General features: G+C 38.8%; 2 long non-coding RNA genes across 2 annotated transcripts; one reads left to right on the top strand and one right to left on the bottom strand.

Moving 5' to 3' along the window:
- The first annotated feature begins 18416 nt into the window (after positions 1-18416).
- On the top strand, positions 18417-87251 carry LOC144255492 (uncharacterized). The gene is made up of 5 exons (XR_013343789.1): positions 18417-18501; positions 36169-36238; positions 65678-65825; positions 65942-66056; positions 87026-87251. It is a non-coding gene; the product is annotated as an uncharacterized LOC144255492 (long non-coding RNA).
- LOC144255259 (uncharacterized) lies at positions 71621-74319 on the bottom strand. Its single transcript, XR_013343691.1, has 3 exons — positions 74286-74319; positions 73839-73935; positions 71621-71841 (listed from the first exon to the last, which is right to left on the bottom strand). It is a non-coding gene; the product is annotated as an uncharacterized LOC144255259 (long non-coding RNA).
- Positions 87252-144179: the final 56928 nt, after the last annotated feature.

Here is a 144179-nt window from a genome sequence, read left to right on the forward strand (position 1 = left end):
GTTTCCAAATATAAGAGATTACTGGGTCAAAAGGAATAAAAGTTCTGAGTTCTCACTGTGTATTTGCATATTGCTTTTTAAAAAGAATTACATCCATTTATTTAAGCTTTAATTATTATTATTTCAAAATTTGCTCTGGCCATCAAAATGTTGTCCATGTGTTTTTTTAAAATTTTCATAGTGGAATATACATAGCATCACAGGGTTAGTGATAATTTTCTTGTCCTTTTCCCCAGCTGAGCATCTGGACAGTATCTTAATTCCTTCTGAGTCCCAGGCCCCCATATAGGACTTGGTATATTGTAGATGCTCAAAGAATTTTAAGTCAATGAACTGTAGGACATATTGACCATGCTGTTTCATGTGATATTTTAGAATATTTGAAAGACAAGACAAAAATAATGATTGAAGCATAAGTCCCAGAGGCAGGCTTCAGATTCTAACCCTGACTCTGCTTTCTATGTCTGTGGGAACAGGTGGGTTAATGACTGCAAAATGGAGATATTAATATCTCCTGTGTCATACAGTTGTGGTGAGGATCCATGAGCTGACATAAGTAAGTGCTTGGCTCAGTGGAAACACTCAACAAATAGCACCTATTTTTATCTGGCTCGTTTATCTGTACAGTCTTCCTGGTTCTTTATAAAATTGAATGGCCTCTTAATGTGCTGCAAAGATTAATTCCTTAATTGTTTTATCAAATTTAATGCAGCTGCTTTCATATCATGTACTTTTAAATTTAGAATTTCTTATTACCAGATGAATGAATTTTAAAGATATTATATATTTAAAATGATCAATCTTTCATCTCCTGAGTTTTTTTCAGACTCTTGCTGAAAAAGTCCTATAACCCCAGGTACCTAGTTATCATTTTAACTTACTTTGACTATGTTTTTAAAGATAAAATTTGAGAACTATTTAACTGTTAATGTAGCCAGAGTTTATTTTAGTGAATAGCAAAATGTACAAACCTAAATTCTCCCTTCCTGTCCTCAACCTGTTATCTCATCATTAGTAATTAATGTTTTTTTTACCTTTGTTTTTCCGTACTTTTATTGGTAAATTGTAATTTTTTTTTTCTTTTTTTTCTTTTTTTTTTAATTGTTGGTCGTTCAAAACATTACATAGTTCTTAATACATCATATTTCACAATTTGATTCAAGTGGGTTATGAACTCCCAATTATACCCCATATACAGATTGCTGAATCACATCAGTTACCCTTCCATTGATTGACAAATTGCCTTTCTAGTGTCTGATGTATTCTGCTGTCTGTCCTATTCTCTACTATCCCCCCTCCCCTCCCATCCCCTCCCCTCCCCTTTTCTCTCTCTACCCCTTCTACTGTAAATCATTTCTTCGATTTGTATTATCTTGTCTTACCTCTCCTTTCCTTTTATATGTCCTTATGTATAACCCTGAGGATTGCCTTCCATTTCCATGCGATTTCCCTTCTCACTCCCTTTCCCTCCCACCTCTCATCCCTGTTTAATGTACATCTTCTTCTCAAGCTCTTCGTCCCTACCCTGTCCTTGTTTACTCCCCTTATATCAAAGGGGTCATTTGGTATTTGTTTTTTAAAGATTGACTAGCTTCACTTAGCATAATCTGCTCTAATGCCATCCATTTCCCTCCAAATTCTATGATTTTGTCATTTTTTAATGCAGAGTAATACTCCATTGTGTATAAATGCCACATTTTTTTTTATCCATTCATCTATTGAAGGGCATCTAGGCTGATTCCACAATCTTGCTATGGTGAATTGTGCTGCTATGAACATCGATGTAGCAGTGTCCCTGTAGCATGCTCTTATTAGGTCTTTAGGGAATAGACCGAGAAGGGGAATAGCTGGGTCAAATGGTGGTTCCATTCCCAGCTTTCCAAGAAATCTCCATACTGCTTTCCAAATTGGCTGCACCAATTTGCAGTCCCACCAGCAATGAACAAGAGTGCCCTTTTCCCCGCATCCTCTCCAGCACTTATTGTTGTTTGACTTCCTAATGGCTGCCAATCTTACTGGAGTGAGATGGTATCTTAGGGTAGTTTTGATTTGTATTTCTCTGACTGCTAGAGATGGTGAGCATTTTTTCATGTACTTATTGATTGATTGCATGTCCTCCTCTGAGAAGTGTCTGTTCAGGTCCTTGGCCCATTTATTGATTGGGTTATTTGTAATCTTATTGTCTAATTTTTTGAGTTCTTTGTATATTCTGGTTATTAGGGCTCTATCTGAAGTGTGTGGAGTAAAGATTTGTTCCCAGGATGTAGGCTCCCTGTTTATCTCTCTTATTGTTTCTTTTGCTGAGAAAAAACTTTTTAGTTTGAGTAAGTCCCATTTGTTGATTCTAGTTGTTAACTCTTGTGCTATGGGTGTCCTATTGAGGAATTTGGGGTCCGATCCCACAGTATGTAGATCATAACCAACTTTTTTTTCTATCAGATGCCGTGTCTCTGATTTAATATCAAGCTCCTTGATCCATTTTGAGTTAACTTTTGTGCATGGCGAGAGATAGGGATTCAGCTTCTTTTTGATTCAAATGGATTTCCAGTTTTCCCAGCACCATTTGTTGAAGATGCTATCCTTCCTCCATTGCATGCTTTTAGCCCCTTTATCAAATATAAGATAGTTGTAGTTTTGTGGATTGGTTACTGTGTCCTCTATTCTGTACCATTGGTCCACCCGCCTGTTTTGGTACCAGTACCATGCTGTTTTTGTAACTATTGCTCTGTAGTATAGTTTGAAGTCTGGTATCGCTATACCGCCTGATTCACACTTCCTGCTTAGCATTGTTTTTGCTATTCTGGGTCTTTTATTATTCCATATGAATTTCATGATTCTTTTATCTATTTCTACAAGAAATGCTGTTGGGATTTTGATTGGCATTGCATTGAACTTATAGAGAACTTTTGGTAATATCGCCATTTTGATGATGTTGGTTCTGCCTATCCATGAGCAGGGTATATTTTTCCATCTTCTAAGGTCTTCTTCTATATCTTTCTTTAGTGTTCTGTAATTTTCATTGTATAAATCTTTCACCTCTTTTGTTAGGTTGATTCCCAAGTATTTTATTTTTTGGGGGGATATTGTGAATGGAGTAGTTTTCCTCATTTCCGTTTCAGAGGATTTGTCACTGATATACAGGAATGCCTTTGATTTATGCGTGTTGATCTTCTATCCTGCCACTTTGCTGAATTCATTTATTAGCTCTAATAGCTTCTTTGTAGACCCTTTTGGGTCTGCTAGGTATAGAATCATATCATCTGCAAATAGTGATAATTTAAGTTCTTCTTTTCCTATTTTTATGCCTTTAATTTCTTTCGTCTGTCTAATTGCTCTGGCCAGTGTTTCGAGGACTATGTTGAACAGAAGTGGTGAGAGAGGGCATCCCTGTCTTGTACCAGATCTTAGAGGGAATGCCTTCAATTTTTCTCCATTCAGAATGATGCTGGCCTGTGGCTTATCATAGATTGCTTTTACAATGTTGAGGTATGATCCTGTTATCCCTAATTTTTCTAGAGTTTTGAACATAAAGGGATGCTGTACTTTGTCGAATGCTTTTTCTGCATCTATCGAGATGATCATATGGTTTTTATTTTTAAGTCTATTGATGTGGTGAATAACATTTATTGATTTCCGTATATTGAACCAGCCTTGCATCCCAGGGATGAATCCTACTTGATCATGGTGTATAATTTTTTTGATATGTATTTGAATCTGATTCGCCAGAATTTTATTGAGGATTTTTGCGTCAAGGTTCATTAGAGATATTGGTCTGTAGTTTTCTTTCTTTGAAGTGTCTTTGTCTGGTTTCGGAATCAGGGTGATGTTGGCCTCGTAGAATGAATTTGGAAGTTCTCCCTCTTTTTCTATTTCCTGAAATAGCTTGAAAAGTATTGGTGTTAGTTCCTCTTTAAAGGTTTTGTAAAACTCTGCTGTATACCCATCCGGTCCTGGGCTTTTCTTAGTTGGTAGTCTTTTGATGGTTTCTTCTATTTCCTCTATTGTTATTGGTCTGTTTAGGTTGTCAATATCCTCCTGACTCAATCTGGGCAGATCATAAGACTTAAGGAATTTATCTATGCCTTCACTATCTTCTATTTTATTGGAGTATAAGGATTCAAAATAATTTCTGATTATCTTCTGTATTTCTGAAGTGTCTGTTGTGATATTGCCTTTTTCATCCCGTATGCTAGTAATTTGGGTTCTCTCTCTTCTTCTCTTCGTTAGCATGGCTAAGGGTCTGTCAATTTTATTTATTTTTTCAAAGAACCAGCTTTTAGTTTTGTCAATTTTTTCAATTGTTTCTTTTGTTTCAATTTCATTAATTTCAGCTCTGATTTTAATTATTTCTTGCCTTCTACTTCTTTTGCTGTTGTTTTGCTCTTCTTTTTCTAGGATTTTGAGATGAGGTATGAGATCATTTATTTGTTGGTTTTTTCTTTTTTTGAGGAATGAACTCCAAGCAATGAATTTTCCTCTTAGAACTGCTTTCAATGTGTCCCATAGATTCCGATATGTTGTGTCTGTGTTTTCATTTAACTCCAGGAAGTTTTTAATTTCCTCCTTAATGTCTTCTAAAACCCATTGATCACTCAGCAACCTATTGTTCATTCTCCAAGTGATGCTTGATTTTTCCTTCCTTCTTTTATCATTGATTTTCAGTTTCATTCCATTATGATCAGATAAGATGCATGGTATTATCTCTACCCCTTTATATTGTCTAAGAGTTGCCCTGTGATATAATATATGGTCTATTTTTGAGAAGGTTCCATGTGCTGCTGAGAAAAAAGTGTAACTACTTGATGTTGGGTGGTATAGTCTATATATGTCAATTAAGTCTAGGTTGTTAATTGTGTTATTGAGTTCTATAGTTTCCTTATTTAACTTTTGTTTGGAAGATCTGTCCAGTGGTGAGAGAGGTGTGTTGAAGTCTCCCATGATTATTGTATGGTGGTCTATTAGACTCTTGAACTTGAGAAGAGTTTGCTTGATGAACACAGCTGCACCATTATTTGGGGCATATATATTTATGATTGTTATGTCTTGTTGGTGTATGGTTCCCTTGAGCAGTATGAAGTGTCCTTCTTTGTCCCTTTTGATTAACTTTGGCTTGAAATCTATTTTATTAGATATGAGTATGGACACTCCTGCTTATTTCCGCAGTCCATATGAGTGGTATGATTTTTCCCAGCCTTTCACCTTCAGTCTATGAATATCTTTTCCTATCAGATGCGTCTCCTGTAGACAGCATATTGTTGGGTCTTGTTTTGTGATCCATTCTACTAGCCTGTGTCTCTTAATTGGTGAGTTTAAGCCATTAACATTTAGGGTTATTATTGAGATATGGTTTGTTCTTCTATCCATATTTGTTTATTGATGTTACTAACCCTGATTTGTTATCCTCTTTGACTACTTTCCCCCCTTTACTGTCCTACCTCCCATTGTTGGTTTTCAATGTTATTTTCCATTTCCTCTTCCTGTAATGTTTTGCCAAGGATTTTTTGAAGAGATGGTTTTCTAGCTAGGAATTCTTTTAACTTTTGTTTATCGTGGAAGGTTTTAATTTCATCTTCTAATCTGAAGCTTAATTTCGCCGGATACACGATTCTTGGTTGGAACCCATTTTCTTTCAGTGTTTGAAATATGTTATTCCAGGATCTTCTAGCTTTCAGAGTCTGTGTTGAGAGATCAGCTGTTATCCTGATTGGTTTACCCCTAAATGTAATCTGCTTTCTTTCTCTTGCAGCTTTTAAAATTCTCTCCTTATTCTGTATGTTGGACATTTTCATTATAATGTGTCTAGGTGTGGATCTCTTATGATTTTGCATATTCGGCGTCCTGTAGGCTTCTAGGATTTGGGAATCTATCTCATTCTTCAAGTCTGGGAAGTTTTCTCGTATTATTTCACTGAATAGACTTTTTATTCCTTTGGTTTGGAGCTCTGTGCCTTCCTGTATCCCAATGACTCTTAAATTTGGTCTTTTGATATTATCCCATAATTCTTGGATGTTCTGCTCATGGTTTCTTAGCAGACTTGCTGAGCTGTCTATGTTCTTTTCCAGTTGAAATACTTTGTCTTCATTGTCTGATGTTCTCTCTTCTAAGCGATCTACTCTGCTGGTAGTATTCTCAATTGAGTTTTTAAGTTGGTTTATTGTTTCCTGCATTTCTAGAATTTCTATTTGTTTGTTTTTTATTACCTCTATCTCCCTGTGAAATTGATCTTTTACTTCCTGGATTTGTTTGTCAATGTGATCTTTCATTGTCTGATTTTGCTGTCTCATGTTTTCCTTGAGACTCCAGATCATCTGAAGCATATAAATCCTGATCTCTTTATCTGACATTCCATCTGTTGCAGCTATTACCTCTTCTAAAGTTGAGTTGACCTGCATTGTTTGTGGTCCTTTCTTTCCTTGTCTTTTCATACTGCTCGAGTTTCTTTCTGCTTGGTGCAACTGTTGTATTTTTGAAATTTACCCCCTATTTCTTTATGTTGCTCTTGTATAGTTGGGAAGTCTCCCTTGCAGGGCGGGTAGTGGCTGTGCTCCTCCTCTAATTAGGGTGGTCTGTCTACCACGCTTATCGGTCGCAGGTCTGCCCCCGGTGCGGGCACGGGTGGTGGCTTTGCTCTGCCCCCACTCCAATTGTGGTAACGTAACTACCACGCCCTGGGGTCGTTGGTCCTGATCTGGATGTGGGTGGCGGCTCTGCTGGGCCCCCACTCCAATTGGTGTGACGAGTCTACCGCGCTGGCAGACCTCTAGGCCGGTGGGTCACAGTTCTGCACAGCCCCCACTCCCAATGGGGGTACCTGACTACCTCTCCAATTGGTCGCTGAGCCCCCTCCGGACCCGGGCGGCAACCCTGCTCCACCCCCACTCCAACCAGTGTGACGCGACTGCTTGGTGTTACGTGTCCACCACGCTGGCAAGCTACCTGGCCTGTCTTGCCAGTTGGCGGCAGGTCTGCCTGCCCTGCTTGCTCGGATGTCAGCTCTGCACAGCCTCTACTCCAAATGAGGTTACTTGGCTACCGCGCCGCGGAATCACTGGTCCTATTCTAGGCGTGGGTGGCTGCTCTCTTCAGCCCCAGCTGCGTTTGGGGTGTCATTGTACCATGCCGGCGGGTCACTTGGCCTGCTCTGGGCGCAGGTGAAAGCTCCACTCTGCCCCTCCAGCACCCCGCCGGACCCTGATTGAGAAGCAGTCACTGCTGGTTCCCTAGCCTTGGGCCAAAGCAGCTTAGGTAGCCGGAACCCCGCCTCTCCGATCCTGATACACTCTCCGCTGGGAGCTGGCTCCAGGGAGCGACCCCATGGGTTCCCCAGCCCCAGGCCAAAACTGTTCCGGGAGTCAGAACCCAGTCGCCCCAAGCTCAGTGCATGCTCCACTTGGAGCTGGCCTCCACCGGCAGTCTCCGCAGTTTCCTCAGACCTGGGCCAGGTTAGCCCCGGGAACCAGAAACCAGCTGCTCAGTGCCCGGCGCATGCCTTGCCCAGCACGCGCCTCTAGGAGTATTCTCCACAAGAACCCCCGCCCCGAGCCTGAGCAAGAAATCTGTCTGCTAGACGCAGGCAAATACCAGCCTGATATCACCTGTTCCGTAGTTGAATGGGCTGAGATCAGTAGAACACGGGGATGATTACATCATCTCTCTGAAATGGTGGCTGCTGTCCTCCACTGTGGTCCGACCGGTGTCTGGAACCAAACTGGGCCGCTTCTCTCCTCTGTTTCAAAGCCGGAACTCAGCACTAAGGGCTCCGATGTACCACTGGCGGGAGCCCCCCCCCCCCCCGGATCCGTATCGCTGTTCCCCCGCTCCGGCACCCTGCCGCTCCCTGGCACGCGCCACAGACTCCAGCCTCCGGGCGATCGCCTGTCAGGCTATGCGACCCTCCGTGCGGGGAAATGGAGCTCTCAGAGCCGAACTTCTCACGATGGAAATCTGTCCACTAGATTCTGGAGCACCTCAATTTCACTGGAACTTCCCAAAGATATCCTTCAGCTGTTTTGCATCGTCTTTCTCCCACTTAGTGACGCGGCGCCCTGGGGTGATGCACTCCCTTTGCCGCCATCTTCCTATTCTGGTAAATTGTAATTATACATGATGGTGGGATTCATTGGCTTTCTTACCTTCTGGATTTGAACATGTTAGTTAGGTACTTCTGCAATGTTCCATATATGGATCTATTTTAGTTTTTTTGTTGTTGTTGATTGTTTGTTTGTTTTTTAGTTTTTGGTGCCAGTAACTATGCTAAAACCTTCACTTTGGATTTCATAACACATTCTAATATTTAGTAGACTGCTTTCCACCATATTGACCTTACTTTGAATTATCTTTTTAATATTTTGCCCCATCACCTGAAGATTAGCTTGGCTGTTAGATTGGAATTGTTTTAAATGTATGAATTAATGTGGTTTGCCTCCTTAAAAAACATGACCCTTTGTTTGGCAAGGTGACCAGCCTTTGAAGAAGGTTTTGTCACTTTTAAACACATATCTAATCTATCAGCAAATTTCCTTCTAAGTATTTTGTGGTTTTTCATTTTGTGAATGGTAGTCCATTTTGTCACTATGCTATCCAGCTGATGTCATTCATGTGCCATGATTCTATTGATCTCCGAGCATTTCTTTTGTGCCTGGCCCTTTTAATAGGTGCTTATTTATAATTTCAGCATATTGTAGACTTTTCATGTATCGGGGGTGGCTGAAGCTGCAGAAGCCTAGCACCCTGTTCACCACATCAATCACTTCTATGATGTGCTGCTCGTAGAGAGCAAAATTCTTCTTACTCCACTGGCAATAGCTGCATCCCATTCTCAGAACTGATTGATTTACTTTGGTGACTTGGTGAACAGTTTGTTTTCAAAATTTTTGAGTCAACATTTAAAAATTTGGTGAATTTTAACATGGTCATCCAAAATGTGATCCCCTTTTTTAGCCATTGGTAGATATTCTATAGCCCAGCCAGCTCTTTCCAGTTAGCCATATCCCTCTGATAGAGCATCTACCTGCCATGCTTCTGTAGGCTTAGTCACCCCAGTACTCAAAGGTTAGGGTCAGTAGCCAGCAGTTCACACTGGCATTTTTCTTTAGAGTGGAGATGTATATCTTTGCAAATAAGTCCTCAGAAAGAATGGGAAAATAAAATGAGAGACTTGGAGAGAGGATGACAGCGTATTTTTGTTGAAACAAAGTCGACGAAATGCATCTAGTATAGCTGATCTTCTGATGGGTTTAGAAATGCTGCAACATTTGAACAACTTACTTGATTCTTGCAGAAGTCTGTTGCTATGCATAACCCAATTTTCTTTCTACTAGAGAATTTTATAAAACATTTGCATACCAAGACTTGTAAAGGTTATTAAGTGAGCATAAAAAATGCTTTGTGCTTTTGAGTTTCAGCTTGGCAATGCAACATTATTTTTTCTTCACAAATATTAAAAGCAAAGGTATTTTTATAGCTATCCAAGAACAACAGTAAAAAACTTGACATCCCTGAATAACATAGCTTTCATCAAATGGAGCTTTCATCAAATGTGGAGGTAATGACCTTTCCTTTTTTATTCTTATTGACACCATTATTGCCTCCGACACCCTCTCATTTTCCCATCTTTATTACCTGATGAACAAAGCTCAGAGCCACTCAAATAGTATTGTCTTATAGATTACCCAGTGGCTTTCCTAGCCTGAATTATTGGTTCCAGATGCTGCTTACAACCTTCCCAATACAGCTCCCAGGATTTCAAGTCATTCTCCTGAACCAATCAATTAAGTTATTGACAAGCAATATAGTGGAAACCCTCTGTATAAGTAGCACATGCTTTCTAAATGTTTCCAATGTCCTCCAGTGAGATTCAGAAGAAAAGCAAGGAAGGGAAATAGAGGTAAGAAGGATGGATGGAAAAAATGGAAGGAGGAAAGTCTACATGTCTCCCATTGGCTTGTAGATGACCAGCTTCTCCATGTTGTCTTCACATCTTCTTCCTTTTCTAAGTGTCTGTGTCAGGATTTCTTCTTCTTATAAGGACACCAAGTTATACTGGGTTGGGGCTAAGCCTCGTGACCTCATTTTACCCTAAGCTCCTCTTTGAAGGCGATGTCTGGAAATGCAGTCATATCCTGAGGTACTAGAGCTTGGGATTTCAACATGTGAACTTGAGGAGACACAATTCACCCTATAACTAACTTTTACTAATCTATGGAGGCACTTTGGATACCTTCCAAGAATAGAAGAAATAAAACTACTCCCTCAAATCCAGAGTGAACCACCCTCAATATTTTGACATTTTTCTTCTTTATTTCATTTCTTATAATGTGTAGTTTGGGTTTTTTTTTTAAATGTAACTAAAATTACTTTGTATATGTGATCTCGATTCCTGCTTCTTTCAATTAACATTATAAAGTGAGAAGTTTGTAAATATTGCGTGCTTAAAATTATGTTATTTCCTCCAAATTTAGAGATCTCAGGGGAATTTATTTTATAAGACAAATTGCATCGTGTAATTCTATGTTTGCCATAAATTCCATCAATTGGTTTATGTAATAAAAAGATTATTTATTGAATGTCTGAAATAATCTAAGGATGAGATTCCAATTCTCTCTAAAATAGGAAACTAACTCTAAATGCCTCATTTTCTTCAGTCATGTGTCTCCTTAGGCTTTTTATTTCCTTCATGAATGTTCACATTTAAGTGTTTTTAAATAGCAAGATTCATTGCTGTTTTCAGGTTTAATATCATGTATTAGCATGGTTTTCATCTTTTATATTTCTAAGCTTTAAATGTTTCATTTTTTAAATTTTCTCTACTTTTCCATTATTACATTGATCAAGAATCTTTTTTATTAGGATTTTCAAGGATGTAGTTGTAATATTGACTTGTCATATCCACCATGTTGAAATTTGTTTCTTCTTTCATCTTTATTTTTTTCATGAAATGTTTATCCTTTTATTCTTTTAATATTCTAACTGAATTCACAAATTGCTGATTTTTCTCTAAGAGATATATCTTAAGTACTACACTGTCAACCACCCATGAATTTTAGAGTGGTATGCAGGGTTTCTATTTATTTATTTATTTATTTATGACAGTGTCTTTCTGTGTTACACAACTCCTGGGTTTCTGCAGCCTCTCAAATAGCTGGCACTACAGGCACAAAACCACCAGGCCTGCCTTTGTAATGTGTTATTGTTATTAAAATTCTCTCCTAATATCCCTAATTAATTCCTTTTCATGAACTCAAACAAGAGAGTGGTGTTGTCCTTGGGATTTCCTGGGATAATCCAGGCGAAAGCAGTCTACCAGTAGGCTAACACATTAGAATGGATTACAGGGTGACCAGGGCAGGACAAGCTCTGCCCTTGTTCTCTCACAACAGAAACTGGGTGGGTGGGACATGATGAAGAGCACCTCTCAACTTGGCTGTGCACAAGCTGCAAGAAGCCATTGGGACACACAACAGATACGCTCATCCTTTTTTGCCTCAGGTATCTCAGACTCATAAATTTTTTTCCTGAAAAAAATAACTCCACAAAAGAGGAAAAGAAAGAAATAAAAGAAGAAGAAGAAGAAGAAGAAGAAGAAGAAGAAGAAGAAGAAGAAGAAGAAGAAAGCAAGCATTAATTCTTATGCATGGATGTATGGTAGTGAAAAAAAATAATCATGTTTTGGTTTTTAGCATTCACAATTAGGAATGATGTTAACTTTCACCAACCTAGATAATATGTATCTCAAATAGATGAGCTAGTCCACACTTATTAATAATGATGCTTATGTAAAAAGCAGAGCAAACATTTGGATGGAACAAAGAAAAACATTATTTTCATTCAGACTGTAATTTGTAATATCAATGTTTATGTATCCAGACAAAATTGAAACACAAAAATAACGATGAATTTTTTCTTTTGTAAAAACATTCTCGAATATTACAGCTACGTGCATTTTTTTCTAATGCAACCAAAAGAAAAAAGCCATAGCTCCTGAAAATTACCGACATTTGGTGCTTTTAAAAGTCAGGGCATTGTTCTTTTGACTGAAATGTGCTTTTTTAAAGGGGGCATTTCAAGCATAAGTGCTCCCCCCTGACTTGCCATGGAACACAGGCCTGTATTCTCCTTTGTTGCCAGTTTCCTGAGCTCCTTCCTGTCACTTTGCATCTTTTTACCCATATGAACTTTCCAAGATCCATTGTGTGAAGGCTGCCTGACCAGTTAACCATAATCAAGTGCAGTGGCAATTTTGTCTCTCTTACCAGCAGCGACAATCCATGAGAAGACTGGGTTTCATACAGTGAAGTAGGAATTGGCAGCGGGTGGTTTTCAGTCATTTCGACAGCACCTCATTGAGCTGGTGCTGCTTTCCAAAGCTCAGCAGGAAAACTGCTCAGTTGTCAATCCATACGTGAGGACGTGTAGTTTTGAAGAATTTCCCTCAAATCCTGCCTAATTTATGATAAAGCCATTGGCTGCCTTTGACCGCAGCTAAGGTATTAAATCAATGTAATCAGAGTATTTGGTTTCATATAGAAGTTGTTTGGGTTTGGTCATGTTTATTTAAAGAATCCAGGTTATATGTGTTGTATATATATATGCTATGTATGGATCTAGGAAATTATAAAGCAAATTTTCTAGATAGGATCTGAATAGATTCTTATTTCTGATCTCAAGATGAGTATCCTTGTAAATTTCAGGCCCTAAAAAGAAAGAAAATCCTAGGTTTTTAAAAAAATTTTTAATTCCATGCTGTCATATTGACATTGGTGATGGTAATAATGGAGAATGGATGTTCTTTAGACAGGACATACCTGAAGAGTAAATGTAAATATTTAATTCTAGGCTGATTTATGCCTCTGGAGATAGGGGAGACATGACAAATAAAAAATAATAGACATGATGTTTTGACTCCAGTAAAATCCCCAAACATGTCATTTAGAATGGATTGGGTGCTCTGTAAATGTTGGTTTCAAATGAGCTCAGAAAATAATCATTAGAAGAATAATTACTTTTTCAATCTATAAATTTGATGCAGTCAGTTGCCTCATGTAAACCTCTTCCATGGTTTTCATCAATTTCATACTCAATATCTGCTACCAAAATGGAAAAATTTGGCTAAATATAATCTAGAAACTTGACATTGCTTTCAATAATAAGAAGAATAACTCAAACCTGTGTAAATAATGCATTCAGAAGTTGCTTGAAGGTTTGAACTTTTCCTTTCATTTCCCTGGCTCTATATCCAGTCCTCATGTCCTTCCCACAGGGGCTAGAGACACCTGGAATTAGGAGGAACACCTGGGGGTAGACCTCTCACATGGCTCTAACACCTGAATCTTAGAGGATGTTTCCACGAGCAGAAGAAGTAGGTGGGAGCCAGAGAGGAAGCTTAGAGTTGGAGTTGGTAACCCAAAGATGTGAGTTAGCCATGGGAAATCCAAAGGCTGATACTGGGGAAGAGAGACTCAAGTATGCCATTATTAAGACAAGGGGAGAGGGGCTAGAGGGGCTGCTTTCTCTTCTGTGGCTTGTCTACACCAGGAGCTGTTTAAGGAGGAGCTATAGAAAGCACATTGAGAATTGTTGTGAAAATGCTAAGAATTCCTTGACACTTTTTCTCACAGTTTGTGTCACTTGTAACTAACAGAGATTATGGTTTCCTGGGCTTGGTCAGCATAGGGCAGGGGATTCAGCTTCTGCCTTGCTCACTGCATCCCTAGTGCTGGGACCCTGAGCTACCACATAGGCAGTTTTTCCTAGGAGCAGCCATGTTATGAGAGAGCCCAAGCCAATGGAGAAGACACATGGACATGCTCTGGCCAGCACTCCTGTTGGCATCAACCACCAGGTATGTGAGAGAATGTTCCTTAAAGTAACTCCTGTGTCTAGCATTCAAGTCACCAATTGCCTTTGAATCTTTCCAGCTAATCTTTCCAGAACATAGATAGGCCCTTCCCACTGGGGCCCTGATTATACTAAAATAGTCGTTTTGTGTTCGTAATTACTGGAGACCTATTGCAGTGTAAAAGTAGCTACTCAAAAATATAAAATGAAGATAGCAAATTTTTTTCCATAAAATGATCTAACAAGGATAAAAGCAAAAGTACATTCACTAGATGGATAATTGTATGCAAAGTATGGGAGATAACATAGTTATCTGGCTTGTATATTCACTTTAGGTTTTAAACCTGTATTCTGAAATTATCAAACATATCTCCCTCTTTAGAAGAGTGAGAGAGTTCCTCAGTTAAACTCCTTTTTTAAATGTCAGAGAATTAGATTAAACTCAAAATCATGGAGAAGGCAAAAAGGAGAGTCCAGTTATGTGATTGCTCACTGCATCACTTTATACCCCCTGCATGTATAAAATAGTTCACAATACATTTTTAAACTGAAGGACACTTTATAAAATGGGTGTGGATCATACACAACAAACTTCTGTGTGCATGTGTACGTATATGTATTGATGACTGGAAGCCCAACAACAAGGTGAGGCACAGGTAATCTGTAGGGACACTATAAGATTATAGGGTAGAAACTGTAATACCTCAGATCCACACTGCAAGAAAGAAAGACACATAGACAACATGAAAAGACAAGGGAACAAAGTGCCCCAAATAAACCAAGATACTACAATAACAGAATCCATTGACAGCGTAGTGGATGAAATGTCAAGAAGGAGTTCAGAATATATATAATTAAAATGATCTTGTGAATTAAAGAATAACATAGAGAGCAAATACAGGTGAAAATAGCTCACTCCAACAAAGAGATAAGAGAGCAAATACAGGCAACCATTGATCACACCAATGAAGAGATAAATGAACAGATATAGGTAGCAAAAGATTACTTCAAGAAAGAGATTCTGGAAAAAAAATCAGAAATCCTTTAAATGAAGGAAACAATAAACCAAATAAAAAAAACTCAATAGAAATCATCACCAACAGACTATATTACTTGGAAGACAGAACCTCAGATAATGAAGATAAAATATAACCTTAGAAATAAAGTTGACCACACTGTGAATAGGATAAGAAAGCATGAGCAGAACATCCAAGAATTATGGGATAGCATCAAAACACCAAATCTAAGATTTATCAGGATAGAGGAAGGCACAGAGATTCAAACCAAAGGAATGCACAATCTCGTCATGAAATAATAACAGAACATTTCCCAAACATGAAGAATGAATTGAAAAATCAAATACAAGAAGCTTACAGGACACCAAGTGTACGAAATTACAATGGATCTACATCAAGACATAATGAAAGTGCCTAGCATACAGAATAAGGATGGAATCAAAACCTCGCATGAAGGAATGCATCAGATCCCTCTATCACTTGAGCTTGGTAATCTGGAAGCTCTTCATTTTGTCCAAAGTGAGTTATGGTTAGTCATTTAATTAACAATTAAGCTAGATGACATACATGTAAAATATTACATATTTTAATTTACATGGTACAAATGTCAGGCTCCTTAAAAAAAAGCAGTTTCCTCCTTATCATAAAAGTTGCAGAAGAAGAAAAGGAAAAGAATGAACATTTATTTAGTACTTTACCGTAGTCATAACCCTTAATACTTTATGGCACTCACCAAATCCCAGATACATCCTAAGAGCTTTGCGTTTTTAAACCTCATGAAACCTTATGAAGACACAACAAATAATAAAATAGTAGTTTTATTATTTTTGAATATTACAAATTAAGAGACTGAAATGCAGCATTGTTAGGCAGCTTTCCCAGTGTCACAGAGCTATTCACAGGGAAGTAGAATGTAGCCCAAACAGGATGGCTTCCTGGGCAGTCCAACACCTAGGGTGCCTCCTCCCCATGTCTAGTTATTTTTCCTAAGAGTAGTCAGGAAACTTGTCAGAGACACACAGATAATAAATAGTGGGATTTGCTTCATTCCAAGATCTACTTGAGTCTAACTAAACCTTTGACACTATGCTGTCTAAAATCATAATCAGATGATCCTTTATGTGATAAACAAGCTTTCTTCTTCTATCATTTGGTCTGTATTTTTTTTCTGACAGATTTTCTTGAGAATCTTTTTGGTGGAAAAACTCCATATTCAATTTTATTGACTTCTATATTTATAACTGGGCTTACTTTACAGAGAGTATGGTGTGGCTAATTTTCAGTATCTTTTGTTTCTCAACCCAGATTTTTGGATTTGCTAACCCTAAAACACCCAGAGGAGCTGGTACATGACTAAAACTAATTTATAGGAGGTAAATTTGGGACAAATAAATATAAAAATGATATGGAGCTTGTTATCCCAAGATAGTAAAAATGTAAATAGGCTCAGAGATGGCTAGATGGCTAAGATAAATTTGTAAAGACAGCCCTTTAAAGATGCTATTAAGGAAAATTATGTATAGAAAAAATACATTCTTATTTATGGAATTTTGTCTAGATTGTACATTTTTTCATTTTATCATTTTTGTATCAAACTTTGGCTCTTCTTATTCTCATACCAGTTTCTTAATGAGAGAAAGAGACTCCTTTGGCCTTTTGGCTTTACTTATAGGATTCTGAATGAGAGAAGAACAACATAAGTGCTAATGCCCTGCGTGCTGGCACAGTGGCTAGATCCCACGGTCTTGGTGGGTTCTGAGGCTCCATCTAGCCAAACATTCAGTTGTACAGAGAGCCCTTGGGGCTAAGGTAGCAACTCAAAAGTGTGTTTCTTGCTGCAATTCGATGATGGAAAGACTAACATTAAACCACATTAGTACAAATTTACTCATCACTAAGATAAAACAGGCTCAAAGTACTTACGTGGGATTATTTGTTCAGGATTATAAGAACTCTTGGGGTACAAGAAATCTAATTCTTTTATAAGACAGAGAGGGATGCTGAGGCCCAGCATCCCAGTTGTCTATGGATGTGTAACAAGCTATCCTTCCACATTTAGATGTTCAAAACAATAATCATTTTATTGTAGCTCACTATTTGTGATGCATGAATTTGGACAGAACTCAGTTGGGTGATTTGTAGGTGGCTTGTTTGCTGCATGTGGTGATGACTCTGCTCACTGGTTGTTATTTGGCTAATAGGGGATCCTTCCAGCTCCCTGGATTTGAAGACAGGTCACCTCTGTTTAACCACAGAACAATTCCCCAAGGCAAATGGGTCAATCTGGAGAATTTCAAGTTGCTCTCCAAACATATTTACCAATGACAAAAATACTAAGGCTGTGTCACGGGGTAAGTGCTGACAGAGTGTTTAGGGCATTTTCTTGTCCTTAGGTCTGCATTCTCCTGGGTCTTGCATCAGGTTCATTTCTTTAAAGCAGGCCATCACCTGTTAGCTATTAGCTGTTTTATTATTATTATTATTTTGCTTCCTTCCTGATGGATGAGTGGCTTAACCTTTGCTGGGGACCCAGGAGCATTTACCTTTGTTGGTACATGCACCTGTCAGAAGAAAATAAGGGGCCTTGGGGCTTGGGTCCGAGTGAGTTGGAGCTATGCCACTCAAGCCAAAGGTTCTGGTGTGTTCCGTTCCCAACACCACTGCTTCTATTTCTGTTATGCAGGGAAAAGAGCTACCGGGTGTTGACAGATGGCAGCGATATGGATTATCATTATTTCCGGATAAACCAGCTGTTCTCAAGAATGATACCTAATATGAATCTGAGGTTGGGTGCCTCTTGGTCCTTCTTAGATTCTTTCTCTTGCTTCCTGTCAATGATCAAATGTGGAAACACACCAACTTAAGAATTAATTTCCAGCGCAAACACCATAGCAAGCATGTCAATAAGCACCTGCTGTATCCCTCAGTTCCAAGTGTGCATGAATTTCGTTTTCAATTTACTTTTCAATATCTACATTTTTATTTTCTATCCCCCTGGCACCCCTGAACCTACAGAGGATCAGAAAAAAGTATCTGTAAGGAGTACCTGTGTTAAGAATGTGTATTCAATAGGGTTATTTGCTTAAATTGTAAAGTAGATTAATTGAAATAGAGAATTACTGAATATAATAAAAGTGAAATATATATGCTCTGTTGTTAAATTGGTCTGAGTTCAAATTTTAGCTCTGCCATTTACTTATCATGGAAGTTTCAGGGACTTTAAAAACTTTGATCCCCAGTTTTCTCATCTGTGAAATGGGCAAACTCCCTATCTCATATGGTAATTTTAGGGCTGAAACAAGATGGTAGCTTTACTTGCTTGGCCTGGCAGGCCTTAAATTTATTGAAGTGCCCTTTGCTTAAGAAATAGGTCTCTGAGTAAACAAGACATGTGGACATTTAGGAGGACATACTTTTGTAAATAAAGGCCAAGAGCTGTGAGCTCAAAATAAATATTTTTTCAGCATTCTACACTGTTGCAGAGACAACAGAGAAACCCAAGCTCCTTATCCTGAAAAGGTGGGATGGGGTGGAAGTCTGCAAACAAACCTGACACAGGAAGAGTGACTTTAAGAGGGCTCCAGACATATTGAAGGAGACTAAAACCGCCCTGCTCATGTGCAAGAAAATCCTTCCCTGATAAGCACAGGTAAGCTGTGTAGAGTCAGGATGGGGCTCACCTTAAATTCTGTGAGGTTTTCATCTGACTTTCAACTTTGGTCACTAAGCAGAGAAAATCAATACTCTAGAAGAATTTTTTATGACAAGTAAAGTAAAATTCACAGAAATTAAGAAACCATGAGAAATGTGTATGTATATATATATATATATATTGCTAATTTTGTGGGGGAGCAAAAAATTAGAAATCTTGGGAAATTTAGACTATATATAATGTGCTTTTAAAGTAATCTTTAAAAATTGGCTAATTTAGTAATGTATAAATATATGCATTTTTTTGTCAACAGTTTTTCCCCATTTTTAAATTTTGACATAATTTCAGAGAAAAAGTGTGAAAATAAATAGTGCTTAGAATTCCTATACAAACTTCCTTAAGAGTTAATATCAAAGCAAATAACCTGTTTTACTCCCTTTCTCTCTGTCTCTTTGTGTGTTGTATCTATACCATCTATCTATTTTTTCTATACTATTTAAGTAGGTAAAATGATACTCTGGACCTCAGAGTTCAGAGTATGTTTCCTTAAAACAGGATGTTGTCTAATGTAACCACGGTACAATTATTACAATCAAAAACTCGACTTTGATACATTAAAACTTCATTAATTATTTCATGGATGTTTATTTAGCACAAGAAAAACAAAAACATTTCAAGCCCAGAATCCAATTCAGAATTACACACTCCATTTATGTATCATGTCTCTTTAGTCTTTTAAATTTTTTTATTTTGTATTTGTTTTAATTAGTTATACATGACAGTAGAATGCACTTATATACTTTGATATATCATACATAGATGAGATATAATTTCTCCTTTTTCTGAGTGTACATATTGTAGAATCACATTGGTCATACAGTCACATACATACATACAGTAATAATGTCTGTTTCATTCTACTATATTTCTTATCCCCACATCCCCTGCCTTCTCCGCCTTTCACTTCCCTCTGCCTAATCTAAGGTAACACTATTCTTCTTTTTTCTTTTTTCTTTTTGCATTGCAATTATTAATACACATATAAACCACAATTTTTGTATCTCTGCTTGTATATGAAGTATGTTGACAACTCAATTAAAGTCTTCATACATGTACTTTGTATAATAATGTCTATCACATTTCACCATCCTTGCTAATCCCTTGCCCCCTCCCTTACCCTCCCACCCCTCTTCCCTATCTAGAATTTATATATTCCTCCCATGCTCTCCCTCCCAAACCCAGTATGAGTCAACCTCCTTATATCAGAGAAAACATTTGACATTTGTTTTTTGGGGATTGGCTGATTTCACTTAGCATTATCTTCTCCAATGCCATCCATTTACTGGCAAATGCCATGGTTCTGTTCTTTTTTATTGCTGAGTAAAATTCCATTGTGTATATATGCCACATTTTTTTATCCATTCCTCCACTGAAGGGCATCTAGATTGGCTCCACTATTTAGCTATTGTGAATTGTGCTGCTATAAACATTGATGTGACTGTGTCCCTGTTGTATGTTGTTTTTAAGTCCTTTGGGTATAATTCGAGAAGAGGAATAGCTGGGTCAAATGGTGGTTCCATACCAAGTTTTCCAAGGAATCTTGGAAAATTGTTTTCCAAATTGGCTGCACCAATTTGCAGTCCCACCAGCAATGTATAAGTGTACCTTTTTCCCTATATCCTCACCAACACTTATTGTTGTTTGTCTTCATAATAGCTGCCATTCTGACTGGAGTGAAATGATATCTTAGAGTGGTTTGGATTTGCATTTCTCTGATTGCTAGAGCTGATGAGCATTTTTTCATAAATTTATTGATTGATTGTATATCCTCTTCTGAGAAGTGTCTGTTCAGGTCCTTAGTCCATTTGTTGATTGGGTTATTTATTTATTTTTTTTAGTGTTTAGCTTTTTGAGTTCTTTATATACCCTAAAGATTAGTGCTCTGTCTGATGTAGGAGGAGTAAAAGTTTGTTCCCAGGATGTAGGCTCTCTGTTCACCTCACAGATTGTTTCTTTTGCTGAAAAGAAACTTTTTAGTTTGAGTCCATCCCATTTATTGATTCTTGGTTTTAATTCTTGTGCTATAGGAGTCTTATTAAGGAAGTTGGGGCCTAATCCCACATGATGAAGATTAGGGCCTACTTTTTCTTATATTAGACACAGTGTCTCTGGTTTAATTCCTAGGTCTTTGATCCATTTTGAGTTAAGTTTCATGCATGGGAAGAAATAGGGGTTTAATTTCATTTGGTTGTGTGTGGATTTCCAGTTTTCCCAGCACAATTTGTTGAAGAGGCTATCTTTTCTATAATGCATGTTTTTGGCACTTTGTCTAATATAAGATAATTGTAATTTTATGTGTTAATCTCTGTGTCCCCTATTCTGTAACATTGGTCTACTGGCCTGTTTTGGTGCCAATACCATGCTGTTTTTGTTACTATTGCTCTATAGTATAGTTTAAGGTATGATATAGCAATACCACCTGCTTCACTCTTCCTGCTTAGGATAGCTTTACTATTCTGGGTCTCTGATTTTTCCAGATAAATTTCATGATTGCTTTTTCTATTTCTATGAGGAATGTGATTGGGATTTTGATTGGAATTTCATTAAATCTGTATAGTACTTTTGGTAGTATAGTCATTTTGATAATATTAATTCTGCCTATCCAAGAGCAAGGTAGATCCTTCCATCTTCTAAGGTCTTCTTTGATTTCTCTCTTTAGGATTCTGTAGTTTTTATTGTATAGATCTTTCACCTCTTTTGGTAATTCAGAAGTATCTTTTTTTTTTTTTGAGGATATTGTGAATGGGGTAGTTTTCCTCATTTCCTTATCAAAGGATTTGTCACTGATATACAGAAATGCCTTTGATTTATGGGTGTTGATTTTATATCCTCTACTTTTCGGAATCCATTAACTAGTTCTAGAAGTTTTCTGGTGGAGTTTTTTGCATCTTTTAGGTATGGAATCATATCATCAGCAAATAGTGCTAATTTAATTTCTTCTTTTCCTAAACATATCTCTTTATTTTCTATTGTCTGTCTAATTGCTCTGGCCAGTGTTTCAAGAACTATGTTGAATAGAAGTGGTGAAAGAGGGCATCCCTGCCTTGTTCCTAATTTTAGAGGGAATGCCTTCAATTTTTCACCGTTTAGAATGATGTTGGCCTGAGGCTTAGTGGAGATAGCCTTTATGATATTGAGATATGTTCCTGTTATCCCTAGGTTTTTACTGTGTTTTGAACATAAAGGATGCTGTATTTTGTCAACTGCTTTTTCTGTGTCTATGGAGATGATCATATGATTCTTATCTTTAACTCTATTGATAAGATGAATTACATTTGTTGATTTCCATATGTTGAACCAACCTTGCATCCCTGGTATGAATCCCACTTGATCATGGTATACAATATTTTTGATATGTTTTTGAATTTGATTTTTCCAGAATTTTATTGAGAATTTTTGCATCTATGTTCATTAGAGATATTGATCTGAAGTTTTCTTTCTTTAAAGTGTCTTTGTCTGGTTTAGGAATCAGGGTGATATTGGCCTCATAGAATGAGTTTTGAAGTGCTCCCTCTTTTTCTATTTCCTGAAATAAATTGAAGAGTATTGGTATTAGTTCTTCTTTAAAGGTCTTGTAGAACTCAGCTGTGTATCCATCTGGTCCTGGGCTTTTCTTCGTTGGTAATCTTTTTATGGTTTCTTCTATTTCCTAACTTGATATCGGTCTGATTAAGTTGTGTATATCTTTCTGACTCAATCTGGGAAGATCATATGACTTAAGAAATTTGTCAATGTCTTCAATGTCTTCTATTTTATTGGAGTATAAGGTTTCAAAATAATTTCTAATTATCTTCTGTATTTCTGTAGTGTCTGTTGTAATATTGCCTTTTTCATCACATATGCTGATAATTTGAGTTCTCTCTCTCCTTCTCTTCATTAGCGTAGCTAAGGGCCTGTCAATTTTATTTGTTTTTTCAAATAAATAAATAATTTGTTTCAATTTCATTGATTTTCAGCTGTGATTTTCATTATTTCTTGCATTCTACTGCTTTTGCTCCTGATTTGCTTTTCTTTTTCTAGGGCTTCAAGATGTTGTTTGAGGTCATTTATTTGTTGGCTTTTTCTTCTTTTAAGGAATGAACTCCATGCAATGAATTTTCCTCTTAGTACTCCTTGCATAATTTCCCAGAGATTTTGATATGTTGTGTCTGTGCTCTCATTTACCTCTAAGAATTTTTTAATCTCCTCCTTTTATGTCTTCTGTAACCCATTGTTCATTCAGTAGCATATTGTTCAATCTCCGTATGATGAATAAATTTTTATTTTTTATTTTGTTATTGATTTTCAATTTCATTCGATTATGATGTGATAAAATACATGATAGTGTCTGTACTTTTTTGTATTTGCTAAGAGTTGCTTTGTGGCATAGTATATGGTCTATTTCAGAGAAGGATTCATGTGCTGCTGAGAAGAAAGTGTATCCACTTGATGTCAGTTGAAATATTCTATATATGTCAGTTAAGTCTAAGTTATTAATTATGTTATTGATCTCTATAGTTTCTTTATTCAACTTTTGTTTGGATTATCTATCCAGGGGTGAGAGAGGTGTGTTAAAGTCACCCATAATCATTGTGTTGTGGTTGTGTTGACTATTGAACTTGAGAAGAGTTTGTTTGATGAACATGGCTGCAGCATTGTTTGGGGCATATATATTTATGATTGTTATGTTTTGTTGGTGTATGCATCCCTTGAGAAGTATGTAATGTCCATCTTTATCCCTTTTGATTAGCTTTGGCTTGAAGTCTACTTTATTTTATATGAGTATAGAAACCCCTGCTTGCTTCCGTAGTCCACGTGAGTAGTACGATTTTTCCCAACCTTTCACCTTCAGTCTGTGTATGTCTTTTCCTAACAGATGAGTCTCTTTTAGGCAGAATATTGTTGGATCTTTTTTTTAAAATCCAATCTGCTAATCTATGTCTTTTGATGGGTGAGTTTAAGCCATTAACATTTAGGGTCACTATTGAGACATGGTTTGTCCAGCCATATTTGTTTATTTTTGTTAACTTGACATGGTTTTCCTCTTTGATTAGTTTTTCCTTTAGTGTGCTACCTCCCTCTGCTGGTTTTCATTGTTGTTTTTCATTTCTTCTTCATGAAATGTTTTGCCAAGGATGTTTTGTAGTGCCAGTTTTCTAGCTATAAATTCTTTTAACTTTTGTTTATCGTGGAAGGTTTTTTATTTCATCTTCAAATTTTAAGCTTAAATTTTCTGGATACAAGATTCTTGGTTGGTACCCATTATCTTTCAGAGCTTGAAATATGTTGCTCCAGGATCTTCTAGCTTTTAGGATCTGTGTTGAAAAATCTGCCATTATCCTTATTGATTTATCCCTATGTGTAATCTGATTCCTTTCTCTTGTGGCTTTTAAAATTCCCTCCTTATTCTGTAGGTTGGAAATTTTCATTATAATGTGTGTTGGTGTGGATCTGTTGTGATTTTGCATATACGGCATCCTATAGGCTTCTTGGATATGGATTTCTGTTTCACTCCTCATGCCTGGAAAGTTTTTTAATATTATTTCATTGAACAGATTGTTCATTTCTTTGGTTTGGACCTCTATGCCTTCCTTTATCCCAATAATTCTTAAATTTGGTCTTTTTATGCTATCCCATAATTTTTGGATGTTCTGCTCGTGGTTTCTTATCATTTTCACTGTGCTATGTTCTTTTAAAGATGGTATACTTTATTCTATCTAGTAAGTGGTCTACTCTATTGGTGATGCTCTCATTTGAGTTTTTAATTTGGTTCATTGTTTCTGTCATTTCAAGGATTTCTTTTTGTTTGTTTTTGTATAACCTCTATCTCCCTGTTGAGTTTATCTTTTGCTTCTTAAATTTGTTTATGTAGTTTATTGTCAAAGTTATCTTTTCCTGCCTGTGTTTGTTGTCTAATGTCTTCTTTGAGATCCCTAAACATTTTATTCATGTATATCCTGAAATCTTTCTCCGTCATTCTTTCTGCTGTCGATTCTTCTAATGATGTGTTGCCTTGAATTGACTGTGGTACTTTCTTCCCTTGTCTTTTCATGTTGCTCACGCTTTGTTTGTTTTTTTTTTCCAGCTCTATGTGACTGGTGTGTTATTGTTTTTACCCTATAGATTTGTAGTGCTCTTGTATGATTCCAAGGTCCCTCCTTTGTGGGGAAGGACAATGTTAACAGATCCTAATATCAAGAGTACATCACCTAAGAACAAATTGTTGTTATTAAGACATTTATAGTTAGTCTCAATGTCCAGAAATGTTGGATTCAATTGTTTTTTAAAATATAATGAGTAGTTTCATAAAAGGTGTACGGTTTCTGGTTGTGGCCAGTGAATTGGGGGTTGGGCGTAGGATGATATGTTAAGGGGGAAAGATGTGAGGGTATGGGGTTAATATAACTTAGGAAATTTGAAGGAGAACTCTAATGAAGAGGGTTATAAGCAGGGGAATAGATAGGAGGTAATTTAGGGTAGACAAGTATGTGGAGGACAATAGAGTACATAAAAACAGATACATATGTATTTAGAAAATTACAGGATGTCAAAATAGTAAAATTTGGAGGGTGCAAGAAGAAGAAAGAAGGAAAAAAGGGAAAGAAAGAAAGAAAGAGAAAAAAGAAGAAAAAAGAAAGAAAAGAGAATAAAACAAACAAAAAAACCAACAAAAACAGGGGATTGGGCCTTATGCTATTCCTCTCTATTATTCATGTGACTCAGTTCTCATTGTTCTATTTCATGTAAAGCTCTTGGTTTCACATATGTTGGGGTTGTGAGAGCCAGAGGATAGAGGGTAGAGGAAGAAGAATAAGGATAAGAAGGCAATACCACCAACAAAAAAACCAACCAACCAAACAAAAATAACAACAACAACAATAACAACAAATTCTCTTAGAATTCTGTTTCCTTTCTGCTTCTCTTCTCTTCCAGTAGGTGAGAGGACTCGAGGCCCCTGGTATCGTCTCCCTCTCCTGCCTGGAGCTTCCCAATCCTATTCTCTCTGATTTGCTTCAGGTTTTTTGTTGTTTGTCACAAGACCCCTCTCCTCCTTTGCATATCAGGTCACAACTGCAGGATCTGTCACCCTCAGGCGCGCTCCAGGTGGGCAGTGCCCTGGTCCCACTGGGCTCCCACTCCCATTCAGCTGAGATCGGTTTTTGTGCTGGGAGTCACTGTGCCGAGTAATCTCAGCTGGGGAGGGGGCAGGGGAGGAAATTGGAAACCAGGTACCTGTTCAAACAGAGGTTCATGTTAATAGCCACGTCCACCAAAAAATGGTGAGAGAGATATTTCAAGATGGAGTTGGTCTGTTTCCAGCACTGGGGTGTCTGGTGAGGTGGGGGGAGCTGGGATGACCTTGTGCTGTGGTTAGATTGCTGCCCTGTGGCCTGCATGGGAGCAGGTGCAGCTGATTAGGTGATTCTGCTCCGCCGCTTGAGAGCTGTGTGCACTAGAATTGCGGGCTGTGGTCTGGAGTCCAGAGTCTTACTGGAACACAGAGCCTCTGATTTCTGCGCAGGTGGTCGCACCTCTGATGGTTTTTGCGAAAATCCTCTGTATAGGGGTCCTGTCATATGCTCTGAGATGTTGTATTCCGTCTAGGTGAGACCTTGAGGAGACTGTTTTCTTGGTTTAATTCCAAAGAGCAGCCAGAAACAGTACCTTCTCTATTCTGCCATCTTAGATCTGCCTTCTTTATTTTTTAAAATATATATTTCTTAGTTGTCAATGGATCTTTATTTTATTTATTTATTTATATGTGGTGCTGAGAATCAAACCTAGTGCCTCACACATGCCAGGCAAGCACACTACCACTGAGCCACAATACCAGCCTTCTTTAGGCCTCTTTAATCCAAAATGTTCCTGTTCTTTCTGTCTTTCATGATTTACTTTTTTTTATATACTGGGAATTTAACTCAGGGCCTCAGGCATAGTAGGCAAGCTCTCTACAACTGAGCCACATTCCCAGTCCATGACTGGCATTTTGAGCAATACATACAAATATTTTTGTGGAATGTCCCTCACTTTGGCTTTGTCTGTGTATCCTTGTGTTTAGAATCATGTTATACATTTCTGTCAAGAATACTAAAAATTGTTGTTGTGTTCTTAGTGCATCACATCAAGAGGCACGTAATTTCCCTCAGTATTGGTACTATGGACTAAATATTTGTGCTCCCTCAATTAATATATTAACCTAACCCTCAATATGATAATATGAAGAGTTAGGGCCTTTGGGAAGTGTTTAGATCATGAGGATGGAGCCCTCTTTAATGAGATCAGTGCCCTTATAAAAGAGACTCTTGAGAGTTCCCTTTCTCTTTCCACTAAGTGAGGAAACCATGGGTAGATGGCCACCGATGAAGCCCTAGCCGGACACATCTGACGTTGGACTTCCCAGCCTCCCTGAACTCTGAGATATATGTTTCCATTATTTATAAGCCACCAAAACTGTGGTTATTTTGTTATGGCAACTCAAATTAAGATGATCTGTGATATTATCTTAATATCAACTCAAGTCCTATACATCAAATCGCACAGTATTTGCATATTAACCAATAGTTCACGGTGATATCTGATAGGTTTCTCCACTGTAAATGTATTTTTTCCTTTGTAATTATTAGGCATCTTGTGAGGAGACATTTTGAGACTCTCTCTCTCTCTCTCTCTCTATATATATATATATATATATATATACTCTCTCTATATAGAGAGAGTATATATAAAGAGAGAATTATTGATACATATGTATATTGATATGTTTGTGTATATGTATATGTATATAAATACATATATATATATATATATATATATAGAGAGAGAGAGAGAGAGAGAGAGAATTATTGAAACAATTATTACTATTAGTGGTTGCCAAAATATAGTGTCAATATTTTAATTCCGTCTTTTTTACTACTTGTAGTTGGAATTCTATAAGGAAGTGTTTTCTGCAAAATTAATTTATTCATTACACATTTATCTCAGTGAAGACTCATAGTTTCTAATTTTATTCTATGGATCACTGTATTTATTTATTTTGTTGCTCAAATTTTTTCATATTTGATTCATAGTAGACCCTTCAATTTAGCTTCTTTGTTTTTTTAATAAGACCTCCATTTTGTATTATTTTTGGCCCAGTTCTGGAATCAGCCATTTCTCCAAAGATCCCTGGTTCTTTCATTTCAAATATTATTTTATTTAATATTAAAATGAAGTTATTTCCATATATATATATATATATATGTATTTTTTGCACAGCTGATCATCTGTTATATTTAAGGCACTGAGTATGGTACTCCTAGAGATATGATTATTTTCCCTAAGAGTAAAAGGATCAATAAAGTAAACATCCAAATAACTACCCAAGGTAAAAATGACATATTCCAAGAGGGTTAAACCTGAGATGCTGCAGGACACAGAAAAGGGAAAATCCATTCAGTCTGTGAGCATTCAAAAAGAGATTAACAGAGAAATGGCATGGGATCAGTAAAGGAGGATTTAAATAAAGATTAATATGGGAAGAAAAGGAAAAGGTGCCAAGTTAAAAAAAATAAGCTAGTCATTATCAAAACAACAGGTCCAAATTTCCTAAATTGACCAGCAATAAGTTTTCATTAAAAATGAGCTGTCAATTACTAAACATTAAGGAATTAAGTGTGTTGCAGATTTTATTATTTTTATGATGATCAGAGAAAACTTAGAGGCAAGGGAAAAACTGACAATTTAATCAAGTTCTCGTATTTTCATATTCATATTTCATTGTCTCTACAGTGTAAATCAGTTGCAGGAAACAGTTATTTGCAATAATTTCCTGGGTTGGGTAGAGTGAATGGTGGGCAGAGACCCCTGCTAGTTCAATACAATTTTCCTCAGTGGGATTTCCTCTAAATGACCTTGTTCCTGAAGTTATAACTGTCAGCAGTTTGTGCTTTTTCTTGTGCTACTTCTAAGACATGGTTTTTCCCCCAAGTTCGGTAACACCAACTGAAGATTTGCTCAGATTGATATAATCTTCTCTATTCTTAATTAGTAGTTTCTCTCTTGCCCTCTGGCAAGCATCCTCACACATGGACCACTTCTTCCCTGAGATGAAGAAAATGAGAAGTGCTGACATCAGGCAGGCAGCGGGGACCATGGACATCCTGGGTCCCATCACTATTGCAGAGGTTTCTGTGACTTCTGCCGTGAATGACATAGACACCTCTGAGTGCCGCTAAAGGAAATCGAGTTGGGATGCCTGATTTGGAGGACCTGTATACCATTATATAAAATTCTTACAACTCTGTTGTGGGTATTTTCCCACCAACATTTTATTATGATATTCCTTGATATTCTGGGAATATTTTTCCAGGACTCCCTCAGACAGCAAGATCCATGCATGCTCAAGTCCTGTACATCAAATGGCACAATATTTGCACATCACCTAGAATTATCCTCCTGTATACTTTAAATCATCTCTAGATGACCTTCAACACCTAATATAAGAAATATGTAAACAGTTATTATGTTATATTGTTTAAGGAATTATGACCAAAAAATGTCTGTACATATATGGTAGATGTAACTTTTTTCAAATGTTTTCAATCTTACAGATACAGAGGGCCAATTTTGTTTTTAAATATGCAGCACAGTTGAATAAATTTGACATCCAACCTAAATACCTACCACTTAAATTTTAACATTGCCATCTTAATATACTTGCTTTATCACATACTGATTCATTTATCTAACTCTCAGTCCATGCATCAGGTTGGGTTTTATAAGGTAATATCGCCAATATCCCTGTCTTTTGGTTCCATGCCCATTTACAGCTCTGAGTAGCTTCTTGCCCCATCTCAAATAAGCTTGTAACTTTGCTGTCTGATTCTTCACCATCATGGGCACCCACTACAACAGGAGGATAATCCAATGGAAGTCACTTACAGTCATACCAAATCTTGTCCTTTTAAATGATTTCCATTTGGATTTTAGTGCTATATATCCATTATGACTTTGAAATTCTTGTCACATACACACTCCCACTTCCTGTTTCAAAAAGTTTTTGACACCACAAAGCAGGTACAGAGATTTATTTTTTCATAGTGTCTTAGAGATGGTGGGATAGGATCTTCTCCATGTGTTGACTTGTCTCTAGACCCGGCCCAGAAGGAAAGCCTAGTCTGGTCAGTTTCCACTGTAAGGGCAGAGTCAAAGGGCCTGGCCTTCCTATTCCACCCCAACCTCTCTTGGCTCCTTTGGGATATCCTGGCTGCTGTGCTGAACAGAGACGTGAACTCAGATACTGCAGGGAGGTGGCAGAACTCTCCCTGGATGCATTGATGTCTAAGGGCTTCCACCTCTTTCCTGATGAATCCTACTGAATCCTGATTCATGGAACTGTTGCAGAGAGTAAAGGGATGCACAGGAAAGTACCTGGTAACTGTAAATACATTTTATTATGTGTCTCATGCAACATTTAGGACACATTCATACTACATTTCTTTATCTGAAATTCAAATTTAACTGGGAAGCCTGTATTTCATGTGACTACCACACTCATGGGAAACAGAAGTCAGTTCTGACTTCCAGTCCCATGACACCTCCCACATAGCACCTGGGGAGTGAGCATCCCCTCTAGAATGCCCTGAGGATCATGCCCTGCTTGCTGAAACTGTATTTCTGCAGTGTGAGATTGGCGGGTAAATGGGACATTGTGGGAATTTTTAATCAGATGTTGTATACAAACTCCATGAGATAAATTACCCATATTAGTTTTTATTTAAACTATAATTGAATATGTGAATAGAAAATTAGTGTAATGCATTGATACCATCTGGTGCTCCAATTTTATACCAGTTTTTTCATCTGTCTTAATTTCAACAAGATTGAATTTTCCTCCTACATGTGATTCTGTTTTATTAATTACTTTGTTTTTAGTTGGATACCATGATGTTGACCATGAGCTTAAGTGGATTTAGTAATTTGTAAATATAGAGCAGGTGTGATGTCCTCAATGAGGCAGTGTTCTAGTGACACAGATGCTTAGAACTCAATAGTTCACCTGCAAACCAAGACTGAGCAATTTCCCGTAGAACATCACACCCCTCAGGGGTGTATTTAGATAGATGCAAACCAGTTCACACATGCATTTCTTCCATATTCTGTGCACCAGGGATTTAGGGGGTACTAAGCAGATAAAAGGATATAAGACATAGTCTAACCTCTCAAGCTGGTGAGAGAGACAGACCTATAAACAGATAATAGCAATGTGATTCAGTAAGGCACAGTTACAGTGCTCTGAGAACATAGAGGAAGGAGTCGCTGATCTGATAGAAGTGAGCAAAGACAGGAGGCAGCCAGAGAAATGCACAGTGAGGCAGCAGGAAAAGGTGTTCAATAAAATCCCATTTTCAAACTTGGATGTTTAGCTGAACATACTTTAGACTTACATAGGACTATGTGGTTTATGAAGCACATTCACAGATTTTTGAGCAAACACATACATACATATTGTGGAGAGGAGCAATGTGAGGTTGCCCTCAAGGGCAAAAGAAGCACAGAGTGGAAGAGACAGAAAACAGATACAATTGACATTTAGTGGCTCATCAATGATATCAGGGAAGTGGAATGTGGTTAATTTAACTAACTGAGGTCTGGGCTTATGGGTGATTTTGTTATATATATATATATATATATATATATATATATAGTTATATATATATACATATATATATATATATATATATATATATATTCCTAATATTTTGGTCTTCAACTGGTGCTGCAGCGAAATTGTTAAAAAGGCATGCTTACAAGACAAAGAAAAGCTGTGAAAATGTTCCAGATTAAGGGATGCTGAGGACATGCAATTTAGTGCAAAGTTCAGCCATAAGCTGGATCCATAATGGAAGGAAAGACCATGAGATTCAGAACTGGGTCCACCGACAAAATTGGAATTTGGATAGTAAATTAGAGAAAACTCCCATATCCTGTTAAATTAATGAAGTTGGTGACTGCTGTAGTTGAGCAAAAGATATTCTTATCATAATGATAAACAGACTAAGGTGTTTAGGTATAAGGGACCCTGGTACATGATCTCTCTCTCTCTCTCTCTCTCTCTCTCTCTCTCTCTCTCTCTCCCATATAAATCATTATTGTATGCACAGCCTCCCAGCTGATTTGACATCCTGGGTCTCTCCTCTGAGAGGTACCCTCTCTCTCTGTTAAATTTCTGTTCCATGGTGGACAAACTGTTCTAGACCTTTCTTTTCTCTCTACACATTCTTTTGAGCTCTTAGCCTTAACTGAAACCTGTGATTGCCAGGAGAGCACTGCTTCTCAACATTTCTCCCACACATGACAAGGGTAAGGTTTTCTATCTGACTCTTCCTTGCTCTCTGGTACCTGATCCACATCCTCACTTTGTTACCTTGTATAAAATCACTGCTCCTCTGGGACTTTATGGATTTGGCTAAATTATTCTATGCTCCCTTCTCATTCTCTTCAATATGGCCAATTTATCCCTTCCCCTCATTTCTTGAAGAGTTGGGCATCTGTTTTACCACATTCTGCTTCTGCCAAATTTCCACCACCATCAGTTTTCCATGCATCTCATATCCAAAGCTTTGTACTCCTCTTTGACCACCTACCTTATCCCCAGTGATAAGCACCTTCACACATCCCCCACCCACTTCTAGGCTACACCGCAGACTTTCTCACTGTGTAAACACTTGTTCTATGCAATGATATTAGTGGTAAGCAACAAACATCAAACCTACTAAAGTTCATGGAAGGTCCACTGGAAGGAGCATTAATAATGTACAGAACAACAAGAGAACTGGAATGCTCAGTCAAAAAACAGCCAAGGGCCAACAGAGTCTGTTGCAGAAGAGAGAGAACATGGCCTGATCATTGGTACTGAAAGCCAAATCAAAGGCGCTGACACTGCAGCAGACACTGCTGGCCTTAAATGCCCACCCACTGTGCCTTAGCTCTACCATTGCATCTACTGCAGATAACCACTAGCTATTCCTTTTTGGTCATATTCCTTTAGGATTAGGGGCTTGAGGTGACAGATGACGACTGCCCCAGCACAGTTTGTGAGTGGGCTCCTTCCTGTCCCTAGAGATCTGAGGAAAGGAATGTGTCTCTTATTTCAGTTTCCCTAATGAAGGCCGGCAAGGACTCTCCCTTGTGGGATTAGCCTAAGGGGGAAGGGTATTGGATGCTGGGAAGCCTAAATTGGTCAAGTCTCACAGGGTACACATAAGGCTTGGAAACCCCTCATCCTTATCCACTTTTCTTTACATAATCACCTTTCAAAATAAAGTTCCCACCTAGCCACTGCAATTCACACTTTTCTGCTGAAACCTCATTCACACCCCACCCACCTGTACCCCAATCAAAGATATATCACAAATCTTTCAGCTAACGCATCTAGCTCTGGATGATATCTATTTCTCCCCTGGTTCTCTCTTGGTTCTGCCTCAATATTTTGAAACTTTTGAATTAATATAACCTACATAAAAATAAATATCAGGGAGGCATGTACTGTGACAGGTACTCTGTATTTTTCTTTTTTCTTAGGCCTTTGGCCAGTTTCCAAAGTGATCAGGGATGTTGGCCTAATAAAGTGACTCAAACTATTGTTCCTTAAGAATGTGATCCCCAGGTGTCCCTGCCCCTTAGCATCTCATGTTCAGCATGGCTGAAATAAGAGGTGCCCAGGGCACACCTGTGTTCCATTTAAAGTTCTTCTCACCTACTGCTTAGTTCAACACTATTTTCCCTAGGTAGGATTCAATGCCCCAGCCAAAAACCTAGCACCTTTTTTTCACTGGTTGGTTGAATAGCATGAGGAGCTCAAAGTGACCAGATGGCATCCTTAGCTTCTAATTCCATGGATTCATTGTTGAATTCTGGGTGGGAGCAATTCTCTAATGATGCTCCAAAACTTCTAAATTAACAGTCTGTAATTGCAGGAAGAAAAGCAAAACTTTTACTAGCAGGTCATAGATTTAGTTATGTGAGATGCATCCCAACTTTACCCCTTGTGAGATGACCATAAGAGTCACTAAATGATATAGTAGAAAATAATTCTGAGCATCTTCTCTCTTTGGCAAGACTGAATTCCTTCAAAGGAAGGTATTGTTTGTCAGTTGGGCTAGAGGTCTGGTGTTTCAACACATATACACACAATATGCAATATACACATAGACTATGACATGTGCAGGTAAATAGCAGAAGTGTGACTAGGAAAACAAATTCTAAATTTAGATACTTCTGAAAAGTAATTGATAGTTGTCCATAATGGAAGAGAGCTATGAAATCAAACCTGCCACATACAGAGATGGTCCTCCAAGATACTATGCAAAAGACTTGAGATTAGTCACCATTAGAAAGCTGCTCACTTGGAAATGGGTAGCCAGATAAATGTTGGCCAAGAGAAATGAATTTTGCTGGATCGTTGTATGGTCTTCATTTCTACCACCTTGCACTTGCACATTGAGTGGACAGTGGGAGGGTCAGGGAGGAGAAGTGAATTATATTCCCAGACTGGGCAGGCTTTCCCTCCTGATTAGTAGGAATTACTTTGGTGGAATTGCTTTTTGGGGGGATCTCATGCAAAACACAGGAATCCTTACATTCTGAGACTGTTCCAGAAGTTCCACATACATCTCCAAGTCTTTGTCACTAGTACTTTGTACTGCTTCTTCCAAGTCCCTGACCATCTGACCACACTATTAACCACTGCCCAGGAATAAAGGCAAATTCTCAAGTCAAATTCCTTCTAAATAAAATGGCTGAGGGCATTGGCTGCTGTATCTTATTCACTTAGCCAATTTGCCTTCTCTGTTTTCTTCCAAGGCCATCCATGAATAATCTCTAACATTGCATCAGTCTATTTGGCAAGGGACAGAATATCATGCAGAGGGATTTTAAAAACAGGCCTATTTTTTTCTCCATTGTCAACTGGCATGGAGAGAAATCTATAGGTGTGGCCTGAGAGAGGGGCAACCCATATGCTAATATCTTTTTCTTCCTGTGCGGCTCAGGGCACTTGGACTTCCTGCATTGTAGGATTTGATAGGAGATGTGATATATATGTATATGTATCTATGTTCCTGTTTTGTACAAATGTATGTATATAAATATTGAACACATGCACGTGTTATCCAAAATATACAAGGGTCAAGACTTTTCCTGTGGTATGTAACCACTCTATTCTCAACACACAACAAATGCCAAGATTACAGTAGTAGGCTTGTTAGACTTAACCAGTAAAAATATAGTCCTGCCAATTAAATTCTAATTTCAGACAAACAATAAATAATTTTAGTATAAATATATTCTGTGCAATATTTGGGGCATATTTATTCTAAAAAAATGCTGCTCACCCACATTTCAAATTTAACTAGGCATCCTGTGTTTTTATATCGGACAATACTTATTCTCAATAAGTTTCATTCATAAAGGAAGTTTTCTTAAATCAAGAGATTTATTTAGTGCTCACTCTATCCTTCTCAGTTCATTGAAATTTTCAACAACTATATAATATTTTGAAGTACTAAGCCCTTCTCCCTGTGGCTGCTAGAGATGGGGAGAGTCAGAGAACATAAAATGTAAAGGTTCAGGTATAAAATGGAAAAATTGGAAAAAAAATAGCTGCTAATCAACACTTTCTCTTTTTTCTAGCTAGACATGGACAAAAGGAATGAGGGGGTAGTCAGAGTTATTTCTGAAAAGATAGAAGTTATTTTTCCCATTGAATGAATATTATATATGGAATACAAGAATTTTCAGATAGACAAGTAGATCCAAGAACAGAGGGAACCTCTGACCTGTTTTCTGACTTATTCCTAGAAAGCTGGATAAGTTAGCTATTGCTGCGCAACAAATAGCTACAGAATCTGGGGACATGTAGCGCTGGGCATGTAATTTTGCTCATAGGTGTGCAGGTTGTTTATGGAAACTCTGTTTCACACTATTGATCTCCTCCACTCATCCCATCTAGGGACCCAGGCTGGAGGGGCTGTGACTCCTGATACAGGAAGGAAACTCCCAGGGTGTTGATTGGAAATATGCAGGGTCCTTTCAGGCCTAGATTCTGGCCAATCACACTGTCACTCTGCTCACATGCTATTGGCAAATTGAGTTCAGGACCAAGTTCAATATCAATGAGGTGAAGCATCACTTCCTGGTAAAGAGGTGAGAGGAGAAAGGGTGAAAATGAGTTGAATAAGAATTGCATCTACCACCAGACAGGAAACAGTCACAAAAGGTGTTGAAGCAGAAGGGCTTGAGGCAGCCTCACTAAGACCTCAAATCCTCTCCTTGAAGAAGGGGAACAGAACAATACTTTTTTTCTAATCAAAGGTTTAGAATGTGCCATTTTTTTGGTCTCTATTAGTTCTCCTATTCATTCTATAAAATAGATACTAAAATTCCTGTTTTGTACATAAGACCAAGGCTGACAAAGTTGGGTGATTAGCCCAGGAACCCTGGTAAGAGTTGAAGAGCTGGAATCAGAAACCCACATCGCGGGGGGGGGGGTGGTGTCTGTAGCCTGTGCCTTTGCACTGCTCTGCACTGTGGGTGGGAATCCTGGTCTCTTCCCTTTGATGGTTGTTGTCTTCTGTCTTCCTCCAGGGACCTTGGAGAGCTCTCAAAGATAGTGGCCACTCACAGCTATGCAAAACCAGGAGGAAAACTTTACTGGGTGAGTTAAGCCACTTTGCAAAATAGAAGTTTGGTAAATGTCTTACCCCCAAGACCAGCAGAGTCTAGAAAAGCACCTCTTCCATAAGGCTTTAAGAAAGCACAGGTTGGCTGCCTCCAGTCAGTCCCCTGGGGAGTCCTCCTGCAGGGAAGGGGGACTGGACTGTCCTTGGCACAGCACACTAGCAGGCGAGAAAACAGGACTGATAGGCTTCAGCAGCAGACCTGAAGTGTGTCTACCTCTAGTTACACTCTATTTATCAGGCTCCTGGCTCTGCCCAAGGCCTTCTCAGCTGCTGCTGAGTCAGTAGGGTGGATATTTAATTAAAGTCGTGGTGCTGTAGAAATGAGAGATTGGGAAGACAGCCAGTCTCTGCAGCCCTTCTCCTCACAGGTTCTTCCATGCACAGCCCCACTGCCAGGCCTGGCAAACAGCACAATCAGTCCCATGAAAGGGCCCGTCCAGATCAGAGCTTGCAATCTCAACAACGTGGCATTGGAACCTTACAAAGGCATGCACATGAATAGAGAGGGTGCAACAAGTTCTGTTTTATTTAACAAGTCATTCTGCAGAGGCTGGTAGCCAGGCTTGAAGTTAAGTTGTAACATTAACAGACTGAATCATAGACCAAACCCTGCTTTGGAAGGAGTTGCAGTCACAAGGGACAATGGTAAATAGAGAACTAAAGCACTCATGGTTATGATCATTAGCTGGGATTGTGGCCCAGATACCATTCTGGGAGGTTTTGGAGAATCTGGATCACAGCAAGTGACCAAAGCCAATGTGAAATGGAGCTTGTCACTTGCTAATACCAAATCAAGAATCCGGGATGTGACGTTCCTTCAGCAGCAGGCCTCTACATTACCAGATACAAACAGGGGTGAGAGGCTGAGCATATGTGCCAAGGAGGAGAGCTGGAGGGTACTGTCTGGCCAACTAAGTACTAACTACGTACCAACTAAGTTGGTACTCCAGCCAACTAAGGTGATTGAGTGTCAGATGGAGGAGACTCCCACCCACCCCCAGGGTGTCACTGTCTAAAGTCTGTACATGTGGACCAGCAGGACATCAATGCTTCCAGCCAGACAGACCCCAAGCAGAAGGCAGGGGATGGCTAGGTGCAGGGAGCTCATGTGTCAGCTCCTCACTGCCAGCCCCCACTTTTCTGTGCTTCAGGCACTACTGTGGTCTTGAGTATCAAAATGTAAGTAACATACAATCCTTGCCTTCAAACATTTGATTTTCTAATGATGGTGACAAACTATTTAATAAGTTGTGATGACACAAAGGAACGTCTCACTGCTCTTTAGAAACTTTCCCCGATTCCAGCTCTGTCCTGGATTCCTCCTTTCATGCCCTTACCTAACAGAGTGGTGATGGAACCTTCTGTGCCTTAGTTGCCTCACCTAAGAAATGGGCACGGTTCCAACTTGAAGTGTGGATATGAGGATCAAACTGAAATTAATTATAATCATCCTTTGATGTCCATTCAGTATTGGTTCTGGGACCCCCATGGATATTAATGTCTGAGAATACTAAAGTTCCTTATATCAGAGGTATAATATGTGTATACGCATCTGCCCGTATGCTTTGCCATCTCTGGATGATTTGTAATACATAATACAATGCAAATGCTATATAAATAGCTGTTATTCTATATTATTTATATATAGAAAAGTCTGTATGCTTTATTATTGTCCATCCACCCACCCAAAGAGTGCATATTTCTTACTATGTTCTTCCTGAGTGACAAAATTAGTTTTCCCACCATTTCAAGTGGTTGAAAAATTTCCAGTATTTCATCTGGTAAGAAGTCAGATCATTTGTATTTCATCTGTTTAATGTCTGATTAAGACACTGACAAAGCACCTCTTTCTACTTTTTATTCATCATCAAAGAAAAAAAAAGTCTCAGCAGTATTGTGAACTTAGCTTACCCTATTCATCCGGAACTGAAAGAAGTAAATAAAGTAGCAAATTTGGAACTAAACCACCAGTCAAATCATAGCAATTGCCTCTGGACATCCTGTGTTTAGACATATTGACATTTTGTATAAGTCTTAACTGATTCATCTCTTAAAGGAAATTACAAATAAATACCATACTTACCGAGCTTAAAATACACAATTGCTTTCAGTCATTCAATGCTGGATAAAACAGTGAGCAGCCAGAGTTCCTCAGGAGAAAATTAACTGCTCTTGAAAAGAAGAAAAATAGAAGTGTGCCGCTCCATACACAATCTGCAATCTTTGACTCAACATATTAATGCTTTTAATTTTTCTTTGAGGAGCAATGGAAACAAGGGCAATTAGTGATCCATTTTTCACATTCTGGGTCTTTGAGGTTCCATGGAAGGCTGAGCAAATGAGGGGTGTTACTCTGATTTCAGAAACACGGTTTCTGTAAAGGACAGCACTTGAGTAAAAGCCCGGAAGCACTTTGCTCTTGAGGCTTTTTATTCCTTGAAGTTTTAATAGAAGTAAAATGTATGGGTTAGAGCGTGAAAGGCTGAAAGACATGCATTCATTGTTCATTTACTTTCAGGCAGTTAGCCCTGGCCAAGCCCTCTATCAGCAGAGAGACACCAGGTGACTGAGGCAATGTCTTGGGCGGTCAGTGCTGTTTGCAATGTGGGCATATTTTACAAGAATGTTTACCTGGACATGTGACTGTTTTGCCAGTTCTTTGGGGATCATCTAAAGAAATCCTCTTCCTTTCTTGGCTTCCAGTTTCCTCAACTACAAAAATGAAAGTTGGGGCTTGATACTTTCTGATACTTAGGGTCTGCAACCCTAAGAGGTAACCATTTCAGCTGGCCAAGCATAGACACTCAACTATTTAGTTCATTATTGGTGAAAAACAAATCACATTTAGAACTTTTGACTTTGAAGTGTGGCTTGGAAAAGATATAAACCAGTGGCTATCAAATGTGGCTTTGCATTGATATTGATATTTAATAGCTCATTAAATGTCTATTAACGTGTAATGCCACATTCGTACAGAAAAGTGCATCCATTGGTGAGTGTTCACAAAGCAAACACACTAATTATACTGAGAAATGGCATCTTGCCACCTCCTGGGAAGGCTTTAAAAATTCCCAAATTCCCATGTCTGACTTCAGACCCACTGAATTGGAATCCTAGGGTAGGAACCAGGGGACAGTTGTTTGCACAGGCTCCCTGGTGTATCTGATCCAGCCAGGCCAACAGTGCCATTTGCAAACCTCTGAAGTCAATAGTAGTTTTGTGCCATTGGAATAAACATGAAGATTCTGATCATCCACACACAAAAAAAGGGCACAGGCATGCATTAGCTGTGTTAGCATGAGGCTGAGGAGCACAGAGTTACTATCCTACAGGGAACTGGATCAGCCCCAGGCCACACAATCTGCTACACTTATATGTGCATTAGGTACAATCCCCACTGTGTCCCTGAGGTGGTGATATCGTGCTTTTACTGAATAGATGAGAACACAAGCTCAGGAGGGTGAAATAGGTGCCAGAAATCACAAAGTCAGGGAGAATCTGTATTGAGTTCAAACTCAAGTCAGTTTGATACACAGATTCAGTATGTCCATCTCCCTAGTCCATAGGTTTCATCCTAAGATTAAAACCAGTTTCACTGGGTGCAGTGGTGCATGCCTGTAATCCCAATAGCTCAGGAGGCTGAGAGAGGAGAATTGCAAGTTCAAAGCCAGCCTGAGCAACATAGTGAGGCCCCAAGCAACTCAGAGAGACTCTGTCTCTAGATAAAAAAATGGGCTGGGGATGTGCCTTAGTGGTTAAGTGCCCCTGGGTTCAATCCCCAGTACCAAAACAATCAAACAAACAAACAAAAAAATCAGTTGCAACAAAACCCACAAAAATGCTGAACCAATATGGGGATGTCCCATGGCTTATGTTGATGTTAATACTCATCAGATTTTTTTAGGAAGTTGTATCAATTTTAGCATTAGTTCATTCTAGTCCATTCTAATTGTATTGTAGAGGTTCCGGGAAAATACATACACACACAGTTTTACTACTGCCATCTTTGTTGAGATCAGATCAAAACCTTTCCCCAAAAATATAGTATAAATCTTTCTTCTACTACAAATGTAGTTTGGTCAAAATGTAGTTTTGTGAGAGGCGGCACATATTCTTTTATTGATTAAGAATTTTGTTATAGTAGATCTTGTTGGAAAAAAATACAAGTTGTGTTTTAGGGCTTAAAGGTGTTACGCCGTTTACCCTACAGATGTGTTTAATTTTGTGGTTAATTATAGAGAAGAGTAGAATCACTGTTCTAAAAACGATGCTCTGTGAAACTCATAGTAGACACAGATTCTCCCATTATTTTATCTTATTTTAATTATGCTTTTAGTTTTAGTGTTTTTGGCCTGGGAGATGTCTTATATCGATATAAATACTTTTATCCCAGTGGCTTGGGAGGCTGAGACAGGAAGATTTTGAATTCAAAGCCAGTCTCAGCAAAAGCAAGGCACTAAGCAACTCAGTGAGACCCTGTCTCTAAATAAAATACAAAATATAAAATACAAAATATGGCTCAGTGATTGAGTGCCCCTGAGTTTAATCCCCAGAACCCCCCTTCCAAACAAATAAATATGGGCTATACTAAAAAATTGCTACTACAGAGATGAGAAATGATGGAGGCCAGAAGATGGATCAATGCATTTCTTCTCACAGCTACATAAGACATTGTGATATCTCCTTAGGTATAAAAGAACTTCTAAAATTACATGTAAATATGGTATAGCATTCTGGGCATGGGCTTCCAAGTTTCGAAGCTAGGATTATCTGGTTTAAGAGGCTGAAAATGAGCACTAATAAAGAATAATGGCAGTGAATTATTCATAGGATTGCAGGATGGCTTTCTTTGGGACAGCAGATCTCAACTGGAGCCATTTTTCTTCCCAGGGGATGTTTGGCACTACCTTGAGAGTTAGGGTTGTCACATTGAGGGAAGGGACATTGCTAGATATCCTACAATATGCAAGGTAGTCCTCCATTAAAAAAAAAAAAATTATTCCAGAATGCCAGTGGTGCCAAGCTGGAGAAAACCTGGCTCAGGTAATGACAATAAATCTCACAGAGAAACTAGCTTTTCTGTAAACTAATGGGAAAGAATAAGCTATTTCTACTTAGATTGAATATTACCATGCTGAAGGAGACCATGTATTTGCAGGGGCTTGCTTAGATGCTAAATTAGATCCCCTCAGGGCTGTATTGGAATATGGAGCCCAGAGAAAACCACTTCCTCTTTGGAACTGGGGCTATTAAGCCTTTGTAATCTCCTCTACCCCATTATTCTCACCTCCATGCTAATACTTCTCTGAGGGCAGAATTTGTTATTCTAATGAGAAATCAGCACACAAACTAAAAAAAAAATGATACCAATGTAAGATGTATTTCTTTTGAACAAAGTTAATTTAGGTGTATAAAATCTCAATTGAAATATTGTCATGATTTTTTTTTCCTCCAAAATCCTAACTTGGAACAAATGTGGCTGCTATGGTGTCCCTAGGAGAGAGTTGCTAAGGAAACCAAAAGCCATCCCCACTGCCGATGCACTCCATCCCCATGGATTACCATTATGGCCCATCAGTCATTTTGAGAGTCAGAGACACCACAGTGAGCAAAATGACAACTTTATCTGTTTATCCCAGGGGAACAGTTTCAAGAAATAGATTTACCCGATGCCATCAGAAGATTATCGAATGACCCCTTCCTGGTAATGAGACAGAAAATGGATGTCGCTCACAGAAATGTTACCATGGAATACATTTCCAAGTCCTTAACACTGTGATCATAAAAATGCAAAATATAGTTTCCGATAGACTGAAAAAATACATTCATAATAACAACTACAGTAAGACCAATCATATGCTGCATATGGTTGTTATTGTTTGGAGCACAGTGTATTGACTTAAATATAACCTTTGTGTAGTTGCTACAAAAGCTGACCAAAAAAAAAAAAAATTATGAAACTCTCCCACAGAGTGCCAGGCACAAAAAGTATTTTTTTAGTGAAATTTTTATGGGTGTGATTACATTTGGAATATTATACCAGACAATGGCTAAGGAGAGGTTTCAGTCAATGCAACCAGGCTGACAATGCTATAGAAGGAACAGCTGTGGAAAATGGATATGGTTCAACTAATAGAGATTATTATAGGAGAGTAAGTGCTCCCTCTTCATACCTGCAGGGGTGACCTGCTAGAGAGCCTGGGGCCCTACCTGGAACTACACAGACCTGAATACAGAAATGTTCCAGAAAGAGGTCTCTCCAGCTCCAGTCTGGTGCTATCCTGGTTGACTGATTCCCTTTGCCTACATGACCACCAGCCTAGGGGATCCATTTCCCACAGAGCTACTGACTTGGGCCCTCTGCACCTGCTGGGGTCCCTCAGCCTCCTCTGCCTGCCTGTTATCAACCTCAGCTTGCTGGCTTGTGCCCTAGAGTTTGTTTCCTGCTCCATGTGGATACCTTGCACTCCAGGCTTTGCACTGCCAGCGGGGACCTGATTTCCTCTGCCTGCCTGCCCACTGACCTCAGAACCATGCTCTTCCTGTTTTCCCATGACTGTGGACCAGCTATGTCCCAGCAATCCAACAAGCTTCTCTGCCACACAATGGGCTTCAACTTTACCTTCTTCAATGACGGAAATGCTTTCCAAGTGTGTCCTTCTTGGGGTATCCTCTCTCAGACCTAGGGTGACCTTGAAAGTCTTCTTTTCATTTTTATCATTACTGTCTATTCGAAAATTAAAGATTGCTTATATACACTTCCCCTGTTTAAATGACTTCATGGCGTCTGACATGTGGTTGGACCCAGAATGATCCACCCATCTCCCTCCCTTCCCAACGGTCCTGGAATTTATGTCAGATCATAAAAATAAATGCCTACATCATTTGTTTTGTTGTCATAGGCAAAAACTGAAATTGCGGACAGGCTACTAGAAGCTGTTCCCTGTTCCCTGTTCTCTGGAAGGTCAAAGGTAGATAGCTCTGCAGAGACTAGAATTAAACCAAACACTGATTTTCTGTTCTTCCTTCTCTCAGGAAATGCGCACACTCTCCAGACAGGAAATTGCCCTTTGCTTCAACAAAGTACAGTGACCTATAATAATATTACATCAGAGCCCTAGTTCTGTATTCCACAGCAAGGCAGAGTTATTCTCTCGGCTACATAAATGTTAGTTCCTGTGCCTACAGATACATAGATACATCTTTCTCTCTCTCTCTCTCTCTCTCTCTCTCTCTCTCTCTCTCTCTCTCTGTGTGTGTGTGTGTGTGTGTGTTTGTGTGTGTGTGTGTTTGCTGAAGTTACTACTATTGTATATTACTTACCACATGACGACAGGCATTGTTTTTATATCTTTCTGTATTAACTTTTAAAATTCTATTCGACGTCTCTTCTAGGCAGGTATAACTCATATTCCCATTTACAAATGAGTAAATCAAGGCCATGAGAACTTAATCTGCCTAAGGCAGAAAAGTCAGTTGGCATCTCTCAGTTCACCTGTGCTGTTATTAAGGTTGAATTCACTTATATCTAAAATAAGAGAAGATAGGAAGTTAATGAGCCGGTGACCCTAGGGAAGTGTCTTTTCATTATACATGATTAAGCATGGAAAAATGTAAATCATAAACATGATGAGTTCTGTTATATCATTTGCTTTTAGCCTAATGTGTTGGAAGAATTAAAATAAAGGTCAGAATGAGCAATTCCTGTCCCTCCTCCCTTTCCAAAGCTGTGAGTCAATTCCTTCCAGATACCTAGCCTCTCATTTCCCAGGTAAGATTGTAAGAGACTGAGAAGACAGTGGCCAGAGGCATAGTGGAACATAGCCAGTGGAACCAGAGGACCAGAGTGGGATAACTTTTTAATTTTTCAAAATTAGGATGTTTTTGAGAGTAAATGGGGTTGTTAAAATAATTACATTAGAACAAATCATATAAGTCAAAACCATCCTGAGCATACCCACACAGAGGGTAATGCCATTATCCTAGAGGATAAGACCACCAGGGTCCAGGCATGAATCAAGGGGGTAACTTGATTATAGAAAGCTAACAAAGGGCAGGAATGCAAGGACCCCAAAGAGGTAGTCACCACCAAGGACCTAGCACAGGCAGAAGGAGCTCCCAACTCTTGATCATCATGAGTGGGAGCAGCAGAAGAGAGCTGCGCGCAGAGCTAGGTCTTGGAGGAATTCTTGCTAGAATTGCCAAGAGCAGGGGAAGAAGCAGTGGAGAGATGCTGTCCTCTCCCCTCCCCTCCTGCCTTTAGATCTCCACTAGAGACACCTACTGGCCTAAACCAGAGGACAAAGCAGCCTAGATGGTGCCACCTGGAAGGGAGCTAATCTCTTACTATTGGAGAAGGGTAGAGAATGGGCTTAGGAGCAGAGTCCAGAAGAAGAATCAATGCACTGTGATATAATAACCTCCATCTCCCCATCATGCGTCAGTCAGCATAACAAGTCCAAATCCTCCAGTAGTTCCCTATTCCCTGGAATCCACTGCTATGGATCTCTCTGCACATGCCCTAATCTAACCCCTCTGCCACCTCCACCTCCTGACCCGACTCTTCTGCACTTCTGATACTTAGCAAAATCTTTTCTCCATGTTTTTAGTTGGTGCATTATAGTTGCACATATTGGTGGGATTTGTTTTACATATTGGCACATGCACACCTTAAAACAACATAATTTTGCCAATATCACTCCCCAGCACTTCACCCCACTCCCTGTCCCTTTCTTCTAGTGATCTCCCTTTGATTTTTGGGAGATCCATCCCATCTGTGTTCTGTTTTCTTGTCTAGCTTCCACATGTGAGAGTAAATAGAAGTTTCTGATTTTGACTTATTTTACTTAACACAATTGTCTCTAGTTGTCCTCAAATGCCATAATTTCATTTTTATTTGTGGCTGAATAAAACTCCATTGTGTGTGTATATATACCATATTTTGTTTATCCATGTATCATTGTTGTACACCTAAGCTGGGTGACTTGATTATAGTTTGGCTATTGTAATTTGTGATGGCGTAAGTATGAGTATGTGTGTATCACTGTAGTAAGATGATTTTAATTCTTCAGGATAAATACTTAGAAGTGGTATAGCTGGGTCATCTAGTGGTCCCCTGCCTACTCTTTTGGGAACCTCCATGCTGAGTTACATAGTGTTTGTATTAATTTAGTCATACCAACAGTGTAAAGTGTTCCTTTTCCCCCCACATCCTCTCCAGGATTTATTATTATTTATATTCTTGATGACTGCCATTTTGAATAATGTGAGATGAAATCTCAGTGTAGTTTTAATTTGCATTTCCCTAATTGCTAATGATGCTGAACATTTTTTCATGTATTTGTCAGCCATTTGTATATCTTATTTTGAGAAATAACTGGTTTACTCATTTTGCCCACTTATTAATTGGATCATTTGATTATTTGGTATTAAGGTTTTTGAGCTCATTATATATTCTAGATATTAGTCCTCTGACAGAAGAGCAACTGGCCAAGATTTTTCTCCCCTTCTGTGGGTTCTCTCTTCACCTTCCTAATTGTTTTCTTTGCTGAGCAGAAGCTTTTTAAATTGATGCTGTGGTTTATTAACTCCTGACATTGTTTCCTGGGCTTTAGGGATCCTATTGAGAAAGTCATTGTCTATGCTTAAAAGCTGGAGTGTTGCCCCTATATTTTCTTCTAGGGGTTGCATAGTTTCCATTCTAATTCTGAGGTCTTTGATTCAAGCAAAATCTTCTTTATCTTCTCTTCTCAATGTGACCTTCATCATTTTGCTCTATCTGAAATCTGGTTTAGTGGACTGAGGATATTTACCACTTTTTTTTTCTTCCCTTCTCCACAACAACCCATAACTTGGAAGCTGGAGCCTTCTGACTCTACCACCTCCCACCCCACCTTGGTGAAGTCATATCACTGTGCTCCTCATCCCCCAAAGATGTGAACACTGGGCTCATGATCACTCCTTCAAAAGTTATTGTAGCTCTGAAATCAAACATGGAAAATGTTTTTAAAAATATCATTTAAGCACTTTAAATACTTGACTGCTAACCTGAAATTAGTTTCAGTGTTATGGCTAATTTCACTAATCTTTTTACTTCCCCACTCTCCTGATTGATGATTACTTTCTTCTCAAGCCTTCAGTATCTCTTCTCCCATTTCCACTTTCCCTGGTCACCTTTCTTCCTGTTTCACTGTACCTCCATGAAGCAATCCATGTTTGCCCACCATTACATCCACCTGCCAACATACATGCTTGCACCATTTTCTGTTTCTATGGCTCAAAGACTACCAGATACATATTTCCAGCCCACATCATCTTCCCCAAATCTATACACACAAATACAGCTTCTTGTACAATATATGTACCAGGATGCCCGATAGACATCCTGGCATTGAGGCATTTTATACGTAACCCGTAGAATTCTTGCCAGCCCTGGTCATCCTCCTCTGTACCTGTTCCTCCTGCCCTGTCACTCATCACAGTACATGGTAGCTCCACCTTTACAGCTGCGCCATTATTCTCATCTCAGATATCCAATGCATCAGGCATAAAATTTGGGCTCTATGGTCAAAATATATCCTCAATTTAACCAATTATTACTACCCCAATCTTTAACCCCTTCATAAAGTCTCTGTTGCCTCATTTCTAAATCATTTAACATCCTCCTGCTTTGTCTCTGTTCTTCCATTGTTTCTCCCTAGTACAGCAATCAGAGCAAGTTGTGTAATGCTATTGCTCTATTTGAAACCATGCAGCATTTCCCTTTTCATCCAGAACACAAGTGAAAGCTTGTATGGCCTGAAACCTCATATAGGAACTATATTGTTATGGGATTTCTGGGAACTCATCCCCTTATTTTTATGGTCTGGATATGGAATGTCTCCCAAAGATGCATGTGTTGAATGCAGCAGTGTTCAGAGATAGGACATCTGGGAAGTGATTGGATCATGAGGGCTCTGGCCTCATTAGGAGGTTAATGAATCAACAGTTGAATGGACTACTGGAAAATTGCTATGAGAGGTAGGACCTGGTTAAAGTGAATGGGTGGGTCCTAGGGGCATTCTCTTAGGGACTATATACTGAACCTGGCCCCCTCTCCTTTTCTCCCTCCCCCTCTCTGCCTCTCTGTTTCCTGGCTGCTGTGAACTCTGCCAAGCCCTTCCACCATCATATTCTGTCTCACCTTAGGCCCAAAGCAATGGAGCCTACCAACGATGGACTGAAACCATGATCCATATCTTTTCTCCTTTAAGTTGTTTGTGTCAACTATTTTGGTCATGGTGATGAAAGCTGAAGAACACACTTGCTCACCACACTGCCATCATGCTGGCAAGCAAAATTCTTGAATATGCCTAACATGCTCATAAACCAGGGATTTTGCACTTTTTTGTTTCTCCTTTCTGGAACCATGGATGGCTTCATAATTGACACTTGTCATTCATTCATATCTTCCCTCCTATATTATCACGCTCTGGCATATGATATTTTATTTATTTATTTTTGTTTGCTTAGCCTCTGTCCCTCCCATAGGGAGGACCATAGCCTCTCTGATGACAGCAGGTGCTCCATAAATAAAGAATAAAGAATTGGAGAGAGCCATGGGATGTGTGTACAAAGATTCTCTCTTTCTCTCTGTGACTACAGATGAGCCAGAGTAATCAACAGAAGCTGGTAAACACAGCTTTGTACAATGACTATTCAACATTAGCCATTGTCCTGGTGAAATACACTCTTGGTGATCTTGTGGAGGGCAGTAACTACTGATGCAGAGTTGCTTTCAAAGAGCAACTAAACTGGTGTGTTAGGATACATTGTTTGTTCAAACTATTTCCTGCCTGATTCCAGGTGTATCTTGCATTGTCCCTTTTTTGGCGACCCTTCCTCCATTGAAGAGGTACACTGTGAATCTGTTGTCACCCAACTTGACACTGTGGTCTGCTCTGATCAAGAAGTGACAGTGCATGTCCACAAGCAGCACTGGTGTGATGTTGCCAATGCCCTTTTTCCACTTCGAGAAGTATGTCCCAAATGAGGATAACTCCATCAGATTGGTCCCAGAATTGCCCTAGACTGAGGACTTTTAATAGAACTGCAGCCAATTAGATGCTGCAGGTGTGAGAAAATAAGCCTGGGCTATTTCAAGACATCGAACTTCCGTGTGATTTATTATCACAACTTAACCAGTGAATATTGACTAATGGCAGTTGGCAAAAATGATTCTGGAAACATCTGGAATATGGGCAATGGGAAAGAGCTGTTGCTGCCTCTCTTGCTCTTCACCATACTGACTCCAGAATATTCCAGCTGTGTTTAAAATCAACTCTGCTATGCCTGAACCTCTGTACCTGAACATGGCTGGAAAATATATTACTCTGACTCCCCTAATTTTACATATGTGATTACTAATCTGAAAGGAACTCAGAAGCTAGTCCTGGTGACCAGTGAAGGAGGTGACATTTGAACTGGAACCTGAACAATGAGAGGAATCCAGTCCATCCAGGGAAGAACAAGTACAGAAGCCCCAAGATTGGAACTAGCTTGGGGGATTTAATGGAGAGAAAGGAATATCTGGTTACAGTGCAATGAAGATAGGGCTGATGGGACAAGATGACACTGGAGAGGGAGCTGAGGTCCAGAATTATCTGTACACAATTCTGTAGTCTCAGGAAAAGACAGTGGGTTTTCTTCATGTGCCATTGGGAAGCCATTGGAAGGATTCAAACAAAGGAGTAAATAAGTTTCAGTTTGCTATTGTCACATAAAATATATTCTTAAAATTAGTGATTCAACACAATGATTTCTATTTTACTCATAGATCTATAGTGTGGGCATGGCTTGTTGGAGTCAGCTTGTCTCTGCTGTGCCAAGGATCTGTGGCAGCTCAGAGGTTGAGGTCAGGCATGACCTGAAGCTTTATTCACTCATATGTCTGGGGAATGATGCTGGCTTTCAGATGGAACAAGATGGACTACAGATGGCCACGTGGCCATTGGATTTCCTCACAACATGGTAGCTGGGTTTCCAAAGCGAGCGTATTGAGAGAAAGAGCCTAATGGTAGCTCATACAGGAGATTGTCCCAAAAAGCTTTCCAGTACCAAGGGGAAGGAACACAGACCCTCCTGTTGATGGATGAGTTTCAATATCACCATGTAAGATGAGATACATTGGAATGAGATATATTGAAATGGGATCAGCTTTGGAAAATAAAATATGCCCCAAAGAGTACGACTTATGTGTTTGAAAGGACACCCTTGGCTACTTTAAGGAGAACTAATTGGAGGAAGGCAAGAATGGAAATAGACCCTGGTCTGGTGACTCAAAAGATCTTGGGGACAAGTGATAGTGAGTTAATTATGATGGGGGAGTGAATGTAAGAAGCAGGGGATGAATTCAGGAATTAAGCCCCCATTTGGAAGCAGGTTACTTTAAAAAACCAGAGGCTCCAAAGGCAAAGGAGAACAGGCAAGTGGGGATATATGCAGAGACACTATCTCACCTTCAAAAGGGAAGGTATATTTCTTCCCATGGTCCTCCAAATATACAGGACTCACTACTGGGGGTTCACTTTAAAGTGGATTTGCTGATTTGTCAATATTATTGTTATTTCAAACACACATTTAAAATGGATATTTTGGTGGAACAGAACTGCTATGCTAAATAAAATCTGTGATTGACCTGCAGATAACACCTCACCTTGACAGTGGAGGAGAAATCTAGGAAGGTTCCTTGTTTCGGCAGAGTGCCTGCAGACAGACTTTTTTGAACAGACATCAGTTGGGTTCAACACATGTGCAACTGACCTCCTTTTTGACAGGTTTGTCAACACCTGGTCCTCTCCAGCCATGGTGTGCCATCTTCCTTAATAAGTGGTCACTGAGGCTTCTGAGAAACAATGACACCTGCTCCCATAGCCTCCTGATTACTAAGATCAGACATTCCAGACCTTCTATGTCACAGCTCTTCACTGCTGTGATGCCTCACCGGGAGAGGAGAGGACACTAGCTTTGGAATCCGACAGTGCTAGGCTCCAACACCAACGCTGACACTTATGAGCTGACTGACCTTGAGAGGCTTATTTAACCTTTCTGGATCTCAGTTTTCTTCATCCTAAAACAATGATGATAACCCTATTTCATGAGGTTTATTATCAAGATTAAATGAAGCACCAAGATAGTCGCTTGCATGGAGTCTGACACATCTTATGGGCTCGATAAATTGTAATGATAGTTATTACCTATTAAAGAATAAAGGTGCCGCAATATTTAGAAATCCATTCCTAAATTTCCAACAGCTAGCACCAGGCATACAGACCATTAGAGAACAGCTGACACTGCCTGCTGGCTCTGGTCATGTCACATCCTTTTATGGCTCAGTGACTTAACATTTAGAAGATGGAACTTTCACAGTGAGAGCAAGTTGAAAAATAAGTAAAACCCCAGAGAGCATTTAGGCACAAACCAACTTAGATGAACCTGAATTTCTCAGCTCAGTCTGCCAGCTGGATGGCTTTTACATTCTGCTTGAGCAAAGCTATGCTGTCCCAGAGGTTGTTGCAAATTCACAAGTGCTATATGCATGTCAAAGACTCAGGGGGAGATTAGCTCTGAAATGCTGACGTTTTTGTACATATCAACAAAGCCTGGAGCAAACGGAGGTCTGAGAAACACTATGAGAGCCTTCAGAAGGTGAGTGTGTGAGCTGTCACCAGACCTCCCCTGCCAGGTAGCCTTGGCAGTACGGTAGGTCACCCAAGTCATCATGCAAGTTTGCAGATCTTGGAAATGAGCAGATGATTGCATTTTAAAATTTCGCATTCAGTTGTTTAGTATCAGACAACACAAATATTCCCTAACTTCATGCCTTCTAACTGCAGCATCTTCCTTTGATAGGTGGCTTCCCCACACCTCCACACTAGTCTCAGGTATGGCTGCTCTTTATTGAGTGAGGTAAAGGTGACGAACCCTGTAACAGATTTTACAAGCATGATCTCATTTTCTCCTAACATTTGTTCATCTGTGTAACAAATACTAACTGACTGCCCAAGAATCTGTAACAGGGTACAATTTCACAAATGAACCACCTGAGTTTCAAAGATGGAAAGGGACCAAGTCCCCTTAAGAGGTGAGAAGATATATATTTGATCTACAAATATATGAAAAGATGTTCATAATCTCTAGTAATTACAGAAATGCAAATCAAAACTACTCTAATATTCCATCTCACACTAGTCAGAATGGCAGTTTTCAGAATACACCAACAATAAATGTTGGTGAGGATGTGGGGGGAAAGGCACATTTATACATTGCTGTGGGGCTGCAAATTGGTGCTTCCAATCTCTGTGGAGATTCCTTAGAAAACTTGTAATAAAACCACCATTTGACCCAGCTACCCCACTCCTTGGCTATACCCAAATGACTTTAAATCATCACACTATGGTAAAGCAGCCACATTAATGTTCATAGCAGGTCAATTCACAATAGCTAAACTGTGAAACCAACCTAGATGCCCTTCAATAGGTAAATGGATAAAGAAAATGGTGGTATATATACACAATGAAATATTACTCAGCATTAAAAGAGAATAAAATTATGGCATTAGCAGGCAAATGGATGGAGTTGAAGAATATCATACTAAGCAAAATAAGCCAATACCCCCCCAAAAAACAAAGACAGAATGTTCTCTCTGATAAGTGGATGCTGATTCATAACAAGGAGGGAGAGGCATGAGAAAAATGGAGGAACTTTGATTGGGCAAACGGGAAGGAGGGGAGGGAGGGTGAATGGAGGCAGGAAAGATAGTGGAATGAGATGGACATCATTACCCTAGGTACAGATATGATTGCACATATGGTATGATGCTACATCGTGTACAACCATAGAAATGTAAAGTTGTGCTGCAATTGTGTACAATGAATCAAAATTCATTCTGCTGTCATATACACCTAATTAAAATAAATTAATTAATTTATAAAATAAAATAAGAGGTGATTAGGAGAGTCAGGATGAATGAATCTGATTCCCACACTGTTCCCAACAAGCCATGCTTCCCCCAGGGCTGCGAATGCTGTGCTAGGAGAGAAAGCTAGACCTGGAGTCTGGAGATCCAGGCACTTTGCTTGGCTAGTTACTGGTCCTTTCCTGGCCTTGAGTAAGTCACTGAATCTCTTTGGGTTTATTTCCATATGTTTATGGCACATTGCTGAACACTCTTTGACCTACCTTCTGGTGTTCTTCGAAAATCAAATGCTATAAGGAAACAGTTCTCTTTAAGAACATCCTTTATGGGCTCACTCAGCTTCTGCTGAAATGGTGCAAAGGACAGGGTGGCACTCACTGCTTTGCACAGCTGGCGATGTTGGAGAGCTCTGGTGACCACCTGAGTTACAATCTGCTCTCCTGCAGCTTCCACTCTGTGGTCCAGAGTGAAATCAAGAAAGCCATTTTCCTGGCTTTCTTCAAATGTATAATTTTAAATGTATTTTCTTTGATTCTATTATTTTAACATAATTCATATAACAATCATTGACTAATCTTGCAATTACCTTTCTAAGATGAAATATGCACAATAAATCATGCAACAATTTCGAGTGCTATTAATTTCCACACAGGATCCCCTTTTAGCATTTTTGACAGGTAGTAAGTAATTTTATTTTCATCTATTGATTGGTTCAAAAAACAATTAAAATTCATTTTTGAACTTCATCATTTATCACACTTATATAAATTTAAAGCCCAATATTGTCTCCATCTCCTGCCTTCCAATGCCACCCACTAAAAGTAGCCACTGTCAACACTTTGATCTTGCTGCTTGTGAACTGATATTTTTCCTTATGCGTTTGAAGATACAACAACACAAATACACAAACATGTTACCCATTTTTTAAAAAAATATTTTTTAGATGGATATGGACACACAATATCTTTATTTATTTATCTGTATGTGGTGCTGAGGATGGAACCCAGTGCCTTACACATGCCAGTCAAGTGCGTTACCACTTAGCTACAACCCCAGCCCCAATTTTACCCATTTTTTTAAGGACGAAGAAACAAGACACTGAGTCAAGGGACGGAGAGGAAAGCAAACTGAAAGTAACTCCTATGGAAGAGTAGGAACTGGGGAAACTGGGGTAGCCAGCTGCACCTAAAGGAGCTGTTTCTCCAGTCCATGGAATAGTTGCCCCTGAGCATAGAGGATCAGGTTTAGAAAATCTTCTGATTTTGCATGAGAAATCAGATACCCAGATTTATAAATGTCATTACTTTTTAATTAAGAAATTACATTTCTTAAGAAAGATACCAGCCTAGATAAATTCTTCCTCAGGGCTTATCTAGCCAGTGAGCTGCCAATTGGAATATCTATTACAAATATCAGTCAGCCTCTTGTTTATTTTCATGTAAACTATTTGATAAATATCTTTCCATATCAGTGCATATATGTCCCCTAGTTCTTTTTACGGTTGCATAGTATTCTATTGCGTAGCTGGACCTTAACCCTCTCTTTACTGATGGTTAAGAACTCTAGTGTTTCTAGTCCCTATTTCTGATCTATTATATGTTTTTCTAACATTCTGTCTGTTTTACTTCTCTTTAGCTATTTGTCATTCCAGTTTCCTTACCTCACTTCTCTTAGACCACTTTCAAATGAATTTTTGCTGAATTGTCCCACATGCTCATCATTTATACCAGTAAGATTTCATCAGAAATTCATTTTAAGTTGGTTTGAGAGAAATGTGATCATATGTGCTGGAGCATTTTGGTTCATAATCATTGATCTGTTCCCCTTGGTCTCCCAAGTGTCTACCCGGAAAATAAATGATGTGACCAACTAACCCAAAATCTACCCATCAGATAAAGCCATCATTCTCATCTTATGACAATGTGCTCCAGACACTTTTATAAGCATTTTACATCTTTGATCACATTCTACATATAAAATTTCATATTTAACACTAAAATATTATTCAAAAATATTTTATAGATATTTGATTAGGTACATTATTTTTTATTCTCCTGATTTTTGGAAATCTAGTTTATTTACAAATCAATAATATAAATAGTACTGCAGGGAGTATCTTTAGGCAAAAACCCTTTCTTCCTTTCAGATTACTTCCTTTAATAGAATCCAAGATTTAAATCCAGATCAAAGTGTTGACAGTGGATACTTCTAGTGGAAGGCATTGGAAGGCAGGAGATGGAGATAATATTGGGCTCTACGTAGGATTTCCAGGGAGAGAGTTATGAATATCTTCAAGGCTCTTGAACTGATGCCAGGTTTCTTTTCTAAAGGTAGAAATACTCTATGTTCCTTCCAGCTGTGTCAAATATGTCTTCGTCGTTGCACTCAATATCCAATATTAAATACTTTCATATTCTACAGTTCAATTAATCTGATAGGTTAAAAATAGCATTTAATTGTTATTCTAATTTCCATTTCATTGATAATGAGATTGAAAAATGTTGAAATGTTAATTAGCCATTAATAAGACTCTGTCTTAAATTATCCTTGTTCTTTTTCCCTTTACTTAAGGGGAACTCCATGCTTCTATTACCTTTGGCATGAATGTTATTTTTTTTTAATTAAGGATATCACCCTTTGTCCTGTTGAAAGCAAGTATTTCTCCCTGTTTCTTTTCCTGCTAAATGATTTTGAGAGAAATTATAATTTGGATATAAAAAAAATACTGACCTTTCTCTTTGCTATTTCTTCAATACCTTTTAGCTTAAAAAAACTCTTGCCCTCGTCTTTGCTTAGGCTTTATCACTATTTATTTCCATTTTGTCTTAGTACTTTTTATAATTTTGTTTTTAACAAGCTCATTCCTTCTTGGTAAGGTCACACTATATAAGGCTTTTGAGGTTTAATAGGAAGTTACATTTACATTTTGTTTTGTTCTTCATGGAAACTCTGATGCTGCTATCGATTGTCCATTTTAATAAGGTGCTTCTGTTCCAAAGCAATCATGCAAAGGCACGATTGGAAACATAAATAATGAAGACTAAATGCTTTCCTCCCGCTTCATTATTTAGCTAGAGAAAAGCTAAATGTTACTTAGGCATGAGACACACCCTGTTTTCAATCAGATAAACGTAGGAAAATAATAATAATAATAATAATAATAATAATAATACACATTCCTTTTGTCTGGGGTAATAGTAGAAATGAATTAAAGTGTAGAATTATTAAAAATCTCTTGTTTTCTAAGCAACTATGCACAGTATCTGGCATTTACAAGGTGAATTCTAATCCAAAGGATTTCTTTGAGTTGTTAACCAAAAATTCAGTGACAAGGACTAGAACAATTTTTACAAAATGCAAAGGAAAATGCCAACCAAACTCCCCAGACAATAGACTATTTATCACAGTTTGTCGAAGTGGAGCAAGTACATAATTTTTTGATCCAGCTGACACATTCAATTATCTTCTAAAAGTTTCTATCACAGGTCTCCTTTCAGCCATTTATTGGGTACAAAAATGTAATCCATAATTATAGATATTTCATGTGCCTTATATCAAGTGCTCAACAATCCCTTCCCCAGGCTTTCCATCTCCCAGACAAAACTGAAAAAAAAAAAGAAAGAAAGAAAGAAAGGAAAATAAATGCTTTGCAATCAAGATTGCAAAGTGGCCGTGAGGGGCAGCCAAGGAACTGACAGCTGAAAACAAGGAAAAAAAATATGTACAGCATAGCCCAGGGTTTGGGTTTGCTGAGGAAATAATTTGTTGCGTATCATAGACTCACAGATGTCTGGGAAGGAAAGGGACTCTGTGAGCAATAATAATTTGGTCTATCTCCCTGCTCTTAGATATAACAAATAACTTTCCAAATGTATGTGTGTATCTTAAAAATAAAAATGTGAAATGGTGAAAAAATATCAGAAGCAAGGTTTGAGATCAGTTCTAACATTTTCTAATAACATTTCCTTGGGTATAATTCTGGATTCTTTTCTGAGTATAAAAGGCTATCAATACTGGCTGTGTTCCTGTGATGTTAATGGGGTACCACATAGAGTTAACAATAAATAGCAATCATTTGTCTCCCTCTTTTACCTCCTCATTAAGAAATTTGGGGAGATAAGCTGATAAATAATCTTGAGATATTCACCCATATTTATCAGTCCTCTAAAATGGGAAATTTCCTTGCAGGCCAAATTTACATTTTTCATGTAGTACATTTGGCTTGCTTCTGGTTTATTTGCCAATGAGGATAAAGAGTAGAGATGATCAAACTTGGTCAATTAATCTTTCATTTGATGTTTTTGTAGACTTGATAGCTGCCTTTTGTAAATGATTCAGGGCCCTTATCTTCCTTTCATTAAGCTTTTAAATGAAAGAGAAACAGCAAGAAGATTGTACTGCCAAGTATCATCTGACAAATACCTTCTTTTATCCTTTATATCTTGTATCCAGCTCCCCTACCTCTGCCCCATGTGCTCCACTTTTACAGTTCTAGAAAGGAATACCTAAGACATGACACCTGGCTTTCTGTTGGACTCTCCAAGTTGTCTATCCCATTACAGAAAAAGCAGAGAAACAATGTGTGGTGGATGGATGCCAATGAACAGGAGCTATTTATGGCTGAACTGAACTTGGCATTTGATCCCAGCCTCCTCTCAATGGAATGTCAATTAAATGCATTAAATAATACTCTGTTTTATTTAAAATGCACAAACCCAACAAGTATAAACCAATACCTTTAATTTATGGAATATAATAAATAGGAGGAACTTAAAAAGAATGTATTTTTGCTTCCATATTAGGCAAACTGAAGCTCAGAGATGTCCAAGGAGGTACCAAAACAATAAATAAGTTAGATATTGTACAATAGAAAGTAGCTACATTTTGTCACTCATGTTGTCTTTGGTTTTTCTATTCCCAAGATGACAGCAAAGATTTGCTCAGGTCATTGTCTCTAAAGACATCCCTTAAAACCACCCATGGAAGTTATTTACAGTTGAGAAAAGCCTAACGTTGCTGGGAGAAGGATAAGACAGCAGTCTTTGGCACACAATTGGCAACCAAAAAAAAAAATCAGTGAAAAGAATCAATGATGATTTTTCTATCCATCAATCATTCCATTTATTTATTTGTATACACACATAAATATTTGCATATATGCATATGTTAATATACATTTATATTATATGGTTACATATATATGTATATGCACATATGTATGTATATATATGAAATGTTTGATAGGTTGAAAAAACATACATACACATATAATACTTAATTTCTCTTTTTAATATTTATTTTTTAATTGTAGACAATACCTTGATTTTGTTTATTTATTTTTAAGTGATGCTGAGGATCAAACCCAGGGCCTTGCACAGCTAGGCGAGGGCTCTACCGCTGAGCCACAACCCCAGCCCCTATAATACTTAATTTCATATGTAAATGAATATATTTTATATTCATTTAAATATATAATTTTATACTTATTTATATATAAACAAATTTATATCAAATAAATGCATACATATGTGGTGTGATGTGTATACGTCTGAAACACATGATTAGAATGTGATGATTGAGATTATTGCTCGACAAATAGTCCATCCAGTGGATGGAATTTACCCTACCCCACGTTTGTGGGAGTTTCCATGTGACTTGCTTCGATCAATAGACTGTTAGCAGAGGTGATACAAGCAGAGGTTCAAATGTGCTTGTGACTTTTGGTTTGCCTGGTTCTGTGGAACCCACAGTGAAAAAAGCGTGACCAAGGGAGCTATGCTTCTCATCATATATTGCTAGGCTCTGGGAATAGAACTGAATCCAACACAAAGCCTGGAACCACACCCAGCTGGAACACAGCTCAAAGCCTACCTGTCCACTCAAGTCCACAGTCACAATCAATCTGTAGCCTTTTTAAAAGGAAAGAATGCACATGAATCATTGTCAGCCACTGAGTTTTAGCGACTTTTGTAATGCAGCATCATTGTGTTGGTAGCTGCTGGTACATGTAAATGACTTGACTGTGAACTAAGGGACAGACTCTGTGATCAGCACTTTAAGGATCTCAGTTTTATCCAATAATAATATCATTAGGCAACATTATTAACATGATAGCACAAATGAGGACATGGAGCTTCAGAAGAGTTAGGAAACTTAACCAAGTAGGTACGATAACAACTGCCTGGAACATGACTTGAATTGAGGTCTTTCTGATTTCAATGCATTTGTTATTTCTCAACTATGTGTTTTCACTTGAAATGGGAGAAATTAAAGCTATGAGTGATCCTTATCAGTGAGGTTTGCTGTGGGAATGGAACCAAATAACTGTTACTGTGTTCTTTTATTCTATACCCAACTGCTATTGCAAATGAATTGTTGAGGGTTGTGTTTCAATCTTTGCCAAGAACTGAGCTGATTCAGCTCTTGGAATTTCACTCCAAGGAGCAATTGATGAAGAATTCTCCTAGAGAGACAGATGATAGAGTAATTCCACAGCAAAATGCGATCAAGTCTAGGAGATATATGTCCTGGCCATGAAAAAAAAAAGTTCAATGATAGCATTTCTCTTATGTTTGATATTATCTCTTGAACTCTCTTGAGACATAGAGAGTATCAGCATATGATGTATTCCCAGCATTGAGGGTGGGAGGAGAAATCCAACAAGATATTCTTATTTCATTTAAAAGACATTTTTTTTTAAAAAAAAATAATTAGGTTCTTTGGAGTTCAGTTGTCTTTAAGAAGACTTCAGAACCACACAGTGTGTCCATATTATAAATCTCTGAATACTTTGATTTCTTAGAAGATGGAAGGAAACTCTCTGCTCCAGCTCTGGCTCTCTCTTATTTGTCTGACTCCTCCTATTGATCTCTCCTACAAACACTGACATCAATGAAATTTGGCCAAAGCTTTGAGGAATGGGTTACCTAACCTCCCTGGCCTCAGTGAAGAGGTCTTATTGATAATTCCAAAGAGTGGAGGGATGAGAGGGGTGAGCTGGATATGGCTCACTCAATGGAAAAAAAGAAATAATGTGTCTTGTGGATCTCATATTCCAATGACAAGTGAGAAAGAAAGAAACAGAAAAATGAAGGGCAAATATAGATAAGGGCAGTGAAACAATGGTACAGCAGAATAAAGGATGATTGGAATGATCTATCTAGGGTGGCCAGATACAGCCTCTCTTAGCAAGCAACATTTAAATAAAGCTCACAATGAAGTGAGGGTATAATATAATCCAAGAGAAAAGAGCAATGGCTGATGCAACAGCCTGGAATTTTGAGAATTAATGTGATCAAAGATCTGCAGCAGACAGAATGGACCGAGACCAAGGATTGAGAGGAGCAGTGGTGGGAAGTGAGGTATGAGAGGTAGAAAGGGGTTAGATTGCTGAGGCCCCTGTGGGATGAGAATGGAATCTGGATATTTGTTCCTGATAAGATCAGATGCAGGAGAAGGTTTGGGGCAAGGGGATGACATGATCAGACTTCATTTAAAAAAAAATTTCTTAGTTATACATGGACAAAATATCTATGTTTATTTAGTTTTATGTGGTGCTGAGGATTGAACCCAGTGCCTCACATGTGCAAGGTAAGCGCTCTGCCACTGAGCCACAGCCACAGCCCTCAGACTTCATTTTGAAAGAAGTTCTCTGACTACTGTGTCAAGAGAACCTGACATTATAAGAACAGAACAGAATTTATATAATAAAAAAAAGGCAAGAAATGATGGTGGTTGTGTGAAAGGCAAGAAATGCGGTGGCTTCAATGACAGCATCATAAGAGAGGAGGATGGTTGGATTCTGGATGTGTTCTGAAGGTAGAATCAATAGATTTCATTAGAAATTGGATTGGAAACATGAGGGAGGAGGATTTACAGATGATTTCAAACACTTGGACTTGAAAACCACGTGCATGGTAGTGCCATTTACTCTATGGGTAATACTGGGAGAGGGGAGGGTTAAGTTGGGGGTGGGCACTCAAGCATACTATTTTGATTTGCCTGGTAGACATCCAAATGGAAATGTCACATGGAGAGTTGAAATGTCTAAATTTAGGGGAGACTTTGTGGCTATATAGAGATTTGGGAGACATCAAAGTACTCGTCAGGGGAATAAAGAAGTCTGACATTTAGGGGCTAAAAATAAGAAAAGAAGTTATCAAAGTAGACTGAGAGGGAAACAGAATGAAGTCAAAGAAAAATCAGGGGGTTGATGTCTCAGAGGCCAAGGAAAGAAAGAATGTGAGGAAGGAGGAAGCCACCAAGCTCCCGAGATGCTGCTGGCTTGTCAAGGGAGAGGAGCATTGAACTTTGGCTAGGGATTCAGCAGTGTGGATGTCCTTCGTGACCATTGTGAAAGCTGTTTCTTCAGAGTGATGAGAGCAAAACAATTAATGGATTTGAACCAAAAGGGTATAGCTTTGAAGGATTGTGCTACAAAGGTACAAAGCATATTGGAGGTCAGAAGAGTCAAGAGAAGTGTGCATTTGTCTATTTTAAATATGGGAGACAAAATGGCATTATTTTATGTCACTGAAAATCATCTAGGAGAAAGGGAAAAGTTGATAATACAGAAAATAGAGGGAGAAGATTGATGGCAGGACTAATGGTGTTCTGGAGAAGAGGGGATCCAGTGAACCTGGAGAGGTTGGTCCTGGGCCACAGTCTGGGTATAATTCATGGTAGTGGGCCGGAAAGCAGAGCATGCCATTACAGATGAACATGGATTGGGGGGTTAGGTAGGGAATGAAGAATAGTTTTATTAATGGATTCCATTTTCCCTGCAAAATGAGTAAGTCTTAGCTGAAGCTGAGGAGGAGGAAAAGATGTTGCAGGTTTGAGAAGGAAAGAAGGGTAAGTGATCCTTGGGAGGATATAAGCACGTGAAAAGGATTGTGCAGGGCCTTGTGGTAGTGGTGGGAGCTCAGTAAGGTGGGAGGCCAGAGTACGCCTGGCCAGGCTGGGTGTGTGCTTCCAAACCACATTCAGCCTGTGTATCCTTGGCAGGGAGTTGGATTGAACTCAAGGGGGTTTTTTTCAGTGTGACAAAAGAAGAGGGGCACAGGAGGTCATAACCCACTTGAAGGGCTTACCATGTGGCATAATTAATCCAACTCTTTCTAAGCGTTTTGTAAGTGAGGCTCTCAAGAAGAATGTTTTACTACTCAGAATAGATGAAATTGTACTGTTGTGGATATAGAAGTAGCCTCTGACTAGTTTCATTATTGTTATCAAGGACATGGATCACCATTATTTTTCACAATGCCATTAATAGCTTACTGTTGCAGACAAAATGGCATAAATCTTGTGCTAAACTGATATTAAGTGAATTACCTCAAGGTAAGTATGTCATGTAACAAGGAACATTTCAGATATGCTAATAAATAGTAGAAATCTAGAGAATGAAGTCTTCCATCAAACTTCATAAAGCATAAAGGTCAAACCCATAGAGAATCAAACTCACCCCTGTCAGACTCCTCTCCATAGACAGCACTTTCTGTCTGCCAAGAATATTTCTTTGGAATACATTATGTTTGAATTTCTTTCCTTCTTTCCTCCTATCTCTCTCTCTTATGTTATTTTGTTTCCCTTCATTTTTTCTCCCCTTTCTCCTTTTTTCCCTTTTCTTTCTCTCCCTTTTTATTTCTTTCTTAATTTTCAGACTTAATATTAAAAAAGAAAGAAAATTCCCAACTTGTAAAATGTAGCTGTTCATCTGTGCTAAACCCACTGCTTCCCTGGCTCTCCAGAGCTTTATCTGATTATATCACTTCAGAGCTTGGAGAGTTACCATGGTAACAGTTTTCCAACCCTCTGAAAAGAATCCCTCCTGCCCTAAGAGAAATCACCTGCAAAGTAGCCATCCAGCTGCCTTTGTTCCGCCTTGTGTCTATCTTCACCCATTATCTGCAGTCAGAGTTAGGTCAAGAGCCTGCCAATGGCCTATGAAGTGGAACAGCAGCCACGCTGGTCCAAGGCTGGGCTGGAGTCTGCCCTCCTCGAGGCTTCTGCCCTCCCCTCCCCCTTCTGCCCTTGCAATAGGTGGACTGAGACCAAGAGAAGTGGGCACCTCAAAATCTCTTTTCACGAACACCTACATTCCTTTTAAACTGCTGTCTGGCTTTTAAGCAATTGAGTCCTTGTCCTAGAATTTGACTGGTTCCCTCCATCACAGGAGGGAATTTTCCTCTGTATTGGTTTGCCAAAAGCAAAATTAGTGATCTCAATCACCTGCCACTTAAACAAGAGCAGATTTATTACATTTGGCACAAAGGATTCTTTTTACAGATTGAAATATTGCATGTGTCAGCCAGAAGGAAGGTTGGCCATGATTCTTTGCTTAGTTAATGGAAGGACACTGCCTCATTTACCCCTCTACCTTCTCTCCCTCCTCTCAGTTCTGCTTCCCATCACAGTGAGAGTCTTTCTTCCTGGTCCAGTGTTAGCCCTCTGGCTGAAGTTATGGAAAGAGATAAAAAGTAGACACCTCGTGTTGAAGGGATAGTAGTCCTCCACATGGAGGTTCCAGCAGTTTCTCTGTATTGCTCATTTTTTTTGCAAAACTGCTCCTTCTTATCAACAACCAGGGAGATAACATTAGGGTTAGTTTTGGGTGCCACTTTGGGCACAATCTGCATGTCTATGACCAATTACTGTCTCTGCAATCTTGGTTGGCATCTCAGTTAGGCCCAGAACATAATAACTTGGGCCAAGAAGTTGCAACAGCCATTAGCCTTTCTTGGGATTAAAAAAGGAAAATTTTGGTATGGGAATGAAGAAATATTTCTTGAATATTGGGAGGACTTTTTACTAAAGTAGAATTAATGCAATAGCCAACTAACACAGACCTTATAACTCAGAAATGTAACTTTGGGTAATAAGTTTGACTCCATTTTTTTTTTGATGTTTACTGACAGCTTTTAAGCTCTTTGTTCTTCTTCAGTTTCCCTTCTTAGAAAGCCAGCTGGGAAGTCATGCCACAACTTCTCCAGAAAGCCTTATTGTGAAAGGAATAAGACTTCTTACACCCTTGTTGTATACGTGTGATGTCATCAAAATTGTCATCTAAACCTCATTCTGGGTAGCAATCCATCTTGTTTTAGCCTAATGTCTGTGACAATTCAAGTAAGAGAGGGAGAGGAGTTCTTTTCAAGGGAGCACACAGCTGTTCCAGTGGTGACTCTCCCCCTGCCTCCACCCAGTACAGAGGGAAGTTGAAAGGGTTGGCCATGACTTAGGTTCTGTGTTCCCGGATCTTTGACTAAGCAGCAGGCAGAGGACAGACTGCCAAATATCAACCAGAGGGAGAATCCAAAGCCTCATCTTTGCATACTTTTCAATCATGCATCATCATGTGGAAGATGATAGAGAAGAAGGTAAGGAAGCAGGGTAGGGAAAACAGAATGGAAACAAAAAACGGCGACTGGAGTGAACTCACAAAGTGTGAGCACACACAGCTAGCAAGTGTCTGAGCTGAGAGCGCACACAGATCTGACGTCAAAGACTCTGCCTTTCTCCCATAATCTGCTTTGGGTGCTTAAATACAGCTTGTCATCACAAAGCCAGAAACAGGGGCATCATCATCCTTGCTATTTCTCCCCACCTCCCCCCATAGCCAATATTCTCTAAGCTCTCTCAATTTGCCTCTTCATATTTTCCATATTATACTGTGCTCTCCATCCCTATAAACAAATTTTTATTAAATCCTCTGTTGCCAGCAGTAATGCACACCATTTCCTAATTAGCCCTGGACCTTTTCATTCTGCATGCTATAGTCAGAAGGATCTGAAATCCAAATTTGATTCTGTAAATAAATACGTTTAGTATCTTTCCATCATCCTCAAGATAGAAATTCATTAACACATGGCTTCTAGATCCATCATGATCCAATTCATAATGCTGGTCTAGCCTCATGTCTAGTTCTCCATTCAGGAGCATCACAATTATCCTTACACATGTAGGGTTATCTATTGCCTCCAGGTCTGTTCATATTCCATTCTCTGTCCTTCTCTCACCTCCTACCCCTCAGGTTCTCAATAGTAATCATCAGACCACAGCCAGGTGTCTAGTCCCTCCAGGAAACGCTCTTTGAAATCCTTGGTACTGGCAGGTTGAAACTTCCACATTTCCTGGAAAAACTGTCCTCACACTCACAATTTTCTCAATAGGTAGTAACTCCATTTTAACTTGATCATAATTGTTGCTAGCTTGGGTTTTGTGATGGGCAGCCACTATCTGACATAGTAAGAACTAAATAAGAGTACTGAAGCAATTCCTGTAGGTTTCAACTGCAAAACAAGCGAGACCCAGTTAAACATTGAAAGAATAACAACACACCCCACAGACGATGGCCACAGGTCCATTAATTGAGCCAGTCTGGTGGCTCAGAGATGAGACAGAATGAGCTGGATGAAGTGGCACATTCCTATAATCCCAGGGACTTGCAAGTCTGAGCCAGAGGATCACAAGTTGTAGGCCAAACTAACTTAGCAGGATCCTGTCTCAAAATAAATAATAAAAAGGTCTGAGGATACAACTCCACGGGAGAGCACCCCTGGGTTTGATCACCAGAATTACAATAAATAAATGAATAAGAATGTAAAAAAAAAGTACTTAAAAAAAGAGTTTTTAAAACCACAAGATAATACTGATAAATATTGTTACTCATTCATGATATTGGTAAATACCATGTGAAAGAGAGAGACTGGGTGTCCAGCAAAGAAATCTTAGAGGGTGTTAAGTCAAAATTTGAATTGGAGCTGCCCTCACTCTCAGAATAAGGAAAGTGATAAATGGTAACCATGTTAGCCACTTCATCTGTTCTTTTTTTTCTTTTGTGCCTCCGAAAAAACTTCATGAGACTGAACATACATGTTTATGTGCGTGTGCACCAAACACACACAAACACACACACACACACACATACACACACAACACTTTAGGCTGGCAGGTTCAGATGCTTCCATTTAGTGTTATTATATTGATTTTTATGAGGATAAAACCTGGCTGGTAAGATACTTTAGAAAATTGGGTGACATTTCTGAATCTAAATAGGTTTTTCTTTTCCTTTTTTCCCCAAGGAGCACATGAGGGAATATTTCCTTGTCTATTCATAATACACTGGGAAATTTTATTTGGCTTAAATGTTATAAAACAATCAAATAAAAATACAACAGACATGAGTATGGCAATATGTAAATCAATGGAAGTGTAACTGATGTGCTTCTGCAATCTGTATACGGGGTAAAAATGGGAGTTCATAACCCACTTGAATCAAAGTGTGAAATATGATATATCAAGAACTATGTAATGTTTTGAACAACCAACAATAAAAAAAATTTAAAAAAAGAAATCTAATCATTCTATTATTTGAAGACAGCATCTGAAAATCAGCATTATTTCTTTATGCCCCAAAAGAGATCTGAACATCATACTCACTGTGATTTTTCTGAACTCTTAGGTTGCTCACTCCAGTTTCCAAATGAAAGTGCTCTACTTCCTGGAAATAGGCTGAAGGTTTGAAGATAGTTTTATTTATTCCTTGAATCTGGTAAATTGATGGACTCAATTTACAATCTTCAGGACAGATTCTCAAGGATCACCTACAGGTGAGAGTTCATTGGTGAAAATGGAACAATGTGTGGTTCTTTCTTTTAGACTGTTTATTTATTTATTTATTTATTTATTTATTTATTTATTGGTAAAAGCAAATTGTCATTAACAGGGAAAACATTCATTTTGAGGGATCCCTGAGCTTTCACCTGGGAAAGAACCCTTTGGATGCACAGCTCTTTATATGTATCATGCTGCTGTTGCTCAACCACATACGCAGAGAACAGGTAGGTGGACCTGGTGGAGCTCCATGGGGGAGGTGGTAGGACTACAAGGAAAGCCACTGGTATCCTGCAGCCTCTCTTCCTTCTCTATGGAGAAGACAGTTATGTGAGGATCCTCTTAAAGAATTTCATTATACTTTGTTGATTTAATGAAGTTCAATTATATTGAAAGTTTCAATGAAGATAGGAATTGTGAGGACAAAAATCATGCTTCCAAATATTTAGTTAGAAGATATGATGTAAAAAGATCCCACATGAGGTCAGCTATAAAACCCTAAATGAACAAAGCTTGAGGACAACAACAGACCTAGATGAACAGACGTATAAAGTCATAAAGTGACATCTTTAAAAAGGAGATGCAAATTATGTTTCAGGAGGGAATACACAACATTCCAAAGTATAAGTTAGTTTATATTCATATATAAATTCAGTGTGATTTCAATAAGAAACTCAATGATATGTTTTATAAAAACATATGATTTTTATATTGATTCTATATTTTGATTCTATATTTTGTCTGAAGGAATCAGTGCACAGAATTAGACAAGACATTAAAAAAACTACCATAATTTATCTAATTACTGGCAAATATGTAGACAAAAATTCACTAGATCAAGCCCCAAATCCAGAATCAGACTTCTGTCTTCCTGGAACTTAGTATAAGATGAAGATGGCAATCTAAATTCAATTCAAAGATGAATGGCTTATTGAATAAATGGCATTAAAACAATTAACTATGTCAATTATTAGAGTCATAAGAACTATATTGTTACCTTAACATGTAACTAAATAACAGGAAGTATAAAATATAAATGTATAATGTAGAAATGTATTAGAAAAACAAGAACACATATTTTTATTCTTGAAATAACACAGGATTTTATAAGCAAAACCTAAACCAGAGAAACCACTGAGAAAAATATTGATAAATTTAATTACATGAATAAAAGAACTTAGAATTAATAAGTTAATTTAGCAAGGCTATTATACCAACTTCATTAGTATATCTGTATACTGGTAGTAAACAATTAGAATATTAAATTTTAAAATCATTTTTGATTCTGTCAAAAACTATCAAATATTTCTGAAAATTCTGACAAACTATTGCAAGATTCTACTTGTAAATCAGATAAAACTGTTGAGAAAAATTAAAGAAACCTATAAAACAGATATTGGATTGGAAGATTGGATATGTTATAGTGTCAATCCAAAGAACAACTTTGAAGGAGTTAAACTACCTGACTTGAGTCTTATTACAAAGTTACAGTAATTAAGACAGTGATGTAAAGTTTGGCAAATAAATCAATGAAAAAGAATGGAATCCATAACTCAGAAATAGACCTGCATTGATAGGAAAATTTTATTTTTGACAAATGCATCAAAACAATCCAACAGAGAAAAGAAAGGTCTTTTAAGTAAATGAATCTCAATTCCTATCTCATGTCAAAATTAATTTGAGATGCATGAGAAATATAAATGTAAATCTAAAACCATAATGCTTATAGAAACAAATATAAGAAAATATTTATATGATTCAGGGATAATCAAAGCTTTCTTAAGATAAAGTAATGCTTTAAAGGAAATAAAATGATAAATTGGGCTTTATCAAAATTAGACCCATATTCATTAAAAAGATTGGTTTTTAAAATTACTGAGAGGATACTATTGAACTGGAGAAATATTCACAATGAAATATCTTACAAGGCACTATAATCCAAAATAATAAAATGTCAAACAACTTACTGAAAACATTTCACATGGCAAGTTGTGCAAAATAGCTACATAGCACCTAAAACCATTAATTCGTCTTATTTATCTATCTATTTACTTATTTACTTTAATTTGTTAGACATGTCAGCAGAATGCATTTCAATTCATAGATTATGTATAGAGCACAATTTTTCATTTCTCTGGTTGTACACAAAGTAGAGTCACACCATTTTTGTCTTCATACATGTACCTAGGGTAATGATGTCTCTTACTCCACCATCTTTCCTGCCCCCATACTCTCTCCCTTCTACTCCCTCCCCTTTGACTATCAAAGTTTCTCCATTCTTCCCATGCTTTCCCCTCTCCACTGTGGATCAGCATCTACTCATCAGAGAGAACATTCAACCTTTGGTTTTTTGGGATTGGTTTACTTTGCTTAGCATGATATTCTCCAACTCCATCCATTTATCTGCAAATGCCACCATTTTATTCTCTTTTAATGCTGAGCTATATTCCATTGTGTATATATACCACATTTTCTTTATCCATTCATCTATTGAAGGACATCTAGGTTGATTCCACAGTGAATTGTGGAATTGAGCCTGCTATAAACATTGATGCATCATTATAGTATGCTGATTTTAAGTTCTTTGGGTATAGACGGAGGAGTGGGATAGCTGGGTCAAATGGTGATTCCACTCCAAGTTTTCTAAAGAATCTCCATACTGCTTTCCAAATTGGTTGCACCGATTTGCAGTCCCAACAGGAATGTATGAGTGTGACTTTTCCCCCTACATCCTCACCTACACTTATTTTTGTTTGTATTCTTGATAATTGCCATTCTGACTGGTGTGAGAAGAAATCCTAGAGTAGTTTTGATTTGCATTTCTCTAATTACTAGAGATGTTGAACATTTTTTCATGTATTTGTTGATTAATGTGTATCTTTTTCTGAGAAGTGTCTCTTTAGCTCCTTAGCCCATTTATTGATTGGGCTTTTTTCCCCCCTTTGGTGTTAAGTATTTTAAGTTCTTTATATATCCTGGGGATTAGTTCTATATCTGACATGTGTGTGGCAAAAATATGTTCCCCAAATGTAGGCTTTCTGTTCACCTTGTTGATTGTTTCTTTTGCTGAGGAAAAAGCTTTTTAGTTTCAATCCATCCCATTTATTGATTCTTGATTTTATTTCTTGTATTTTAGGAATCTTGTTAAGGAAGTTGGGGCCTAATCCAATGTGATGAAAATTTGGTCCTACTTAAAAACTAGGGATAGTAGGAACATACCTCAACATTGTAAAACCTATGCTAAACCCAAGGCCAACATCATTCTAAATAGAGAAAAATTAGAAGCATTCCCTCTAAAAACTGGGACAAGACAGGGATGCCCTCTTTCACCACTTTTATTCAACGTCACCCTTGAAACTCTAGCCAGAGCAATTAGACAGATGAAAGAAATTAAACATTAGACAAATAGGAAAAGAAAACTCAAAGTGTAAATATTTGTTGATGTCATGATTCTATACTTAGAGGATCCAAAAAACTCCACCGGAAAACTTCAAGAATTGATAAATTAATTCAGCAAGGTAGCAGAATATAAAAACCAATGCTGATAGATCAAATGTGTTTCTATACATCAGTGATGAGTCCTCTGAAAGAGAAATTAGGAAAATCACCCCTTTCACAATAACCTCAAAAATAAATAAATAAAATACTTGGGAATCAATTTAACAAAAGAGGTGAAATACCTCTACAATGAAAACTACAGAATACTAAAGAAAGAAACTGGAGAAGAACTTAGAAGATGGAAAAATCTTCCATGCTCTTGGATAGGCAAAATTATATTGACAAAATAGCCATACTGCACAAAGTGCTATACAGATTGAATGTGATATATTCTGTGTAACTGTCCTATGAAGTGCTTGTTCTTTTCCTTTGCCCATTTATTGATTGGGTTATTTGTTTTTTGGGTGTTAAGTTTCTTGAGTTCTTTGTATAACCTGAAGATTAATGCTTTATCTGAGGTGCAGATGGCAAAGATTTTCTCCCATTCGGTAGGCTCTCTGTATACATTCTTGATTGTTTCCCTTGCAGTGATGAAGATTTTTAGTTTGATTCCTTCCCATTTGTTGATTCTTGATTTTACTCTTGTGCTTTAGGAGCCTTATTGAGGAAGTCAGTTCCTAAGCTGACATGATGGAGAGTTGGACCTACTCTTTCTTCTAGTGAGCACAGGGTCATCATCTTCTGTCTTTGTGAGGGGTCAGGTTGCAGAAGTATATGCACAGACCTAAGACTCATACATTTTGCTATTTAATTTTACTGCCAAAGAAAAAGAGAGCTATAAACAAATATTGGATTATAGTTAGTGAAATGCATGCTGAAGTATTTATTGGAAATATGGTTACATTAAAATTTATCAATAAAATAAGATCCATCAGTGGAAAGGATCAAAAGATGAACAGATACATAAGAAAGAAAATATTATAAAATATTAATTGTACAATCTAGTCAGTAGTTAAATGATTCTTCATTGCAGAAATCTTTCAACTTTTCTCTATGTATTGAAATTTTCATAATAAGATATTGGGGGGGAACTCCACTGAAAAACACTGAAGTACAAAAAATAGAAAATAAGCATTTTTCACACACACACACACACACACACACAAAAACAAGGAAATAAGTACAATCACAAACCACAAAGCATGAAACATGATTGAATCTGGGGACCAAAAGGGCATGCACTTCCCAAGAAAAATTGATACAGAAAGATAAATACCAAGTCATAGCCTCTTGAAGTTGCTGAACTTCAAGGATAAAACAAAATAAATCAGGGAAAAGAAATGCAAGTTGACTTCATAGTTCTTCACCAAAAATAGTATGACAGATAACAGTAAAGAAGTGTAAACAGCCTGGCTGTCCTTCAATTAAAGTGAAATAAAATTACCAACAACACAGACACTCAAAAGTAAATGAGAATTCACTGTTTAGCTACGGTTGGTGGTTCATGCTTGTAATCCCCACTACTTTGGAGGCTGAGACAAGAGGATCAAGAGTTCTAGGTCAGACTAGGCAATTTAGTGAGACCCAGTTTCAAAAACAATTAAAACATTTCATTGTTTGCTGGGTATTGAGCTTCCTTATAAAACTGAGTAAATCTAGTCAACTTTGAGTTGAATCAACACAGTTGGAGCCAGGTACAGTGGTGCATGCCTATAATCCCAACAATTTGGGAAACTGAGGCTGGAGGATCACAAGTTAGAGGCCAACTTCAGCAAATAGGCCATAAACAACTTAGTGAGATTTTGTCTCAAAAAAAAAAAAATGAAAAAGGATTGAGGCTGTAGCTCAGTGGTAACATGCTTCTGGATTTAATCCCTAGTACCAAAAAATAAAAGAAAACATAGATGGAGGGGTTTGGGGTGTAGCTCAGTGGCAAAGCATTTGTCTAGAAGTAGACAAATGCTGGGAAAATACAGGGTGGAAATAATAACTTGTTAAAAAAAAAGATACTTTTAAAGAACCGGTTGAAACCTTTAACACAATATGATATGAAATAGACATATTCAAAGATGGTGCTTGAGAACACCACCACCTTACTCAGACTTCTTTATCATAGTTTTATTTGAAAATCTACTGCATCCGAATAGGAACTATAGTCACGAGGGATAAAAAGATCACAACATAAAAAGGCACCCATTAAGAAATGTTGCTCCCATCACATTCTCCATCAGTCCTATCTCACTCCTTATTTAGGAAACCACTGTTGCTGGTGCCTTGGTTTATGCAGTATTTTTTATGCACAAAGAAAGTAAATCTGAAGGTTATTTTTATTTTCCCCCTTCCATCCACAAAAATGAAACACACCATATACACTGTTGTGTACCTTGCCTTTTCCACAACCATTCATGTTAGAGTTGTGTCCATGTCAGGACATGTGGCTTGTCTTCTGTCTAGTCAGCCTGGCATTGTTGTGACCAAAAGACCTGACAAGAACAACTTAGAGGAGAAAATGTTTATTTTGGCTCACAGTTCCAGAATTTCAGTCCATTGTTGGCCAATTCCGTAGCTCTAGGCCTGAGGAGATGGAGAACATCATGGCAGATGGGCATAGCAGAGGAAAGCAGCCCGGGACATGGCAGAGAGAGAGAGAGAGAGAGAGAGAGAGAGAGAGAGAGAGAGAGAGCAGGAGCAGGGAGAGAGACAGAGGGAGCACACTCTGTTCACCAGGGACAAAATATAAACTCCAAAGTCACATCCCCAGTGACCTACTTCCTCCAGCTACAGGCCCTACCTGCCAACAAAACATTCCACCGGAAAACTTCAAGAATTGATAAATCCATATCAGTGGGTTAATTCACTGATCAGGTTGTAACTTTCCTGATTTAATCATTTCACATCAGAATATTCTTGCTTTGTCTCACATATTAGCTATTGGGGAAACCACATATCCATTTATAACATTCTCATTCCCAATTTTTTAAAATTTTTGTTTACTCATAATACTTGTATGCATGTATGCAGTACTGTGTGATGTTTTAATATGTGTATATATTGTATAATGACAATATCAGGGTAATTAGCATACCCATCATCTCATACATTTGTCATTTCTCTGGGATGAGAACATTCAAAGTTCTCCCTTTTAGTTATTTTGAAATAGACAGTGCAATATTGTTACTTGGCAACTCTAATGTGCAGTAGAACCAGAAATTATCATTTCTACTGTTTAACTATAATTTTTACCCTCTCACCAACCTTTCTCCAGTTCCCCTATCTGGTACCCTCCCCAGCCTCTGGTAATTACTCTTCTGCTCTTCTGCTCTGCTACGAGATCAGCTTTCTTAAATTGTACCAATGAGTGAGATTATGTGATATTTGTCTTTCTGAGCCTGGCTTATTTCATTTAACATAATGTCCTCCTGTCTTATCCATGTTGCCATAAATGACAGTCTGTCTTTCTTTTTGTGGTTGAACAATATTCCATTGTGTGTATGTATCATATTTTCTTTATCTGTTCATCTGGGGACTTTTAGGTAGTTTCCATATCTTGGCTACTGTGAATAGTGTGGTAATAAACATGGAAGAGCAGATATTTCTTTAACATATTGATTTCCTTTCCTTTGGAGATATACCCAGTAGTAAGGTTGCTGGATCATATGGTAGTTCTATTTTTAATTTTTCCAGGAACCATCAAACATTTTCCCATATGGCTTCTATTTTATTTTATTGAGGTGAAATCATATAACATGCAATCAGCCATTTTAACTTCAGAATTCTGTAGTATCACAATATTTTACAACTACCAGCTCTTTCTAGTATCGAAGTTTTTATCATCCCATAAAACATCCTAAACCCCTTAAGTAATCATACTCCACTTCCATTTTTCCTCAGGCTCTGGTGATCTTTAATCTGTTTTCTGTTTCTGTGAATTTGCCTCTCCTCATCATATCCTGTAAAAGGAACCATATGTAAACCTTTGTGTCTGACCTCTTTCACATAACATAATATTTTTGAGGATCATCCAAGTTTGTAGCATATGTCAGTACTTCATTTCTTTTCATGGCTGAATAATGGCCCATTGTATGGATGTGCCACATGCTGCTCTCCATTCACCTCTTGATAGGCACCTAGGCTGTTTAGACACCTTTTGGCTCTTATGAATAATGCTGCTATAAATATTCATGCGTGAGTTTCTGTGAACATTTTTTTTTCTTCTTTTCAAATGACTTTTTTGTTCTCATACATTTTTTTTTCACATAACTTTAGAATAACCTTGTGAGTTTTCAAAGAATCAAGCTAGAATGTTAGTCCTGGAATTCAAATTGCATTAAATCCATATGGGCGGGGAATATGTTTATCCACTGCAATTTTTTTCCTCTGGGAACTTATTTTTATTTACTTATGTCTTTTACATTTTGTGGTAAAGCTCAGAGACTTTTTTCATGTTGGTAAACACTTGTCATTAGTCTTTGAAGAGCAATTGAGCTATGGGCACTCAGAAGCCACCTGCTACCATCTGGTCAGTTATTGACTCAGATAATGCAGTGGCAAACTCATGGTCAAACTCTCACCTGTTGTACTTTGGAAGGCAGGCTGCAAGGCGCTGTAGGGTAAATGTAGGAAGATTGTAGCTGTTGGCATATGTTGGCTATTCACTTTAATGGCCTCCTGTGAAAGAGACAAACTCAGAAGGAAGCCAGCAGGGGAGAAACCTCCTGGAGCAAAGAACTTCAGATGAGCAAACTGCTCTGCCTGAGCAGGGGGCCTGGCTAATCCTCCCCAGCAGGATTTCATAATTGCTATGGAACAGTGACTGATGAATGCTCTCATTATCCCTCTCTGAAAGGAAGAGTTCAGTCATCACCATCCCACTGTTTCTCCATCATCAAGCTCTGGCAGCAAATTTTTTTTTTTCTATTTAGAAAAAAAAAATTTCACTGGTTCACAAGAAGCCACATCCAGACCCCATAGGGGTTCCATTTCACCCAGAAATCCTGAACCAGGAGCTGGCGTATTACCTGGATGAGACCTTAGAATATCTTCTTGGGAAAGGGATGAAGAGTTTTCTGTAAGAAAAGAAGAATGAGAATTGATGTTAAGAAGCAAAAGAGTAGACTTCAGCTCAGTCGATCAATATCCTGCCAAATAGCCGTTGTCTCCTTTATCTGCTTCTTTCTAACTAAAACCAACACAAGTTCTTCTCTGAAAGGCAATGCATGCAGATAAAATTCTATTTCTTTGTCTCCCTTGAAGCCAGGAGAGGATAATGAAAAGCAAATGAAAATCACCGGGTGGGGCCTCTGGAGAAGTCTCTGCAGGCAGCTGATCTCCTGAGAAAGAATGTCCTTTCCCCCTTCCCTTTCCTTTCTCCTTCCTTTTGTCTGAAAGATTTTGGTGCAGTGGCAAACTGGTACTTGTTGCTTCTAATCTCCTTCTTGTGTGTCTTCCTATATTTCAAAGCTAGAAAGGATCTTGCCCAGTTTTCTGACAGCTGTGGATTTCTGTGTGGTGAGTGTTTGACCCACCAGGTGCATAAGCGGGCGATTTGGCAGGCAGGTGTGCATAACACAGAATGCAGAAGTGTTGTTCCAGCTGTTTTTGCTGGCAAGCCCCTTGTGCTTGTGTGGAAGAATTACCCAAAGACTTTCTGTTAAGACTCATGGGTGGAGACTGAAGCAAAACCATTTGGTTTTTAAGACAGCAACAGTGGCACAAGCTTCCCAATTATTGCAGGACTGTGAGGATATGTGATTGGAGACAGTCTGTGCAGTAGCCAGCAAGTAGAGGGGCAGCTTCCCAATCAGGTAAACAGCTTCTTTATCCCAGAAAGGGTGATAGTTCCCATGGTGGCTCAGTTCCTTCAGGTGACTTTGGGAATTGGTCCTGAAATCTTAACCCAGAGCTTGTTTTATTAGCCTGGCCTCTGATTTTATAAACCCTTTCATATGCCAGAACCTAGTTATATAAGTCTAAACCAGCCACAGTGAATTCAGTTTTCCACAATCAAAAATTGATGAACACGAATGTGATGTGATGGGGAAAACTGGAGCAACCGTCCTGGCCCATGACATAAATGGGAAGATGAACCTACAGCCAAGATGGTGGAGTAGAGTAGGGGAAAGGCGAAGGGGGCCCAGGAACCACCGCTTTAGCCTTCACAGAACACCACTTCCTGTATTAAGTTACTCTTACTCCAAGTCTCTGCTTATAGTTTATCGAAATAACTATCTTATTAATTCTAGTTAGTTTTTGTTGCTATTATTAGTTAGGCCTTTCCCCCTACTATTTCTAACAACCATTTAAAAAAAAACATGTTCATTATCTATAGTCTTTAATTATTGTTTTTAATCCATTTAACCTCACACAGTCTCTTATTCATACTAACAATTTTGCAGTGAATTCCCTTGGATTATATTTCTCTTACAACCCACTAGAAAAGTGAGAGGAAAAGGGAAAGTCCACATAGTTATATACTCATATTTTTAATTTCTTCTATAAACCTGACTGAAGTAGTCTATGATTTTCATATAACTTCATATTTATCTTATTAGGCAAAATATATCCCAAAGCTTATGTGTTTATTTTATTAAAAACAATTCCACATTGTTAGTAAGACACACTCAATATTTATAAACGAATGCTTCTAGTTACAGCTGTCCTACTAAATTAGGAAGATAAAAATATTCCCTAACTATGTTTGCCAAATTGCAGATGGTCGGCCTTCCAAGGAATTAATAAGTGGATGTTTCCTTTCTTTCAATAAATATGATAACTGTGGAACCAGCTGTAAGGAGGCTTTTTGTGATAAGATGACTACTTCATTGTGCATTATCTTCCTTTGGACCAAACAGTGAGGATGGCAAGGCAGGAGGACCAAACATCACCCATTCAGTCACCAAAGGTTTTGTTCCTTTGACACATCACTCATCTGCGTCCCAAATTTTAAATAAGGTGACTTACTTTTTCTAGCTCTAAAATTCTGTTTCATAGCTATCTATTGAATTTTGCCTCAGAGATATTGCAAATACACAAGTGTTTGTGACAAAGTGTAAGATAAGTATTTTTAATAAAAAACATCAAACGTAAAATACTAAAATGAAATCCAAGAAAAAGCCTACTAAATTATACCTCCTGCTTCAATATTATGGTTCTTTTTTTCATGGATGGAAGTTTCCAAAATTGAAGGATATCAGAATCAAATGTATGTTTAATGTGATAGTGTATTCTCCAAAAGTTCCAGCTACACCCATGCTATATCTCACATTCACTGTTAGCTAAGAATCTTGGAGAAAACAAAATAGGTGCAAGGGCTGTGTCTCCATGCAAACCTAAACTGAGATTTATACCTGTCTGTGCATAAGGCCATGTGCTGTGGGTGTACAGAGAGAAGCTACCTGGAGACATTTGTTGGGCAGTTGCCAGACATCAGAGTCAAGAGAAGGATGAGCGAGGCTAGAGGAGTGTAGCTTAGGTGTCCAGGTCAGGAAGCAGAACAAGAGTTGGGAGAAGAGCCCTGCTTCTAGGAGGACACACCACTGTGCTGGACTCATATCCCTTGTTTTGGAAAGGGCAACAGGAAGTGTAGCAAAACACCAGGAAGTTGAGAAACAAGGATATAAAAATATTTAATTTTAAGTTGCTTGAAACATAAGTGGTTTGCTTTACCCTTTAATATCCAAATTTATCAGTAATATCTACACAAAAAGTTTTTTATTGTGTAGGAATCAGGAAAGGAGTTGGATTTCATTTCATGCCAAAGTGTGATCAAAAAACCAAAACCAAAACCAAAACAGAAGTATGATGAACAAGTTAGAAGATTCAGAAAGTTTGGGCTAGCGGTGACCAGGAAAATGCAAGGCAATGGTTTCACAGACATTTTGGAGAGAGCATTGGGTTTTTACAAGGCCAGGGGATGAGCCTATCTTAGTTGGACCATTAGCAAATGGAAAGACCTTTATGTATAAAAAGATGAATGTAGGTATAGGTGAAGGTAGAGATGGCCTAGGACAGCTCCAGTTTATCTCTGTGGTCCTCAGGTCTTGTGGACATTTGTTGTTTGTCCTAGACTTTTCATTTTCTAGTAAAGTAATCTGATTAACAGGTGTAGCTGCTGGGCTGGGCTTTACAGATTTTTCACTTTGTATTATCACCTTCACTCATGGCCTCTAGGAAGATGTGACACAGAGGTGCAAATGATTACATCTACCTATTTTCCAGATGCAACATGTATGAACCTTAGAAGAAGGATTGAAAATTGTATTTATAAGAGATCAAGCCTGGAGGTTGTTTAAATACAAACAGTTCTGCTGAAAGTGTATTTATATAACACTCTAAGGCATGACCTATCATTAAGATCAAATGAAAATAATAAGATTTAGTCATTTGGACACTTCTAAAATCATTTTTATTACTGTTATGCCTATTTTTTTTTGTACCTGTAAACAAAGGAAGGTCACATCTGTTGATTGTCAGAAGAACCTCTCAAGCCTGAGATGCTTCAAATAGATAAGGAGTTAGGTTGATTCCATAAGTGGTTCCATTTTTCCATATGATTTATATAATCATAGCACAACTTTTTAAACCTCATATTATCAAAAATACTACATCAGACATTATTGAAAATGAAATACCAACTTCGAAAGTTCAATATTGAAGGTAGTACTTTGTTTTTGAGACAATAATATTTTATGGTTTGAATATGAGGTGTCCTCCAAAAGCTCAATGCAGGAATCATCAGAGAGAAAAATTCCAATATTATGAGAGTTGTAACCTCATCAGTGATTGCTCCATTTGATTGATTAATAATTTGAATGGATTAACAGGTGCCCTTGGGGACTATGTCATTCTTAGCTCCTTGCCCTCAAGTGCTTTCTCTCTCTCTGTTTCCTGGCCTTCTTCTGCTATGCCCTTCCACCCAGGAAGGGCTCTGCCTCACCCCCAGCCCAAAGCAATGCAATCGGTTGACCATGGAATAACCTTTGAAACTGTGATCCAAAATAAATTTTCCTCCTCTAGATTCTTTCTTCCTGTTGGGTCTTTTGGTCTCCGTGATGCAAAGTTGACTAAAACATGATACAAATACAAATTAGCATCATGAAAAAATACTGTCCTAATTTCAGATACCTATGAACATAACTATTCTTCAATTGCCTGGGACAAAATAATGCATAATTTCTTCCAAATAAATTGCAATATTCTATCAATTCAAAGCAAATCAGAGTTCACAAAATTTATAAATTGTTTATATATATTCAAGGTAACAAAACTATGGGATTTGGGGGATAAAGCTGATATTGAATTGAAAAGTATGTCATCATCACAGTTGTGCTCTTTGATGCTCATCATAAATCAGGTTTTAGAAATGTTTGAACATTTGAAGATCTATTTTTAAAATAAAACTAGGTGATCTAAAATATTAGGGAACCTTTTGTAAACGAGTTCCTGAATTTTATTTGTATTTCTTACCAAGACTTACAACACGTTCACTTCAGGTCACCACGCTGTGCCTACCAGTTCAAAGAAAATTGTTGTCATTAAACAATGCTAGTTCCAACCAGTTCTCTGTCCCCAAACCTACTTTAATGGTATCAAGCACAGGCTCTATAAACTTGAAAGTATAGTAGGCTCATCTTATCCCAAGATGTATCCCAAAGGATACATTCCAAGACCACAATGGGTATCTGAAACTACAAAAAAAAAAAAAAAACCTTAAAAAATATATATACACACACACACACACACTCTCAAACTATGCATTTTCCTATGCATACATATCTATGATAAACTTTCATTTTATCACTTAAAGGAAATAATTTATGGCTTCTCTTTAGCATCTCCCAATTGCCAGCATCACTGCTCACTGCTTTTGTACTTTGGGACCATCATTAAATGAAATAAGGGTCACGACTACACAAGTGCTATAATACTGCAACAGTCAATCTGATGTCCGAGGCTGCTGAGTGACAAATGTGTGTGTAGCATATCCAACATGGAATCTCTGGACAAAAGAATGATTCACATCCAAGGCAGGTCAGAGCAGACAGGATCATTGCAGTACTCAGAATAGAATACAATCTAAAACTTAAAAATTTTTTGCTTATTTATTTGATTTTCCATTTAATATTTTTGGATTGTAGTTGACCTCAGCTAACTGAAACTATGGAAGGAGAACCCATGGATCAGGAGGGACTACTTTACTTCCTGTAGTTTCTCCTATTTTAGACACTGCTAAGACAGCCATGGTGGTGTTCTTCCTCACGCAGAAATGCTCAACAGGTTAGACTTATCAGCTTAAAACAAACCTTATTTTATTGTATTTACTTTATCTCTCTTCCTCTACTTTGGTATCATCAGTTTGATTTCTTTTATGAAAAAAAAATGTTTTCCTTGAAAATTAATCTCACTTCTTTGCAACCATACTGCCAATAGAGTTTCCATTCATATTTATATTATATTTCATATTTATACTTTCCATTATATGAAGGATTTTACTTAAAGGAACAGGCTTAAAATCTACCTATGGGTGAGGTATGGGAAATGAAGAATTGTTTGGCATTTAGCCACCTTTTTTCTCCTAACTACTCTCTTCTTTCTGCATAACTTAGATTGAGAGCAACTATCACAATGTCCTCCAAAGCAATTTGCAATCTTTAGCAAGTATGAGAATCATTGGAAAGGCTTATTGAAACTCAGATTCCTACGCCTTTTCTTGTGATTTGAATGCAATGTTTCCTGGAGGGAGAGCAAGAATTTACATCTCTTTTTCATTTTTTTTTTTCAGAATACAGAGCCTCTTCCATGCTAGATAAACATTTTCTCATTGAGCTACATCCCCATCACTTTTTTAAAAGTTTATTTTGAAACAGGATTTTGTTAAATCGCTTAGGCTGGCCTCAAAATTTCAATCCTCCTGCCTCTATGTTCTGCAGTTAGGATGCTTAAGACTGCCTGGGTTCTACCTCATAGAACAAGGGGGTAATCATGTTTTCTGGAGTTGCACAGTTGTTCTATACTGTGGTGTAACACCTGAAAGTAAGACTCTGTGATATATGCTGCATGTCATCTGCTAAAATTAGGAATGCCCTGAATGGTCTAATAGCAAGTTCCCCTCCCTACTCTACTTGTGGGAAAGTCTTCCAGCCAAATGCTCCTTATCATAGACAGCAGGCACAGTTCCTGCTTATCCTTTAGTAGGGTCCTAGTTCTCTGCCAGCCTGAGGAATTATTCAAATAAGCCAATCCAGCCTCCCTTGGGAACCCGTGGCTCCTCCATCCACCCTTTTGATACTTCAAATCCTGCTTCCCACAATCCTTTATTCCTTCTGTTCCTGAGTGCAATCCCAATGTGACCCACATGGCATAGCATGCCTCTCGCTAGGCTGTGTGTATGACTAGCAAATTGCTGTCCCTCTCATCTGTCCAGCATCAGGTGTCCTGTGTTTGACCTAGAATGAACCCCACTCTTCACCATCGGAGTGAAGGGAAGGGGACTGAAACCACTATTCCTACACAAATAAAATTTCCCCAAAGAGGTAAAATAATCTGATTCTAGGATTCGGAATTAAAAGAAAATACAAAAGTACTACACTACACTGGTAGGTAGTTACACCCAACAAGCTCCAAACCTAATATTGAAAAGACAGTAGTTCTGAATATAAACACCATAATTTCCAACACTGGGAATTAATTAACCACTTGAGTCACATTTTTAAAAATTTTTTCATTTTTTATTTTTCATCTTTATTTTTTAACAAAAAGAACACATAGGTAGCAAAAGGCTTTCAAATCAGGAAAAGACATTAAGTCTTCTGGTGTAAATTAGAATTTCACTAGCGATTTTTTGAAGCAGGTGAGATTGTCTTTAACGCCCCTGGCTTCTCCTGTATGTCCACCTTCACTTTCACCTACCTATACACAGTCTCTGTGGCACTTTTGAAGCATAAGTAGAACTCTCAGTGTGAGAATCATCCATAGGACGTCCGGATTTCACTGATCCCTGCTACACATTCTCTTTATCGCTGTGGTTAGGTAACTGAGAGTGTAGCTCTCAGAAGGCTGCACACATGAAGCAGAGCCCAGATCTTCCCACAACCCATCCCCCAGGTGTCCTGCTCTACCTCTCAGTGCAGGAGGTGACTAAGGACAGGCAGGAGGACTAGAGCATGTGAACACGCTTTGTCTATGTCAGAGATTGGTGAGGATGAACGGCCACATGATGTCTGACCCCAGATGTACTTTCTGGAAATTTAGATGCCTTCACTGAGCTTAAGCCATAGCACTTAGCTGCAGTAGGAACACAGAGGCAGGTTTTCTCCCCCAGGTCTTTCATGCCGCCCTGGGGCCAGGCAGGCCTGGGAGTTACCTATTTTCTAATTTGCCTCCAGCAATTGTCTACAAATGGACCAAGAGCAAGGCAGACTCACTAGTTAGGGCATGAAAAACCTGGGAGGAACTGAAGTAACATTCTTTTAGTAAAACTGTCTTTCTCTGAAATATAGAAATATTGCCCAAGGGTTGAACTCCAGCTGTCTCTACCAAATTCACCTTGTTAGTGTGAGTCCTTGACTCCAGCCCTCAAAACAGTACTGCACAGGGGATAAGTTTAAAATGCAGACTGGTGGGCCTTCCATGCAATGCAGCAAGATGCTGAGATGGATCAGCAAACAAAGCATAGTATCCTCTGCCTCAGGAACAGCAAGGGAGAACCAGCTATGGATCACTGAGCCATCTGCTGCAACAGGCTAAGGACAGAGCACTTTGGGAGGACATAGGAGGCACTTTGCTGAGGCATCAGAGCCAGGAAAGGCTTCCCAAGGAAGGAATATATAAGCCGAGGCTAAAGGATGGTTAGGTATCAGTTTGCAATCAGGGGAATGCGTCCCACTTCCCAGGAGAGAGAACAATGTCAGTTAAGATCTTGAGATGACAGATACCACTCACATGGAGGTCAGGGACAAACACCATGTCTAACTCCTTCAAACTGGAAATCATCAGTCCCAAATAAGTTCCTCATCTTGAGTTTGTAAACAAATTAGGGTAACCCCTAGCAGAATAAAAAGAAATGAGATGTTAACTTTAAAAGCTGCAAAAGAGAGAAAAACTAAAACTAAAACAGAAAACTTAAGCATTTAACAAAGAAATAGAAAGAGGAAGAAATATAAGACTTCAGAAATAAAACATTACAAATGGCAGGAATTACTGCAAATACATCAATGATGGTGACAGGGAAGGGTAAAAAAAAAGTTCTCTTAGATTAGATAACAATTTAAAATCCTGTTTATAAACTGTACATGGAGATATACATAAAGTAAAACAATACAAACTTTGAGAAGAATGGTTGGCCAAAATATACCAAACAAATATACACAAAAATCAGGATACAGTTATAGGCAAAGGAAAGTTTAAGCAAACTCAGTTTAAAAGGGAAAAAAGTAATATTTTATATTGATAAAATGATAGATTAGTACACCAAGAAATCAAATCAACAATGAACACTGAAGTATCAAACCACCTGGCATCAAAATGTGTAAAGCAAAACTAATAGAAAAACAAAAATTTGACAAAGCTACAAAGAGTTTGAACATCTGTCACTCTAAATTTTACAGATTAGTAAACAACTTAAATGTTTGATGATATACTTCATTTAGAACCAGTTACCATGCACTGAAAACGTATTTAAAACCAAATTGCCTTCAATAACAAAAAATAAAAATAAATGACCCGAACTAGAAATGAGTAAAGAAGTTGAACACATACTTCTCTGAAGAAGATATACAAATACCACACAAAATAATGTTTAATGTCATTAGTCATTGGAGAAAAGCCAATTGAAACTGCAATGAAATTGCATTTACACTAAAAGTGTGACTATAAAAAAAATCTGTGAATAGTAACATGTTAACAGGGATGTGGAGAATCGGAGTACATTGTGGGAATGGTGGGAATGTAAAATGGTGCGGCCATTAGGGAAGACAGTTTGCCAATGTGTTAGTCAGCTTTTGTCACTGTGACAAAATACCTGAGAAAATCAACTGAGAGGAGAAATGTTTTGTTTTGGCTCATGGTTTTGAAGGTTTTAGTTTGATGGTAACTTGGCCCCATTGCTTTGGCCTTTGGCAAGGCAGAACATCATGGTGGGGAGCATGTGGTGGAGCACAGCTACTCATTTCATGGCAGCTGGGAAGCACATGGAGAGAAAGAAGAGTCCAGGGACCAAATATATCATTTGAAGCTATACTTCCAGTGACTTACTATCTCCTACTGTGCCTCTCCTCCTTAATAGCCCATTCAGCTAGGAACTCATTAATGTCCAGTGGCTTTCCAAAAGCCCCACTCTGAACATTGCTGCACCAGGGACACATGAGCCTTTCTAGAACATTCCAGATCCAAATGATAATAGCCAGGTTTTCAAAAAAGATAAGCAAAGTAACCATATGATCTAGAAATTTCACCTCTAGGTAGAAGTGAACCACAAAGAATTAAAAACAAGGACCCAAAAGATATTTTTTATAACAATGTTCATTATAGCATTATCCACAACAGCTGAAAGATAGAAGCAACTCAGTGTCACCAACAGATGAATGGAACAGAATGTAATACATATAATAAAGTATTATTTGGCCATAAAGAGGAATGACATTTTGACAGAAGCTACAACATAGGAGAACCCTAAAAAGATTATGCTAAGTGAAATATACCAGCCAAAAATAGACTTTACAGTTCTACTTTCATGATATATCTCAACAAGGTAAATTATATAGAGGGAGGAAGCAAATTGGATATTACCAGAGGAGGGAGAAGGGGAAAATGGAGAACTTGTGCTTAATAGGTACAGAGTTTCTATTTAGGAGGACACAGTTTTAGAAATAATAATGGTGATTGTACAACATTGTGAGGATACTTAATGTCACTAAATTGTTAAATTAAAAAATGGTTGAACAAACACTTCTCAGAAGATGATATACAATCAATCAACAAATACATGAAAAAATGTTCATCATCACTAGCAATTAGAGAAATGCAAATCAAAACCACTCTGTTGGGCTGGGGATGTGGCTCAAGCGGTAACGTGCTTGCCTGGCATGCACAGGGCGCTGGGTTCAATTCTCAGCACCACATAAAAATAAAATAAAGATGTTGTGGCCACCAAAAACTGAAAAATAAATATTAAAAAATTCTTTCTCTCTGTCTCTCTCTCTCTCTTCTCTCTATCTTTAAAAAGAAACAAACCAACCACTCTGAGACTTCTTCTCACTTTACTCAGAATGGCAACTATTATGAATACAAACAACAATAAGTGTTGGTGAGGATGTGGGGAAAAAGGTACACTCATACACTGCAGGTGGGACTGCAAATTGGTGCAGCCAATATGGAAAGCAGTATGGAGGTTTCTTGGAAAATTGGGAATGGAACCAACATTTGACCCATCTATCCCTGTCCTCGGTCTATACTCAAAGGACTTAAAAACAGCACACTACAGGGACACAGCCACATCAATGTTTATAGCAGCACAATTCACAATAGTTAAACTGTGGAACCAACCTAGATGCCCTTCAGTAGATGAATAAAAAAATGTGGCATATATACACAATGGAATATTACTCAGCAATAAAAGAGAATAAAATCATGGCATTTGCAGGTAAATGGATGGAGTTAGAGAAGATAATGCTAAGTGAAGTTAGCCAATCCCCCAAAAACAAATGCTGAATGTTTTCTTTGATATAAGGAGGCTGATTCATAGTGAGATAGGGAGAGGGAACATGGGAGGAATAGAGGGACTCTAGATAGGGCAGAGGGGTTGGTGGGAAAGGGAGGAGGCATAGGGTTATAAATGATGGTGGAATGTGATGATGATTATTATCTAAAGTACATGCATAACGAAATGAATTGGTATGAATATACTTTGTATATAACCAGAGATATGAAAAATTGTGCTGTATATGTGTAATAAGAATTGTAATGCATTCCACTGTCATATATAAATTACATATATATATTATGGTTGAAATGGCAAATTGTATTCTATATATATTTTACCATGGTAAAAATACACTGAATAAATCAATTTGTGTTTTGCAGGAGGTAAATTATTGTTCAAGAAAAGGATTAGAAATTCAGAATAAAGAAAATAAGTAGAATTATTTAGTTTTCTTGATAACTTGTGATTTGTCACCATGTGCCATGTTTGTTCACAATATCAAGAGCTTCATTCATTCATTCATTCATTCATTCCTCATTTCTCTTTCACTGGGTCAACCAGGAATTACATGCATTGCATATGTTCCAAGGGTTTCCTGGATCATTCATATTTAATTACTTGGCTTAAAATAAAGGCAGATAAAACACCATGGAACTGCATTGATCAATAAAAATTTCAATTTATTCTGTTTCTTAATTCCTCTGAGGTTCTAGGATTTTGCCACTGACTATATTTTTAGGGCACCTAAAAATTCATAAAGGGCAAGGAAATTAGCATTCGTCTTTATCCAAAGTGCAGCAACAAATGATTCACCACAAATCTTCACAACCCTTTATTGCTAGGAATGAATGTTATTATGAGGGTTTTTTGCTGATGAGGAAATACAAAGAGAGAATTGCGGGAGGGTCCACCACAGTTAGCACGGGCCAGAACCAGTGTTGAATGAACCTTCCCTGGAGCCAGTTCAGGCTTTTCTGACCATATCAGCTAGCAAAGAAACACCCATATTATAAAATGGCCAAAGAGAAAAATCACTGAGGTAATCACCGTAGTCTCCTTTTAGCTGAGGTTTCACTTTCCATGGTTTCCCATAAGTTTTATTGCAGAATGTTGCTTATAATTGTTCTATTCTCTCATTAGTTATTGTTGGTGTCTTTCTGAGCCTGATTTATAAATCAAGCTTTTCCATAGATGTATGTGCATAGGAAAAGTCATGGTACGTCTACAATTCAGTACTATGTTTGGTTTCCAGTTCCCACAAGGGGACTTGGAGCATGTCCTCCATAAAGGGATCCACTGTACAATGCATACTTAATGTAGGCATCAATTTCATGCATAGATGGTAACAGGATAATAATCAGGTTAGGAATAGAAAAAGGAGAAGGAGAAAGAGAAGGAGGGGGAGGACAGCCCTGCATCTAAGATTGACAGATTGTTGCTGCTCACCAACAGTTCCTTCTACTCATTTCATCCTTACAACCACCATCACCCTCTCTTTACAAGTGGAAAAGTTGGAAACTTCAGGAATTCAAATAATGTGTCAAGGTTTCATAGCCAGAAAGCAAGGGAAGCAGGATAAAATATTTTCATAATACAAAAAAAAGCTAGCATTTGGAACTCCCTTAGACCTTACAGTGCACATCAGTATTGTTTTTCTTTATTTTGTTTGGTTGTTTCTCTTCTCTAAGAGCCCTGAAGCTCTGAGGCAGCCTTGACATTGTTTTGCTGGGTCTCGGGTCTCTGGATGCCCACTATAAAAAGGAGCAGAAAGCTTGTCCCACCTTGGGGTCTGTGAAGACTTTAAGATCAGTATAAACTAAAAAGGTAGCTTGAAACTTTGCTCTTCTTGCCCAATGTGCTGTAAACACCTCACTTCCTTGGCCCCGAGATTTGAGGTTCATAGCAGCCATGGCTCCATTCATGGAGGCTGACACTTGGACAGGATGTCATCTGTTTGTTTAATACAAGACATCTAATCTACTTCTCAGCACAGTTCTTCAAGATGCATTTAGTTGAGACTGCAAAAGCTTTACAGAATCTGTATTCTCCTTCTCTTCCTAGGCATACCACTAGATACCTCTCCAGCCTCCTTGCATTTCGGGGTGATGAGGCAAGAGAAATCCTGCAGCAATGAGGCTTGTCACCTCTGAGCAAAAGTGCTCAAGACTGGATCGCTTTTGACCTATTCTGTCTCTTTTTCTGGCCATCTTTCCGCATCTTTGGTTTAAATTCAGAGAATGGTGACGTTCTAGAAGATGGTGGAGACACACCCTGTAAGTTGCCTGGATCCTTGAATGACCATGTGGAACAGAGCCCTTCCCCCACACTGGTACTGGACTATGACATAAGAAATAAGCTTTCCTCGTGTTAAGCCACAAGACTTAGAGTGTCCTGTTGTATTGGTTAGTATTCATCACTACAGTAGGTATCTTTATCCCATTTTGCACATGTATTGACAATAGTTGGGATTTATTAAGCAATTTCATGTGTCAGGAACTCTAATGTATTATCGTCCCTATTTTACAAATGAGAAAAACGAGGTAGTCCCAAGAAGTAAAATGAACATCAGGTTCCCACTATTCTATGATGAAACCACAATGTAATTCTAGATCTGAATTTTCCAGGCTCTGCTGGTCCATGTGGGCCCAGAAGTGTGCTTTACAGATGGATGAGCCTAACTAGAATAGTTAAGTGCCCTTTATGGGTTTTGTCACCCTCTTCCCTTTTCATCCACCGTGCTACAAAAGCCTTTTGATGCTCATGCTTGAGGAGTTAAGCTCATGGTAAAATTTCAAACACCAGAAATGGGAATAATAATCATTAAGCAGCTGTCAGATGGAGAAAATCTTAAGAAGGATGCCACAACCTTGGATAGGGGTCATCACTCCTTTATTTTATATCACCACCTTGGTTCTACCACTTGGTGAACTAAGAAATAGCAGAATAAATGGAAAACAATGTCTTCCATTTATTAGAATAGAAGACAGCTGTGAATTTCATGAGGCGATGATAAAGTAAAGGAAGGGATCTGGGGATATAGCTCAGTTTGTAGAGTGCTTGCCTCGCATGCACTAGGCCCTGGGTTCAAACCCCAGCACCACAAAAAAAAAAAAGAAGAAGTATAATTGGGTTTTTCTGGAAATTTTATTCTACCGAAGTGCTCTGAGTTTAATACACCAACTGTTTACATCTTCCATAGCTCTAGCAACCACTGGCTTCCCTTGCAGAAGTATGAAGTAACTACAAACAGGAGGAGACACCCATGCATAGCATTTACCACCAAGAAAAAGGTAAGCCTGGTGTTTGTTCTGCTGTCCTCCAGTTACCTCACTCAAATGGACCTTGTTGCTTCTGAGCTCCTGCTTTTCTCCCTGTCGGCATCGATTCACCCTTGACACGGGATGACTAGCTCAGGCTGGTCTGTTGATTGTGATTCTGTCCTCCTAAAACAAGTTTTGGCTAATGATGAAAATAATAATAACTTTTAAAACTGCTGACACTTATTAGAGAGAAAAAAAACCAATCAATCAGTTCTGCCATTACTAGTTGTATGCTCCATTATAAATGAATGAACTCCAGCCTCAGGCATCCTTAATGGCTAAGGCGTCCTTAATGTCAAATGATGCCTCATATCTAGTAAGAGGATTTGGCCAAGAGTGTGAAGAGAGGATTATGAGAGAACTTTAGTGGGAGGGCAGAGAGAAGGCAGGAATGCAGAATGCCTGCCTGGAGTTGGCTCTTCCTTTGGCCAACATCATGGGTACTGTTAAGAGTTCTAGCTGGTTCCATGATTACACAGTCCTCCTTATATCATGTCAATATAAGGACTTGTGTCATTACTTTTTTTCAGAAGTCGTGACAATTTGGGAACTAACTGGAATAGTTGAGTGCCCTTTGTGATTTCTTGGGACCCATTTCCTATCGCATCCACAACAAATGCAAGGCAAGCAAAAGTCGGGGGGCTGGCTATGGAAGGTTTTCTGGCTAGGGCAAGACTGACATTAGCCATACAGTTCATCGTCATAGGCCTGAGACTCTGTGCTACAATATGGGATTCTGAAATATAGAACTGTACCTTTTCTCCAGGCACTCCCTGGCTTCCTTTGATAACATGTATAATTAGCTATTTCCCTTCCCTATTAAATTGTGCATATTACAACAGCCATTCTGGCTAAATCAGGCTCGAGAGGCCAACATTAATGAAAGAATTAGGAAGTCTGTCTTCATTATAGGGGGAACAGAATCACCAAGAGGGTCAGGGTGGGAAAATAAACCAAAGGATGGAGAAGGCGGATAAGAATCAATTGCCTAGGATTTACCAACATTTAAAATCTCAATCAAAAGCATGAGACATCGTGCTATTTCAAAACATTTTGGAAAACGTCTCCTCTTCCTATTCCCTTCCATCTTAAGTTTTGAATGTAAAACATTATTTCATTATTTTGGATTTGGGTGTTTGAGTTTCTAAAATCATATGAGAAGATGTGAGGGTTTATATTTTGTGTTACTATTCTAGTGGATTCTACTTCTTCTGGTCCTGTAACATCAATGGGATATGTTGTGGTTTAGAAATTAATGTCCCCCAAAAGCTCGTGTGTGAGACAATGAAAGAAAGCTTAGAGTGAAATGATTGGGTTATGAGGACCTTAGCACAATCTCCGAATGAATCCCCTGACAGGGATTACTAAGTGGTAAGTGGAGGCAGGTAGGGTGGAGATGGAGGAGGTGGGTCACTCGGGCTGTGTCTTTGGAGTATATAATTTGTCCCTGAAGAGCCGAGCTCTCTGTGTGTCTCTGCTTCCTGGTGGCCACGTCCCCAGCTGATTTCCTCTACCACACTTTTCTGCCATGATGTTCTCACCTTGAGTGAGAATGGAGCAGGCCATTTATTGACTTAAACCTCTGGAAACCATGAGCCCCAAATAAACATTTCCTCCTTAAAATTGTTTTTGTCAGGTCTTTTGGTCGCAGCCCCCCATAAAAGCTGACTAAAACAGGATATACAGTAATTAGCCAAGGATTATCTCATCTCTGTACTGAGTTGCTGAGGAAAGTCTGTTTTACCTGAGATGAAGTGCTTTAGACCATAAATTTGTGATGAGAAACCCTACTATTTATACTTTTTTTCCAGTATTGTTTTGTTGCTTTGTTTTTTGTACCAGGGATTTAGCCCAGGGGTACCTAACCACTGAACCACATCCCCAGACCTTTTTAAGTTTTAGTTTTGAGACTAGATCTTGATAAGCTGTTTAAAGCCTTACTAAGTTGCAGAGGCTGGCTTTGAACTCATGAGCCTCCTGCCTCATCCTCCCAAGTCACTGAGATTACAGGCACGTGCCACTTCCTGCTCCTCTTTTTCCAATTTTAAAAAGTGTTTTCAAGATGTATAAGTGACTGGTGCCAATGTAAAAGAGTTTTCTGTCATATACTTTCCCAGAGTTCAGCTGTATCCCAAGTGACCATGTGCTGAGACCTAAAGGAAGAAAATATCTTAACTATGCAAAGAGTCCAGTTGGAAGGCTTCTGTGCTCTGTCCCTTTTCACTTCTTCACCTTGGCTTTGAATTTTATTTAAGCAGTGTCAATGAGTGATGTTTTTAATTGGAGGAAAGGGAGATTATAGGGAGGCACACAAATTAGCATGAGAAGGCAATTTAATTACAGAAGAGTCGGGATTCTCACTGAGAAATATTGATGGCAGTGTCCTGAAAGCTCCTACCTTGTCTAAAATGTATTGAAACTGAAGACTGAAGAGGAAATACAATGGATGTTTTACAGAAAGCCTAATTTGGAAAACAGAAAGGTAGCTCAACTGTGTAATGTAACCTCTACTTAAGTGCTATTTTTGCTCATGAACTAAAGGCATTTTATAATCATTTTCTCAATAATCTTCCTTGTAAGACAGATTTACTAATCGGTTTAAAGAAAAAAATGTCAAGATTAGCCCTCCTCCGCTACTAACTGACTCAGTAACGTAGGAACAAAACCGCAATTCATTGATCGCTAATAGCAGATGAGGATCCTGCCAGGTGGCATGACTTCAGCAGACAGGTATTGACTTGATTCTCCCTTTATGCCAAGTGCTGAATAAACCTCTGAAAATGACTCACAGTTGGGGGACAGAGTCTGCCACAGTGATTGCTGTGATTTGGATAAGTATCCCCCAAAAGCCTACATGTCGAAGGCTTGTTTCCCAGTCCAAGGCGCTAATGAGAGGTGGTGGAACCTTTAGGAAGTGGGACCTAGTAGGAGGAAGTTACGTCAATGGGGTCATGCTCTAAAAGATATTGGAACCCCAGTCCCTTCCTCTCTCTCTCTTCTTCCTGATTTTCATTTCAGGAATTGACCTCCTCTACCGTACACCCCTGCTATGATATGCATGTGGCCTTGCCACAGGCCAAAATGCAATGACACCAACCAACCATGGACTGAAACCTCCAAAACCATGAGCCAAAATAAACCTTTCTTCTTTTTACATTGATTGTCTCAGGTATTTTGTTACATTTATAGAACACTGCCTAACACAGTGATTAATACTAATACTCCATAATGTAAGCTCTTTGGATGTCCCTAGGAAGGACTGGTCAAGCATTTATCTTGTTCAATCCTCTTTCAGGGTCTCTTAATCCAGATTAGCAGACTAGAAAACCAAAACTTTCAGGAATTCCATTATGTTGGAGAAAAATCATGCACTTTTAAAAAATCATGCTCCTCCTACCACACCAAGGAAGGGGAACTTTCAAACCTCACTTTCCAAAGAAAGCAATAAAATAGCACTTTAGTGTAACAAGCAGATAGGTGGATAAAACTGATAAGCACTTATCCTTATTGAGCACATACAGCTTCCTGGCACTGTTCTGAGCACTTTGCATGTGTTAACTTGTTTAATTCTCCAAGCAAATTAATCCTTATTTCATTTTCTGAAGGGGATGCAGCTGATAGAATATGTTGCCCACAGGAGCTGAACCTTGGCCATTTGGCTCTGGGCTGAACATATCTGAAGTGCAGGACTGAGAGTACAGAATAACACTGGAGAGTTTTCCATAGAGGAATGATGTGGAATGGGATAGGAGGCTTGCTTTTCCGTATCAGATCCATTTTGACTATTCAGTCCTGTCTGAACTTAATGACTCTAGTGGAGAGAGCTCAAGAATTCCACAGACAGAGGACTGAAGAATCTTTTAGAAGAGGGGGTCTTCTAAGGAAAGGGTACATTAGGAATCACACTGGAAAGCAAGGCTACATGCAAATTGAGATGCTTGCACTCTTGGCTCCTGATGCTTGGTCAAGCTCTCCCTTTCTCCCTGGAGGTGACTGAGTGTCATAATCCAAATGAATGACCACAGGCTTACAGCCCAGGGAAGAGTTCGCTTCCAGAGTGCTGGGAGTTTGTAGGAGAACCTCTACAGTTCTGAGTGGTTCACTGATCTTCCATGATTGCTGGAAGTGAATCCTTTCCTTCTACATTTCCAAGAGGGCTGGAGAGAGAGCTGGAAACTGTGAACCATGAGTAATGTCCCAGTGGAACGCTCCAGTCCTCAAGTTGCCCCTAAGCAGCTGGTAATTCCACCACGAGTTTATTTTCCTCTCTACTTTCAAATGATTGTTTCCCAATTCATATTCCTCAGGCAGATGCCTTTTATTGCTACTGAGATGACTAGACATTTTTCACCTTAACCAGGGCAGCTGATTCATCTGGACTTGCTCAAGACTTCCCCAGATTTAGCAAAAAAAAAAAAAAAAAAATTCCCACATCATGGGAAATCCCTCTGTCCCAGGCAAACTAGGACAGTTAGTTACCTGACTTTACCCAGACCCTGCCTGGGCTCTTGCCAGTCCACAGTTGCAGACTTGCTATGCTATATCATCATTTTATCCTTCTCTACTCATGGTGCAACCCCCTGAAGTTCCTAGTCCCTGAATCTCACTAGACAAGCTTCTACCCTCTCTGGTCATTCTCCTAGAGGCTCAGTCTATGGAAGAACACCACATGTATGCATGCATGATCCATTATGGGCAGACCTCTCTCCTGTGTGTCAACTTATAGAACTTGCCAGGAGTCCATGAATAGGCTGGGTAGGATTTACAAATACTCTGACCATATAGATGAGAAAATCACATAGCTAGGATGTGACAGCATTAGGCTCTCCCTTTTCAAGATTACAGGCTTGTAATCTGCTTTCAAATCTTTGTCCAGTCACTTTCACATTGTGTGAATTTGCACCAATTAAATAACCATGTATTTCTTTCCTGTCTAAAATATGGAATGGTGACCCAGAATTTACTGAATTAAATGAAATAATGTGTGCACATGATAAATGCTTAGAAAATGAGAGATTTTAGAATAATTTATAATTGGATAATATTTTGTTTCTCATGGGTAGGAGGAATGTTTGAATAAAAGAATTCTTCAAGGGGAGAAGTTTCAAACCTTCTCAACTGAGCTTGAATGGAATTAGTTCACAATTGATGTGCAATCCAGGTGTGAGAATGAAGAGAGCAAAACAGACAAAGATGTGCTTCTACTTGGGATGCACAGAAGACGAACAAGAAGCAGCAACAGTTTGGTAGCCCTTAAGCCCTGTCCGCAAACTGTTCTGATCACTGGCCATTCATTTATACCATTAAAGGAATGTGTTTCTGGCCAATAGAAGTTCTGTGAGAAACACACTGTCTCCTCTATTCTCTGACTGCCTGAAATTCTCTCTGCGAAAGTTGAGCCAAAGATTTAAATCTCCACATTGACAATAATAAACCAGTGTCAGCAAAACCTAAACACATTTGTGTATATAAAAGACAAAATAACTGGAATCTGGGCAAGACCAAGGAAAAATGTGTGTTTATATATCCCGACTAATCCCACCATCTAGAAATGTTGTTAACACATACCCATAGATGTGTGTTACCGTCTTCCACTATGTTTTCAGTGTGTCCAAGTACATCTATAGGTTTGTGTGGTTGTGCGTGTCTGAGTGTATGTATGTGCATGCACCTGAAGGCTTTTCTGAACAGCTCCATCCTTTACTCCCTTCCATTGACAATACAGCCACCCTTTCCTCTGGAGATAATCTTTCCCCACTGGAAAGAAGGGGTGCTAATAGAAGAACCTCACTCCTGCCACTGCAGTGATTGGTCCAGAGATGTTCATGTGACCCAACCCAGACCAGTCTATAAGTGGGGCCCCAGAAATTGCATAAGTCCTTGTAATGGAGGAGGTATATCTTTTGACATGGGTTGCTAAAATGGAATAATAGGAGTTCAGATCTATTTTTAAACCCTAAAAATAAATTAGCATATTAAAATAGTTTTTAAAAATTTAAAAGGAAGGATTGGAAGCATAAAGTGAAATGGAATTGTCTAATAAACAGAGCACTCATAAATGTCCACAGCAGTTAACAAGATCATCATGAGACTGTCATTTTATAATGGCTTTTATGTCATTTAAGTTCTTCCCAAATGTCACTTTCATGTTGGCCCTGATAAATAAATGCTGCTGGGCAAACTGAAAACATTTGCTTTATTAGATTCCAGAGGCAATTAAATGTTGGTGTTATCAAAGGCAATTTGCATATACAATTTACATGATACTTGCAACCTTTCTGATTTAATGATTCTGTGGAAATGATCAAATTATCCTGTCACAGTAACCATTGAAAATAAATAAAATAATCTATTTTTCCATTATCATTTGGCCTTGAAATATACACCTGTGTCACATTAGGTTTGAAGTTAAAACAGAGACGCTTGCTTAGTTAAGTGGTTTGTGGGAGGGAAGGAATTGCTTCAAAAGAAAAATTTTAAATACTTGTTTTTTTAGGAGTGTTATTGGAGATAAACCCGTTTCAAAAAGTTAACAAGATCTATGTGAGGGTCTGTAATTTTCTCATTTGGTCTGGTTAAGGTAAATATGAGGTTTTGATTTTATATTCCTGTTCTATTTTTCTGTTGTGTTTCTTATAAAGATGCTGCCTGTCTTATCATGGGACCCATCTTAAATGCCAAACCCTGATGGATAAGCTGTCACTTTTTCCTTACTAGCACAAAGATAGCACTTCAATCTTTTAGCAATGCCCACGCCAAGACTTTTGTTAAGGAAATAAAATCTCTTGGAATCATTGCTCTGGTCATACACATCTGCTTATTCCTTCTTGAAAAAGTTTGGTTCATCTTTGTTTGCATGTAATAAGCATACAACTCACAATTTCTGAAAAATTATTCTAAGTGAGTGTTTGTCCTGTTGCCCTAAGGAATACTGAGCCATTAATACTAACAGAGATTGTAAATTATGAAATATTTTGAATCAAACAAGAAATAGTTCTTTCCCAAAAGACAACTATAAAAAAGTTGGCAAAATGAAGAGAACTATAATATATCTTTAGTCCTAGCTCAGTACAATGGCACATGCCTATAATTCCAGCTACTTGGGAGGCTGAGGCAGGAGGACTGCAAGTTCAAGGCCAGCTTGGGCAACTTAATAAGACCCTGACTCAAAATAAGAAATAAAAAGGGTCAGAGATAAAAGATTTAAAATTGACATACCGCGGCAATACAGCCACCACGGCATGCTACAGCAATGTAGCCACTTTAATGTTTATAGCAGCACAATTCGCAATAGCTAAATTATGGAATCAACCCAGGTTTTCGTCAATAGATGAATGGATTAGAAATTGTGGTATATAAATGCAATGATATTCTATTTATTCATAAAAAAGAACAAAATTATGACATTTGAGGGTAAATGGATAGAAATAGAGAATTTCTTCTAAGTGAAATGAGCCAAACTCAGAAACTCAAAGGTCAAATATCTTTTCTCATATGCAGATGCTACAGTTAAAAAAAAAAGGAAAGGGGGGATAAGATAACATAAAGATAAAAGGAAGATCAGTAATGTAGAAGAGGGAGATCAAGAGGCAGAATGAAAAGGATGGGTAATGAATTCTTTAAAAACCATATTATGTACATATATAAATATACCACAGGGAACTTCACCTTTATGCATAAGTAGAAAGAACCAATCAAATATAAATAAATAGATGAGTAGAAGGAAGTCGGGTAGAGTAGAGGAAGGAAAATGGGATAGGAGAAGGAGGAGGAGAAGGAAAGGGGGATCGTGAACTGAAATCAATTTCCATACATTTATGAGTTTGTCAGGAAGAACCCTACTATTATGTATAACTTTAAAGCCCTAATAATAATAATTTTATAAAGGGTTGGGGATGTCTCTCAATGGTAGAGTACCCCTGGGTTCAATTCCCATCACACACACACAAAAAAAATCATCAGTCCTTTATTCAGAATGAGATTATACAGATCACACTGGTTGAGACTGAGCGATGGGTGTGGTTATCAGAATTCTGAATCTGTGGGTTTTGTCCACGTAATACTTGGTTTAGTTTCCTAAGGCTGCCAAAACATATTACTAAAACCACAGACATTTGATTCTCTCACAGCAACAGAGATCAGAAGTCCAAACTCCAGATGTCAGTAGGAACATCTTGCCTCTAGAGAAGGATCCATTCTTGACTTCTGCCACCTGCTGGTGGTTGCCAGCATTTGTTGGCTTGTGGCTGCATCACCAGGCCCGGTCTCCATCTACACATGCCCTTATCTGTCCTCTTCCTTCCCAAATCCTCCTCTTTTTTCCTTTTATAAGAACATTCAACTTGAGATTTGGGGCCCACCCAGAAAATGTGGCATTACAAGGACATAATTTCAAATCAAAACATTCAGTCAAATCTCACCAAGTGGACTCTAGGATTTTGTTTACATAAAACACTGTCCAGCCCCAGAAAAGCATGATATTCACTATCTAATTATATCAGCAAAGACCCTTTTTTTCTGAATAAGATCATATTTACAGGTTTTGGGTAGGCCTGACTTTTGGAATGGCACCATTCAACCCACCACAATGCCTGTTGGTGTTTTTATTTTAAAAACTATACTAATTACAAATTGGCCTAAACCAACATGTTTATTCATAATTATTAGGTTGGGAGGGCAGTTATTAATGTCCAGTGGTTGGCACAGTGATTACAGATCTCTTCTCCTATCTCTTCAATACCTGATGGCGTGTTAAAATGGAAGTAAGTCCCAGACCAAATTCTGGTCCACAACACATTTATTAGCTCTGTGACACAAAAGCATGTGGTTCTGTTGCTCCTGAAACTCAATGAATCACTCATTCTTTGCCGTGTTGGCCCCTCTACACAACATCTTGCAGGACAAACTTATTCATGGAATATGCAACAATATTCTAGTAGTAAGATTCTGCTAATCCTCTGGCTACAGTTTGGATATATTTTAGGTGTCCCCCAAAGGTTCATGTAATTGGAGGTTTGGTCCCCAGAGTGGTGGCCTTAGGTGGTGGTAGAGTCTTTAAAAGATGAAGCCTAGTGGAAAATTAGGACCCTGGAGGTGTGAGGTAGCTGTCATGTGGCCTTGCTAGCTTTCACAAGATAAAAGGGCATACCTGTCCCCTGTCTGCTGTCTGACTCTGTGATGTGACCACTTGCTCCCATACATGCTCCTGCCGTGATGTGATGCAGTCAAGGAACAGTTCTGGCCCCCAAGCCTGCACTTTGTCATGAGTACTTTCAGCCAACACAACCAGGAACTAAATAAACCTTTTTCTTATCAAGTTAGTCTGTCTCACATATTTCATTATGGTAATGAAAAGCTGATTAGTATGCCTCTATTTTATGAATTTTCAAACTGCAGTTTGCATCTCACTAGTGTATTCTGAAATGAACTCAGGGGTTGCAACCAACAATTGACAAAATGAAATGCAGTAGAATTGAGTTGGACAGAAAATAACAAAAGATATTACATAAGTTAATGTAGCACTTTCTCTGGAAATTTTTCCTGTGTGTTTGTGTGCGTGTGTCCCCTAAGGCCATGGTGTAAACTATAGTCATCACTGTGATGTAAAAACAAATGAAAAGCAAAAATTCTGTCCTCAGTGGAACTGGCCACCGGATATATAATGGAGTCCACTGGTCTAAGACACTCTGACAAGTGTAGCCTGGTGGGACCCTTGGAACCCAAACGTGGAAAGAAAGCTACTTCTTTATAATTATTTCTAGGCTGTCTAATATAACCACTTCACCAATAAAAAATCACCTGTAACATTTTTCATGCAAATAAGCAAATATTCTAAAAATAGTCAGGTCTAATAGTAGCTTCTCTTAGAATGCAGGCTTGTGATTAAATTCATTAAAATCCTAGTTACCCCTGGAGTGTGTATCCCTGATTTAAAGTACTTCAACTAAAATATAAGCAACATGATATTATGCTGCAAATGCTGGGCAGGAGGAGTGTACCTGTGACCCAGGCAGTGACAGGACTGTTTTCTGTCCTGTGGAAGGCTTGCAAGGAAGACAGCTAAGTTCAAAGAAGATTTAACTAAAACACACAGCACAGTATTGTGATGTAAGGAGTGACACTCAGTGTAAAACCTCCCTGTCACCTGAGTTAATGGAGTTATAGATCTAGGGGAAATGAGATTACAAGGTCATAATCTCAAGTCAAAGCATTCAGTCAACTCTGACCAAGTGTTTGCCAGGTTTTTTGTTTATACAGAACACTATCCAGCCCCTAAAAAGCATGAATATCCTCTATCTGAAATATAAGTGTGTCATAATAAATGTTAGTGGCAACCACTGCAGCCTGTGACCTCCACTCTCCGCTTGTGCCTGTCATGAGCCCACAGGGTGGAGTGGCTGTGGGTCCACGAGAGGAACTGCTCTGAGTAGCGGCACGTGGCACCCAGAGGCTGAGCTTTAGAATAGCTCCATAGTTTTAGGGGCCCTATGCAAAAGGAAAACATTAGGGATTATGTTCAAAAAGCAGGAGAAAAAAATTTTTTTTTCCTTATTTCTTTCTTCTTTCTCTCAACCCCTCCTAGTATTTTGTATTTGCTAGTTAAATTTTCACCCCTGTTGGGCCCAGGGATCCTTCAGGGCTGAGTGCTGATCCTCATAGCTATCCAAGGCCTCACCTGTATCTCAGAGCACACTCCACCCCCCTCAAATCGCCCCCAGAGAAGGCAGCTGCAGATGCTGGGTGGAGACTGGTCCATTTCAGGGAGAGGTGGGAGGCAGGATTGCTCCTGAACTTGGCCTCCAAGCCTCTGACGCATGCTCCATTGTCCCATTGAACTGTACTTACAAAACAAATTCAGTGATAAAATTGTTATCAACTTCAACACTGTATAGACAGCCCATAAATCCCCACATGTGGGCCTACTGAGAGCAGAGCTCCCTGTGACTGCGCGGGCCATGTGCCCAAAAAGCCAACCCTGGTGAGCAGGATGGCCGCCATTTTTAGGTCTTTGCTGTGTCCTTCCAGCAGTGATAAATTGTGATACAATGGGGACATAAAAATCTATGATTATTTATAATTCTGTCACCAGAGTTAGTGAGAAAAACCACACTTCGATAGTAACATTAAAAATAGCTAAAACTTCTACACCACTTGCTATTTGATAGGCTTATAAGACTTTACATAACTCATATAATTTAGAACCTAGCACCCCAAAACTCTTTGGAGTTGAAGCTCTGGATCACCCTCACTTGAGTGATTAGTGGGTGAAAGCTATCCCAATATATCCTCACTTTCTTTGCCTTTCTTTTTTTTTCCCCATCGACTGGCTGACCTGTACAGAGTCATTAACTTAATTCCTCACACAGGCTTTCCTTGATGCCTTTTTTTTTCCTCTTCCTCTTGGATAAAAGATTTTCCTTTTGATCCTTGCCTTCCACCCAATCAGGACTAATGCCTCAATAATGGAAGATGAATGGATTCACTGATGTCCTCTTGTCACGGTTTGGTCAGTACCAGCTGTTATTTTATTGAATATTTTTTCTTCACTAAAAGTCAGACATTCTTGGTGACAAAGAATAATGGAGTTGGCTCCCCAAGCATTTAAAAAATACTGTAGGAGGCCCAGGCTTAGCAATGTGTTTATTTAGTAATACTCATATTTAATTCATTGGGACTTGTTGACATTAATAATTGATAGAATATATATTTTAAAAATCCATCTATACAAATATATGCATATAAAAACATTCATACATATATGTATATGTGTGCATATATACTTTTAACTTAATTAATTAATTTACTGTGCATAAAACACCACTGAATATAGGTGTTGACATAAGGATGGTTTCTTCTGGAGAAACTGAACTCTCTGGAGATAGAATGTTTAATAAGTAAATGAAAATTATAGAAGGCTGGGGCTGGGGTTATGGCTCAGTGGTAGAGCACTTGCCTGGCACATGGGAGGCACTGGGTTCAATCCTCAGCACCACATATAAATAAATAAATGAATGAATGAAGGTATTGTGTCCACTTACAACTAACAATTAAAAAAAAAATTATAGAAGGTTGAAAGTAGCAAGTGCCAGAAGAGAGATCCAAAAAGGCCTCTCTTTCAAAGAAATTAGAATTAGACTTGGAAAAGATTCCTTATGTTGGTGAGGTCAGGTGAAACGTCCCATTTAGCATGAGCTCCATGGGCAGGGGCATGGACCTATTTGGTGGGCACAGACCCTGATGGTGCTCGAGGATTTAGGTCTCAGTGTACCTGAGTACAGTGGGAGCTGGCAGGATGGTCAGGACTCTGGGTCTGTCCCACCCTATGCCTAGTGAGAGGAGAAATCTGCACTTCACTGAGCAACGAAAGGGTGCTACGTATTTGAGTCACTGGGCTACACAGCTGAGTGTTTCATTCATTTTCACAATAATTTTGTCCCATTTTGTCATTGAGATAATGGAAGTGAGACCTTAACTAACCTGCTCAAAGTCAGACAGTGGCTGAGCCAGGAACCCAAACCAGGCACATCTACATAATATAAGATTTCTCATTTGGGAACAGGACTTTGTCCCACTGAACAGCCCTCGCCCTGAATTTATGCTTTAAAATCTAAAATCTAAAACCCAGCCCTGTGGTCGCTCCCGAGTGATAGATGAAGATCACTTCTTCCCTAACAGAGCACCCTTGAAATTAAAAGCCCCATATTGTTTTTGGCTCCCCAATTTCCTGAGAACCTGAATTTCTCCATCCCATCTTCCTCATGCTGAGAATGGAAATCAAAAAGCTGCTGCCCTTGACCTGGGTGGAAGCCCAGCCAGCACAGCCAGGCTAGCACAGCCAGGCTAAATCTACATAGGTATATTTCCCAGCTTTTGTTCCTATAAACTGTGATTTTCCTGTAGGACAGGCAGAAGGCAGATTTACTGCCTTTCCAGTTGTGGCCAAACTGTGAACAAATTCATTTTTCGTTTAAACACACAGTATCCCCACCTTCCCAGAGCCCATCAGAAAAGCCAGCACTTGTTTCGTCTACACTGCGGGGAATTGGAGGACCACTGAATGCCTTTACTGCCTGAGGATCCTTTTGGTTCAAATCCTCAGCCTTCTGCACCGTGGAGGACCAGATCCGTCAAATCCCGCGAGATGCCTTGTGACTAAGAAGGATTTAGCCCCTTTGAGGAGTGCAGAGACCCTTAAACCATCGCAGTTCAGAGCTCTGCTGGCCTGTTTGAAGTTCACATCACACCTGGGTCCTCAAGGGAGGCTTTGGGTTCAGAGGTCTACCCTGCTGTTGTTCCCTCAGGGCATCTGCTGTTCAAAACCCTGTGCAGACTGGGCAGAGTCTAACCACAGCCAGAGGCAAACTAAAGAAACCAGCAGAAGGCTGATCCAGGGAGCTGGAGGCTCCACCTCTCCCTAACCGCACCTACAAACCTCCCCTGGGCCAGACACCACACTCTGGCAGACAGCTCTGCTCAGGGCCTCAGCTTCTCCCCCATCGGTGGTAATTGCCATCTATCAGCACCACTGCCTCCCCCACGGCTCCAAAGAACAGTTTGAAAAATCTGTTTGAAATGGCTTGATTACAACCGGGAGACAATTGGTTGAATAAAGTCAATTATCCCTCCGCTGACAGGTGCCCACTTTGAAGTCTGGGCACCTGCCGGCATAATCACTGAGGCTGACATTTCCAGGCCCTTATTAAGAAGGGAATAATAGAATGCTGGCCTGAGTGGGGCTTTTTGTTGTTGTTGTTTGTATATTTTTTTTAAAGCAGGGCAGAGGGGGAGAGTGATCTGCAGCTGCCGGGTCATTACCTCCCCATTAGCTAACAGAATCAGGAGCTGGGCCCTGGATACTGCCAGAACTGTCAGAGGCGCTAGCCACGCTGGTGCTGGCCGACTCCAGGGTGGTACAGAGAGGGTAATTAACTCTGGGGAGCACAGCAGAAGGACTGTGATTGCAGCTTGAGGAGCATTAACTGCTCAAACCTGAAGAATGTTCGAATCTGAATATTTAGCAACAGGAATGAAGAAATCAGGGCTCATCTTATTAAGACAATTAGGGAGACATCCTATAGAACCAAAACCAAACAAACAAATGATTTCTCCAGGGCAGTATGGCATTCTGTAACCCACCAGTTTCACCTGTAGCCTGTTTTATCAGCCTTTTCTTACCCTGATCCTGCCTCCTTGCCTCTGCCAAGACCCTTTCTATTGTCTCCACCTTCATTCCCCGGACAAATGGATACTGTGATTGTTAGAACAGCAGATGGTTAGAGTAGGAGTGGGAGGCGGCAGTGATAGAGATGTCTGGGGACCAAAGAGTGAAAATGAAGTGGTTATTCAAATAAAATACCCTCCTGAGTCAGCCATGCACAGAGCAGGATACATTGTGATATTTGCCCTCTAGGAGCTCATAATTTAGATAAGAATGTAAACACCTGTGATGCTTACAGGACCAGGCAGGTGATGTGTCAGGTCAGTCCACACACAATAGGGAATGGTGGAGAGTGGCCAGCCACAGAGCCGTTGTTCTGTCTCAAAGAGGCCAACTGAATTCAGATCCAGCTGGGACTTATCTCATGGTCATATTTCCCAACTGTTAATAGACCTTCTAATTTTGCAAAAGACCCTGGAGCCCGGATTTTATGTGGGACTTTCTGAGAACTTAAAGTATGTGTTAGCTTACAAAACATGTGTACAATTTGACTCCAGTCTGTGGGACACCAATGTTTGATTCATATCCTAGAGTATGTTGACTTCCTATCTCCAAAAGTGTAGGGAGAAAAAAGAGAAAAGGTCATCATGATCTCATTTAACCTCATACACAGTATGATGAGGGCATTATTAGGTCGATTTTATGAGAAAACAGCCTACGTATTTCTATCAATCATATTTTGGGCAAGAAAAAAAGCAAACACTCAAACTTGGAAATTAAGGAAAGTTTAATTAAAAGAACAGCTAGGAGGGAATACCCAGGGACAAGCAAAAACAGATACATATTTTCACTTCCTCACCTGGAAGACACAGGGAGAGAGTGGTCACACAATCCCCTGGGATAATCTGCATCAATTAATGGAGTTGCCCACAATAACTATGCAGGACAGGAAGCAGGGGGGTAAAAGATACTGACTACAGACTCCTCTGACACACAGAACAGACTGGGAGAGATGAGTTCTCAATAGATTTCAAGCTCTTTAGGGATCAGGAATGGGATGGCATTATCTGTCAAAAGGGCTACAGGGTAGATGTCCCTTCAGTTCTGTGTTCAGGATGGATTTGCTTCTGACATTTTATTCAGAGAAGGACCCTAAAAGGCAAATAAATCCAGAAAAATCTGTCCAACATGGTAAGAGGAACTAAATCCAAGCCATGATGGTAAAGATTATAGGAGCTGACTTCATTTAGATTGGAGAAGGTATTTGATGGGGCATGTAAGGGCCTTCATATCATTGAAGACGACAAGGACTGTTCTTCCTAGTTGCTGCAGAATTCAGAACCTGAATCAACACTGTTTCTTCTTATGAAGATCAGAAAGGATTTGACATAAGGGAAAACTTTCTGCCCTGTAAATTGATTTCCTGCTTCAAAAGATAACCGTTGCTCCTCTGTGATGGTATTCAAGAAGTCATTTTCAAAGAGTGTTTATGAACATTTCAGTGGTGTTATAAGTGTATGTGATGAATTGAAGGTTGTGCCAAAGATCCTCCTATACCTATAATGTCTAAGGACTCTACGGGCACACATCAGATCCCAACTTCTCTTGCAAAATTGGGAGCTCTGTCAACATTGGGCCAACATGATTGCAGGATAACTCCCAACTGGAGCTGAACCCAGATGGCCTCTTTTAGTCAGGCCAAGGGCTTCTAGTTTACCACAGTCTCTACCAGTCCCTATTATGCATTGCCTAGATTTAGACATTGATATTTTCTCTCTGGCTCTGTAAGCATTTCAAATGCTTGACTCCTGATCTAAGCTATAAACTTCCCCAGGCAAGTACTGTAATATATTTTTCTCTGTGCATGAATGACTCAGTATTGTATTTTAGTTGTTAACACGTCAATGCTTCATTAATGCCTATTTAAGTGAAATATTGCATAATTGCCCTCTGCCTTTTAGCCCATCATAGATTTCAGAAATAGATATTGCACTCTTGGTAGAGGGCAGGATTAGGAGGTAACACTCAGTTTCAATGACCACATCATTAATGACTTGCAGCAGATAAACCTTGTCCTCTATTCATATGCTAGTTTATTTTTCTGATAGTACATGTAAAGGAGAGTCACATTAAGAACTGAAAACCTCTTTTTCAAGATATCGTATTCATATTTGAACATCCTTTAAATTAACGTGCAAAATCTTTATATTTCATGTAAGATCTGTCAATAAATTGTACCATGTTTCCTGTGTGCATTGTACTAGACTGGAGTGTTTGTGACCTGCTAGCACCACATTGCAGTCAATGATTCTGGAGCCATATTCTCCTGCAATGGGACAAAAAAAAAATGTGACTCTCTGCCCTAAGAGTCTAGTAAAATAAAATACACTTGTCCCTGGGTACCCTCTGGGCATTGGTTTCAAGACCCCCTCAGAACACTAAAATCCACAGGCACTCAAGTACCTTATGTAAAATGGTATGTCATTTGCATTTGAACCTCCTCCTGTTTGCTTTGAATCATCTCCAGATGATTGTAACATCTGACACATTTTAAATGCTAAGTAAATTATTGTTACACTGTATTGTTTAGGGAACAATGGCAAGGAAAAAGTATGTACAGGCTAGTATAAGTGCATTTTTTTTCTGAATAGTTTGATCTGGGTTAGGTTAATTCCATGGATGTGGAGTCTATAAATATGGAGGACCAACTGTACCTTGAGAAATCAGAGGACCTGATTTGGGGGTTGCATGAGGAAAGGATACACTTCAGAACCTAAATCTGAGCATGACTATATTAAATTCTCCATTTTGTTTTGATTACTGATGTTGATACTGCTACCACCATCATTACTGCAATTGCTTTCATGTTTGGCTCAGGGAGATCATGTGGAGCTGCTGGCACCTGACAAACACTGACGTCAGTAGTACATATTGGACTCCCCACAAGTGGTGTGTGTGTGTGTGTGTGTGTGTGTGTGTGTGTGTGTGACAGAGAGAGAGAGAGAGAGAGAGAGACAGAGAGTTAGAGAGACAGAGAGATAGAGAGGTGTCCATTGTCACTCTTTGAAGTGCTCATAAAGCTGAAAGGGTCGTATGACAGCATAGTGCTAAAGAGATGGGAAGAAAAGCACTCTGGAAATTAGCCCAGGTCATTTTTAGTGCTGGAGGCCAAATGTTCCATACGTGTGACTGTGAGACCAAGTCCAGCTCTTTCTCATCTGCTATTTCACAGCCCAGGATGGCTAGAGTGGGAAACCTCCACTGGGAGAAGGTCAAGATATTTAGGTGACAGACAGTTTAGGAAGCAGATTAGCAAAACAGGAACATACACAATACTATGTTTGGGGAAATATTTTTAAAAATATTTTCCTGAATCTCAGAGGAAATACAGAGAAGACTAACTAGCAGAATTAACACCATGTCGTCCCTCGACTCCTTCTATAATAAGTCTACTTTGTAGTACAGACTATGATTGGTATGAGGGATAAGGAAAGAGTAAAGTTTAGTTTCTCTTAAAGAAAACCTACTAGTGGAAAAGTTTGTGCACAACAGAAGAGATCATACTGATAACACACCACAAAGCATGTGTGTGACGATGTAAACAGCCAGCACTCTTCCCGTGGCCCTTGATTTTCTGGTCTCTGAAATGGAAATGTGATACCAGTCTTTCTCAAAAACTTATTTTGGAAAAATAAACAGATAAAAAATAAACATAAAGCCCTGGACGACTGGATTTCAGAATCCAGAGCTTAAGTTTCCACTTAACAACTAACTCCCTGACATAAGCAGATTCTGAGTGTTGAGTTCAACCATCACTGAGCAAACACTACCTGACATGTCAAGCAAACACAGCACTGAACAAGACAGATATATAGTCCTTGTTTTCTTCAAGTTTCTAGAAGTTGAAGGTTGATGATAAATAAGTAAAAAATAAAGAAGATAGCTTCTGGTGGTGGTTAGTGATGCAATGGAAATAAAGACAGCCAACCAAGACAGGGTGCTGGGGCAGGCACCAGAGCTCCGCTGTTTCTGTAGAGTGTGAAGTCAGGAAGCTCTCTGTGAAGCAGGCACAGAAAACTTAATAAGAAGACCCTGTTGGGAATGGCAAGGGCAGGGGATCCATCTGACCTGAGCTCGGATTTCAGCTCCAATCCCTACCAAAGTATTAGATAATATCTTAGTCCACTTGTGCTGCTTTAACAAAATACCTGAGGCTGGGTAATTTTTGGAGAACAGAAGTTCTGGAACCCAAGATTAAGGCAGCAGCAGGTTTGGTGTCTGGCTAGGGCTGCTCTCTGTTCCCAAGATGGTGCATCCTCCAGATGGAACAAACCCTGTGTCCTCACATGGCAGAGGGGATGTGTAAGGGTCCGGCGAAACGTCGGAGAAAGAGACCACAAGAGACTGTCTTATGCAACAGCAGAAGGAAGGGTTTATTTGGAGACCAGCATGCTAGGGCCCAGAGCTCTCTATAGCAAAGAGAGATGGAGCCCTGAGAACAGCTTGAGCAGAGCTTATATACTTTTCTTGGAGAGGGCAGGGAGGGAAGGGCGAGTGAGCAGTTTGCCTGCAACCGAGTGAGGGAGTGTATCCTGCAGTTTGGCAGTTTGGGACAGCACATTCTGGGAACAAGATTAGCAAACAGTTCACAGTTGGGGACAACACATCCTGGGAACAAGATTTCAACAGTGTTTTGTTAAGCATATAGAAAAACAGAGTGACAAGTACCTATTTTATTAACCTTTCAGATGGAAAGGCAGAAAGAGGCCCAGACAGTTCCCTCCAGCATTCATGAAGGCTCCACCCTCATGGCTTAATTACTTCATAAAGGCCCCACCTCTTAATACACTCTGGGATTTAGATTCCAAAGTGAGTTTTGCAGAGGGCATTCTTATGAATTCTTCAACCTTAACATTCTTCAAACCTTAACGAGTAGCAATAAGAGCATCAGGCAATAGCATGTACAGGTGGGTTCCTAGGACCCTAGAGGTTCCTCAGAGATGACTGTCAGTTCAAAACAGGATCCAGGTTCCAACCATAAACACCTTTGCTAGAGGAATACATTTGTTTTTTCACTTGTGCCAAAATGCTGAAGGAGAAGAGTAAATCTGGTCAAATCTTGGTCAAATCTGAGCATCTTCTGAAATACTTTGCCCAGTGCTAAGAGTCTACACAACTATGATGTGTGACCAGGAAGCTTGATTTGTGAGGAATGACTGAAGTTGTCTCTAGGACCTTTCCTCCTGCCAACATTTCACCTTTGCCAGTCTCTTAACAGTTTTCTGAATGTTAGATCACCCAAGTTAGTCCTCCCTCAAGAGAAGGAAAACTTGCGCTTAGTCTAGAATTTTCCACTTTGAAGAGGTTGCTATTACCTCTATGATGTTAGGCTGAGCATCCTTATCATGTCCTCCTCTCCTAGACATAGAATCCTGAATACTGATTTTGATTGGACATCACCTCCATTGTCACACCACTCCTATAGTTATGACATACAGTGACTTATGACAGATTTTTTTTCATGCAGAATCTTAGGAGATTTTATTGGCCACTTAAAACACCTCATTCTATCAGGGTGGGCAAGGACTCCATGCTCCTCACTCCAAATCATGTGCAAGAACAAAGCACAGAGAGAACAAAACAAGCACAGAGAAGTGCTTTCGTAACCATTCTATAGACTAGAATTCCTGAATCCCCATCTTCCAATTTGGCCCCTGCCCAGCATAATTCTATGCCATTTATGTGACAGTGGGAAGATTTGATTGAGGGAGTTGGTACTCATCCTCTGGTATCCCAAATAGGCCAGACTCCCTAGTGCCTTATACCAACACCTCAAAATTCTATATGCTAGATTTTACATACCAGGAAGGGCAGTGGGCATTCTTTACCTTTCCCCTGTATCCTGGGCCAACCTCATGGAGGTTTGCTCTAACTTGGTGCAATCTCTGAAGGACAGTGAGCAGAACCAGAGAATTTTGCTTGGTTCAACTAAGCAGCGTGAGAGAAAGAAGGGAAGCCACCGAGGAAAGGCTGTCTCTCAGCACCATCCTGCCCAAGGAGGAAAGTAAGGCTTGACCTCCTAACACTTAGCATCAGGACCTCTCCCTTGGGGCTGGGATGAGGGAGAAGGTGTTGTCTGTTTGAAGCCACCTCCTGAGAATAATCAGAAGTAGTCCAATATATTATAAACAGGAGTATATAAGAGTTAAATAAGTGGAGAGAGAAAATCGGTTGTGAGGTACACCTAAAAGGTAATAAGGCACTAATGAAGTAATAATAAGTCATATTTTAAAACACAGCCACTAGAACTTATGTGATCAAATGAGCAGCGCTCCTTTCCAAATAGTCCCTTTGGGAAAATAAACAGTTATTTTAACAACGCTGCCACAGATCAAACTATTTCCGGAACTGGTACATTATCTTTCAAGGCTGTTTACTAGTTCCACCAGCAAAGAGCCTCACTAGATGGATCGCATCTCATTTTTCACAATTGAAACCAACTCTGTACAGCTTCAGAATCCATCAGACACCTTTCAAGAGCTTGCTTGGGAAGTAAAAAGGCCCTGGCCTGGAGCTGGGCTCAGAGGGTGGGCAACAGCAGAGGAGCCAGCACCCCACAGGGTCCTCTGTCTTAATTGCCTAGTGTCAGTGACCCCCAGGCCTGAGATCTCCCACGTCCTGCTCCATCAGTGAGCCCGTGAGGATTCTGTCTTTACAGCCTAATTCTTACTCAGTAAATTCTTCAGGCATTGATATTTGGGGGCTGTAGTCCAGCCCCTCAGAGTTCTTCTCAATGGACTCCCACTTTCACCAACAAGTCATGGAAGTGTACTTTGCAGACCTCCAATAAGGGTAATTAACCAGCAGCATAATTGACAAAGTCCTTAACTACTGTGCTACTCATGGAGGTCAAGCCTCTGCCACCGAGTGTTCCCAGCCCACAGTGGACCAAGGCAAGTAACATTTCCAGAGATGTGGAACTTTGGCTTGAGGGCTCCTAGTGACCTTGCCTAACCTCCCCTGGATTGCATGGGAATCTAGGAAGCTTTCACCCATTCTCCTCTTCTCTCCCTCACTCGGGATTAGACTTGCATGGAGGTCTGAGGACCCTCCCAGTCACCCTACCCATTTTATCTCATGTGAGTATTTCCCCTCACAAATTGCTTAACCCACCGAATCTCACCTTGTATCTGCTCCTCAGAGGACTCAAGTTCCTGCAGTCCTTTTATGTTCTTCCCCAGCTTACCTTTGTGACTCCAGTTCTCATGTGACATTAGCCCTTCTTCCCTAACTAGCACAGCTGGCATGCTGAACTCCAACCAAAAATGCCAATCCTGACCACCTATTCTGATTCCTCAGAAGGAATTACTTCATCCCTTTAACATGTAATAATAGTGTCAATTGAACTTTTGGGTATGTTCCAGACTACTTCTTTATAGTGGATCATTTGCTGGTTCTGAAACTATTCCAAGTTATAATAACTCCAAGTTGATTTCCAGAAGGAAATCCACAGCCTAGTGCTTCTCAGCCCTGGAAACATCACTAGAACAAATACATGGTATCTGATAAGAACCATATTGAAGGCAATACCATCAATTCAAATGTTATGATGTGTTTATTTGAGACATATTCTAATAAGGGCTAAGAATATCATAGTAGAATATTTATCTAGCAATTGCAAGGCCCTGAGTTCAGTCCCCAGCACTGCAAAACAAATTTTTAATTAAAAGTTAATAATGTGGTTTTACAACCTCTTATTGTGCACTAAAATACATAAACAAGTAGAGAAAAGAAATAAGCTGTCCTGGAATAAATATGCTCTAAGAGTTTAGGTTGGAAGGATAAATATTTTGACATGAATTGACTAATACAAGTTGGGGAAAGCACCGCAAATCCCCTGCCCAAGAACAAAAAGGAACCAAAATTTAAATTTTTAAAATCCAGCTCACACATTTTTGCATTATTTCATAATCTGTGATTCTATGATGAACTAGGAGTACTGTAGTTACTGACCACCCTGCTAGGAATATGTGAAATGCCCCACTCCATTTCTGCCACCCAAAGGATACTCAATTTATAAAAATTAAGTCCTTTCCTAAATTATCCTTTTTTAAAAGCTCATCCCTGCCAGGGGTAACGGAGTCACTGTAATCCCAGTAACTTTGGAGGCTGAGACAGAGGGATTGCAAGTTCTAAAACCAGCCTCAGCAATGTTGCAAGGCTCTGAACAACTTAATGAGATCCTATCTCAAAATAAAATATAAAAAAGGCAGGGGATGTGGCATGTGGGTTAAAGGTTGAGCACTTCTGGGTTCAAATCCCTGTGAGACTTGCTGTCCCATCTACAAACTATTTGCTACAGCATGAGGAATCAGTTGCACAATCTGTATCTTGCTTCATCAGGGGAAGAGCTGGTATTTCATTGGCAAAACTTCATATGAAGTAATTGGTTTACATTTGGGTTATCCTATATGAAATAATTTCTATCTCTAAAAGCTAGAGTCCCTCACTGTGCAAGATTTTTACAAGTGTGTGCAGCCCAGGACAACTGATACCCAGAGAGAAACAGCAAGTTGACATCCCAGTTTGGGATGGGTGTTTCTTAAAAGATATCAGGGTTAATCAGCCACGTGTTGAAATTATTATTTCTCTCACTGAGCAGATATAGTTCAATTCATAGAAGTTAAATAGATGTGTAGCCAGTTAGAAATTTACAGTCCTAAAATTATATGTTCAAGATTGTAACTTTATGTGTCTGTAACTGAACACCTTTATCAACCAGTATATGCTATCATCCTAAAGAATCCCCACTCAATGGGTCAAAATAACAAAGGTTTATGTTCCACTCATCATGTGTGTGCAGTGTGACTCTGTTGTAATCACTCACAATCCCAAGGTGGTAAATCTCAATCATCTTATGACAATACCATCTGAATATAAATCTTCAGAGTTTGCACTGATGGACAAAGACAGCAGGAGAATTGTGCTACAGCCCCTGAATGCTTCTACCTACTTGTGATATATATCATTCCTAGTCATTTTTCAATGTCCAAAGCAAGTGGCATGGCTTAGCCCAAAACTTTACAGGAACATGTGTCTCAAAAGAGCAGATACCATTTTCATAGGTGCTAATGATGTTTACTACATCATGTTGGTTTTTAGTGCTACCATTTCCACTGATGTTGAGCATTTCTTAATCTTGAAATTTAAATGGAATGGTTATAATTCCATATAAATCAACTTCATTGTACTCTACTCCTCCCTCCCAGTATGATTTCTATCTCTAACCTGTAAATATAGTAATTCTGGAGTCTCCACTGGAGGTGACTAAGTCCCTTCTAGTTTAAAATTGTCTCTTTGGGGGTCATCATTCAGTCTGTTTAGGATTTCAATTCAATTCAAATTCTCTGTAAGGGCTGTAGTCTTCTGCACTCTACCTCTCCCATATTTGTCCACCCAGGCTGGGGAGGTAGCAAAAGAAAGTCATCTCAAGCCCCCAAGAGTAGACCACGATTAGGTTGGTCTTCAGAAGAGGAAAAGAACAAACAAGCATTGTAGATTTTTTGTTGTTGTTGTTTGTGATTGAATGTAGGAGAGGGCTGACTACGAGATTTTAAGATATTGATTCTAACTGTGAAGCAGGATCTCAAAGCACCTAGCAGAAAAACTTTCTTACTTGGAAAACTGATGTAGAAGTAACACAGAACAATGAACATCTTGTTAAATGTGGAAAACCTCTTTGTCCTTTTAGCCTGAGAGCTGCAACCTTGGGTGTGTTGGAATCTTGATGCACTAATTCGTTCACTTCAGTGGTTCTGCAGAATCTCATCTTAGGACTAGAGACTTAGAACTAGAAGGCAAACAAAAATTCAAAACATATTGAAATGAATACTCCTCAATCTTCCCATTTCCTCTTGGCATCTGCTCTGATCCTGGTAAGATGTTGAGAGTGGATCACTTAATGAAGTCTCCCATTTAGCCAGGAAATATATAAGTCCTGGACTATACACTATCCCCTTTGAAAGGCCTTAAAGTGAAACATTCACCTAATAAAATTTGGCTAAGGGCACTCTAGCCATAGAAAACTATTTTAAAAATAAGAATAAAGATCAGCATGTAGTTTTCATCATTTATGATTCAAAATAGGTGTTCCACATATGAGAAGAGAAGTGGTTATTCATTGATCTCTACTTTGAGATGTGAGAGGGAATTGGAAGTTGGGAAAATCTCTCCCACTATAAAGTCAGAAGAAAAAATGGGAAATCCAACAAGTCTTCCAGAGCTACATCTCTGCTTCTCTTAATAGTGATATATAAGTGTGATGTATGTGCTCGAAGACAAGAACTGCAAAACAGGTATCAAGGGATGTGATCAATGTGGGCATCCCCGGTAAACACAAAGTATCTGTCCACCTAAAAATGGCTCCCATTAAATGGTTTAACCACAGGGGATACTATAACAAACTGGCTGAGAATACTTGAATATGGCTAAGTCAAAGGATTCAGAGAAATTGTTCATTCTCCTTAGGATTCTAGAGGGAAAGGCTAGCTTTCTGCCATTAAGTTAAAAAAACGGACATCAGGGCATTTAAACCCTCCCAGACATTCAAATTAACCTTCAGGGGAAAATTCTGAAAGACACCAAACCTCATGGAGAGCATGTAGAGTAAGGCAGAGCTAGAAGCCTGCATGGTAGACACCTCATACTGAAGACCTAGATAACCCAGGCCATGGGCTTTAAATGTGACACAAGGTCTGAAGTCTAAGATGCAGCACTGGATGTCCTTGGGATGTATCTAGAATCAAGGAAACAAGAGGTCTTTTCCTGGGAGAGTTGGGGACAACACAAGGAAAGATCCTCACCTCAGAATGGCTTATGTCAATGAGGAGCATTATTAGATAAGAAGTCACTTGGTTTCACAGAAAAATTTGCCCCTTTCCCATTCTGGACTAGAAAGCTACATTTCAGCAGTGACATTTTAAGACAGCAATGGTCACAATGGAAATCAAGGATAGAGTTCTTGAGGTACTGAGTAGCTACCCCAGTTTTCTTTCAGCCAAGTGATTATATCTAGGATTCATGCACCAGACTGTGGAGGTTCTGGGAGAGCTGAAATTTTCATAGAAGCAGAGAGAATCCTAGAGATAAAAAAAATTATGCTCCTGCCAAAATGATACGAGGCTTGAGCCACTAATCAGAAAAATGAAAAGACATTGTCTTGTTTTACAATTGATCTGTTGAGGTAGAATATATCAGCTGAAGAATTAAAGAGTCTGTTGATCTTCTCAACTATGATTTGAGTTACTGGAAAATGGGAACCATGATGACTCATCTGGAATATTCTGGAATATGCTACAATTCTTTACGGATGTCAACAAACTTCTTCAAGATCCACATTATAAATATTTTATCTCTGTGGGACATATGGTTTTGGTCACACTACTCAGCTCTCACTGTATTGCAAAAGTTGTCATAGATAACTTTTAATAAAGACACTCATAAACAAATGGGTATGGCTATGTTACAATAAAACTTTATTTATAAAAACAGGTGGCAAGCCCCAGGTCCAGAGTTTGCTAACTTTACTTTCCAATGTAGAATGGTTGGAAGACCATAGGCAAGATAACCCTTATTTTATATTCCAACTCTTTCTCTCATATAAACTTTTAAATATAACTTTGTTTTCTGAAAAATGAGGCATAATAATGCATTACATATAAATAGAAATTATACAGATGATGAGAGATCTTCAGAATATTTGGAGCATAAGAAAGTACTCAATAGAGTGTTCCTAGTAGGTGTTTAGTTCATAGAATTTAAATTTGAAGATGTTTTACTTTGAGGAGCCTCTTGACCAATCTTTCCTAGAGAGTTCTTTATATCTCATCTAGAGATCATGCTTGTCATTGATTACAGCAGAAAACCCGTGCAATCAGAAAGCTCAAATGGAATTCAGGTTGTAATTCCAATTGACACAGGTTGATTTAAACCTCTAAGGCCAACATAATAACTCATAAAGTTGAAAGAAATAAGGGAAGTGGAGCCTTCAAACTTACTATGTGATTAACCTTCAATACACACAGAGAAAGAGCATAATAAATGTGCAGCATTTGCTACACTCTTTTGATGGCAGAATTTAAAAAATTAAGTAGAGTCTCTGAAGATCAGAATTTTGTTCAGGAGACTCTATAGAATTGGATTAATGTCCTCACAAATCATCTTATGATTAATTCTGTAATGATAGCATTTATTGACCTGCATGTTGGAGAAAAACATTATACATGAAGAATTTGCTGTAAAACGTGTGTTTAATGGGAAGAACAAGGAAGCTAATGTCTGGGATGAATTTCTGTTGCTAGGGGTGTAAACAAAGCATTTAAAGTGTGGAGCTCTGCTTTAAACACTGTGCTATCAAAGCAGAAATTTCATGTAAGGGGCAAAACATCGTATTCACTTCCAGTAAAAAATGGCTGGTATTATGAGCTCTGTCAATGTGTTATTGGGTTAGCATTATAGACTTAAAAGGCTTGTATCTAAATCCTCCAGGCCTTTTCAGTGAAGGCAGGGGGCTTCTCTTTTATGATCCTTAGTGTGAGCCAGAGTGTATGCTTTACAAATTGCTTCTTCCTCTAGAAATTTCTATAATTTCCTTTCTTCCTTTTATTAAGAATGCACATTTATTTTTTGAAACTAATATTGAGGGGAGGTGGGTCAAAAAATCTTAATAAAGATATTGTGGATAGGCATCATGGCATGGATTTAAAAGCATAGCTTTTGTGAATTCCAGTTTTGAAAAAGCAGTGAAGGGGCCTGGTGTAAATTATCAAGTTACTTCTCGGCTTCTCTGTGTCCTCATTTATAAAATGGGAGGATAATATCTATGCTTCAGGTGGTGGAAATTAAATGACATCATAACATTAACAACATAATATCAGATATACTGCATATTATCAGTAAGTAACTATTAGTTATTACAAATTCATTTTTTATTTACTCAAATCAATGAGCTACCATTTGTTAGATCCTGAGTTAGCTAAAGAAGTAGAACCACTAAGAAAAGGACTGCTAAGAAGAGCTTCAATGAAAAGTAGTTATTCAATAAGTATTAGTGATTTGATTTGATGCCATCCACCATCACTCTATGCTCTGCTGATTCCAAATTGGGCCATAGATATTTTCTTAGCTATTTTAATTAGAGTCAGATGGAAGAAGAAACATTGAATGTAAGAATCTGTTTTACATCAGTTCCCAGAGGATGGAAGGAGGAAATAATGGCTCTTTTCAATCTTTAATTCCCATGAGTAAAACAGGAGAAAGGTTGCCAGGACAAATGGAGCTGCTTTGCCTCTCCAGTTGAGGATAATTTGATACAAGCTCCCTTTCCCAAAAACAGAAGCTGGGGCTGTGACTCAGCAAACCAGGCAGGCAATGGTCTGAAAAGAAAAGTCTCTGTGTGCCCTTCTGGACTTTGGATGGAAGGCTGCCTGTTTTATTTTATCTGGCCTCCTTATCGTATTACTCCACAATTGCAACTGGCATCCTGTTACAGCCTTGGCTCATCTCCCACCAAAGCTATAATGGCATTTGCCATGTGCACATAAGAATGTCAATGTCAAGTCTGTGGCAGATGGATGGAGCACTTTGTTGAGTGCATCTCTTTGTTCATGCGCCTGGCAGCATGTGCCGTGTGCACCTGCCAAGCATAACCATGTATGTACGGGTTGGGGGATGGAGAGTGACCTTTGTGTGGCTTTGCTGCTTAGGCAGAAGGATTCAACTTCCTCACTCTGCATCTTCTATGTAGAGGCAGAGGAGGTCAGTTATCTCTTACAGATACTATTAAATCAAGCATTTTTTCTTCTTGGAGTTAGATTTATACAATGAAATAAAGCACAAAAATTTCCTAAGCCATACGAGGTATTGGAAGACCACCTGTGGCCAGAGGGTACATAAATTTCCAAGGATAACTTTTTGGAAAAGTATGACCTGTGACCCACAGCCCAGCACACAGCTGTTCTCCTTTATTTAGGTTGATGACATGCACATTCTGCAGGGAACAGGGCAGAGCTGAGCTGGGAGCTGCACCCTGAGAACCCACATGAGGCTCCATCTCTCTCTTTAAACCCATGACCAACCCTGACTTTAAAGACGTTAGCAAGTATCTTGATTCATTCGGGCTGCTACAACAAAATACAATTGATTGGATGGCCAAAAAACAGCAAACATTTATTTCTCATGGACCTGGAGATTAAGTGTCTGGTAAGAACCTGTTTTCTGGTTCACAGATGGCATCTTCTAGCTATGTCCTCATGGCAGAAGGGGAAAGGGTTCTCCTCCAGGCCTCTTTTTTTAAAAAAAGATATTTTTTAGTTGTTGATAGACCTTTGTTTTATTTATTTATATGTGGGGCTGAGAATTGAACTCAGTGCCTCACACATGCCAGGAGAGCACTCTACCACTGAGCTACAACCTCAGCCCTCCCCTAGGCCTCTTTTATAAGCGAACCAATCCTATTCACAAAGGATTGACCCCATCACCAACACCTCCCAAGGGCCCCAATGACCAATCACCTTGGGAGTTAGAATCTCAACATATAAACTTTGCGGGGACACAGCATTCAGACCATAGCAACCAGAATGAAGGAAAACCATATCCAGATCATCACAGACTTTCTACTTTGGGTTAGTTTGGGTTTGGTTTAATTTAATTTTATCCTTTATTAACTCTTCTTCATATTCATTTTTTCTTGGTCATAGGATAATTTATGCTATTGTAGAAAAGGCTGAACTAAAAACACAATATGCAAAAGCAGGGAAGACTTGAGCACTGAAAATTGTGCTGTTGAAATGGCTTTGGTGGTGGTCGGGGAGAGCCTTTGCCAATTCCCATGTTGCAAACTCCCCAGTCAAAATCATGGTCATGATCACGCTAACAACAGTTTAACTACTAGCTCTCAAAATTCCTGAATATTTGACATTAGGCCTTTGCTCATCGGTTCTAGCAAACCCCAGTCTAAGCCTATCTCTAACAAGAAACCCTTGTAAAGAAAATGGCTTACTTTATTTTCAGTCTTTTTGCTGCACTTTGTACACAATTATGGCCTATATTATAAGTAAAATATCACAATTTACTTTTTCCTATACCTGTTTTTTAATTTGTTCCATGACCATATTTATTTATTTTTTCCAAAATGCTTAGGTAGCCATTTTTTTTTAATAAAAGAAAATGCATAGGTCTTGGAGGCAAACAAAGCTATGTTTAAATAAAGGTGTTACCAGTCACCTTGGTGCGATTACGGGGACATCACTTAACCTTGTTAAACCTCATTTCTTCACCTTTCAGGTGAAAGATGATAGACAATACTCCATTTGCAGCATAAAATAGTTGATATTTATTAAGTAATCATAAAATCTTAGTACTTTCCTTCTCACTTCCAATCCTTACGTAGGGATTGGTTTGTTCTTATTGCATTTACTGTAACAGAGAATTAGAAGTTGCTTTTGCTAAAAAGCAGTGACTTTTCATTTGGGCCAGCAGATGCTAAACCGGTAAGTAAAAGCATAATAAAGCTTGGCATCTCTGTCTTTATTTTGTGTCTTCAGATTCTGCTCTGCTCTGCATGTAGCATATTAATCATTTAAGGAGTTTTCATCTAAAAACTAGTAATACATGGTTTACTAGCACTAACTTTACCTAATCTATCTCATCCCCATTCCAGACAAGAACACCATGATAAGAGTAACAAAGGTATTTTCAAGACACAAGGACATTCAATGGTCAGCTTTCCAGCTCCCTAGAGTGGGGCCTAGAAGTCATAAGTCATTGTCCTACATCTTGCAGGAACAGCAGAAACTTGCAGGCACATCACCTCAAGAGGACACTGTCCCCTAAGCAGGAGTAATCATCTCATTGGAACCTAATTGCCCATTCAGGATCACAGGTCTGAGAGACAAACCTACGGAGCAGCAACTGGAGACTGAGCCTTAAAAAAAATAAGGACTTCTCCAGAGCCACCTCACAGAACAAGAACTAGGATAATGACCAACCAGATCACAGTGTGACCAGGACTATTGAGTTATACAGACCTCTCACCTCTCACCTCTTGTCCTGATTCTCCACCTATTTCAACCTAAAGTTCTCGTCAGTGCCCTAAGACAGGGTTAAGATGTTTGATCTCACTTTGTTTTCCCAATGTGAGCACAGAGATTAAATTTCCTCCCCTGATTTTCACCATGGCCTTTTCTGTTTGATTTTTAGGACAACTAGACAGACCTGATTTGTTGGGATTCCCAGCCTCTGGCCTAGGATTCTGATAATATCAGTCTCACCAACTTAGAATATATTCTTGCTTGTTCCCTCTTCGTGGTCAAAGAGCAGAAGAGCATTCAGTAGCCTATTGTCAAGTGAATGTTTCTTAGGAAGTCAGATTCCATGATCTTAAGCTCCCCAACTTTTTCCAAGTGACTTGCAAAACAGAGCAACCCAGTTCACAGACTGATGATTAAGAGGACCCAAGGGCTATTGGTACATTTCACAGCTTATTTAGCTAGTTGGATTCAGAGACATCATGGCTGGACTGGTGGGAATAACTAGCCCTAATCTTACTCCATTCTTACAAAGAAACAGAACTGCTAGTGAAGATGAAAACCATTGGTGATATGATTGTGTTTGTACAACATATCAATATTGGTAATAATCAATGCATTTAGGGCAGTGATGATGAATTATTTCCATTGAAGTACATAGTTTCCATTGAAATCTGATTAGGTCAAAATAGGGACACAAGTATTTATATTAGGTGAGGACAATTTGGAAGTTTCTCTCTTTGATTCCAATGGGAGAGGGCAGAAGGCTGAATTCCATAAAGAGTTACGAGGAGGAGGAGGCATCAGCTGATCCATACATGGCTGAGATTGCTCTCTGCCTACTGATGAGCCTTATGTGTAGAATCTTCAGCCATGAAATCCCAGGCCCCTTATGCTAGCCCCAGTCTCTTGTTCCATATCCTGGGACTTAATTCATATGAAAGAAAGCAGGAACTTTTTTTTATATAGGGGGGGGTGTCTGTCACATGTCACCAGTATCCTAATCTGATAACTTATTTGATAACTCACATAATTCAAATCCAGGAGATTTGATTCCTGAATATGCAATGTGAAATGAATTAAAAAATTAAGAAGCCCCCATCAACCATACCAAATAGCATATGATTATTACAAATTAAAAAAAAAAGCTGATCAAATGTCTCTCTTATGTGCTAGGTATTGTTTAAGTTTTAAAGTACATTGTGCTGCTCAGCCCCTCAAAGTAGGTATTGTTGTCCTCTCTTTTCTAAGAGAAGTGAATGAATGGCCCCAAGGTTACTTGCAATGGAAACAGGATTCAACCATTTTATTGTCTGACACCAAATCTCATAAACTTAATATCTTGTTCTCAGCTATTGCAAAGAAATAAAGAATCAAAAAGTACTCAGTCATGGTTTCAAAAACTATATCCTTCTATAAGGCTTTTAAATGTCTGTGAGGACCCCAGTCATTTCTGCAACATAAATGAAATGGATGGAAATTAATTTTAATATGGATTTTAAATCTTCAAATCATATTAGCCAAAGATCTCCAGTGCCTGTCTAAAGAGCAAATTACGGAGAAATTTGTAATTCTATATTATATGTATCTTCTAATATTTATTTTTCTTGTTAGGCTGTAGATTTTTGCAGGATGATAAACAATTGTTCCTTTGAAATACTTCACCTTCTCCTGATTCCAATTTTTCACTTGGATTCATATGTCTCTGATTGGAAGAGAATTCTTCATTTCTATGGCAACAAGCATTTTGTTCCCTGTCCCCTCCTTTTTAAAAATACAAACAGATATCCTTTTCTTCAAAATTGGAATAAACAGTGGAAACAGGTGACTCTATTTTTAAAGTATGTTTCCTTCCACAAATAGTCTCTTGTCATCAAGTTAGAAGAAATGTTCTTCAAGACCTCGCCTTCCCTTGCCTTCAATTTTATACTAAAATATAGTCAGCCTTCCAGATCTGTGGGTTCTGCAATTGTGGATTCATCCAAGCATGGATCAAAAAGATTCACAATAAAAATTTCATCTGTACTAAACGTGTACAGACTTCTTTATTGTCATTATTCCCTGTAACAGCTATTTACATAGCAATTTTACTTTATATTAGATATTATAAGTAATCCAGGGATGACTTAAAGCGATGTGGAAGGATATGCATAGGTTATGTGAAAATACCACACCATTTTCTCTAAGGGACTTGAGCATCTGTGGATAAGCAAGGGATCCTTGAATCTGCAGATACCATGGGGACAATTAGCAGTTGGCCTGATGTCTTGCCAGGAGGGTCTGGGCTTAAGACTGCCCAGCTACAGGTCTATATTTTCCTTTGGGATAGGATAGAAGAGTTCTTTAGGGTTGTTTGACCTCCTTATTGATTATCCAGAACAAAGAACACGGATTCTCTGGAACATGGTGGACAGAGAGATGTCACATTTCAAAAAGAATGTATAAATAGCATTAAATGCAATCCTTTAATGTCTTCCACTCTTTTCCAAGAGCATGAGGCCTTAAGAACTGGTAGTTCCAAGTATTAGGATGCTAACAAGTGTGCTCTTGGGTTGCAAATGTCACCAAAGGTCAGGAAGAATGGGTCCCAGCAGATGCGAACTTGAAATCACAACTGTACCATAAATGCTCCAAAGCAGCCCCGTGCCCTCTGAGATGCCCTAGTGGTCAATCCCCACTGCTTTCATTAATGTACTAACCAATGTCTAGCTTTTGATGGATGTTTTGTCCACCCTTCCCACCTTGTTCACACATGGATAGTCAAGTGTTCCCTGGGATTATGCATATGTTTTCCTTAGCTCCATCTTGGAGTTGGTATGACATGGTTATGAGCCAATGCCTTACCTCTAGATTGAGTTACTTTCTGTCAACTTTCAGAAAGCCATTTGGCCTGAGTGAATCTCAGTGTCCTCCTCTGGAATTGGGGTTAATATTGCCTGTACTAGAGAACAGTCTGTGAGGTTATATTTCCAAAGCATCTGACATAGTACCTGGCTTGTTTTTAAATTATTCTTTATATTTTTAATATTATTAACTCAATAAGGATCTAATCATGCTCCTTCTCACCATTCCATGGTCATTATTTTCCAGTTGGAAATCATAGACTTATTTGTGGTTGTCTCAATGAGGCACTCTACTATCCTAGATTTGAGAGAAACTTAACCTTTTCGTTAACTTCTTTAGTCCTGGGCATCCTTTAGTTTACCAATTTTAACTCCCATTTTTAATTACCAGGATTCAATGCAGAGATGAAATATTAGGGATGAGACATGTGCTTACGTTAAGAAAGACATTCAGCTAGATCCTAGTTCCACCACTTACCTGCTGATGCTCTGGCTATCAAATGAGTAAGTCATCTGCCTCTCAGGCCTTCTGTCCCTCCCAGGTGTAAGTGTGCAATAGCAGTGCTTTCTTTACAGGATTCACTTAGGCAACAGACCAGGTAAGTGTACAGCAGTGGCATGGTGCCTGACCTACACATGTGAGGCCCTTCCTCACTTCCTGCTGACATCACCACTCCTTTTGTCTCCCACTTTTAGGCACCAAATACTACTTTGAGAGGATGATTCCTTTGGAATTGTTTTGGTTACTCATTGCTGCAAAACTCACTTAGGGCAATAATAGTTATTTACTTTTCTCAAAATGCCTGCTTTGAGTAGGGTTCAGCAGAAATAGCTCACTGTTACTCTGCCTGTGAGTGGGTGGCTGCTGAGTAGGGAGGATTAACCGGAGCCAGGAAGAGAAGGTCTGTTTTCAAGGTGGTGTCCCCATGTGGATGCAAGTTGGTGCCTGTTATTGACTGGGAGCTCAACCAGGACCCAGGGTCTAGGGACTTGTTCCCTTTCTACGTGGGCTATCTTAGAGCATGGCAGGAGGTGGGGTCTTCAAGAAGAAGCACTCTGAGAGAAAAAAGAAAGAGTACAAGTAATTTTGCAACTTAGCTCTACAAGTCACACTGTGGCACTTGATTTGGATTGTCCAAGATGGAGGGGATCATCCCATTACTCAATAGGAAGAGCTCCAAATTCAGATTTTAAGATCACATGAGACAGCAAATATTGTTGTTATTCTCTTTGGAAAATACAATCTGCCACACAAGCCATTTACCTGAAAGTAAATGTAAAAATATAGACTTACTATAGTCCACCCCAGGCATGTTTCACCATTGAGCTGAACCCCAAAGCTTGGTAGACTGGAAAATACACTGGTTAAGGCTTCAAGGGCATTCGTTTTTATATCCAAAAGCCACTAGGCCACTTACTTACTCATGTAACTTTAAGCAAATAATTTAACTCCTGGGATTCAGTTCTTATCTATGAAATAGGAATAGTAATTGTACATCACTCATAGGACTTTTTTTTTGGTAGGGGGTACCAGGGATTGAATTTAAGGCCACTTAACGCATGAAGCATGTCCCCAGCCCTGTTTTATAATTTATTTAGAGACAGGGTCTCAAGGAGTTGCTTAGCACCTTGCTTTTTTGCTGAGGCTGGCTTTGAACTCTTGATCCTCCTGCCTCACCTGCTGGAAGTACAGGCATGCGCCACTGCACCCGGCTCAGGACTGTTTTGAAGAAGTTTATGAGTATACATTATATGTAGCAAAAAAGTTAATTATTTTTACTCATTAATCTGATTACTTCTTTAGATGACAAAAAAGTTATCGTACTTGTTGGTAAAATGGTGACAGCTTTTCCATGAGATACCCTGTGAATTATCAGAAGGAACCAGGGACAATGCCACCTCTCCCAGCTCATCTTGTGGCAGGTTAAAAAAAAAAGAATGTGGATGGTAGAGTCAGAAGACTTATGTTACATCCTTGACCTACTCCTTACCCATCTTACATTGTTATCATTGAATTGGTCTATCTTACATTACCATCATGAAATAACTGAGTCAAGCTAACTTTATAATGAAAAGAGGTCTATGTAGCTCACAGTTCTGGAGATTCAAGGACATGGTGCCAATTTGACTCAGCTCCAGGAAGAATCTTGTGGCAGATGGTATCACATTCAAAATAGGAAATCAAAGATTCTGGAACTAGGGGACTGAACCCAGGGATGCTTAAATACCAAGCCATGTTCTAGATATTTTCATTTTTTTATTTTGAGACAGAATCTCACTAAGTTGCTGAGGCTGGCTTTGAACTCATGATCCTCCTGCTTGGTCTCCTAAGACACTGATACTGCATGCATATGACACCATGCCTGGCAGGCTTTTATAATAACTCTTCCATAAGAAATAACCAGGGTCCCATGAGAAATACCTAATTCCCTCAGAGGGCAGCAGGCTCCAAGGACCTCTGATGAGGCTCCACCTCTTAAGAGATGGCTCCACCATCTCCCAACATCACCTTCCTGGGGACCTAGGTCCCTACACATGAGTTTGTAGGGGGGACAAACCATAGCACTGCCTTTTGGAAAGTTATACCATCTTTTTGAACATCTATCAAAGGGGCCAACTGTTATTATGGGCACTGAATCAAATCGTATGCATGATTATGTTCTACTGCTCAGATACGAAATAGACTGGAGTAGAGAAAGGCATCAAAGTTTGCTCACAGCAATAATATGAGTCATAAGTACATTCATGGAAGAGCATCCAATTTAATGAGAATTTGAAGAGACAGAAAACTTGCAAAACATTTGAAATCTTCAACCCCTCGAAGCACATTGTCTTAAAATATACTTGGAGCTAACCAAGAGGGTCAGGTCTTTTGATGAGCCACTGGATGTGAATTTTGGTAGTGGAAACTTGTGATGAGGATATAATGAGAAAACCCACACCTGAGAAGGAAGCTAACAGAACCAGAGGCTCAGAGACACAGGGTAAAGCCAGAGCAGCTTTATGGGGAGATCTGGGACACAGTGTGCATGGCAGATCAAAGATGCATGCCGAAGGGAAAGAGACTGCGCCACAAATAACATACCAAACCTTTATGTTCCAGGTCAACAGGGTTATTGAAAGAACTGGGTTCGCACTGTGGTATCTCCTCTTATGGTACTTTCTATGGTATTTCCCTGTGAGCATATGGTGCCCCCCCCCCGCATATGGTGGTGTCCCCTGTCTCCTATGGATGGTACTGAGAACACCACCACCATATGACAGCATTTCCATACATAAATCCTCTCCAAGTTCTCTGCAAATGAAGTAGACACAAAATTTCAGGCCAAGTTAATCCTTTTGGGATATACTTGTTTATACTAGAACATATCTGTCAGGTGAGGGGGTCATGATTGCTTAGGTTTTTCATGTTTTTATGGGAATTGGCAACAGACACAAAAATAAGAGAGCTGAAGGAGCAGTCTGTGCCCATACCCGTGCTTTGATACCTCTCAACACCATCTGCACCTTGTTCCTCCTCCACTACAGACACAACTTCTCTGCTGGAGTGTTCTCAGTGGGTACCGTCGGTGCTCCACCCAGGGCCACTCAGCTCCTTTGGCCATTTCTGGGTACCCTTCTCCAGGCTTTAGTGTGTTTTTAATCTCCAAACATCTGCTGCTCTACTTCCTCTCCTGAGCCCTGCCCCTGAGCTCTGGCACTGATTTGCTCTACAAGTGCCTGGGAGTTTACATCTTAAGAAATCATCTTCAGCCCGTGATGGCACACATGGAAGCAGGAGAGCCAGGCTCCCTTGTTTCAGGGCAAAGCAATTCTGAGGTGCAACATATCTGCAGAGTTCCTCTAGGAATCAAAGCTGAAGCCACCTTTTCTGGAACTACCTGTAGCCCTGGCCCATGCCCACTACCAGTCTCATGAAGCACTTCCAGAGTACATCCTTGTGCTCAGATCCTCATCTTGGGGACTGATTCTGAGAACCTACCAAGACTCGGCATGTTATCAGGAAAAGCAAAGCATCTATTTTATCTATATTTTTTTCAGTACATATTGTTAATAGGCTTTATTTCTTCCTTTTTAGCACAACAGTTATACTATTATTACACCTAAAAATTCATTAAAATTCTTTAACACCATCTAGTAGTCTCAGAAATATGTTTTTAGACTTTGGTTTTTACAAATTCGAATCCATAAAGTCCACATATTACATACAGTAAGTATGTTTATGCTCTACTTTGGATTTTTTATTTTAATTTTTAATTGTAATTTGTTGTATATGACAGCAGAACACATTACAGTTTATATTACATATATAGAGCAGAATTTTTCGTGTCTCTGGTTGTATACAAAGTATACTTACACCATTTGTGTCTTCATACATGTACTTAGGGTAATGATGTCCATGTCATTCCACTGTCTTTCCTACTCCCATGTCCCTTCCCTTCCCCTTCGACCCCTTTGCCCTATTAGAGTTTGTCTAATAATCCTTTGCTCCCCCTTCCAACTCCACTATGAATCAGCCTCCTTATATCAGAGATAAAATTTGGAATTTGGTTTTTTGGAATTGGCTAACTTCACTTAGCATAATATTCTCCAACTCTGTCCATTTACCTGAAAATGCCATGATTTTATTTTCTTTTATTGCTGAGTAATATTTGATTGTGTATATATACCACATTTTTTTTAACTATTCATCTACTGAAGGGCATCTAGATTGGTTCCACAGTTTAGCTATTGTGAATTGTCCTGCTATAAACATTGATGTGGCTGTGTCCCTGTAGTATGCTGTTTTTAAGTCCTTTGGGTATAGACCAAGAAGTGGGATAGCTGGGTCAAATGGTGGTTCTATTCCCATTTTTCCAAGGAATCTCCATACTGCTTTCCATATTGGCTGCACCAATTTGCAGTCCCACCAGGAATGTATGAGTGTGTCTTTTTCTTTGCATTCTCACCAATACTTATTGTTGTTTATATTCTTAATAGCCACCATTCTGACTGGAGTGAGATAAAATCTAGCAATTTTGATAATTGATAGAGATGTTGAAACTTTTTTTATATATTTGTTGATTGATTGTATATCACCTTCTGAGAAGTATCTGTTCAATTTCTTGACACATTTATTGATTGGGTTATTTGTTTTTTGGTGTTTAGCTTTTTGAGATCTTCATGTACCCTATAGATTAGTGCTCTATCTGATGTGCAAGTGGTAAAAATTTGCTCCCAAGCTGTAGGCTCTCTACTCACTTCACTAATTGTTTCTTTTGTTGAGAAGAAGCTTTTTAGTTTGAATCCATCACATTTATTAATTCCTTATTTTAATTTTTGAGCTATAAGAGTCTTATTAAGGAAATAGGGACATAATCCGATATGATTGAGATTTGGGCCTACTTTTTCTTTTATTAGATGCAGGTCTCTGGTTTAATTTCTAGGTCCTTGATTCATTTTGAGTTGAGTTTTGTGCATTTATTGTATTGCATATGGATTTCCAATTATCCCAGCACCATTTGTTGAAGAGGCTATCTTTTCTCCAATGCATGTTTTTGGCAACTTTGTCTAATATAAGATAACTGTAATTATGTGGGTTAGTCTCTGTGTCTCTATTCTGTACCATTGGTTTACCAGTGTGTTTTGGTGCCAATACTGTTCTGTTTTTGTTACTGTTGCTCTGTAGTATAGGTTTGGTCTGGTATAGTTATGTCACCTGCTTCATTCTTCCTGCTAAAGATTGATTTAGCTATTATGGGTCTCTTATTTTTCCAGATGCATTTAATGACTTTTTTTTCTATTTCTATGAGGAACATCATTGGGATTTTGATTGGAATTGCATTAAATCTGAATAGTGCTTTTGGTAGTATGGTCATTTTGACATTATTAATTCTGCCTATCTAAAGACAAGGGAGATCTTTTCATGTTCTAAGGTCTTCTTTAATTTATTTCTTTAGTGTTCTGTAGTTTTCATTGTAGAGGTCTTTCACCTCTTTTGTTAGGTTGATTCCCAAGGTTTTTTTTTTTTTGAGGCTACTGTAAATGGGATAATTTTCCTCATTTCACTTTATGAGGATTTGTCATACAGAAATGCCTTTGATTTATGGGTGTTAATTTTATTTCCTGCTACTTTGCTGAATTCATTTACTAGTTCTAGAAGTTTACTGGTAGAACTTTTAGGGTCTTCTAGGTATAGAATCATATCATCAGCAAATAATGCCAATTTGAGTTCTTCTTTTCCTATGTGTATCCCTTTAGTTTCTTTCTTCTGTCTAATTGCTCTGGCCAGTGTTTCAAGAACTATATTAAATAGAAGTGGTGAAAGAGGGCATCCCTGTCTTGTACCAGTTTTTAGAGGGAATACCTTTAATTTTTCTTCATTTAGAATGATGTTGGCCTGGGGCTTAGCATAGATTGCCTTTATAATGTTGAGATATGTTCGTGTTATCCCTAGTTTTTCTAGTGTTTTGAACATAAAGGGATGCTGTATTTTGTCAAACACTTTTTCTGCATCTACTGAAATGATCATATGATTCTTATCTTTAAGTCTATTGATGTGATGAATTACATTTATTGATTTCCATATGTTGAACCAACCTTGTATCCCTTGGATGAATCCCACTTGGTCAGGGTGCACGATCTTTTTGATAAGTTTTTGTATGCCATTTGCCATAATTTTATTGAGAATTTTTCCATCTATGTTCATTAGAGATATTGGTCTGAAGTTTTCTTTCTTTGATGTGTCTTTGCCTGGTTTGGGGATCAGGGTGATATTGACTTCATAGAATGAGTTTGGAAGTGCTCCCTCTTTTTCTACTTCCTGAAATTAATTGAAGAGTATTGGTATTAGTTCTTCCTCAAAGGTCTTGTAGAACTCAGCTGTGTATCCATCTGGTCCTGGGCTTTTCTTGGTTGATAGGTTTCTGATGGTGTCTTCTATTTCATTGCTTGAAATTGATCTGTTTAAATTGTGTACATCATCCTGAATCAATCTAGGCAAATCATATGACCCTGGAAATTTGTCAATACCTTCAATATTTTCTATTTTATTGGAGTACAAGTTTTCAAAATAATTTCTAATTATCTTCTGTATTTCTGTAGTTTCTGTTGTGATCACATTTCCTTTTTCATCATGTATGTTAGTAATTTGAGTTTTCTTTCTTCTTCTCTTTGTTAGCATGGGTAAGGGCTTATCAGTTTTATTCATTTTTTAAAGAACCAAATTTTGCTTTGTCAATGTTTTAATTGTTTCAATTTCATTGATTTCAGCTCTGACTTTAATTATTTCCCATCTTCTACTGCTTTTGGTGTTGATTTGTTCTTATTTTCTAGGGCTTTGAGATATAGTGTTAAGTCATTTATTTGTTGACTTTTTCTTCTTTTAAGGGATGAACTCCTTGCAATGAACTTTCCTCTTAATATGCTTTCATAGTGTTCAAGAGATTTGTGTACATTGTATCTGTATTCTCTTTCACTCTAAGAATTTTTTAACATTCTCCTTGATGTCTTTTGTAACCCATTGTTCATTCAGTAGCATATTATTTAGTCTCCAGGTGTTGGAGTAGCTTTTATTTTTTATTTTATCATTGATTTCTCATTTCATTCCATTATGATCTGATAGAATGCAGGATAGTATTTCTATTTTTTTATATTTGCTAAGAGTTGCATTGTGGCCTAATATATGGTCTATTTTATAGAAGGATCCATGTGCTGCTGAGAAGAAAGCATATTCATTCATTGAAGGATGGCATATTCTATATATATCAGTTAAGTCTAAGTTATTGATTGTATTATTGAGTTCTATTGTATTATTTTCAGCTTTTGTTTGGACTATCTGTCCAGTGGTGAAAGAGGTGTGTTAAAGTCACCCAGAATTATTGTGTTGTGGTCTATTTGACTCTTGAACTTGAGAAGAGTTTGTTTGATAAATGTAGATGTTGCATTGTTTGGGGCATATGAATCTATTATTGTTATGTCTTGTTGATGAATGTTTCCCTTAAGCAGTATGAAATATCCTTCTTTATCCATTTTGATTAACTTTGCCTTGAAGTCTACTTTATTTGATATGAGGATGGAAACCCTGCTTGCTTCTGCAGTCCATGTGAGTGGTATGATTTTTCTCATCCTTTCACCTTCAATCTGTGGATATCTTTTCTTATGAGATGAGTCTCTTGGAGTCAGCATATTTTTGGGTCATTTTTTAAAATTAAATCTGCCAGTCTATGTCTTTTGATTGGTGAGTTTAGGCCATTAACATTCAGGTTTATTATTGAGACATGATTAGTTTTCCCAGCCATTTTTGTTTATTTTTTATATTTAACTTGACTTGGTTTCTCCTTTGATTAGTTTTTCCTTTAGTATAATACCTCTCTTTGCTGATTTTCATTGTTGTTTTTCAATTCCTCTTCAAGGAATATTTTGCTGTTATATATGGTTCTATAGTGCAGGCTTTCGAGTTGTAAATTCTTCTAACTTTTGTTTATCATGGAAGGTTTTATTTCATTATCAAATGTAAAGCTTAATTTTGCTGGATACAAGATTCTCAGTTAGCATCCATTTACTTTCAGTGTTTGATATATGTTGTTCCAGGATCTTCTAGCTTTCAGGGTCTGGGTTGAAAAATCTGCACATAATCTAAATGGTTTCCACCTATATATAATCTGATTCCTTTCTCTGTGGCTTTTAATATTCTCTCCTTATTCAGTATGTTAGGCATTTTCATTATAATGTGCCTTGGTGTGGATCTGTTGTGATTTTTGTACATTTGGAGTTCTGTAAGCCTTCTAAATTTGGTTTTCCAATTCATTCTTCATGTTTGGAAATTTTTCTGATATTATTTCATTGAATAGATTGTTCATTCCTTTGGTTTGGAACTCTATTCCTTCCTCTATCCCAATAACGCTTAAATTTGGTCTTTTCATGCTAATCCATATTTCTTGAATGTTCTGCTCATGGTTTCTTACCATTTTCACTGTGTGATCTACGTTCTTTTTAACATTATATATTTTGTCTTCATTGTCTGAGGTCCTGTCTTCCAAGTGGTCTAATCTGTTGGTGATGCTTTCAATTTAACTTTTAATTTGGTTTATTGTTTCTTTCATTTCAAGGATTTCTATTTGTTGTTTGTTTGTTTGTTTGTTTGTTTTTGTAGAACCCCTATCTCCCGATTGAAGTAATCTTTTGCTTCCTCTATTTGTTTATGTAATTCTTTGTCAAAATGATCTTTTGCTGCCTGTATTTGCTCTCTTATATCATCCTTTAATTCACAGAATATTTTAATTATGTGCATCCTGAACTCCTTCTCTGTCCTTTCTTCTGCTGTGCTGGCCATGGATTCTAATAATATGGTATCTTGTTTTGTTTTGTCTTTTCATGTTGCTTGTGTGTCTTCCCTTCGAGCACTATGGATCCGAGGCATTACCTTTTTTTTATCCAATAGGCTTATAGTGCCCCTGAAGGGATCCAATACCTTTCCTTTGAGGTAAAGGACAATGTTAACAGATCCCAATATAAATAATATACACCCTAAAAACCAACTGTTTGCTATTATGACATTTACAGTTTGGTCACAATGTACAGAAATGGTGAATTTGATTATTAACTACAATATACTCAGTAGGTTTGTAAAAGGGTTTACAGTTTCTGATGGTAGACAAAGAACCAGGGTTGTGAGGAGTAGGATGATATGCTGAGTAGATAGGAGGTGAGACTATAGAGTTATTATATCTTAGAAAGAGTGTAAGAGAAATCTAAAGAGGAAGATTAGTAGCAGGAGAAGAAAGAAAAAGTAATTTGGGGTAGACAAGTGGGAAGGTGGTAGAGTACATAAAACAAACACACATATATATTAAGAAAAATTAAAAATGTTAAAATAGTAGAAATTGGTGGAAAAAAGAAAAAGAATATACAACACAACTGTAATATACTATTCAGATGTCCCAGTCCTCAAAATCCTAATTCATGCAAAGTTCTTGGTTTCACATATGTTAGAGATGTGAGGGCAGGAGAAGAGAGAGGGAGGGGGGAAATCTTGAAGGAAGAAACAGAGATGGTTTTGGTTGGAGATCAGTATCGTTCCTGCTTCCTTTCTCATCCAATAGGTGGGTCCTCTCTTGTTAGCTGGTATCAACACCCTCAGGATAGTGGAGGTAACCCTGTTGCCACTGTGCCAGGGTGGAGTTAGAAACTAGGTACCGGGCCAGCCGGAGTTCCAACTTGGGAGTTGCCCCCACTGAAGATGGTAATGAAGGTGGACCCAGATGAAGGTGCCTACTTTCAATGAAGCGGTATCGAATCAGGTTGGGGAAGCAAGGCGCTGGCTTTGGATAATGAGTTCAGAGACGAGATCTGTGGCATGCAGTGTGTGTGGCTGTCGGCTGACTTTAAAGCCTGTATGATGTTCTAGGATGCCCGCAGGTTACTGTGTGTAGGGGACTATCTCTGGTGCTGCAGAGTCCCAAGATGGCAGTAACTAAAGGAGCCCCCTGTTGGTAGATAGAGGTTCACATGAGGGTGCAGCTGGAGTTCTTGTGTGGGGGAAGCTGCTGGTGTCCTGCACAGAAATGGCATCCATGGTATCTGTTTGGGTGGGTGGCCTAAATTTCTTCTTGAGGGCTGCTGCCAAGATGATCTCGCTCTGGTACTGGGTAGTCGTGCATGAGCGAGTAGTTGGGAGACCTACTCTGACACTGAGGCCTGGAGGCCTGGACAGGCATTCCTGCACAGGGATAGGAATATCGCTCACAGAGAAGCAGTATTCTCACTACTAGAATCCTAGGTCATGGAATGACACAGAATACTGCTTCTGTGTCACCCGCCATCTTGGATCCCCCCTCTACGTTGGATTTGATGTGTCTCCCCATGGGCTCTGTGTTATAGGCTTGGTCCCTGGCATGGTGCAATTGAGAGTTAGTGGAAACATCAGTAGGTGGGGCCTAGTTTAAGGTCTTCAGATCCCTAGGGGTGCACCCTTGAAGGGGATTGTGGGACCCCATCTCTTCTTCTGTTTTTCACTTCCCAGCCATGAGATGAATGGGTTCACTCCACCAAGTGTTCCCACCATGAGAAGCCAACTAACATGGTTACTTAGTTTTAAGGGCTCCTCCCTCCTGAGAGCTAAGTATTTGTTGAATAAATCAGATCACTGGTGTTGAAAAGTTACCCATGTGACAGTTTTGGTCAATTGCATCTTTGTGATTTGGAGTAACACTTATCACCACCATTCTTGAAAATTGATAATTGGATTTAAAGATTGATTCGATTCAGCTTTCTTTTTGCTTTTCTTTTTTTCCCCAAAAGTATCTCATGGGATCTGTGCTTCATATTGCCTTATCTCAAAACACCCATTATGTCTTATTCACACTAATCCATTATAGAATTATAAAATTCACTGTCACTCTTTCATTTAATGGCTTTGGTGGCCAATGATGAGTGTTAACTCCAAAATGCTGCTTTATTACAGATTGTAAAATAGTGAAATTGTATTCCATTCTTCCTTCTGCATTTATCAGCTGGAAACCCCTTCTAAAGAACAGTCTCTCATCAACTATTTGATTACCTGAAGTATAATTTGTAAAAGAAAGCAGGAAATGTACTTGATTGTTTACTTTTACTTGCCGAGTTGTATATAAATGACTTGGTGTCATAGTAATCCAGATAGGTGACAAATTCAGGCAGCATACTTTTTTAAATTCTTGGATTGTTATATATTTAATCTACTTTATAAGGTCAGGATCCTTTTGTTGTTTAAATTGTGCCATATTTGGTATTGGGATCTCATTCAACTCAGCTCTTATAGCTTTATACCAAAATCCCAGCAGTCTCCCTTGAAGTACAAGGTATTCCTGCCCAGACATGAAATTAGCTTTTTCCTTTTCTTTCTTTCTTTTTAAGAAGTCTGATTCCTGTTGATGAGAAATGATATTTAGAGACATAATCTGAGTGCTATGTTACAATTATTACTGAGTTTTTTCAGTTCTAGATCTTTTTTCAGACAGAGATATGAAATGCATGTGTGTATATATAAAATGCATGTTGTATATATAAAAAGTATTCTATATTTGTATGGATATTTACAACTCAAATAAAATATTGTAGCATTTTACTTAACTTCCTTGATTTTGTCTTATTCTCAGGACCCTTTTCCCTAACTACATTAGTGATCTTATTGTTTTTATTCTTTAATACAAATCTCACACTTTCAAAATACTGATATTATTATTACAAAAAGTAGTTTGAATTTTCTTAGTCACTCCTTATATTTGAGGATTATTTTACCGCGATGATTGGTCAAGTTACTCATATTACTTTGTGCAAAGGTCACTGGTACAAATTTTTCTCTGCATTTTGCCATCAACATCATGTTCAACTATGTTGATTTGTTTTGTAATTCTGGAGATACTGAACATTTTAAATTTAAAATAGTGTAGAAAATTTTCATGGTTCCAAAGTCAAAGCCATAAACCAAAGCAGACTCCTTGCCATGGTTTCCCTATTCCACCAAGAGTATCAATTTTGTTTGTTTTTAGTTTATTCTTCCTCTATATTTTTTTTAAATAAGCAAATCTGTGTGCTCCATCTAGAAAAGGAGACAAATGTACACTTGGCTCTAAGTCTTGAATTTTTCCCTTAAAAATGTGAAAAACTTATAATGGGGGTCTCAGAATATTCCCCAAGAACTTCATTGTTTTCTTTTTCTTTTCTTTTTTTCCTCTTTCTCTATTTAAAGCACCTTGAACTAAGCTGCTCAGCCCTTCACTGCTTTGAAAATAGCTTTGCAAAATTAGTCCCCAGAGGGGTTGGCATGTGCTGTTGGACATGGGCCTGAGATGAAGACACGTCCAATGAAGGGGCAGTTGACAAGAACCAACAGGGTACAGGGCTGAAGCCAATAACCAAAACCCTAACAGATTTTTACACCATGATGCAGAGTACTTAATAACTAATAGCAGGACCTTAAGAGTCAGATCAATCTAAGTGACCATCTGCTCACTATTTGACCTTGGGCAGAGTATGTTTATCTGTGTCCTGTAGGTTCTTTGTGCAAAAAGTGAGGATTCTTTTTAAAGTAAGAATATTGAATGTGATGATGTATATAACGCCCTCACACAGAATGTTTATCATCATCGTCATCACCACCACCATCAGCACATAGAGCAGACCCTTGCAGCCAGAACTAGGACAGACCTAATGGAGATGTCCCTCACAGTGGCCTACACCCAGAGAAATTTCCAAGGATCAGGTTAAATTGGAGGTGTTGTTTAAAAGAGTGGTTACCTAAAAGAGAGGGACCAGCAAAGAAATAGACCATGACAGAGCAGCAAAGTTATAGCAAGAGACCAGGTGGAACTGGAAAAAATAAAGAGTGTTTTGAAGAGTGTGAGGGTGTCAAATTGAAACAGGAGCTAAGAAGAAATCCCAGGTGTAGAGAGGAGTATGGTGAGTGGCTTCTACGCTGTGCAGACTTAGTGCTCCCAAGGTAAATGTGAATGCTTCAAGCATTTATTAGTATGAGGTTATCGATGAAGCATTGCTTACCCAATATCAAGCGTTGTCAAATAGTTATGTGGGAGAAAGCTTTTGGGGCTGGGGTTGATAGGACTAAAGCAGACTATGATTCTCCAAATGGCCACCGGGGTTGTTATTTGGGATGTCATTTTTGGTGTTAAGCCCATGGAGGAAAGTGAAAAATTTAGTAGTCCAGCATCTGGGAAGAAACCTGAGGTCTACAAAGTATTCAGAAAAAGTTGCTGATATAATGTGACATTAAAGGTGTGCCAGAACCTATGTGACCCTTCACAGGTGGATGAAACCAATTCCCAATCCTGGAGGGACATTGGCATGCATGGAATTATACCTGCTTGGTGCATCACTTTACCTGGGTGTAAGCAAAAGGAGCACACAGCAACAGTCTAGAAAAATGAGCCAGAGGTAACATTCTGAAGGAGGAAAACAGAACAAAGCAACTCATACTGAAGTAAAAAAGTTTTGGGTTTGCTGTGACCTGGAGACTTTTCAATATAAACAGTTTTTCACTGACCCTACTGTTCCCACCTGTTCTCATCTTCATTTTGATTGGTAAGTTTTCTCCAAAGCACGATCCTGATTCTCTTTAGTAACTTGAACTTAATAGAAGAAAAATCATTCATTTGTTTTAGGTGGTCCTTCCTATATTTCCATTCTCATGAATAATAGCCAACATATTGTAGTGCATATATATTTGCACTGTAAAAAGATCTCAGGTGATCAAAGATTTAGCTGCCTTTATCTGGGGTCCCTCCTCACCTTAACCCTCTCTACCTTCTCTGTTCACATAGATAGCTCCAACTGATCTTTCATATACCAAGGCTCAGGTCCTCCAGAGTCTCCCCTAAATTTACTGGGTAGAGCTAAACTCTTTTCCTTGTCTATATACCATAAAACTTTATTCATTTATAACTACATTTAAGTAACCATATTTCTTTAATTACCTATTCACAAATCTGTCTCTTCCATTGAGCCCATGGAAAACTGTATGCTCCTCACTTTATATCCCTGGTACCTAGCCAGAGTAAGTATACTTCAAATGGTTACTGAATAAATTAATATATGCATGCCTAAAACCAAGCAACACAGAAATCCATTTTCCATAAACTTGCCAAGTCATGACCAAGTAAAGAATAAAAAGAGAGTCGTAGACAAACTGTCCAGTTAACCTTATAAATTTGATAAATTTAGCACAATCACAGTAGACTTAACTTCAATCAACTCTGTGTCTTGTGTGTCATTTATGTAGTACTTAAATATCTATACATCATCTTGCTCAAGCATACATCTCATGCATGATTTGTAAGCCTATAGAGGCTGGTATGTTATTCTGGCCTACAGAGAAAAGTCACTGGAGCATAGATATGCTTGTGGGGAAAATTCAAAGGCCTGGTATGAGTTAATAGACAAAGATTGTCTGCTTCTTTGGTCAACAGAGAAGGTTCCATACAGAAAGATGTAGACAGATCAAATAAGCCCACTTGTTAGGAAACACTATCCAATATAATTCTAACCAAAAGCGCTTGTTATTTAAAAGTATTAGCAAATTCTCTAGGAATGTGCAGATGATTTAAAAGTCTTGGTTTATGTTTGTTCTTAACTTTCCCAATTGACATCTAAGACAGTTTGGAACAATCTTGGCTCCCTAGTGATGCTTCTGTGTGAGGCCTATTAACCTCTCTGTTCCTTAGTCCTGTGACTTCAAGGTGAAGACAGAACCATTTTAAAAAGTCACTATGCAAAGTCTAAAAAAAAGAGAGCAAGATAAAGACAGGGATGGGGTATGTCATTAAACCCACATTCCACTATATAACACATACCTATGATCCGGATATAATGGGCAAATGTACAGAAAGGATTACTAGAAGTTGAATTTGCTGAATTGGCAAGTTGCAGATGACCAGAGACTAAGGGGGATGAGAAGATACTCATCTGGGCTTCATCTTCCTGGAGGATAAGAAAGAAGGTGGTAGAGAAAAGACAGTGATGAGAACAGTTTCTCACTCCAGGCACCAGATGGTACCATTGATCCAGAATATCCCTGAAAAAGGAGCGTGTGGTAGGAAGGGAGGAGAGCTGTCCCGAGCAAACCCCAATGGGAATATATTTGGTACTTAGTAACCTGGATGGCTAGGCCCATTGTATATTGAGTTTCAGTTTATATATATATTTTTTTTCAGTTTAAGGAAAGACTCTTGGGAATATTGGAGGATGGGGGAAAAACAATATTTCAGAAGCAGCGTAATTTGAATAGCTTATGGCCAAAGAACTAGCTTTTCTTTCACAGAGAGTGGATGTCATTTTAGATTGTGGCACAAGAATATTTGCTTCTCCAAAAAGAGGAAGGAGGAGTCTCTTGGTCTGCCTAAACTGGACTGCATAATTGCTAATATCAGAACAGGTCTCACAGTTCAAGCCACCTCTTATTTACTAATACTTGAAATAACTCCATTAACTTGTTGTTTCATAAAGAAAACTTGAGGAAGTGGAGCACATCATGTAACCCTATCTACTAGGATCAACAAAAGAATCTTATATTCAGAAAATTGTAAATGATACATGAGTAATAGTCTTTGCACAGTGACTTACTACACAGTTACTGGAGCCAAACTGCCTAGGTTCAAATCTGTTTTAATACTTAGAAGCTGTGAAACTAACAAAGAGGAGCAAGAGAGGGGAAGTCAGCATTGCACCTTTCTGTTGTCTGCATGAGGTAGGAGCCCATCCATTAGGCAAGGGAAATTAAAAGCTAACTGATCCTGTGTGAATGTCTCTGGATCTAATCAGTGTCTATGGCCCCAATTACCAGGCCTCCTGCACATCCCCTCCCTCTGCATTTGAAATTGATTTTAAAACTTGAGTTAAAACTTCAGGAAATTTTAACAGCAAAATTTACGAATCTTAAGTGCTGAGCCTGATAGATTTTAACCACCATACAAATACGAACACAGATCATCCCTAGTATAGTTATAGGTTTCCTCCTGCTCCTGTACTCTCAGTGTCCTGCCCTCATAGGTAATGACTCTTCTGAATTCTGTCACTGATGTTGGGTTGTATTTAAAATTCATAGGCAGCATCAAACACTATGCCACCTTTTGTCTCTTATTTTACTGAACATTATGCCTGAGAGATCTGTCCATGGTATTTGACCAGTGGTCTTTTTGCATTGCTGTGTATGCTTGTATGATATGAATACAAGTCACTTTTCCAGTACAGCTTTGAGGGATGGTTGGGTCATTTCCAGCTTGGGACAATTAGGTGTAAAGCTGTTCTGATCATTCTGGAAGATGTCTTTGGGTAAATGTAAGTACTCATTTTTGCTGAGTAGGATCACTGAGTGGTGGGGTAGAAATGCGTGCATCATTGACAGGTTCTGAAAAACAGTTTTGTGAAGCAGCTGTTCCAGTTGAGCACCCCCGTTGATAGTGTGAGTGTGTTGGTTTTTCTACAACCTCATCAAACCTAGATAATATCTGTTCTTGGATGTCAGCTTCTCTGGTAAATATGTGTCAGTGACACATTGTGGTTTCAATTTTTACTTTCTGTAGTCTTCTATGTAATTGGGGGGCCATTTAAATATCCTATTTTATGAAATCTGTTCAAGTCTTTTGCTCATTATTGAAGTCTATCATTTTACAGTTAAGTTGCAGATTTTTTTTTTCATTTTGGACAAAAATTTTTTGGACATGGGCCCTTTCTCAGGTTTATGTTATAAATCTCTTTTCATGAAAATTGCCATTTTATAGTGTATAGAATTGCCTTCATTAAAAAGGTTTTAATACACTTAAATTAAGTCTAATTTATTATTTTTAAAAATTATTAGTGAATTTTATATCCTGTTTAAAAACCTCTATCTAGGAGCAGAGTGAAGAAGAAGAGGCCAGAACAACCCCTGGAGCAACCAACCACATGGCCCTGCCTCCTGCTGCTGTGGCACCAAGTCCAAGGGAAAGCTGAAGGGGATGCTGAAGGAGATAGAGCCACGGTGAAGGAGGAGTCACAGAGGAGATCCGCCAGGCTGTCTGCTAAACCTGCTCCTCCAAACCAGAGCCCACGCCTGAAAAGGACCCCTGCAAAGAAGGAGGAGAAGGGACCCAAAGGGGAAAGCTGAGCTGGTAAGGATGGAATAGCCTTGCCCAAAGTGGAGAGGCCAGGACCGACCAGGCACAGAAGTGGAAGGTGCTGGAGATGCCAAGGGCGCTGTGAGTGTGTTTGATAGCTGTGTGCTTCTGGTGACTGTACAAACTGAAATAGTATTTTTATCAAGCTTTATAAAACACAGAATTTTGTTTTACTTAAAATAAAAAGACAATGTTGTTAGCACACAGAAGACTTCACTGTTGTTTTGGGGAAAGTAGAGTATATCACCAGCAGAATGTCTCCAAAGCTAGACTGCTGTGGGGAAACGCCTTTTCCTTCTGGTTTTGAGGGACTTCCTCTGGGCTCTCAGGAGGAGGGATTCCCTCAGGTTGGCACACACAGCCACCTTGGCACAAATACTTTGTGGTATGGAAAAACTCAAACTCATCTCTCCCTCTCTGTCATTGGCATAGACTTGATTTACCTAATCCCGGAGACCTGTTGGGACCCGACTCCTGACAAATTGGTTTTACTGGTGTTTCAGGCAATCTGGACTTTCCCGTGAGATAGTGTTCCTCAAAGGAACAGTAGTTCCTTTTCTAGATTGTGGATCTTCAGGCTGGTAATCCTACCATTCTCATTTAATATCCTGAAAATCAGGATACGCTCATGAAAAGTTAATAAACAACATGCTAGATGTGAAATGTCAATGGTTGCTCTAAACTCTCCACATGCAGAGCATAAGATGAAGATTTCATTGGGTTTTATAGTGGCTTTCTGATTTTGGTAGCCCATCCAAGAAGGGAGTTTGAGAGTTTCTATACACTGCTAGCAATTATCTGCCCATGTCCTGCCTAGAATGCCATTATTGTTTATGAAAAGTATCTTTAATAAGACTTTGGCTTGGAAAATAAAGTAAAATTTTAAAAACGTTAGCTTATCAAATATCATGAAAAAAATTTTTTTGTTTGCTTCTAAAGTCTGATTGCTTTAGGTCACAATACATGCTCTATCTCAAGAGAATGTTTTCTATATGGTGAAGGGTAGGGATCAAAGTACACTTTTAAATATAGATTTTCAATTAACTCAGCACAAATCATTGAAAAGATCACATGTTCCTCACTAATTCAATCTGGTGAGCCATTTAGTTCAAAATACATTTTAATTTTATATTCACATTTCTAATTATAGGTGGATTTTGAATTTTATAAAGAACTTTTTGTATATATCTATCAAAATAATTGTTTATTTTCTCTGACTGACCAACAATTTTGCAATACCAGTTGGGTGTCTGATAATTCAGTTCAATTCTGACACTCATCAGCGTTTCACAGAACTCAGATGTTTAGGACATAGTCCCACAAGATTGTCCCACAAGACTCTCCCCCAACTTCAGATACCAATCACAAGTAGTAAGTTCCCAGGTTACCCACAACTTCTGTCTAACGTGACTACAAATCAGAAGTTCCCATGATCCCTTTCTCTGGTTTGATAATTCGCGACAGCAGCTTACAGAACCCAGGATAACAGTTTACCAATAATTGCCAATTTATTACAAAGGATATTTTAAGGGTTATAAATAAAACAGCCAGATAAAGAAATGCCTAGGGCAATGTCTTGACGGGTCCTGAGAGCAGAACTTGTGTCCCTGTGGAGTTCAGGTGACCTCCTCCTGGCATGGGGATGTGTTCACCAACCTGGAAGCTTTCCAAGCCTGGTAGCGCAGGGATTTTAATAGGGGCCTCCTAATGCAGGCATGCTCCATTAACTCAGCCCCTCTCCCCTTCCTGATAGGGAGCAGCCCTGAACGTCTCAATCTTTCAATCAGGCTTGGTCTTTCTGGTGATCAGTGTCCAACCAGGATCCTGCCAAGAATAGCCTCATTACAACAAAAGATGCTTCTATCACCAAGGAATTTCCAAGCGATTAGGAACTCTGTCAGGAAAGGGAGTCAAAGACCAAATATTAGAACAGAAGATATGCCTAAACCCCTTAGAACTCTTAGGAATTTATGAGGGTTTTAGGAGCTCTTTGCCAGAAACCAGGGGCAAAAATCAAATACCTTGTTTATGTCACACATTCTTCTTTTAAAATATTGTTTAGTTGTAGATGGACACAATGCCTTTGTTTATTTATCTTTATGTGGTGTTGAAGATCAAACCCAGTGCCTCACATGTGCTAGGTGAGCACTCTACCACTGAGCTACAACCCCTGCCCCTTATATCATACATTCTTTTTTTAATATTTTATTTTTTAGTTGTAGTTGGACACAATACCTTTATTTTTTTATTTATATTTATGTGGTGCTGAGGATGGAACCCAGGGCTTTCTCTACCGCTGAACCCCAGCCCCAGCCCATGTCACACTTTCTAAGTTGTAAAATATTAACCCATTTATACACAAGTGGATTTGGCTTACTAATATTTTATTTAGGAGTTTTGTAAATATACTCATGACAATATTTGTCTAATTTTCCTTTCTCATACAGATCTTTTTTTTTTGTTTTAGTGTCACATTTATTCTAGCTTCAACAAAATGAATCAAAGAGTCTATACTCTTTCTCAATTCTCCAGAAGGATATATGTACAGTTGTAACTGCATATTCCTTACACCTGATAGTCTTGCCAGAGTGTTTTGATTCTCATGGATATGTGGTAACAGTGTATTGATTATGAAATCTCAAGAAGTAAAAGAGATGTCAATAGATGCATATAGGTGAAAATTTTGAGGGAGTAGGAAGAAACCTAGCATGAGTCACTTTAGTAGGGACTTAGGGCCTCTTATCAGCTCCTTCCCAGAGGAACCCATGACCAATTACCAGGCACCAAGAAAGGGAAACATAAAGATCTGTTAGAAACGGGTCCTGAACTTGTGCTTATCCTCAAAGACATGAAAGACATGGTAATCCACCAGTCAGAGTGGACGTCAGATGGTAAGTGAAGATTTAGCCTCATCCTAATGGAACTGAAGGGTCAGAACAAATAGTGGTAATAGATATACTTAGTAACTGATAGAATGTCCACAATGGTTTTCTGACATGTGGAATGAGGGATATTCTGGTTGGAAGGACCAAATGTATATTACTGAATCTTCCTCTGCTGTGAAGCTAGTAAACCTGTTATGGTTTACATATGGAATGTTCCCCAAAAGCTCATGTGTGATACGATGCAAGGAGGTTTAGAGGTGAAATGCTCAGGTGATGAAAGTCTTGACCCCATCAGTGAATTAATCTCCTGATAGGGATTAACTGGGTAGTAACTGCAGGCAGATAGGATATAGCTGGAGGTATATATTTTGTATCTGGTGAATGGAGTCTCTATGCTTCCTGGAACCATGTCCCCAGCTGCTTTCCCCTGCCACACCCTTCTGCCATGATGCTCTGCCTCACCTCGTGCTGTGAGGAATGGGGTTGGCCATCTATGGACTGAGACCTCAGAAACTGCGAGCCTAAAATCAACTTTTCCTCCTTGAAATTGTTCTTGTCAGGCCTTTTGGTCACAGCAGTGAAAGAGCTGACTCAACCAAAGCCAAAAGCTGAAATTCATCTCTGGGGAGAGTCATATTTAGCACAGCCATCAAAAACTTGAGAATGCAGAGGGTGATTCTTGTCATAAATCGTTTTGTCTAGATTACTGATGCAAATGCCAGATGGATTGTAGAAAATGACCGCAGATCATTACAAGCCTAATCAGGCACTACGGCCAATCACAGTAAGTGTCAGACACAGGGGTTTTGCTGGGAAAATCCACCCAGCTTCTGATACCTGATGCACAATGAATGATCAGGTCAATGCTGTATTCTCCCACTCCAAACAAAAGGAGTTTATATCCATGTAGCAAGAACAGCGGTTTATTGAAGTGTTATTTTAATAACACTTGACTGCATTGTCTCACCCCTGTGTAAACTCCCTCATTCTCTTTCCCCATAGGATCCAGAGGAAACTTGCTCTTTCCAATAGCTCACAGAACATGATAATGATTTTATATATATAATGCTAAGTAGAACTGGTGGGCAAAAGGTATCAAGTACTACAGATGTTTTAATTAAGTATATGAATGCCTGAAGATGGGAGATAAACTTGAAGAAAATTTAGGGGCCTGTCAGGATGATAAAGTCTCTGGAATGTTAAAATTTTCCTCTTAGAGTTAAAAGATAGGGTACTGAAACTTGCTTCACCACAATTAAGAAAGATACCAACTGTGTTGTATTTTGGCTGGTATATATACTATATTTTTTCATGCTTCTCTGATCCATTCAGCAGATACTCCTCAAAACCCTCTATCAGTACTGTCATCTATGGGTTAACAAAATACCTTATCTATTGTTCTGGATTACAATGCAGCACTGCCTCCTTTCAGGGACTATATTTTATAGCCCAAGAAATGCAGTGATAAGCTCATAATATACTGTCTTATCATATGATTAATATCCAGAAACAGCTTACTTGATAGACAGTAGAATGTTCTGATTAAGACTTGGTTATGTGGGAGACAACTCCTTTCAAGACTGAGGCACCATCCTGCAGAATATGCTACAAGCTTTAAACCTATGGCCAAAGACCTACATGAATGACAACAGGTTCCTTTGCCCTTTGGTTTTGTTTGAGCCACAGGGAACCCCATGCAGCAGGAGAGAGGAGAGAGAAGAGTGAAGAAGGGTGAGGGGGACTCATTTTCCTGATTTTCCCTGCAACACACACGCACACATAGGGCTTCTAAAGTCTGGCTTCCTCCCTCTAAGGGCCATGGCTTTCTTGGTCAGCCTCTATACCAGTCTCTCCTTGCTCTGCAAACCACTGCCTCCTTCATCTCTTCTGGCCAGTTGGTGCTAACAGCTCTGCTGTAATTAGACTCAGGATGTTTCTCTTTTCCTCAGGGATTCCACCATCCTAAATTGAGGGCATCATTTCCTTTTTGCTGAGACCTTGTCTGCTACAGGTTTTCTATATTCTCTGCCCATCCCCACATTCCTGCAGAACTATCACTCACATTATCCTAAGTGTCTCCCTCCTCCCTTCTGTTTTTGGAGCACACAGCAAAGAATCTCTGCAATTAGTTTCATCTTTTTAAGGGACACAGGTGCCATTGCACCTTGTGTTTTTGCTCAGCAAAAATCCCACAGGCAGGGAATTATAAGTGGTTTGACTACCCACTCTGAAGAGGTGAGGAGAGAAGGAGGAATCAATACAAATTAATACTCTAATATATTCCAGTATAACTCCCT

The sequence above is a fragment of the Urocitellus parryii genome, chromosome 6, assembly GCF_045843805.1.
Source record: "Urocitellus parryii isolate mUroPar1 chromosome 6, mUroPar1.hap1, whole genome shotgun sequence".
NCBI classification, from domain to species: Eukaryota; Metazoa; Chordata; class Mammalia; order Rodentia; family Sciuridae; genus Urocitellus; species Urocitellus parryii.